General features: G+C 44.3%; 2 protein-coding genes across 5 annotated transcripts; both read left to right on the top strand.

Moving 5' to 3' along the window:
- Positions 1-19,694: 19,694 nt before the first annotated feature.
- On the top strand, positions 19,695-83,427 carry ELOVL5 (ELOVL fatty acid elongase 5). 4 transcript variants are annotated; one of them, XM_083495723.1, is made up of 8 exons: positions 19,695-19,814; positions 59,462-59,527; positions 62,301-62,488; positions 69,015-69,092; positions 75,734-75,905; positions 78,704-78,828; positions 79,670-79,804; positions 80,895-83,427. In XM_083495723.1, the coding sequence occupies exons 2-8, from the start codon at positions 59,470-59,472 to the stop codon at positions 81,024-81,026; spliced, it is 888 nt and encodes a 295-aa protein (XP_083351849.1). In that variant the 5' UTR covers positions 19,695-19,814; positions 59,462-59,469; the 3' UTR covers positions 81,027-83,427. The 4 variants fall into 4 exon arrangements, with proteins under 4 accessions (XP_083351849.1, XP_083351848.1, XP_083351847.1 ...); XM_083495722.1 differs by lacking the exon at positions 19,695-19,814 and adding an exon at positions 19,825-20,260; XM_083495721.1 differs by lacking the exon at positions 19,695-19,814 and adding an exon at positions 20,898-21,218.
- A 16,297-nt stretch (positions 83,428-99,724) lies between these two features.
- Positions 99,725-113,988, top strand: GCM1 (glial cells missing transcription factor 1). Its single transcript, XM_083495662.1, has 5 exons — positions 99,725-100,314; positions 104,512-104,764; positions 106,244-106,356; positions 108,174-108,293; positions 113,025-113,988. Exons 1-5 carry the CDS (start codon positions 100,213-100,215, stop codon positions 113,757-113,759), a joined length of 1,323 nt encoding a protein of 440 aa, XP_083351788.1. The 5' UTR covers positions 99,725-100,212; the 3' UTR covers positions 113,760-113,988.
- The last annotated feature ends 3,085 nt before the right edge of the window (positions 113,989-117,073 follow it).

The raw sequence follows: 117,073 nt of genomic DNA, 5'->3' as shown, positions 1-117,073 counted from the left end.
CTTCCTTAAAAAGGGCTGCCTTCAGATGTCTTTTAAAGATAAGATAGCTACTTATTTCCTTCACATCTGAAGGGAGGGCATTCCACAGGACAGGCACCACTACCGGGAAGGCCCTCTGTCTGGTTCCCTGTAACCCCACTTCTCACAATGAGGGAACCGCCAGAAGGCCCTCGGCGCTGGATCTCAGTATCCGGGCTGAAAGATGGGGGTGGAGACGCTCCCTCAGGTATACATGACCAAGGCTGTCTTGTACAAAGTCCAGTCACTGGACCATTTACCTCAAATAGTCCATACTGGCTAAACAGCCAGTCTCCAGGTTTTCAGAGATGAGTAATTCTTAGCCTTACTTGAACTGGGGACCTGTCGCATGTCTTCTGCTATGAGATTCAGAACTGGTATAATGGAAACCCGTGCTGACTGTCTTCTTCCTCTCCTCTGGATCAAACTGCAAAAATATGAATCAATGGGATCCAAAGCACCAGTTATTCTGCTCACACATGGTCCACCCCAACATTGGGAGGCCCCTGAAGTCCATGAGACTACTGAAGCCGACACGAAAAATAAATATTTGTCCCTCTCCTTTTTCTACTCATGCAACACGGTGCTGTGAGGGTATTTGATCCCAGTCATAGGCAGTAGTTCCCATTCAAGCGTACTGACTCAGAAGATTAAATAGGATTTATGAATCTTGTTTTATAAACTCTAGATCAATACTGAGAAAAATAGCTACAGAGTGTCTCCTCTAAACCCTAGTAAATTGCTGAGAACTGCAAGGCAGGTTTGCAACGCACAGGAAACTGGAAATTTTCTTTCTGTGCAAAAAACTTGAATTTGCCTTTGGATAGGTATTTATAACATTAGCACTAAGAAGAAATGTCCCTGCCATGTTTCTGGAGCATTTTCTTTAGAGAGGTGAGTCCAAACAACATTAGGGTGACAATTCTGAGCATACAAACTTAGTAGGAGTGGCGAATTCCTTTCTCAGCCCATTTTTGATACCATAAAATGGACGTAAATCCCACTTGGATCCCTGGAGTCCAAAAGGGCAAGCTGACCAGATCATATATGTGGTGTCTTTGATGTGCAAATATACCTTGCTAACCTCTCTCACCACCAAAGGAACACAAGCGAATAGCAAAGAGAACCTGTACAAGCGCCGCTGACACAAAACCCCACACATACATTAAGTAGAATAGAAATATCACCACCCAACCCCACCCTCACTCATCACGCCCCCTCCACCTCTTTCCCCCTTTTCTTCCTAATGTAACACTAATGTCTCAACAAATGAAACTGATCTGGAGAAAATGTAACTTGGAAAAAGAGACATTGTGCATACTTTTGTAAACCAAGAAAATCTTTAATAAAAATACATTTTAAAAAAACCTAAGAAAATGTGGAGTTAATTTTCGATTCTTTCCTGGGGGTGCTACATTTTTGAATTGCTAATTGATCTTTCTCTGTCCTTAATAACCCATCTTGTGAGCGAAACCTAAATCCTGTTAGAGGAACCTAATTGAAGCCATCCTTGTACCCATTAATAATATAATGAGGGGGTTCCAGCTTCAGAAGAGTTCCCATAAGAACCTTGCCTTGGAGGAATTGGCAGATGAGGAACATGGAGAGAGAGACATAGAGAGTCCTTTCCACTCCAGGAAGTGCATATAGAAATGCCCTGCTTCTCCCTACATTAGCGAGCTCTTGGTGCCACCTTTGCTTGTGCAGTGATTACACCAATCCCTGCTCTCATCTCAGACCTATTTGCTTATCAAGCAACCAACATGCATCACACAAAAGAAAATGGTCAAAGAATCCCACAGTTAACAAACCTGGAAGGAAAGGGCAAAGAATGAAGGTAGGGAGAAGTAAGACCAACTACCACCACAACACCACCTTACATGCTCCCACCATATTGGTGAGTATTTTTGCTAGTTTCATATATCCTTATGACGTTCGAGACATGCATAGTCCTGAAAAGGCTGGGTCCCGTTAATTAGTGAGAGGTACATAGTCAGTACAGTCTGCATTGTATTTCTGGCTGTGCAATAAATCACAAGAAGCAGAAGCTGTTTCTAAAAGCACACCTATCTGTATTCGAGAGAAAGGTGGGTGCAATATGGCTGAGCATACAGCATAAAGCAGAACAGAGAGTTTCATCCTTCTGTTGAGTCAGCAATGATCAGGTCTGGAATATGCTCCATTAAAACAAGAAAGTGGAGTTTCTGCAACTCTCAGCTTGCTTTAATTATAACATCAAGGTAATGCTGCGCTGTATGGCACCAAGAGAGTTTGTGCGCATCTGTGATAGTTACCTGAAATGTTCACAACGGGTTGGGTCCAGACCCAAGTGAGTTGAACTTGGAGCCCATTGAAATCAGTGGGACAAGGGAGTCGTTGCTTAAATTTGATCCCATCAGAAGCAGTGGGACTTGCGTTCAACTGACTTAGTGTAACCCTATGTTTCGGATATGTTACATTTTTAGTCCAGCATCCTATGTCAACCTGCACCATAGCATCTTCTCTGCATGCCTTACCCACCAAGCCACCCCTGAGCCAGGGAGATAAGTAACTATACAACCTTTAGAAGACATCTGAAGGCAGCCCTATATAGGGAATTTTTTTTAAATGTTTAATATTTTATTATGTTTTTATATATGTTGAAAGCCACCCAGAGTAGGATTGCCATATTTCAAACAGTAAAAATCGGGACAGAAAAGTTCTTGAGATTTTTTTTTAGCAAAATTGCAAAAATAAATGCCGTTTTTGAGCAGCCCAGACACTGCTGCCGACTGCACTATTCTGGATATGTCCAGGAAATTCTGGATGTATGGCAACCCTAACCCAGAGTAGCTGGGGTAATAATAATACAGTGGTACCTCGGGTTAAAGGGACGCGGGTGGCGCTGTGGGTAAAACCTCAGTGCCTAGGACTTGCCGATCGTATGGTTGGCGGTTCGAATCATCGCGGCAGGGTGCGCTCCCGTCATTTGGTCCCAGCGCCTGCCAACCTAGCAGTTTGAAAGCACCCCCGAGTGCAAGTAGATAAATAGGGACCGCTTACCAGCGGGAAGGTAAACGGCGTTCCGTGTGCTGCGCTGGCTCGCTTGTCACAGCTTGTCACGCTGCAGCTGGCCACGTGACCCGGAAGTGTCTGCGGACAGCGCTGGCTCCCGGCCTATAGAGTGAGATGAGCCCACAACCCTAGAGTCTGGCAAGACTGGCCCGTACGGGCAGGGGTACCTTTACCTTAACCTTACCTCAGGTTAAGTACTTAATTCGTTCCGGAGGTCCATTCTTAACCAGAAACTGTTCTTAACCTGAAGCACCACTTTAGCTAATGGGGCCTCCTGCTGCTGCCGCGCCGTCGGAGCACGATTTCTGTTCTCACCCTGAAGCAAAGTTCTTAACCTGAGGTACTATTTCTGGGTTAGCGGAGTCTGTAACCTGAAGCGTATGTAACCTGAAGCGTATGTAACCCGAGGTACCACTGTAATAATAATAATGGAATAGGACATCCCCACTTTCATCAGAGAAATTTTGGAGAGTATGCAATGTCTGCTGTGTACCCAGACCAGCTTGGGACAATTTCCACAGTCGTCCAGTTTTCTGAGAAACATTGGTGACTGGACATGCTTGTTCCGGTTTAAGCTGGCAGAGAGCCTCCACGGATACGTGAGCAGATGGATGGATGTGTCAGTAGTGAAAGCTTTTAAAAAATATGCTCTGACTCATGGAAAGCTCAAGGAAAGTCTGATTTAACCCACTTTTGAGAGAACTTCCCTGGGTGTGGCCAGCTAATGATGACCAGTTGGCAGGCAACCTTCAGTCGCACCACGAGGCCTGAGGGTGTGGAGCTAGTCAACCAATATGTTTGGCTGTGTCAGGCACCGAGAAACCTCAGCTCATGGGCCTTATCTGGCAGTCCAGATCTGACTCCAGATCTGGCAGTCCTCCTAGACCACACCTAGATTTCCTTCAGGGGGTTCCTTTCTGCAGAGAGCCTCTTTCTCAGCACATAGCAAGGAAATGCAGTGTGCCTCACCATCTCTCGCCAGCTTGCAGTGTTTCCTGCCTCACCGGCTCACTGTGTTTTCTCTCTCCTGAGGAGAAAAGGAGGAAGAGGGTTGGAGAAAGGAGTGGGGTTGGGAGCACGTGTGTGTGGCACATAAGAGCAGCTATGTGGTGATGTCATTTCCTGCACACCTTCTGAATTCCTAGATATTCTGAACGTGTGGTAAAAATGAGCATTTGGCCTTGTGCTGTAGAGGCCTGGACCCCCACAAGCTGTTGAATGTGAACCCCAGTAAGATTGCAGGTGGCTGGGCACCATGTGGAAAATGATCAGTGCTAATTTTTTTAGAGAAAGAGGTGCCAACCAATAAACTGAAACTGACACGGGGACAAATAGAAGACGATACCTTCACCCTGGTATGGCTCCCCTTCATCACGTACACAGCCCAGCAAGACCACAACAAGAATCCACCAACAGCATATGAATCAATATGGCTAACCTGACTCAAAAACACCCACCCACCCCACTCACACACGAAAACAAAGTTCACCACAGCCAATCACAAACAAGCAACCGCACCCTAGGCCAACCACAATTTCTCTCACCACCAAAGGAACACAAGCGAATAGCAAAGTGAACCTGCACAAACGATGCTGACACAAAAACCCACACATACATTAAGCAAAATAGAAATATCGCCTCCCAACCCCATCCCCACTCACCAGGGCCCCCTTCACCTCTTCTCCCCTTTCTTCTTCCTAATGTAACCCTAATGTTTCAATAAATGAAACTGTCCTACGGAAAATGTAACTTGAAAAAAGAGACATTGCGCATACCTTTGTAAACCAAGAAAACTTTAATAAAATATTATTTTAAAAGAAAGAAAAAGAGGTGTCGGAACTCACCATGGCAATGGTGCCCACCTGAGAGGTGCCGGAACTGAGTTCCGGTGAGTTCCGGCTGAAAAAAAGCCCTGTTTATGATGGAACACTCAGGTCGAACTTTATATGTGCTGTAGGGATGAATGAATGGATCTGTCAGCTTTGGTTTCTCAATTTCCTGATCTTAAATTCCATTCTCCATATTAGTTTGTGATTCCACCCCCCCTTTAATGTCCTCTTTTAAAAAATAGCATTTCCCTGCACGTTTATCCTTATGTACACATTTCTGCAAGCGACATCCCCCAATCTAATGCATTTTGTATGTTGACTTTCACCAATTTATGCATTTAGATGCACACTTTTTAAAAGGTATGCAGTGTTGTACCCTGAAAAATTCAGAGAAGGGTGGCTTTTTAAATTAAAACAACAACAACCCAATACTTTATTTATTTATTTAAAAATAAACTTTTATAATTTTAAAAAAATAAAGACAAAATACAAACAAAGTCAAGCACTCTGACACAAAAGGGGGGGGGTTGAAAAAACTGGAATGGATAGAAGGGAGGAGGAAAGATAATACCCCATATTAATTCATGTGATGCATCCAATGCATTTTTTTTTAAGAAAAAAAGGTGCCAGAGATCATCATGAACTTCTCCCTTGTTCTTTCAGAATAGCAATGGTATCCACCTGAGAGGTGCCAGAAACGAGTTCCGGTGAGCTGGGGGGGGGGGAGCCCTGGATGCATCTTTTATAATCAAATTCAATACGTTGAGAAATCACTTTTATCCTAATCTTCTAAAATATACGCTCTCCACAAATGTAACTGAATGATGGGGAGGGGGGTCTGTGTTCCATCTCCGTTGTAGCAACGTATATCAGGAATTTAGACCAAATAGCATAAAGATTCTCCCCTAGTTGTTTTTCTTTGGCACCTGAGAGCATTAAAATAACAATGAAAAGAAAGAATAACAACAAAGGAACAAGAAAGAAAAATGAAAAGAAAGAAAGAAAGAAAGAAAGAAAGAAAGAAAGAAAGAAAGAAAGAAAGAAAGGACACCACTCCCCAAAAAATATTTTTTATGAGGTAATGATTGAGAAGGGTGAATTTTGAAGCATAGCTGCACTTCAGTTCACCAATTGTTCTGAGAACGTGTGAGCCAGGTAGGCCCATGCAGAAATGTCAGCCTGACCACATTTCTCCACATTTCTAAGGTTCCGGTGGTGATTCCCTATAATGCATAATTTGGGGGGAGTTTTCCCTAAGAAGAACGAAGAAATGAAACCAATACCTGCACAAACTCCATGAGGGAGTTTGAGCTGCTGTTCTACCTGCATGACAGACAAGGAAGTAAACCTCCTCACAAAATGCAGCGAGGATTAAAGTATTGAGGGGGGGAACATTCTTCGCTGCTCAAGGCAGACAGTGGGGATTTAAAACACAAAGCATACCTGTTGGCTTTAATCTTTTTATCTGTGTGGTTGTCATCCCACTGCCACCCCCACCCCCCCACCCCCGCTCGCTGGAATTATGAACAGGCCGGGGTGTTTTGTTTTTTGTTTAGTAAAAAAATAAACAAACCATGCCACCACTTATAAGAACATTTTCCTTCTGACTTGCCCAGATTTTGTTGGCATGAATCACCGGCTGGTGTAATCCTATTGCTTGGAACAAACAGTGTGGTTGGACTAGCAGCAGTTACAAGGAAGGAAAAGGCTCTGGGCCATGGATTTTCAGCTAAAGAGGTACAGCTGGCACTGAACAGAAAGTGAGCGCTTGGTGTCTGTAGATCAGGTGCATGGCTCTCAAAGAACCCCTAATGCAGGCTTCCTCAACCTTAGCCCGCCAGATGTTTTTGGCCTACAACTCCCATGATCCCTAGGTAGCAGGACCGGAGGTCAGGGATGATGGGAAATGTAGTCTCAAAACATCTGGAGGGCCAAGGTTGAGGAAGCCTGCCCTAATTTTTCCTTTGGGGCAAAGGAGCATGTAGGGAAGGACTGTTGTTTGGTGGTAGAACATCTACTTTGCTTGTAGAATCTGGTCCCAGGTTCAACAGAGTGATGATGAGCTTGATGCATGCAGCGATGCGTGAGACAAATTGTTGGCTCCACTGAGCTCAGTGAGCAGGTCTGTTCACAAAGCTGTAGCCTCCCCGCCTCCCAAAAAACCCCAGATAAATGGGCCCTATATTTGCAATATTTACTTAAAGAATGTGTACAAAGGGGGCATCTTGTGTTCCTGGGACAGTGGTTTAAGTTCACCATTGCAAGATTTAGTGCTAGATTTTGGACATCTGTCCATTGCATGGACCCATGATGAACCATATTCTGTGGGTGGGTGTGCGAGTAAAAAATAGTGATAACACCCTCCAAAGTGGGAATAGTGCTCAGGAAGCTTCCTACTAACCTGCTAGCCTTAGCCAGCTGCTGTGGTGCTTAAATCTAGGGTTTGTCTGTTGAGTCACAGAGCAACCTTTGAAGGTGAGTCGGAAACTACAACTAATTCAGAATACAGCAGCTAGACTGGTGATTGGGAGTGGTAGCCATGACCTTATAATACTGATCCTGAAAGACCTACATTGGCTCCCAGTATTTTTCTGAGCACAATTCAAAGTGTTGGTGCTGACCTTTAGAGGGCCTTGGCCCTGTATACCTGAAGGGGTATCTCCACCCCTGTAGTTCAGCCTGGACACTGAGGTCCAGCTCCAAGGGCCTTCTGGCAGTTCACTCACTGTGAGAAGTGAAGTTACAGGGAACCAGGAAGAGGGCCTTCTTGGTAGTGGTGCCCACCCTGTGAAACGCCCTTCCGTCAGATAACTATCTGACTTTTAGAAGACATCTGAAGGCAGCCCTGTATAGGGAAGTTTTTAATGTTTGATGTTTTGTTGTGTTTTTAATATTCTGTTGGGAGCTGCCCAGAGTGGCTGGGGCAATCCAGTTAGATGGGTGGCATATAAATAAAATAATAATAATAATAATAATAATAATAATAATAATAATAATAATAATTAGCAAAGGCTTGGCCTTGCTAGTACCTGCCATGTTTGAAGTAGAGCAGATTGTATTATCATTCCTTGTTTTTCAAGAGCCATTAAACTATGACAGTTCCTGGACATGGTTTGGAACAAGTATAGAGGTACCTTGGTTCTCAAACTTAACCCGTTCTGGGAGTCCGTTCAACTCCCAAAACTGTTCAAAAACCAAGGCATGGCTTCTAATTGGCTGCAGAAGATTCCTGCACTCGATGCAGAAGCCACGTCGGAAGTTTGGCTTCCAAAAACATTCGCAAACCGGAACACTTACTTCCGGGTTTGTGGCGTTCAGGAGGCAAGCCATTTGAGTACCAAGGTACCACTGTAATATTTTTTTGAAGGCATTTTACAACTGCTTTCAGATACTTCAAGAGACTCCCTAAAGAAGAAGATCCGAAACTATTCTGAAAGTAAGGAAGAAAGTGGGAGCTTCCAGGTGCAGAAGACCACCAGCTTCCATTGTTTGTTGGCTGCGAAACTGCATCAGACCACCCACCCCATCACAAACCCCCTGCCAGCGCATATGAGGACGCAGAAGGATGACCGCAGACACATCTGTCCCCAGACTGATGTGGAGACACACTGTTGTCATGCTGGTCAAGAGTGATGGATGGATGTTCTGCGGATGCACAATTGCAAATGGGGGGAGGAAAGTCACTCTTACAGTATAAGGTTGTTTTTCGTTGAGCTCTAGTGTCACCCAGTTCATTATGCACGTTAGGACAATTGATTGCGGTTGCCAGAAGTAAATAAATAATCTTTGTGACTGAGCAAATAAAGGAGCAGCTCTGTGCTTCTAAAACCATAGCCAGGCATCCAGTCTTACAGAGCTGAGAGCAGAAGACGATTTTGGAGGATCAGAGGCTGATCAACAGTCCTCATTGTTCCATTGATCCCCGTTTTGGGAACTTGGCTCAGATCTCCGAGGGACCGTTGGCCAATTAACACCTTCGTCTGAGGCCTTGCCAGTAGTGCTGCTGTGGTGCTTGGATCTAGGACTTGCCTGGTGAGTCATGCGGCTTTCTGCACCTGACCCTCTGCCTCTGGGGATTTATAAACAGAACTTGGCTTTATACAACACTGAGTTATCATGTGCCAAACAAGGGTGTCACCTTAGTCACTGTGGAGGAACAGGGCTTTACTACCCTGAACGGCTTCTGTATTCTATGGGAATACACATTGTTGCCTGTGTGTGCACTGCTTGTGCATACAGTGGTACCTCGGGTTAAGTACTTAATTTGTTCCGGAGGTCCGTTCTTAACCTGAAACTATTCTTAACCTGAAGCACTACTTTAGCTAATGGGGCCTCCCGCAGCTGCTGCACCACCGGAGCACGATTTCTGTTCTCTTACCAGCAGGAAGGTAAACGGCGTTCCATGTGCTGCGCTGGCTCGCTTGTCACGCTGCAGCTTGTCATGCTGGCCACGTGACCCGGAAGTGTCTGCGGACAGCGCTGGCTCCCGGCCTATAGAGTGAGATGAGCCCACAACCCTAGAGTCTGGCAAGACTGGCCCGTACGGGCAGGGGTACCTTTACCTTTACCTTACCTCAGGTTAGGTACTTAATTCGTTCTGGAGGTCCATTCTTAACCAGAAACTGTTCTTAACCTGAAGCACCACTTTAGCTAATGGAGCCTCCCGCAGCTGCCGCACCACCGGAGCATGATTTCTGTTCTCATCCTGAAGCAAAGTTCTTAACCTGAGGTACTATTTCTGGGTTAGCGGAGTCTGTAACCTGAAGCGTCTATAACCCGAGGTACCACTGTACTAAAGGAATGTATAGAAATGTCTTGTTGCAACCTGCAGGGGGAGTAGAGGGATAACCGTACTATGCTATCTACTGGTATATCAAACAAACAAACAAACAAACAAATTATTTATACCCCACCCATCTGGCTGGGTTGCCTCAGCCACTCTGGACAGCTTCCAACACACATAAAAACATAAAATATAAAAAACATAGTATATCTATAGATATAATATTGATTGATATTGATTGATGTTTCGTTGGTATTTTTAGTTATGCTTTATGTATCGTTTGTTGATTTTATCCTCCCACGTACTCTGTCTTGCTAATTTTTTTGCAGAAGTGCAGATTATAAATGCATTAAATCTGGAAAAAATACTTAAGAGTCCTAGCATGTGTCCCCGAGACATCTCCTGCCGAGAGAAGGAAATTTAAAAGCTCTAAACTTCCTTCAGCAGATGTCCCAAAGCAGATCGTGACCAGTTCCTCCAGACTCACAGCCAGGCCTAGGAGGTGTTGCAGGGCATCACAGCTTGGATGTAGTGAAGGGGGGAGGCAGGAGGGTGATGAATGTTGGCCTTGCACAGGATGCTGCTGAAATTCGAAAGACCAAAGCCTGTCCCTGCCCAAGCTTGACAAGGGAAGCCTGTAAAAAACAGATGGAACCAGGAGGGCCTTCAGATTAGGTGTATCTAACAGCAAAGACAGAAGTTTGCTGAGCTTGGCAGAACGGCTTTGAGAAACAAAGGCCTCCTTGAACTCAAGGCAGTTCTCAAAATGATACAGATTGCTGAGCCTGGAAGAGAGGCTTCAAGAACAGAAAAGTTACTTATAAGAAAGATTCTATGAATACGGTGTGTTCTCAGACTAGGGTGAGAAGACTTGCATTTCTCCCATTTTTGGTGTGTGTTTTCCTCCAAAGGGAACATTTTAGATTGCTGTAACTTGAGAAATGGCATTGCATTTCTTTCTTTGTAACACTTGCATGCCTTGTATTCCTTTCTGCAGAAAACAGCAGAGAAGGGATAGCAAGGGATAGCAAGGGATAGCCTTGCTATTGGTGACAGCCAAGTAAAGTCTTAGGGGGCTTCTGTGACATCACAGCAGCATAGCTAATGGTGGTGTGGCATCCATAAAAGTTTACTGTGTGCCATCAGAGCAGATCAGCCAATGATACCAAGCACAGCTGCAGGTGAAAAGGTAAAAGGCTGAGATTTTTAAAGAGAAAAACCATAGTACTGGTGAGTCCTTTGCTAGTTATAAATTTATTGTGTCCAGGCATTTTGTGTTCTTTCATTGTGCCTTCAGTCATGGAGGACATTGGCACAGGGAGAATAATTGCTCCTGCCTTCAAAGGCCCAGATACTTTGTTTAAAAAATGCAGTCTCAGTCTTTTAAAAATGCCTTACTTTTTCATACAATGGCATCAGTAGTGGGGTTGGGGAGAGAGCTGACACCATGATTCTTATGCAATGACTCATTGTAACAAATATTCACGGTGAAATCCTATACCTATTTACTCAGAACTAAATCCCACTGAGTGTTACTCCTAGCATCGAGAGCGTAGGATTGCAATCTCAAGGACTAAAAAAACCAAATCAGAACTATCATGTTTTAGACTTTTACTCAGCCCCCACTTCTGAGCATTTACAACCTGAGCCTTTCTACGCAAGCTTCCCTTTCCTCTTTAAGCTGATTCTTCCAGGGCCTGGAAGAATCAGTATTTTTGAGCCAGGAAAGCAATAAGGTGTGGACTGAGCTTTAACCATATTCTGCCACCTACTTTGGCAGCTCTCTTTAGCTTGTGTATTTAAAAAAATATATAAAAGAAAAAATAAAACAAAGCAAAGCGAAAGTCGTTCCTTGACTCTGAATGATGTTATAATGGTGCAAGAATCAAATTCTAGCTACTGAACCCCTAAAGGTAAAGGGACCCCTGACCATTAGGTCCAGTCGTGGCCGTCTCTGGGGTTGCGGCGCTCATCTCGCTTTACTGGCCGAGGGAGCCGGCGTACAACTTCCGGGTCATGTGGCCAGCATGACTAAGCCGCTTCTGGCGAACCAGAGCAGCGCACAGAAATGCCGTTTACCTTCCCCCCGGAGCAGTACCTATTTACCTGTTTGCACTTTGACGTGCTTTCAAACTGCTAGGTTGGCAGGAGCAGGGACCGAGCAACGGGAGCTCACCCCATTGTGGGGATTCGAACCACTGACCTTCTGAATGGCAAGTCCTAGGCTCTGTGGTTTAACCCACAGCGCCACCCGTGTCCCATCCACTGAACCCCTAGAAGGAAGCTAATTGAAGGTGGTTTGAAGTTACATTCCCTGCAGATGTGCTGGAAACAGCAATCTGCATGGGACCCTTGTCTGTTTGCATCTCAGAGGTGGGGTGCCTAGTGCTTCCCCCCAGGGGGTACTCAAGGATACGCAGTACCGGCACCTCTTTTTTTGGCTGTTAAAAAGTCTGGCACTTACTGTAAAAACTTCATGGTGAGTACCAGGCACCCATTATTCTAGAAAAAAGCAGCGGGAAGGTGCATGTGTGTATTTTGGCCTACGATGAACACTGTGTTGAATCTAGATGGGTAAACCGCACTGTGTTCAGAGGCAGAGGCAAGGGCAGGGCAAGCTGCCCATAGGGGCGGGTGAGGGCAGGGCACACCACAGTCTGCCTGCCTTCTCCCACTCAGCTGCCCTACAGCTGGGGGGGGGGGCAGTGGGCAGACTGTTTGGGCAGCGTAGAGCCTGCACGTGCCCAGGCAACTGCATCTCTCCCAGGAGAGACGCGTGGCTCAGGGACGCTTCAGGCTCCGTGGTGAGTGCCACCCAGCATTTTGTCACCCCCCTCAGTGGTGATACCCGGGGTGAAGCACATCCACCGCACCCTCCTTCCTCCATCCCTGACTGCGTTCCCACTGAAACCAGTGAATTATGATTATATTTACACATTTTGAGGAGGGGGATCTAACAGCCTGTATCCAAACCTACTTTTCTTTGGCACATCTCTGTTTTTCCATTCATTCTGGGACCTTATGGTAAAGGGCAGATAAGAAATCTAAAGTAGTAATGAAGATTATCTTCTCCATCATGGAACAGGGGTGAACCAGAATAGACCAAGGGATTGGGATTTTTCTTCTCCATCTTATTTTTCTGAGGAAGAATTAAGGGAGGGGATGTGGGTTCGGCTGTTTGTCCGACACTTTCTTTCAAAACTCCTGTCATTAATAATAATAACAAGGTGCTTGGGGAACAGGGGAAAAGCAATCGAATTAAGCGGCGGTTTCTACAAACCAAAAGGACAGTCTGTTCTCAGCTGGTCTTGTTCTATGATCTCATAATAGAAGCCATGGTTTCAGCTCTCTCCTCTGTATAATAACTGCCAAGCAAGGAACAAAGAATCAAGAAAAATCCTGCTCAAAAATCCCTTTTCTCCACATCAAGGAGAACGATTAGGCTGCTAGTCAAAACAGCACAAAGAGAAGCATTTATTTTACTTTATTTCCTTTGTGTGGCACCGAGGAAGACGTCACACATTCAGAACAGAAATTAAGACCTGGATTCGCCTTTTCACCTGCCGGTTCCTCTTGACCCGACTGTGTGGTCGTCACAAAACACTTGTGTGGAATGCACACAGGCTGGTCTCCTTTGTGTCTGCTGGGTGAACCGGCAGATTTCAGTACCTTTCTCATGGACAATGGGAACCAGTATGGCATTCCCTTGTTTTGTGGGTGGAGCAGGAAGCACTCAGCGGTGGAGCTGTAACTTGTTACATTCCAATTCAGTGTGTTAGGGCTAGCATACAAAAGCCTCAAATTGCTTGGGACCCAAGGAGCACCTTCTCCAGGATCACAGGAAGGGAGGCCCTGGCAGCTGCTGGGTGCTGCCCAGTTGGTTTGGATCTGGGTGGGACAGGGCCTCCTTGGTGGTGGTCTCATTTGTGGCATGCACTCCCTGGCGAGGTGCCTCCTTCTCCTTTCTCCTTCCAGGAGGAATTTCAAAACATTCCTGTTTTAAACCAGGCACTTGATTGATGGTTGAAAGAAAGAGATTTGTGGAACGCCAGCCAGCAATAGGCAGGTATTTCTGCAGGGAGAGCACTCCACAACACTGGTGCCATCAGTGGGGGGGAAACAACCCATCTTGATGTTACCACAAACTGATCATCCTCAGGTCATGGCAAAACCGACCGAGTTCCATTAGCTGATCTTAATGCTCTTGATGGATGGGAACTCAGTCTCAACAACTGGAATGACCATCAATGGCTATGCATTCAGAAAGATGCTATGACTGAGAGGGTGGTGAACCTCCGGATCCAGCTTCGCCTTTTTAGGCCTGTGGGAACATTTGGATTTTTGTGTGGGCACCAAGGGCCCCCCTTCTCCCCCCCTTCCATGGATCAGTCCTCTTGAGAGGGTGGGGGAATGTGTGTGCGCATACACACGGAGAATTCTCTTTCCCAGGAGATCTGTGTAAAATTCAGATCAGGGAGAATTAACCTGAGCTTTGAAAACCACCTAGAACTGGGAAGAGGAAATGAGAGAGTGTGTCTCACTTCCTCTGTGCATACTTTTCAAGGGAAACAGAAACCCATGCTCATAACCAAGAGATTAGTTGGGAGGGGTGGCACCATGGTACCATGAGACCCACAAATACAGTGGTACCTCGGGTTACATACGTTTCAGGTTACATATGCTTCAGGTTACAGACTCCGCTAACCCAGAAATAGTACCTCGGGTTAAGAACTTTGCTTCAGGATGAGAACAGAAATCGTGCGGCGGCAGCGGGAGGCCCCATTAGCTAAAGTGGTACCTCAGGTTAAGAACAGTTTCAGGTTAAGAACAAATTAAGTACTTAACCAGAGGTACCACTATACAGCACTTGCGGCCCCTGCATTAGAAAGAGAAGAGACACACAAAGAAAACTTGCACAATCACTTATGCACCCAGTCTGTCATCTCAGGAAACCCCATTTCTCATCCAGGTCCTATGATTTCTTTTGACCATTCTTCCCCAGTGTGCCCATCAGCAGCTGATAGAGCTCCTTCAGTGGACGGGGCGTTTTTGCATGAGCCTGTCTTTTACACAGTGCTGCCCAGTCCACTGAAATCAATTAGAAAGTCCCAAGTATGTGTTGGTGTGTATACAGAGCTGTGAATCAAGGGTAACCTGAATCAATGGCATTTTCCAGTGAAAGGCAAGTTAAACCACAACAGTGTTTATTTTTTGGGTTTCAAGGGTCACAAGATCACAGCCTCTGCCGAAAATCCTCCGTAGCAAAGTCTGCTTATTTAATGAAGAGCTCTCTAATGATCATTCCAATCCAATATAGAATCTGGCAGATAAAACCTGGACTCCCACCAACATGTAATTTAACTTCATCAAGCCGGGAGACATGATTGAGAGAGTGTGCCTAAGAACCGACTCTGAAGGGCACTTCATAATTGCAGTGCTAATGGAAATACTCCATCAGTACTAATTTATTTCACATATCTAGAGAGTCTCCAAAATAAGTGAAATGACTTCGCGGCAAATATCAGTTCTGAAGGTCACACTGTTTTAAATCCTCTTAACTTACTCGCAATGTGGGAGAAAAGGGCAGCTGCTGCTATCACTCACAGCATCTGTGCAAATCCTGCTCCGACATAATTTGTAGATAGCCAATTTACAGATGGTATGATCTGGACTGGCCACAGTTCTTTCAGAGATCAAATTCCCAGCTGCAAAGTGTAGCCAGTGTCACATTGATGCCATTTTTATAGCCAAGATGTAGCAATCACCTCTCAACAGAATGGCCGCAGCTCAGTGGAAGAACCTCTGCTTTGGCATGTATAATGTCCCTGGCTCAGTCTCCAATATCTTCAGATAGGGCTGGAAGTGTCTCAGTGTCTGAAACCCTGGAGAGTCATCGCTATTCATCATAGACAATGTTGTGCTGGATGGACCAATGGTTTGAGAAAGAGGTAGCCTCCAGCTGTTGTTGACTACAACTCCCATCAGCCCTAGACAAGATGGTCAGGGATGATGAGAGTTGTAGTCCAACATCTGGAGGGTACCACACTGGCTACCCTTGAAGGCTGCAATCTCTGTTTCCCAGCAAGCCCCAAGCCCCCATTTGTTCTTCGACTGCCACATGCTGTCTATGAAGCTTCCCTGATGGCTAACCAGAAGCCACAGCTGAAGTGCAGAGGCAGGAGCTCCACATCTGTGCTGACTCTCTGTCCCCTTTCTGGCATAATTGAAGGTGTTGATTTTTACATATAAATTCTACCTAAAAAACGCATGCCATAATACGTAGAAGAGACTTCTATTTCCTCTAGAAGGACAGGGGAGGACATTCTGGGGACGGGGTTGTGCTGTAAATCAAAGACAGCAGAGCATCAAACAAGAAATCTCAGAAGGGGCAGGACTCCTGCACAGAATAACCACAGGTGACAATACCAGGCACCAAAAGTAATTTAGTACAGGGCAAATTCAGGGAGGATACTAGACTGATGGCTATACAGTGGGTTACCTCGGGTTACATACGCTTCAGGTTACAGACTCCGCTAACCCATAAATATTACCTCGGGTTAAGAACTTTGCTTCAGCATGAGAACAGAAATCATGCTCCGGCGGTGCAGCAGGAGGCCCCATTAGCTAAAGTGGTGCTTCAGGTTAAGAACAGTTTCAGGGTAAGAACGGACCTCCAGAATGAATTAAGTACTTAACCAGAGGTACCACTGTATACTGTAATAGTACCTCTGGTTGCGAACAGGATCCATTCTGGAGCCCCGTTCGCAACATGAGCAGAACGCAACCTGCGCCTGTTTCTGCGGGTCACAATTCGCCGCTTCTACGCATGCGCATGACATCATGTTGAGCATCTGCGCATGTGCAAGTGGCAAAACCCGGAAGTAACCCTTTCCGGTACTTCCGGGTCGCCGCAGGACGCAAACTGAAAATGCTCAACCTGAAGCAAACACAATACGAGGTATGATTGTATTACCTCCATGTCACAACCCGTTGCTAGTGATAGTGGTTTTAAGGTAGTATGACTGATTTGGCCCCACTGGGTGCTGTGCTGCAGAAGCAGCCACAACAGTGATGTAGAATGGAGGCAAGGGGCACTGAATTGGAGCACCACACATGGCACTGCTGAAATATAAGAGCCCAAAGTCTGCCACTGCTGGTGATCACAATACGTAATGTGTTCAGGCCCTGCTTGTGGGCGGGGGTGGCAACTTGAATAAAATACTGGGGAGGGCCCAGATAAGCCCCATAACTGATAACTGTGCACATGCACGCCATTTGAATGGCAATGCCCATCACCTTTGGGGAGCTCCCTCAAATCTTTTATTGGTGGGGCCTGAAGGGACCTCAACCCCTATGAGTTGGCTCCTATACTTTGGACTTCCTATAGCCATCAGGTTGACCACTGTGGGAGATGCAATGGGCCTTTGATCAGATCCAGCAGGGCTCCTTCCATCAGTAGTTTTAAGATCCACGAAGCTGAGACTTCTAACAAGTCCATTTCATCTAGGCACGATTTGTGGACGAAAAGGGCACACTGAACAGCATTATCCTCAATGGCTCCACTTGTTATGGAACTCCAGTGGAGGTTTTCCCCCTCCCTCTCCTCCTTCCTAAAAGGTCTTTCTGTGCTTAATCAGTGCTTATGGCCAGCCAAACTTTGGAGGGTTTAAAAGTGAGGTTAAAAAAGCATGACATTATGTAAGTGCCACATATCCCCTTTGGTCCCCTGCCCTTTTCTTGCAGGGCAGGCTGGAGACTTTGTCCCTTTGATTTCCTAGGAGTCAGCAAAGGTTTATAACAGAGAGATAGTTTTGGAGATGGCTGTGTTTGCACAAGATTAAAATCTTTACCCTCAAGTGGCCTGGGTGATGTTGACCGAGCCACAGATAACGGTTGTGAAGGTAATGATGGGTCTATGCATATTGCATAGATCTCCAGTATGGTGCCTGCTCATACACCCTCAGAGGCTATCCCTGGCACCTGCATAAGAACAGAAGCGGCGGCTTTGGCCCATCTGACTCCATTGTCAGGGCTGGAGTCAGGTGCAGGCCACCAGCAAAGCAGTAACTCACCCCAGGCCAGTGAAGTTAACTCTTTATTCAAGGAAACAACCACAGTTCTGGCCTAGTGGCCTCTTTCTAGGAGAAGAAGAAGAAGAAGAGTTTGGATTTGATTTCCCGTTTATCACTACCCGAAGGAGTCTCAAAGCTGCTAACATTTTCCTTTCTCTTCCTCCCCCACAACAAACACTCTGTGAGGTGAGTGGGGCTGAGAGACTTCAAAGAAGTGTGGATGGCCCAAGGTCATCCAGCAGCTGCATGTGGAGGAGCGGAGACGCGAACCCGGTTCCCCAGATTACAAGTCTATCGCTCTTAACCACTACACCACGCTGGAGGTCTTGTACTGATGAAGCAGTTGCGAGGACTGAAGGTCCCTACCTTCCCAGTGACCCCCTAGGACCCCTCCTCCCCAGGGCCTTTCTCACGAAGTCTCAGGCTGCGTCTGTGCAGAACCATCCTCTGCTCTGTCTGCTTCCTTTCTCTATGAGTTCAAGGGGACCTGAAGGGAAGGCAGCTGGTTGCAGCAGGAGGGAGAGACTCCCTGGATTCTTCTGCAGCCTGTCTCCACACTGCCTCTTGGCCTCCGCTTGAAACTCAGAGTCAAAATCTGAACTGTCACAGCCTCTTCCTGTTCACTAAACCCTGTCACCTCTTCTACTTCCGACACTTCCTCCTTCCAGTCTGCTGCCACTTGCCTGTCGCCCCACCACCACTCCCCGGGCTCTGAGCCTTCTTCCCTTGGTGGTTTCCCAGCTAGGGGCCTCCTACCACTCCCCTGCGTCCAGCCACACCATGACATCAATACAGTGGTACCTCGGGTTAATTACTTAATTTGTTCCGGAGGTCTCTTCTTACCCTGAAACTGTTCTTAACCTGAAGCACCACTTTAGCTAATGGGGCTTCCCACCGCGCCACCGGAGCACGATTTCTGTTCTCATCCTGAAGCAAAGTTCTTAACCCGAGGTAATATTTATGGGTTAGCGGAGTCTGTAACCTGAAGCGTATGCAACCCAAGGTACCACTGTATTATCTACAATAACAGGCAGCGCTTCTCCAGGCTTTCTGGCAGGAGTCTCTCCCAGCTGTACCCAGAAATGCTGAGGACTGAATTTGGGACAAAGCAGATGTTCTACCACTGAGCTACAGCCAATAGGAGCCAATAACTTTTTTTTGGGGGGGGGAGAGACTTGCAGATGGGAGGGGACACTTGCAGCATGCAGGCAACTCCCACAACAGTTTCTGTAGCTTGCAAACGTGCCCATGGGCCCAGAAAAAGTTGGCAAACCCTGCCACTGTATAACCCGCCCTGAGTCCTAGGATAGAAAAGAAGCTTTCAAGCCGCTCTGTTCTCTTGCTTGAAGGATTCTCCTCTGAATTGTGCAGTGAGTGTTGCCATGTCAGGCCTTGGGGCTTAGTTGACTCTGAGGATATTCTGTTCCATTTCCTCATTCGGCTCTTGGTTGTGGTGGTAAAAGTACGCAAGAGCCCTCCTCCTTATCTCTCCTGAACAGCGCAACTGAAAAGAGATGCGTCGTTGGGGGCACAGAAGAGGCAACGACTTTTTCACTGCAAGTGTGAACGCTTCCAACTTTTGTGACATCTGTGAACGTTGCACAGAATGTTTGAAACGGATCGGTGCCCTCTGGGGCTTTTATACACCGGCTTTGCAAAAGCAGGAAATGCAAAAAAAAAAAAGGTGTGTGGGGGGGTGTAGTTTTGTTGCTTTAAAGCTATTTCATTCTCAGGCACCACAAACGCCCTTAGCCAAAATCCACATCATTCCCCCGCTCCGCCCCAGAGTCCGCTGAACCGGGTGCCGGGTGGCCGGGTCAGCGCGCTCGAATCCCCCCACCCGAAATCCCGAGGCGCCTCCCCCTCGCCGCTCCGATTGGACACCTCCGCCGCCGGGTAAATGGGGTGAGCGGCGGGCTGGGGTGTGCAGCGCATTGGAGAAACAAGCGAAGTCAGCCCGGGCCCGCCCTCCGCTCTGGAGGAGGTGCGGCGGCGGCAGGCGGGGTGGGGAGGAAGGGGAGCCAAGTCTCGCTCTTCCTCCCTGCCCCCTCCCCGCAGGTATCTGTCCCAACTGGGAACTCAAGGGCGACAGCGCCCCCCCCCAATCTCCACGGGGCCGAAGGGCAAGGCTGCAGCCAGCGTGGAAGGGACCGGGTGGAAGGGGGGGATGTGAAGAGCAAGGCTTTACGCAACCTGCGCGCTTTCCAGGCGACCAGCATCCCCTTGCTCCATCGGCCAGCTGCTTCGAAGTAGCTCCGCACTCCAGTGGCGGAATCTGGCCTCCAACTCCCCCCCCCCCTCCTTCCTCAACTCTCCGCCCTCCCCTTTCCCCACTTGTCGTGTGGGTCCGCCTACCCCGCCGGCCGGCCTCTGACTTCCACAGGACCGCTCAACCCGGTTGTCCCCCCCTGCTAGCGCTCCGCTCAGCCTATGCCGCGCGTCTGATCCTAGGCGAAGCAGGACGGTGCAAAAAATAAAATAAAATCGCCCTTCAGCGCTGCCAAGTAAGCTTGTTTAGTTAGTTAGGATCCGCGGGCGCTTCAAGAGGGTGTCGCTTTTGCTTTCCTCTGCCCTTTCGTAGTTATTATGAGCTGCTAATCCCCCTCCAAAAGTTGGAAACTTTTGGGCTCCTCACCTCCCGAGCCCCTGGAGCTGTCGCCAGATGCCGCGGGAGGTTTAGAGCGCAGTCTCGGGCGTTTATTCAGAACTCTGCCTCCACACAATTAACTCGGGGTTTCCCCTGGATGTCCCAGCGCCTCGCAGCCTTAGGATTTATCTTAAAGGAGAGGAGAGGAAAAGCCGTGCGCGTTTGCTTGGAAACCAGGAGACCCACGGCGGCGGTCTCATTCCTATGCGCAGCCTAATCCGGAGTTTTTAAACGCGCTTTTAAACGCGCCTAGTTCTGCATGGGAAGCACATCAGCCTTACTTGGGAGGAAGCCCTATGGGCGGACACTCGCCCGCACAGAAATATGCACCAACATGGGCTTGTTGTTGCCAACTGCGCTCATGCAAATATGCACAGGAGCCTAGCCTCAAGGTCAGGCGCTGGCGCTACCCGGAGGCTCTAACCTTCCCCATTCTCGCCTTCCCTCCCCCGGCCGAGCGTTCCATTGTCCCTCCCTAACCCTCTCCCAGCCCCCGTGGCGTCACAACGCCCCTTCTCGCCAGAGCTCTTCCCATTTGTCTCCCGCCGCGATTGTTACGTCACAGTCAGCCCACAATTTAGCCGGAGATCGCGCCCCCTTCCTTCTTTCCCTCCTTGGCGGTGCCTGAGCGCCCAGGCTCGAACCCGCCCCTTTCCCCTCCCCGCCTCTGCAGCGTGACTGAGCCGGCTGGCTGCTGCTGCTTACCGCTATCTCTCCGCCTCCCTTCTTTTTTTATTATTTATTTTTTGGGTTTAATGCTGCCTCGGGATCTATCGCCACCTTAAAACCGCCTGCTGCTGAGTGCGCGCAAAAAGGTAAGGGATCCGCGCTTGGCCAGCCTGGGCCTCCGCCGGCTGCGAGGTGGGTGGGGAAGCTGTTGCTTTTCCAGGGCGGATGCTCCCCACACTCTCATTGCCCTTGTAAGGGGAAAGAGGAGAGAGAGAGGGCGCGGGCTCCCTTTCCTTTCCCGCGCGGCCGATCCTCTGCTCGCGGGGCAGGATCGGGGACCGGGATCTCGCCTGCCCTCAGCCCAGGCGAGCAGCGCCCGGTGCTTGGCTGGAAGCAGCTGACGGACGCCCTGGGCTTCCCGAGGGGGCGACTCCGACGTGCTGTCGGCTGGGGAGGATGGAGGGAGCTGGCTGGTGATTCTAGGCAGTGTTCATGCAAATGGCAGTGCGCGGGGGGATGTGGGGCTGTTGCTGTTATGTCCCCGCCGTCCATGCAACACACACACACACGGGGGGGGGGGGAGAACCGGTTTAGGGCGGGCCCCCCGATGGCGGCTCCACGTGCATCCTCGCCTTTCGCTTCCCCGTTATTGCTGCGGGCGATCAGCGGAAGAGGCGGCTCCCGTCTCGAGTTTGAGAATGTTTGGGGCTCGCAGAGCCAACTCGCTGCTAGCCGGTTTCTGCCCAGCAGGGGCAGAGAGAGAGAGAGAGAGAGATCGGCAACAAGTGCTGAGAAAAGCTCCGCGTTTGTACAAACATCCTCCGCCGCTTCTGGCGGGGGAAGGAGGTGCTGGTGTGTGCCGGCTGTCACTTTGCAGCCCCGGTCCCGCGTCGTCGGAGAATGACGGACGGGGCGCGTGAGCAAGCAGGTCTCTCCCCCACCCTGTGCAGGAAAACTCTTGTGGATGCAGGTCTCTGTTCACGTGTGATGAGCGCGCTCATCTCGCCGCCTTGGGAAGCCGTTTCCGGCCACATGTACCCATGTCGAAATAGACGTGCACACCCGGCCTTGCGAGGGTCTAATTGCACAGAAACGAAACACTTCCAGGGAATCTGGGGTCTGTTTGTGCTGCGTAAAGTGTCCCGATAAACCCAGCTAGCTTGTTTGATCCAGCTAAACTTGGTTGCCGGTGTGTTGCAAGCCCCCTGCCTTGTACTGCGCTGAGCAAAGTGATGCTGGTGCCCTTCTGTGATAAGCAATCCTGGCTACAAAGGAAGGGTTGCAATGGAAAGTTTGCTCCAGTTTGGCTTTCTGCTCGCTTGGACACTTGGGAGGCTGTGTAGCCTAGTTATGTAGCCAAGTGGCTGATGTCTCCTGCCAACAGCAACCAGTGCATTCCCAAAGGCCCACTTCCTTACAGGAAAACAGTGTGTCCTTCCTCAGGAAGGAGAGACCAGCGCTGAAACTACCAGAGAAGAACATTCTTCCTTCCCTTAAGCATTTCATTGAGCTCTTCCTTCTAAAGCACCCCCCCATGACTAGTAAGTCCAAGGAATAATAATTTTTATTTTTATTAATTTCCTCTGGCAACCATCCCTGTTCCTAGGGGAGATTTGGATCCCTTCCATATGACCTGTTTATTGAGCATTGATTCTTATTTGTTTGCACAAAGTTGCAGGGAGGTGAAACAATGTTGACAATTTATTCAGCATTCCTTCCCATTTGTTTGCGGGTATAAAAATTCCACTGAGCAATCACAAACCCGTGCATCTTCCCACCACTCTTATCACAAAACTGACCACCACCCCCACCTTTTCTTTTTTAGGAAGTTGATTTTGCTATGCAAATCCACTTTAATTATGCAACTTGAATTTGCTGGTATGTGATTGAATCCCATCTGGATATAGCGCAGTCCCATGCACTCCTTCCCTCCATGTAAGCCCCATTGAACACAGGGAGATTTGGTTCCATGTAAACATGCATAGAGTTGCTTTGTTAAACTGTATGAAGGGCAGCCTTCTGCCTTGATGCTACATTTTGTACATTGTTAGTAACTGGAGAACTTTCTAAGTTCAGTTGGAGAACTTTCTATGTTCAGTTTTTGTTGAGCTAGATGGGAAGCAACGTTCTTTGGGCAACAGGTTGCTAAAAAATGCTTCATTTGTTTTTGGCCCAGTGTTCAGGTGCACTACACCTAAATAATATAAACTAAGGCTGCTTATCTTATGCCTGCTTATCTTTGAGTGACTCCATTTGAACTCCAAAGGGACTTGCTGGTATGCACTGAAGGGTTGGGCAAGCCTCTTCTCTGCTTCAGTGGAAGGTGTAAAAAAATAATAAAAACCCCTCCCAAGTCACATAACATCATCGCCAATGGCTTTCAATCAAAGAGAATCCCTTCTTATCTCAAACAAGGGTGACTTGATTAGATGTAGAGTTTGGAAGCAAAGTTTATCTGTCCCCACAAAAGCATAGATAATACTTTATTCGGCTATAAGCCCACAAGGTAAAAACCAATCAATAAATAAAATAGCATTTTACATTCTAAAATATCAACTAAAATATTTCAACGCATACTCTCCTTCACATTACATACAATCTCTAGATGTACCATATTGTGGCCTTGATTATAAAGATGGTGGATAGAGTTTACTAGATTTTAATAGTCATGCAGCATTCCATGAAGTCTTTTATATGAAAGAACTGAATTCAGGAATCTGGCAACCTGTAATGTTCTATAAGAATCAATGTCCTGGAGTAGATAGGCTAGATGTGATTCAGGAGGTTTAGCAAGAGTTTCCAAAATGATTGAGCTCAGAATCCTTGATCGGGGAACAATACCCCACAAAAGCAGATGGATGTGGTTCTTTTTATGGAACTCTTCAATCCCACTTGATTGTGGTTCTGTGCCTTGGAAAAGGCAGGGGAAACTCCAGAGCAGCTGAAATAGGAGTTGCTTGGTTTTTTTTTCACTCTGGGGAATTATGCAAAGCAGCTTGGAATCTTTGACTAGACAAATGTGTTGGTGATGAAGCATCCCTAAGGCAGTGCTTTTTTATTTTTTTTATTTTTTGGCAGGGGGTGGGAGGGAATGCTCACTTCTAACTTGAGAGTTTGATTAGATGTCGGATTTATAAACATTCATCCACTGCCTTTCCTTAGTGCCTAATCATGGTACATATATTAAGATATTTAAAAATCCCCAGCGGTGCCTATCAAAACTCGGCATGTTCCTGTGTTAGCTGAGAAAGTGGATGGAGCTGAGTTGAAAGTATGCTCTTGAAAACAAAAAGATTCTGTATTGCAGAGATCACCTTTTTGTTGACGTGGAAAGGCAACACCATTGCTTAGTCAGCAAGGAGGTTTGATTTTGAGACACAAAATCCTGCCTTCCCAGGGCAAAAATATGCTGACTACAAAGCACTCAACTGCACCCGGAAGAAGAGAAACGGCAAGGTCTTGCCTGGCAGGCTGATCCTATGGTCCTGCTACACAAGGCCTAACATCAATGTAACCTTGTTGCTGCTGGCAGAAAGCGCAAGAATAGCCATAGCAATGAGCCAAGGTAGCAGCAGCAACAGACACATCACAGTGGCTGACAGTTCTGAAGCCACCCATGAATCAGTGATTTTGCACATGGGCGACTTGATTGGAAGACACCAGTCAGCACATTGGGGTGGCATGAACTCTGATGAGGTCACCCGATCCTTGTGGATCAGTTGAAAACTTCTGCGATCTTGGTGTGGAGTACTTTAATACGCTTTTATTTTTGTCCTACAAATCAAAGCATACACATAACTCTTACATTAATAACTCCTGTTGTTGTCATCTGTCTGTCCCAAGAGACAATGGAGTGTGCCTCTGGGGGGGGGGGTGTGTGTGAAAAATCAAACCTCTGCATTAACAGCCCTGAAGTGACCTCTCCAGGGTGCAAGCCTGGACAGTGTGTATTGAAGGTCCTGGGCTGCCCAGGCAGCAAGACTCCCCTTTTGGCCCCACTGACATGGTCCGAAGGAAAGTAGAGCAACAAGTTTGGCACTGGCTTGGTTGCAGGAGTTGTCGGAGGAAACATACAAGGTGCCGGCCATCCAACCATCTTAGGGACTCCAGTCTGGATTTGTGTGTAGGGTTTACTCCTTAGCCTTTTCTTCTCCTGAAGATATCCCTCAAAGCACCAGAGGTTTAGGACCAGTTTTCCTTCTCCTTGATGGGCTACCTCCATCTGCCCCATAATCTCTGTAACAATATCTATTTATATCTTAATAACTGTAGCCTTGCCTTTAACTGGTACGCTTTTTCTAGAGGCACTGTATTATGAAAAATGATTGGCCCTAGGTTAGGGGTCTGGCTAGCCTATTTTGATAATCTGGCCCTGGCGTAAACAGCCTCCATCTCCATTGCCAGTGGGGTGGGGGCAGAAAAGTCAAACACAGGGTGCAGATATTCTCAACCTTTCCCCAGGCCCCCCACATTGGAAGGATTGAACTCTCGGTAGGCAATGGACCACAGCTGAAGAACTTCTGCTATAGCACCTTCCTTCTAAGAGGAATCTGTCACCTTTCTCTGTTATCCCTTTTTGGGAAGGTACAGGAGCTCAGGAAGAAGTGAACAGTGGTATAGGAGTATCTGGTTTCTCACTGGTAGCAGTTGCTGTACTTCACACCCTTGAGCTTGGAATGGCACTGCTAGGAGTCAGGGGGAGAGACGTGTTTGCCTGCATGAAAGAATGGGATGCCTGTTTGTCTGTGGTTGGGGATGGGGAGATAAGTGTAGCATCAGTAGACATTAGCTATAGGTAAGACAGTCCTGTAAGTCTGGCAACGGCATGTTTGCTACCATGTCAGTGCTTACAGTATTTCTTCTACGCATCTGCTGTGCTCATCTGGAACAGGGTATCTCTGGTTAATATGGCCAAGGCTGTTTTGGACTAGACTGGAAGGACTGGGTGAATTCCAGATGCTGCTTAGAACATTGCAACTCTTTGGAGTGAAGACGACCCTTTTCTAGACACAGCATTGGACAAGTGTGTGCACTAATCTGAGCGATTTGTTTTGCTTTTCCTTCTGTTTGTCTTTGGCGTTGGGGGGGTATCCCTATTAAGAAGTGTTATAAAACACACCTGCACTTTTCTGCCAGTGAACACAACAATCCTGGCCTTACTGTGCATGCTGCAGCTTGGCCTCTTATTCATTTGAAAGGAATAGTTGCCGTATTTGCATTACTGTTGCAAATAAATATTCCTCTTGTGATGTGCGCTGGTTCCCAGCCTTCCGTAGTCTTATTCCCAGGGCTTTTCAATCAAAGGCTGCTTAACTGTTGTCAATGTATCTTCTACAGTGCTGTGTTGCTGTCGCTGCTGCTCGCAGTGAGCCTCCCATGGGAGCCTTGAGTTATTGTGAAGGGCACAGAGTTTGTTCGAATTTCTATCGTACCTCTCTTCCAAGGAGCTCAAGGAGGCAAACGTGGCTCTCCCACCATCCGCACAACAACCCTTTGAGGTTGGTTAAACTGAGAGGGAGTGACTGTGGCAAAGTCAGTGAGTCTTATCATGTCTGAGCCTCATCATGGCTGCTATCAGGGACCTCAACTTCCAGGCAGCATAACCGAGGGTGAAGGGATTTCTCCACCCTGATTGGCCCTCACACCTGCCAGTAGCTCCTCACTAAGATTCACAAAACAGCTTTGCCCATGTTTTGAATTTATCATGGGGGGAGAAGGACCATCACAGACTACAACATTCAAAAACCTTGCCCTCCAAAATGGCTTAAATAAAAAGTTGGAAGGAGTTTTCAGACTAGCTGTTCATAGAGCATTCATCCTGGTATGTTTGCATGGAGAATATATGTATGTGTGTGACATATATACAGTGGTACCTCAGGTTAAGTACTTAGTTCGTTCCTGAGGTCCGTTCTTAACCTGAAACTGTTCTTAACCTGAAGCACCACTTTAGCTAATGGGGCCTCCCACTGCTGCCGCACCTCCGGAGCACGATTTCTGTTCTCATCCTGAAGCAAAGTTCTTAACCCGAGGTACTATTTCTGGGTTAGCGGAGTCTGTAACCTGAAGCGTATGTAACCTGAAGCATATGTAACCCAAGGTACCACTGTACACGTGTGTGTGTGTGTGTGTGTGTGTGTAGGGACGTGGGTGGCACTGTGGTCTAAACCACAGAACCTTTTGGGCTTGCCAATTGGAAGGTCAGCAGTTTGAATCCATGCGACGGTGAGCTCCAGTTGCTCTGTCCCAGCTTCTGCCAACCCAGCAGTTTGAAAGCATACCAGTGCAAGTACAGTGGTACAGTACCTTGGTTTTCAACCATAATCCATTCCGGAGGTCCAGTTGTAAACCAAAACAGGTTGTAACCCAAGGCGCACTTTTGCCAATGGGGCCTCCCCCCCAAAATTGGTTGTAATATAAAAAAAGGGGGACTCGCACTTCCGGGTTTGACGTGGTCATAATCCAAAATGGTTGTAATCCAAAGTGGTTGCAAACCAAGGTACAACTGTAGATAAATAGGTACTGCTGTGGTGGGAAGGTAAATGGCATTTCTTTGTGCTCTGGCTTCCATCACGGTGTCCCGTTGTGCCAGAAGCGGTTAAGTCATGCTGGCCACATGAACTGGAAAGCTGTCTGTGGACAAACGCCGGCCCCCTCAGCCTGCAGAACAAGATGACCGCCACAACCCCATAGTCACCTTTGACTGGACATAACTGTCCAGGTGTCCTTTAACTTTTACCTTACCTTTACACACACACACACACACACGATATTGCTAGCTAGGCTCTTATTGTGCACTTTTATATGCAATTCATTTGTTGCTTATTGATCTTATTGTGGCCAAGGGCCAGCTGAAGGGCTGTATTCTGCCCCCAGGCCTTAGGTACCCCCCCCCCACTTCTTGGAGTGCTTCTACACAGAAATCTTCAAGTGGCTATTTTTGCTGTTGATATTTTTTTAACATGAATCTAAAACCTATAGTCTCCAAAGCATTTGTGTGCATTACAGGCACCTATAAACGTCAGTGCAAAAAGAACAGAACTTTTGAAGAGGCAATTTAAGCCCTTATTGATTCTCAAGCAGAACAGGAAGTAAACAAGAGGCAATTGTACTACAAATGGGCATTCTGGCCAATGTGGGCTTTTAAGTTCCCATTATGCACCCCAAAGGTTCCTGGCACCATTTTGGAAGTGGCCCTTAGAATCGCTGCAGGAGGGATACTGAGCGAAGGGAGAACTAAACTCCTCTCCCTTCCGGCTGCTAAGGATGGCAATAGCAATGCCTCAGGTAGCTGATATTGCTTTTAATGTGTATTTGTTTTGCTTTTTTTTTAAAAAAAGCAATACTTAAAAATGGTCCGGTGCTGAGAGCAAGACGCAAATATGTTTTAAAATCTACATCAGCAACAGAATTGTGTTTCGTAGTTCTGAAAGTGCGAGAGGGAAGCAGAAGCAAAGATGGATAATAAAGGCAGGAAATGGGAGGGAGGAAAGGAAGTGGAGGCCTTAATTGGTGTTAAATGGTTGCCAGAAAAGCAACAGACTTAAGTAGGGTTATTTTTGTTTCATTTTTTGTAGCAGGCTTACATTTACTACGTTTTCAGGAGGTTCATGGAGAACTTGATGCCTGAGGCAGGAAATGCATATTAGTAAAAATATAATGGCCATTTTGCTGCCTTTTTCCATGGAACCCCACAGGGTAATCTTCTTCAGATGGGCTGCCTTCCCTGGAAGCTGCTACTGGTATAAAGGCAGCAGCTCAAGCGGCTCACTAGGGCAGGCGAGTGCCATCATGTTACACCACTTATGAAAGAATTGCAGTGCTTGCCAATAAGCTGCCAGGGGAAGGCAGTGGCACCAGATACCTGAAAGGTTGTCTCACTCCTTGTATACCCAATGGATCACTCTGCTCTGCAACATCCTGCAGAGTCCACACCACTAGATTTGCAGGAGGCCCTGTGACGTAGGCAATCGGGCCTTTGGTGTGGTGGCCCCTTCGCCGTGGAACTCCCTGCTATTATATATCTAGTAGGCACCATCTCCATTGTTTGTTTCTGGTGCCTATTGAATACCTTTCTTTTTCAACCAGCCTTTTGAGGGAATATTTTTTTTATCCCAGTCTCTACCCGATTTGGATTTGAAATTGTTTTTGTAGTTTCCGGTCATAGAAACATAGACTTGGGAGGGACCCTGTGTATCATCTAGTCCAAACCTCTGTGATTCAGGAATATGCAGCTGTCCCTTACGGGGATCGAACCTGCAACCTTGGCGTTATTTTGTCAGCACCACGTTAAATCATTTCGTAGGATGTGGTTCGGAAATGAAAGGGAAGATCTCCAGGGCTTTTGCTTAAAGTAGAGAGACTCTCCTTCCTTGAGGACAGTGATGGGTGATCTTCCCTTTGCTTGGGTATATTGGGTGAACAAAGAGCTAAAAACCTACCTTTCCTGGCTGGAATCTGTTGGATGCTTGGGATCTTTTTGCCGAGAGCTCTTGGCGGAAGTCGGGAAGCTGTTCTCTCCTAGTTTTATAATGTTGGTGCATACATGCTGATGGTGTCGTGTGCAAATGCCGTAACAGATTTCTCCCTCGGAATTGTAGTTTTTCCCCAAACACAAAACACCTTTGCCAAGCACACAAGGCTCCTGGGAGCACGAAAGGGTTTTAGGTCTTGATGGGGCAGGGCAAGAAGCAATTGCACTAATTGATTCAATTCAAGATGCTCTCCAAACAACAGGAGACAAGCATCCTGGTTGTGGCTTTGAGTAATGTTTGACCTTGGAGTAAAGGATTAATATGATAGAATTCTTGCTCCTCCTAACCAGTTTTGAAGCATGAAGAATCATGCTAGCCAGAAAAGAACGTTGGTGGGGATTATACTCTCTTTAGGAGACATCCAACCATTATGTGCTGGACAAACTTGTACTGTGAACCAAGTAATTTTAAAGTGCATTAGGAGCAAGAGAAGATGATTCCATGAATTTTAATTTAGGCAGGGAAATCTAAGCCTTTCCTCGGAACTGGTCTTTCAGCTTGGAGGAAGTTTATTGCAACGATGCTACTAGTATTGCTAAGCCTGTTAAAAAGGAGCCTCAACCTTCTCTCTCTCGCTCGCTTTTGCCCTTCCTTGCAGCTGCCCGTGGTGTGGTTTCTCTACACTAGTCTTTCCGTTAGCATTCCCCGCTTTGATCCAGCTTGTGCTACTGATGGGAGGGAGCTCTCATGCAGAACAACTTTTGGTTTTCTGGTAAGCTGTCAAGCAGCTGTTACAGGAAAGGATAGGTGTAAGTTGATCAGGGGGAAGTGTTCCGATGACATCACACAAGATGGTTGCCTTTTTCTTGACAGGAAACCACTGTGTAGACCACAAAGCAGCCGCCCTGCATTACTTTCTTGCCTCCATCCCCCGCCCAATCATCTGCTTAAAAATAAGCTGTGGATGTTTTCCCTCCTTAATTGTGCCTCTGTAATGCAAGCCTTGCGTTTGTGTTTCCATGTTTTTATTCTTTTTTAAAGCCACCCAGTTGCAAGTACTGTAGGCCTGGGAATTTGCATACCTCATCTAAACCAGAATAATAGCTATGGCCGAAAAATAATAAGCCCACTCTGCTCCATGCCTGTTGTGGAGTAACACTGTAAGACAAACCCCTAACCGTAATTCATTCTACTTGTTGGAATGCAAGCAGGGTTTTCTTAACCTCCCCCCTCCCCCGTTTTCGGAGATTAAAATAAGACTAAAATAACTAGAGAATTTTGTGACGGATCTTGGACACCGTCTTTTCTGAACTCTGTGCTCTGGAGCAAATAAATAAGGCTTGATTTACTTATGTATCCATCTTCATTCTTACTTGTGTCTGTGAGAAACCTTGGCTGTCCTTTAATAGAACTCAGCTAAGCAATTAAGAGCCTCACCTGCTGCCAGACAGACCGTGCCCCTTGAGACTGCAGTAGGTTGGGGTTGAAAATGAGAATGGATCCTTTTTGCCAACAATTAAAATGTGGGTCGAGAGAGTTCTACTGTAGCCTTCTCTGACATGCTAATTTTCCATTTGTTTGGTTTTGGCACAAGGCAGCAGTGGAGGAAGCCGCTCGGGTGCTTTGGGTGGCACGCTGAGGGGCGGGGCGAGCCACCCATAGGGACAGGGCCTCCAGAATCTGCCTGCCTCCTCCCACTCAGTCGCCCTACAACTGAGAGAAAGATGGCGGGCGGACCATTTGGGGCAGCGCGGAGCCTGCGGACGCCTAAGGCACCGCGTCACTCCCAGGAGAGATGAGTGGCTTGGGTGCGCGGCAGGCCCTGTGGTGAGTGCCACCCAGCATTTTGTCACCCCCCCCCCAGTGGTGGAACCAGGGCGGTCTGCACCCCCCTTCCTCTGCCCCTGGCACAAGGGAGCATTGCTACCCTTAAATATTTGCACTGACAATTGGTGCCGTCCAATACCAGAGGCATCACTTGACATTGCTGATCACATGCTTCTCCTGTCTGCTGTGGATGTGTGTTCGCTGGACTGCTTGGTCCAGCGGAAAGATGCACTTTGGCCAGAGAGGTTTCTAGTTCACTTCCCATCATCAATCCACAGAAATGGCGAGACTTCAGACTCTTGTGTCTTCTTCAGATGACCTTTTCACTGAGCATTTATCCTGATTCACTGGCATAAAGCTTACCCCGATCTTATATGAGGATATCGTCGAGTTGTTAGCTGGGAGGTTATATATAGCATTCGTCCTGATTACTTTTTGCAGCAGCTATACTTCCTACCAAGAAGTCATTGTCCCACACTTTTTAGTGCATTTCCCTGCAATTTCTCTTAACTACAAAAAGTTATACCAAAAAGCGGATTTGCTGGAACAAAGCGCTTCAATCCACTTCAATTGCGCAAACATGAATTTATGGTATGTGATGGTCACTGTTTTGGAGAAGGGACTCAATCTGGAGGTGACTATTTATTTATTTTACTAACCCTATATAATCCTTGTTATACAACTCAGATTGTTTTCCTCCTCTGTAAAACAAATGCAGTCTTGACCTCCCTCGGGAAGTGGAGGCAGTGAAATGCTTTGTGTGCTAAAGGTCATGACAAAGTGTGGACCTTTCTGTTAACAGCATCCCAAAGGTTAGGGCACCTTGATAGCTACCCTCATTGCAAGCTAAATTTGTGGCTTGTAGCCATATTTGTTTAGAAATCTTCTCCATACATTTTCTGCCCACATCCAGCTCAATCCACAAAGAACTGCCAGTATGGTGGGTGATTTGTTGTGAGTGTTCATACCAATGAGACTCTTGCAACACTACTTCTTAAAACTTTACCTCTCCTTTGTTCTCCATTACCTTCGTAAGAATAAAAGACAGTGTCTTGAAATCTAGTCCAACAGACAGAGTTAATCTACAGTCTTAGCTAGCAGTGCTGTGAATAACGGGAATAAAACTTTGCCTTTTTAATCTGGTTCCTATTGATTTCTCTGCTTCCCGTTACTGGTGTGCTGCGTTAAGTGCAGGGGGGCATCAAAATAGTCTCTTCTATAATTATCTGCAAAATCTATACTTTAGTCCCAGAGTTACTCTGTAAAGCAGTGAGCTGACGTAAGTTTAAAGGAGCAGAAAATCTTAAACATGGATGTGGCAAGTAGGGATGGGTGAATCTGCCCATTTTGGTTCCTTGCAGTTTCTAATTTTTCCAAACTTTCTTCACGTTTCCAAACCTGATTGTACTCACCAGCTTTCAGGAGCGAGTTTATTCTCATATACACATGTGTGTGTGTGTCCAATTTGGCCTAATTAACCCCATTTTTGCAAAGCAATTTCCTCCAACATAATGCATTTTTCTATGTTGATTTCTTGAATATATGCATTTTACTCTAGTATGTTTGTTTTTGTACACATCAATTGTTTGGAGAACTACCCAGCAAAATTCAGAGATGTGCGAATTTTAAAGAAGAACTGTGTTTCAGTTCATGTTTTGTTTTGGAGAAGTGTGACTTGAGGCCTTTCCCCACGTAACTATGTAAAGTGGTATAGTTGCTGGGGTTTTTTGGATGGGGAGGGGGCATTCTGACACACGGCATCCTCATTATTTAGCTAAACTTCCACAATACTGTACTCGGGGGGGAAAGGGCTGTCCTTTCCCTTCTACCATGAAAAACTTGGCATTTGTGAAAGATCCGGAATGGACCCGCAATGTTTCCATTTGCGTGGCATGTGTACAAGCACCATCCTGTGTGGAGGGAGGGTGGGGTTGGCACATGTGGTTTGAGGCATCTGTTTTGCACCACTTCCTTTGGACAGATGCAAGCTGTCAGTTTGTGAGCTCAGTTCGGAAGAGAGAGATGGCAGGTAGAGGCGATGGTGCCAGTGACAGCAGTCATTAGCTGCAGACAAAATTTAATCACAGTAACCAGGTTTTCCCAGAGCTCAGGCAGATGCACAATTCCTCTTCTAATCTCCTGTTCTCTGGCAGTATTCGTATTCTGGAATATTAAGGCATTAAACACCCCCACCTCCCCCCCCCAAAAAAAATTCTGTTTCCCCCAGTGTATGTGAATAACTCTGACATTTACTTGCTGGAGGAACACAAAGATATTTAAGGGGCATGGAACGTTTCTCAATTTGGGCACAAGCCGCCATTTGTTCAGAAAGGAAAACCCAAACCGGTCATCAGAAAAGTTGTGCAGGCAGAGCAAAAGTTTTGGTACCCAGATAGGACGAATGAAGCATTAAAACTGGAAAACTCGTGGGTTGGTTGTTTCTCAGTTTATAAAGAGCTGCCTCTTTGTGCCCCTTCTACCAGGGAAATGTCCTCCATCAGCTGGCTAGCATCAACTCTGCCCACACTACACGGATACAGCCCTGCTCAGCAATTTGTGCTTCCTGGCACTAAACCCAGCCTACATTGTGAGGGAGGGTTTGCTTTATTTTTCAAATGTGAGAGGGAGGACTCTCCTCACCCACATCATGGTCGCCATTCTCTCCTGGCTTATAGTAAAATCTATATTCTATTTGTGGTTGTATCAACCCATAGTTACATTTCCCCCAGAAACTCAGAATTTGTCTAGCCTCTGTATTTAACTTCCCCCTCTCAGAACAACCATAGTCTTGCTTCTTCTTTAATGGCCGATGAGTCGCTTTGTCACTGTAGTTAAACACTGATAGTTCTTCTGCTTCCACCAGCCCTCACTCCAAGGCTGAATCCTGAATTTCCAAACTTGGCATGTTTAGAATGTGAGCTTCCTCAATAAGTAGCTGAGTATATAACAAACTTATACCCGGCACACATTTTCAAGATAAATTTATGTTGTTTTAAAGACTGTGGGTATATAGACTTTATATAAATTGACCTGTGAGTGGACTGCTTAGTCAAGAGGATCATGGGAAAATCCGTGTTGGAATGTAGTCTTCTTGCTCCCTTAATCGTTTTAATGATATTGCTGTCTTTATAAATATCGGCATCAACAGTGCATGTAAAATTATTTCTCATTAGAAGTGAGCGTTGAACGTGAAGCATTTATTTATTATCGAAGGCATTGTTGCTTCACCCATCAAATCCTAGAGTCTCCTGCCATAACAGATTGAAATACAACATGGGTGCACAGGCTGGCGACATCCTAGCTGTTTTTACTTCAGAATAAATATGGATGTGAACTATCCAGACAAATGATGCCAAGTTGATGGTGCTGAGCAGGAGCAATCTTGAGCTTTTCTTACTTTATTTCCCCACTTATCTGTGAAACCCTTATATCCTGGCTGAAGTAGCTGTATGATGCAAAGGATTTTGAGACATTATAAAGCAGCGGTTTTCATGCTTTCTTTGGAGGGGACCTCCTTTTACCTGAACCACGTTTGCACAATTGTCTCTCTGCTTAATAAGCCAAGAGACGAACAAGCCTTTTGCTCACACACATACACAGCCCCTTTGTTCCGCCATCCATGTGAGTTGCAGTTAAACTAGGATTCATCTTAGTTTCCTAGTTCATCTGAACTAGGGAGCTATGGTTGCCAGCTTTGGAAGAAGCCAGGGTATTTATCCCTGGTTTGAAGTTTGTTTAATAGTCAGCTTGTTATGAAGCTGGTAACCATAGTTTCCTGATTTCACATGAAATGGGAAACTGTGGTTAATTGGTGGCTTCCTGGTTTAATTGTGTGAAGGCAATAACAAAGGGCTGTATGTCCAGGGAATGAGCCCTTCATATCTTGCTTTGTTATGTCAAGACATAATTGTCCAAACTGACTCATTAAGTCATCTGCCAATAAACTGCAGGTTGTGTTCTATTGAAAGCCCACTGGTGGAGCTATGGAAACACATAATGTCCGCCACTGCGTTGCAGATAATTTTGGTGCATATTGTAGGGCACACAATCCAATTGGGGTGAGGCAGTTTAGAACACACTCAACTACTTTCATATGCCCACACATTGCAGGGGAAGACAAATAATGTTGAAAAGCTTCCCTGGAGAAAAGCTTGTCTGTCATTCCTGATCTCATGGCCAAACTTGCAGAGAACCCCAGATTTCTCCTGAATGTGGTCTAGAAACAACTGCAATTGGGTTTTGCTCTCCTGCTGACCAAATAGAGAATGTATCCAATGTTCTTTTCCCTTTCTGCATATTGCACAGAAAGATTGTAACGATGGACAAAGCTGTTCTCTTTTAGCAGTTTGTTAGCTATTTGTTCGCTGGAATGGCCTTCACTCAGCCCCCCATTTCCCCCTTTCCCCATTTCCTGTTCTGTATGGGCAAAGCTAGACTTGTCACAATTCATGCAACCAACAAGTGTGCCAGTGGATTGGGGGTTTTAAAAATAGTAAATAGCAGCTAAGGGTGACCTATCTGGATCAGGGTCAGAGCAGGAATCAAAGGTTTAAGTACACCCCCCCCAAAAAAAATCTATCAGCATGGTCCTGATCCAAAGCTTCTCCATCAAGTGCTATTTTCTCTATAAAAGGAAGATTTACACACTTGCTAGTTGTGTGAAGGGAGCTATGACTAGTGTGGCTTTCTGTGAACATGCATTTGTCAAGTTTAGCCCTTGGAGAAAGGCACAGGGAAGTCTAGTACTGCTAGATACCATTTTGGGGAGAAGAGTCTGGCCTAAGTCAAGCAATCCAGTCTCATCCTGGACCAAAGTTTGCCTTCCTTTCTTCCTCCATAGCAGATTTTGCTGACTGGGCAGCTCTGCAAACAAGAGTACTTCCTGTGAGCGAACTTTCAGCCAAAGGTTTTTGATGGCTGTTCCCCTCCCTCTCTCCTTTTTTTTTCTTTTTTAAATCGGATTACAGTAACTAGCCACCCACATTAATCTTAGATTGTTCATTTATGTTTAATCTTGTTTACTAGAGCAGAGACCCTCTGTTGACCTTTGCACTCAATTTACTTAATATGAGCAGCAGACTTGGGAACCCTTGAATTTTCACTTCCATGTCTGATATGTGTGGCCTCCTTCCTTTGGCCCAGTATTAAAGATTTGTGCCACTTACCGATTTTTGATAAATCCTCACAGAGGTTTGCAAAAGATAAAAATACTGATGAAGTAAAAAAACAAAGATCAAAAACAAAGATCCAGAATGGTCAAAGACGAATGCAAAGCAACAGAATTTAACTTTGAACGGGATTGAAGAGACCTGACTAACAATCAAGGGTTTAGCATGGTGTCAGAAAAATGTGAGTTGGTTTCAAAGGCAACTGAAAGACCTCTACTTGGGAGGTCCTCTGCCTAACCTCTGAGGCCGGGGCACTTGGGCAATGGCCTCCAAAGTTAATCCTGGCACATGGCCAGTTTGGTTTGGGTGACAGACTGCAATCCTTCAGGCATCCAAGTCCCAAATTGTAAAAGGTCTTTAAAGGTACACATCAGCACTTTTGACTTGGGGTGGGAATTGGTCATCTGTGGGTGTTTATTTAGGACTGGAGAATGGTGTTCATATCAGCTGTTCCAAGTTAGTTCCAAACACATCTGCAACGTATATTGCAGTCTCCAAAGGCAGGCCTGAGTAGACCACTTTGCAGTATGCTAAAAACTGGTGTGCACCTGTGGATTGTTTTGTTCCACATTTTTACTTCAGCGCCACTTGGGGAACTTTTTGACATATGCTACTGTGAAGTTTTAACAGCCGCGTATGGGTCTTCTCGTAGTTGTTAGATGTGTACAGTCATACCTTGGGTTACAGACGCTTCAGGTTTCACGTTTTCAGGTTGTGCACTGCGCCGAACCCGGAAGTACCAGAACGGGTTACTTCTGGGTTTCAGGCTCGTGCATGGGCAGAATTGCTAAATCATACTTTGCACATGCGCAGAAGCGCCGAATCACAACCTGCGCGCATGCAGACGTGGCACTGCGGGTTGCAAACGCTGCAGGTTGTGAACGGATCCTGCACGGATCACGTTCGCAACCTGAGCGTCCACTGTAGTGACTTTAAACAAGGATGCAATATTGCTCATGTTCATAGCACAAACATATCCCTTCCTGCTTTGCAGTTATGCAGCTCTCTTTCTCAGTTTTCACTATGCATGTTACTTCAGAGTATCTTGTTGGAAATCCAGAGAACTAATCTATAGTCTTAAGGATAGTGCCTTACCTGTAAATGTTGTTGATATAAATCCAGCAGTTGGCTATTCCCCTGGGTAGTTCTGGGGTTCCCAAAGCACATCAAATGCTGATCATGTAATAAGTAATATATTTGAGCTTTGCATGAACTGCAGAGCATTTTGGGTGGCGCTGTGACACATGACAGTCCAATCAAGTTGGCTGTATGGTCAGCTGAAGCACACATTCTTTTTCCTCAGAGGAAAAGCATATTATTGATAATTCAGTTAACGTGGACTGAGCTCATTGCCTTTAATTACTTGCTTTTGAACATGCCATTGCTCTTCATTAAAACCGCCCCGTGCCCATTAGATGAAGACTCTCAAACACCCTTTCAGGATAGAATTCAGGCACTGGTTTTGCACTTATTACAGATTGAAATTGGGTATCTGTTTTTATTATTTATTATTTATTGGCATTCCCAGGTTCTCTCAACAGAAGTTCCAGAGGTGTCCTGTGTGAGCGGGAAGGCACTTGTGCAAGGAAGCCTCATCAAATTCTTTCCATTTCCCTTCCCAGTTGCAACTCCCTTTGCCCCAACCCACCCTGTTCCAGAGGGTCCTCAAGTCTCTGTAGCGGCTTTGGTGGGGGGCATAGGAGACTATAGTGTTGCCGATAGAGAACCAGGAAAACCCTTCTGTGTGAGCCGAGTTGTACCAGCTGTTCTCTGGATCTAGCCCATGACTATTGTATTCATTGTAACAGAATCATAGAATTGTAGGCTTGGAAGGGACCACAAGGGTTGTCTCATCCAAACCCCTGCGATGCAGGGATCTTTTGCCCAGTGTGGGGCTTGAACCCACGACCTTGAGATTAAGAGTCTCATGCTTCTTCCCAGCAGCCAAGCAAATTAAGCTTGGGTTTTCCAGCTGCCATCCCAGTCACAGCTACTAGCTATACCTGTGCTGACCTAGCTGGAGAAATGGAACCATCTCTCTTTTCTTTCAATAATAATAATAATTTTTTATTTATACCCCGCCCTCCCCGGCCAAGACTGGGCTCAGGGGGCTAACATCAGGTATAAAAACAATTGATTAAGATACAACTTAAAAACAGGATTAAAGTACAGCTTAAAATGCATCCTCATTTCTGTGGAAGCCCAGATCAAAAACTGTTTGGGGGGAGAAAACGTCAAATCTTCACCAAGGCCAACTATCCAGACAGGTCCTACGTGGGCCAGAAAAAAGCCAGGGAAGTCCCCAAATAGGGGTTCCACCACAGAAGGAAAAGGAAAGAGGGGGAGGGGATCAGGCTGGTTCCAAGCCAAAGCCCAGGCGGAACAACTCTGTCTTACAGGCCCTGTGGAAAGAAATCAGATCCTGCAGGGCCCTGGTCTAATGAGACAGAGCATTCCACCAGGCTGGAGCCAGTGTTGAAAAGTCCCTGGCCCTGGTTGAGGCTAATCTGACTTCCTTAGGACCCGGGACCTTTAGAGTGTTGCTATTTATGGACCTTAAGGTCCTCCGCGGGGCATACCAGGAGAGGCGGTCCCATAGGTACGAGGGTCCTTTTGGGACAGTTACTCACTGAAGAACAAGTAACACCCCAAGGCCAAGTGTTAACACAAAGGACAAATCTGGTGAAATTAAGCAGAGCTGATTTTGCCTTGAATTATTCAGGGAAGGCAGAGCTGGGTGGCACAGTTCTTCTTTCCTTTTGCTTACGGGAACTCTGCATTTCCTCTTGCTCAGACGCAGTGGCCTCTTTTGATCGCGCCTGTCAAGTGCGTTTCTCCTGCTGTGCTTGCCTCTAACCAGGCTTCATTTCTGTAGGCATGCGGAAACGTTTATTTCTTATGACAGGCACTACTTCAATGTTGTCGCCTCCTCCTCCTCCTCCTTAAAAATGAGTTTAAAGCCTGGAAATTTAAGAAAACGGTACCCTTGGGCAAGCAATCTTAGTTTTCCTGTGAAGTTATTTTTTGTGCCATGATGCTTTCAAGCATAGTTCCACACAAATGTGGGCTTCATCCTGCACTGCCTCTGTCTTCAGAAGAAGCGCTTTGGGGGTGGTTGATCAACCACCTTGTTTGCTGACCTTGAGCAAGGGTAGTAATGGAATGGGTAGCATTGTCGTCTTCCCTATTTTTTTGGCAGGGCATGGGAAAGCTTTAACATAAGAGAGATCAGTCTACCATACAGGCAGGACAGTGTCTTATACTTGAACCTACTTGCGACAACACTTAAGATGACAATCAAAGTCCAAATTGTAGTACAGTGGTACCTTGGTTCTCAAATGCCTTGGTACTCAAACAGCTTGGAACCCAAACCCTGCAAACCTAGAAGTAAGTGTTCCAGTTTGCAACTTTTTTCAGAAGCTGAACGTTCTCTGTTTTGAGTGCCACGCTTCCGTTTTGAGTGTTAACGCTTCCGATTTGAGCGCCACACTTCTGTTATGAGTGTTACGCTGAGGTGTCTGTTTTTGCTATTTATTTTGCATTTTTGTGGCTCTTTTTTTTTGTTTTTGTGACTGTGTGGAACCCAGTTCAGCTACTGATGGATTGATTGTGTGACTGCAGTACATTGTTTCTTGCTTTCATTTTATGGATCAATGGTCTCGTTAGGTAGTAGAATTTATGTTCAGTTGCTGTTTTAGGGGTTGTTTTTAAAAGTCTGGAAAGGATTAATCCATTTTGCATTACTTTCTATGGTTTTCTCCTTGCATAAGTCTGCCTCCCTTCTCTAACCTGGTGCTCTGCAGCTGTTGTTGGACGAGGGTTGCCATCATCCCAGGCCATCCCTGATGGGATTTGGAGGGCAGGAGGTTGGGAGGGCTGTTTCTCTTGCAGCTCTGTCAATGAACACAAACATTTCCTTGAAGTGGCATTGGACTAAACCTTAAGGAAGCAGCTCCATTCCATGGAAGGAAAGGCTTAACTGGGCCATGGTAGCCTCATGCAGACATTCCCTGTGGATTAGAGCTGGGCAAGTCCACATTGTGGTAATGTTTTCATAATATTTAGTGATATATCATGAATCATCATGTGTATGCGTGTGCTATGTAAAAAAATCAAGATGTGGAAACAACTGTGAAGGCGGTCGTCACTTGTCTCATTATTCCTGCCACCCTCGTTGCTCAGTACTATAAAATAATACAGTGGTACCTTGGTTTTTTAACGTAATCTGTTCCAGAAGACCATTCTCGTTCAGAAATGTTAGAAAACCAAAAAACTCAATACGGAAGACTCAATACAGAAGTCACATGGCATGTTTGACTCCCAAGGTGCGTTCGAAAACCGAAGCATTTACATCCTGGTTTATGCCCTTCTAGAACTTAGTAGGCAGAAGGATGGGGAGAAAACTAGAATTCTAGATGGCTCTGCCTGCCATTGGCTCTGATTCCACCTACCACTGGGCTCCTTGACTTTCACCCCAGCAGTCCCAAGAAGTATCCACCATTGCTGCTCTAAATGCATGCTAAAAAAAAATGGCTCAAAACTCTTTGGCATGCTCACAGTTTTAAAAAGAAATTGCCAGCCACTGACATTTTGCAAATGCGATCGTTTAAAACTGACCTTCAGCGGTTCTGTTGGGTGGCGAGATCAATGTGCACGGCATGTATATAAGGAAGTTATATTGCCAAGAGGAAGTTCTCTGGGTGAAGGCTTCAGAGAACAGGCTTACACAATTTATCTGATAAGTATCTGAGCCAAACAGGTGTTTTGATATAGCTGTCTCAAATGACTCGCTTATGTTTTTATTTCATTTGACGTCCTAGAGAAAGCCACACGTATTTTTTATTTGTGATTTATTGTTCTCTTAAGGGCCACGGGCCATTTATGCTGCCAGTTCTGAGTACAGATTGGCAGAAATGAATGACCGTCGGTGTCAGGAGACTGTTAAATATTGCAATAAACCAGGGGATATACGCAACCTATGCAGAACTGGGGGGTGGGTAGGGGTGGTATTTAAAACTAGTTGCAATTCACTGCAAAAAGAGCGACACCATTTCAAAATTCTGAACATTGCATTGCAGTTCTATGAGATCATACGTGGTGTTCCTATCACTCATTCACAAATGGCATTAGAAAGAAATCCTACTGGGGCATCTTCCATGCAGAAGAAGGGGTCAGTGGGACTGTGCTGCTGGACCTGTTTCCAATTTCACAGGTCATGTCCCCAAGACGCCTGCATGGCGTTGGCTCAGATGTCTGCATAAGACGCATCCACTGCTGCTCATGCATAGGCTTTCCGCTTTGCATGCATTTTTGCAGGGGAAACCACTGCCTTGCAGAATGATGCAGTGGACCAGCAGCATGCTTCCACTAGCCCCTTCTCCATGCATAGCTTCCATCCACAGTAGGGTTGAGTGATGTCTGGTTTTCACCATTGTGATATATCAAAAGCTAAACATCACGATATACTGATATATCATGATGTCTGAAATAAGGATGGAAATATGTAGAGTCGAACTGGCAACTGCTACTACTTAGGGGTCTAAAGCCGAGACATTTTTACTTACCTTTAACATACTGTTACAACTACAGTGGTACCTCTGTTTTCGAACGTCTCCATTGACAAACATTTCGGTTGTTCTTGTTTGGTGTTTGTATTAACCCTTTTGCTGTGGTGCATGAGTGGCCCTCAGACCACTCTTAATATGTCAATTTGTCCACTATTTCATTTGGCTTCCACTGTAATGCCTGGTTTAATTGTAAGAAGAAAAAAAGACCACAGCAAGTAAGGTTACCAGATTTTTTTCCAATGAATCTGGGGACACTTTTCAATTTCAATGGATTTTGTATTGGAATCGATGTGTAAATCCAGGGACTGTCCCCGGGGAACGGGGACGTCTGGTAACCTTAGTGTAAAAAGGTAAAGGGACCCTGACCATTAGGTCCAGTTGTGACCGACTCTGGGGTTGCAGAGCTCATCTCGCTTTATTGGCCGAGGGAGCCAGTGTACAGCTTCTGGGTCATGTGGCCAGCATGACTAAGCCGCTTCTGGCGAACCAGTGCAGCGCACGGAAACACTGTTTACCTTCATGCTGGAGCAGTACCTATTTATCTACTTGCACTTTGATGTGCTTTTGAACTGCTAGGTGGGCAGGAGCAGGGATCGAGCAACGGGAGCTCACCCCGTCACGGGGATTTGAACCGCTGACCTTCTGATCGGCAAGTCCTAGGCTCTGTGGTTTAACCCACAGCGCCACCCGCGTCCCAACCTTACTGTAAAGGTATTTAAAAACCGGCTCCAAGTTTTGTTTTTCTTTGTAATATTCTGAAAAACATTGTAATCTAACTGAGATATAAATATTAGCATTAGGAACCTGCTCCGCCACAGATAAATCAACCTTGAAGCAACTCTAGTTTTACAGCCTGAGGTTTCGAAGTGTAACTATTCTCTCCCGGGCTCCATTGCTACTTTTGTAGAAAGCATGAGATTCCTTCCCCAGTTTTTCATTCTTTCCACATTTGCATCTGTGCCATCTACTACTTCATTCTCATTTCTTGCGACTCCAGACTTGCTCCATGTTACGTTTCACGCCTATACACAGTCTTGCAAAAGCGAATTCATGTGCTAAAACAGCCAATTGCCACATCCTGGAAATTCAAGTCTGGAGCTTCTGCTTAAATGCCATTCCCAGGCGTTCTTAAACTGTCCACGGAGGGTCAGTGCTCATTAGCTCCACTCTGTCCACCCACCAATTCAGCCTTCCCCACATTTAACAGAAAAGTTTTGAGGGGGTTTGTAAGCACCTTCTGTTTACAATGCAGGAAGGTCAGTGTGGAGTGGGCAGGGCTGGTGCATATGCCCCCTTTGCACAGAGGGTTTAAGAATGCCTTGTGAGGGGGTCTAAATTAGGGAGAGCCTGAAGTTCCATGTAAAAAAGAAGCCTTGATGCCTGGGAAAACAACCCAATATTCGAAATGGATGCTTACATATATATGCCATGCTAGGATGCTCTTGTAACTTGTTAATTGTAGAGCAAACTTTTTCAGCAGTGTCCCTCAGATCTTGTGGGGGGCCAGACTATATTTTTTTTTTTGGGGGGTGAACAAATTCCTACGCCCCACAAATAACCCAGAGATGCATTTTAAATAAAAGCACACATTCTACTTATGTAAAAACACGCTGATTCCCGGACTGTCTGTGAGCCAGACTGAGAAGGCGATTGGGCCGCATCCGGCCCCCGGGCCTTAGGTTGCCTATCCATGTTGTAGAGGTAGCACAGAATGCCAAAATCTGCATCCCTGAAATCCTTGAAACCAGTCATGCTTCCAGTCCTCTCAATAATTCTTACAAAAGCAATCCTAAATATACTGGTCTGAAACGACGTTTACTTTGATACCAAATGAGAACAATGTTCTTCGAACTGGACTTTGACATCTTTCTCTCTGTCTCTGCCTTCAAGGGCTTGTGCATTGTCCTACTTTTGCCACCTTGTTTCCGTGTTCTGGTTGATGTATTTCTTTTACCGTGGGTACTAAGCGTTCTTTGTATTTGGCAACTACCCTTAGTCTCTCCTTCAGGCCGTCGATATCTATCACATAGAAAGCATTGTCCTTACCAAGAGGCTGAAATGTAAGATAATGTCAGGAGCTGGATGACAAATAATACTCAGGTGTCTTTGTTTGTTGGGTGCGCTTTTTTAAGGGGCGGGGGAATGGGAGGTTGGGGGTCAAGGGAAGGAGAGAAACTTCTTATCCCCCTCCCCTGAAACTTTGCTGATTTCCCATTCCATCAAATAACCTTTATTATTTGGAAGGTAAGTTAGATTGCTAGCACGTGGAAATAAATATTCTGGGATTGCAAGGAGAGAGAGAAAAAGTGCTTTTGGGAGTGATTTGCAGCCAGCTAACAGTAGGAAGAGGAAAACTTGCAGGTAGACTTCACCCCCTCTTGAACTCTTGGGGTCAAATTTCTTGCTCATTTAGAAATGTAGATCCAAGCTCCCACAATGCTCTTCTGCTTATAATATTCTCAGTTTGAAATTACAACCATTAAAAAAGGAAAATTACACAAACACACAAACCCTAAGATGGAAGAAATCAAAACTCTTCACCTGACTCTACTGGAAATTATTTACTGCCCTTTTTTTTTTTTGAAACAGCAGAAGTGCACAGTTAATGCTGTTATAGAGGGTTTTGTTTCCTTAATCCAGGCCTGCACAACATTCAGCCTGTGGGCAATTGCAGTGCTTTCCCTGAGTGTCTGCTGCTCTCGGGGGTGGGGGCATTTTAATTATCCATTGTTTGCAGCCACCTATTCCTGAGCTCCTTTGTGTGGTCTCTCTTCAAATCCAAAGCTTTCCAGTGCTCACTCGGTGCCCAGTTGTTTTATGCACAAGTTGTGCACAAGGTTTACGCACAGGTTTTATGCCCAGTTGTGTTTTAGCACAAGGAAAGGTCTGAAGGCCATGCCACAAAAGCAACAGCAGGGAAGGAGGAGCCCTTGCACAACCCATCTCCTTAGTTTCCTCCTTGCTGAGGGTGGAAGTAAAAGCGGCCGAGGAGAAGGGCTGTACGGAAGGCTTGAAAGTTTCCTTGGCTGGTTTGCTCACCTGTCTTCCTCTGCACATTCTCCTTTGGGCAGAACCTGCAGCAACTGGAAGAGTTCCAGGTAGGGGTGTGAGAGAGAGAAATGGAGGAGGATGACAAGGGATCTAAATCAAGCAATTCAGTTTTATTTTCCAGTATACCGCCTTAAGCCCAGGGTAGCCAGCATAGTACACTCCAGATGTTGACAGACTGGGGTTCTGTTCATTCCAGACCATTGGCCATGCTGGCCGGGGTGGATGAAAGTTAGAGAACCGCAACATCTTTTAGGTGGGGTGGGGCTCTTAAGAGCTAAAGGTGACATAACAGGAAAGTCCTGCTCCCCACTTTCAAGCACCTGCACCCCTTTGTTAATTTCAATTGATATAGCAGTGCTACCGAAGAAAATGTGTAGCTTTTTCTACTTGCTGCTCTAAATCTGCGGCCTTCTTCTTCTTCTTCTTCTTCTTCTTCTTCTTCTTCTTCTTCTTCTTCTTCTCATCATCATCTCATCATCATCTTTCCTTCAGGAGGACATATGATAGTTTGGGACAGGGCTTTTTTTCAGCTGGAGTTCAGCTCTGGTGGACACCATTGCCATTCTAAGAGAACAAGGGAGAGGTTCGTGGTGAACTCTGGCACCTCTTTTTCTAGAAAAACAGCACTAGTTTGGTCCTGTGATCAGAAAAGCAGCATTTGTAGCAAGGGTTAAATGCTCCATCCCCTCTCGTCCCCACTGTTCCAATTAAAATTAACCACCCCCTACTGCTTTGCTCTGTATATGCTTGTATGTGTAGATAGTAGTCATTCTGATTTTTTCGCAAGGACAAAGTTGCATCAAGCAATTGCTCTCCCATCAGTTTCAGTTCATGTTCCTGTCGTTTCCTTGTTGAAAAAAGGTGGGTTGGTTGTCCAAGAGCTCCAAATCAGCTCTTGTGCTCTGTGCAACTTGGGTGTGCCGGTCTGTGATTGACTCTCGCCCCAAAATAGTGACAGTCTGGAAGTGCACTAAGAATGGGGGAAGAGCAAACAGAAGTCCCTCACTCTGTAAGAAATGGTTAAATGGATGCTGCTTGCTGAATTACCGTATTTTTTCGCTCCATAGGGCACACCTGACCATAGGGCGCACCTATTTTTTAGAGGAGGAAAACACACAAAAAAATATTCTGAATCAAATGTTGCACTAAACTATTTAAAGCAGCAAAGCGGGTGGCTCCTGTCCACTTTGCTGCTTTAAAGCAAGCCTCAGAGGAGGGTACGAAGGGGAACCATGGCTTACCTAAGTCCAGTTAATAATGCTGAGCCTGACTTATGGCCATCGAGATTAGCCTGGCCGTCTCAGTGGAAATCTGGGGAGGCTGAGGTGGACTTTCCAGTGGTCAAAGTGTGGTTGTGTCTTCCTGCCCGGCATCTATTTCCTGCCCTCTTTGCCCCCTGCACCCCCGCACCCTGCTTCGAGGGAAGGAAGCGGAGCCATGGATCCTCTGCTCGCAACTGCAGCGGATTCCCTCCACTTTGAAGCAGGAAAGTGGGAGAGGAGCTGCTTACAGAGTGTAAGCTGCTCTTCTCCCACTTTGCTGCTTCAAAGGGAGCCCGGGAGGAGGGAATCCGCTGCATGGATCCCCTTCCTTCCCTCCTCCATGGTTGCTTTGAAGCAGGAAAGTGGGAGAGGAGCTGCTTACAGAGTGTAAGCTGCTCCCCTCCCACTTTGCTGCTTCAAAGGGAGCCTGGGAGGAGGGAATCTGCTCAGCGGCAAGCTGTGGAGGATCCATGGTCCCCTTCCTTCTCTCCTCCCCAGTTGCTTTGAAGCAGGAAAGTGGGAGAGGAGCCGCTTACACGGGTTTAAGGTGCTCCCCTCCCACTTTGCTGCTTCAAAGCAAGCCATGGAGGAGGGAGGGACAGCTCAGGTCAGCAGCAGCAGCTCTTGCTGGCTTTACAATGAGCCGGAAGAGCTGCGCAGAGCGTGTCAGCAGCAGCGGTTCTTGCTAGCTTCGCTCCATAGGACGCACAGACATTTCCCCTTACTTTTTAGGGGAGGAAAAGCGCATCCTATGGTGCGAAAAATACGTTACTATGAAAAGCTGTCTTTTTACCAGCCCTTGTTTACCCAAATCAAGGTCCAGAACCAACCTGGGAATGGAAGTGAAACCTTTCGGACATATTTTATCATTCGGAACAATTAATGCTAGATAAAGAGCTCTCCTCTCCCTGCCATTATCAAGTTAAAGATCTGATCTCTACATTTTCATGTGCCTACAGCTTGACCTTAAAGAGAAACTAGCCTTTCCTTACCCTTCTCTATTTGCAGGCCACCACCACCTTTTCCACTGGCTGGGAAAACTTTTTTTTACAAAGTGCTTTGCAGCCAGACCTCTCAGTGAAAGTGGCACACTCTGCTCCCACCTCTAGCAGAGCAATCTGCTAACTCTCACTGCTGGAAGAGGAGGTGGTGACAGCAGAAGGAGCAGATGAAAGAATGGCCAGGAAGGGGATAGACTTTGGGGCTGTCATCTCACAGTCCTGTTAGGAAGGCAGGCTCTGTGTGTCTGCTTATGAGGACCAGAAGGCAAAAGTGCTGGTCAGGTCAGTTTTTATTTAGCTTTGCTTATGCGAGCCTCTTGGGACAGAGTGTTGAGCAGAAAACTTGTCTGTTATCCAACTAGTGTCTTATGGTAGCATATGTATGTTGAAGCTGAGAGTTTTATACTGAGATGTAGCTCAGTGGTAGAGTCTCTCTGTCTTGCATGCTGAAGGCCCCAGATCCAATCCTGGCATCTCCAGGTAGGGCTTGGGTATGCCTCCTGCTTGAAACTCTGGAGAGTTGCTGCCAGTCCCATAGACACTTGTTGTTTAGTTGTTTAGTCGTGTCAGACTCTTCGTGACCCCATGGACCAGAGCACGCCAGGCACCCCTGTCTTCCACTGTCTCCCGCAGTTTAGTCAGACTCATGCTGGTAGCTTCAAGAACACTGTCCAACCATGTTATCCTCTATTGTCCCCTTCTCCTTGTGCCCTCCATCTTTCCCAACATCAGGGTCTTTTCCAGGGAGTCTTCTCTTCTCATGAGGTGGCCAAAGTCTTGGAGCCTCAGCTTCACGATCTGTCCTTCCAGTGAGCACTCAGGGCTGATTTCCTTCAGAATAGATAGGTTTGATCTTCTTGCAGTCCACGGGACTCTCAAGAGTCTCCTCCAGACCATAATTCAAAAGCATCACCCTTCTTTATGGTCCAGCTCTCATTTCCATACAGCAGCGTTCAAAATTACCCAGGTGCATTTTGCACCTAGCATTTGGCCACTTTTGACCATGGGAAGATGCCTGGGCACCAGGAAGGTGCCTGACATCTCTACCATCTGGAGTTGCATGAAGGGGGTTCCTTGGGTCTGGACTGTTTTCACACACTAATACCACATCCTGTAGAATTCTATCCGTTACATTTTACCTGCACAACCGGAATGAATTTCAGGAACCAAAATGCTTTTTTCTTTGCAGCAGGAGCAGTGAACAACATCATAGTTAATTGTTGCAGCTTGTCTTCACTTAGCCCACCCCACTGTCCTGCTAACAGTCGTGAAGAATATCCCTACATTATGAATGGTCTGTGTCACTATTAAGGAAAAAGAGGTAGTGACAGGCCAATATATATGTGGGCTGTCTCTGGAGCAAGTGCCTTTTCTTCTTTAAGTTCTCAAAGCTCTTAACCTAGCTCAAGGTTGTCATCTGAACAAGCCAGATGTTTAACAATCACAAAAACTTTAGAGCTGTCTTGCCCCCAAAGGGCAAGTAGACATTCCGTTTGGTTTAATCTTGGTTTAAGAAGCCATTTGGCACCTAGCTTATATACAGTACCTCAGTTTAAGTACTTAATTCGTTCCGGAGGTCTGTTCTTAACCTGAAACTGTTCTTAATCTGAAGCACCACTTTAATGGGGCCTCCTGCTGCTGCTGTGCCGCCGCCGCACGATTTCTGCTGTCATCCTGAAGCAAAGTTCTTAACCTGAGGTACTATTTCTGGGTTAGCGGAGTCTGTAACCTGAAGCGTATGTAACCTGAAGCGTATTCAACCTGAAGTGTATGTAACCTGAGGTACCACTGTATCTGAGTTTCTAGCACTGGTACACAGTAGTAAACCTGGATGAACTCAGTGGAGGGCAGCTTTCAATGTTCCTGTGGATGGAGGAGAACAGCCATGTGAAATGTTGGCAGCAAACTGGCTGCTCTGGGATTAGCTTCTTTTAATGGACTGAAACAGATGATACTCCTCAAGCAGCCTTGCATTTTGATCGGTTGTCGGGTCACATATTTCACAGTGATATTAGCTGATTTTTGTTGACAGCAAGGAGTTAACACACAAAGGACTTTGTGCTTGCCCCCTCAAAAGTCGCTGGGTCAGCCTGAATGCTGACTCTGCACGATGAGAATCTCATTTTACCTTCTGAGCCAAAGAAGAACTTATGCCAGGGAGTGACACTTGATTCATAATACTGCCAGCATTACAAGCAGGGCAAATCCATATTCCAAACCAGGTAATTATGACTTTGGAGACATCTCTAGCTTGCAAGCCTGCTCTTATATTGCATCTTTCTTGAGTTACCAGTGAGTATAGCTTCAGCATCTCTCATTTTGATAATTATCAGTAGTGTTTCTTTGGAGGCTGTTGCTCTTACATAAAACCAGGGATGTTTTCTGTGACCGTAGAGGTAAAAGAAATCACCCACGTCAGTAGTTTGTCTACTATGAAGGCAGAGGAGCATATTTTAAAGAGGCAGGGAGTGACCTTTCTAACTCAAAAAACAAAAAACAAAAACAAAAACAAAAAAACTACCCCAGTGAGCTTCTTAACGATTCCTAGTAGCAGTTAGGATCTAGAAGAAATATCAATGGAAAGAATGTGGAAGAGAATGAATAAAGTGTCAGGCAAGCTACCTGAAAGGTAGACTGTACCAATAGGAATCTTATACAGTAGGTGTGCTTTCTGTTTATATGAGGACATCAGTGGCTATGTCGCATTTTACAGAGTACAAGAGGAGCTCACAAATAAAATTTAGGTCAGGAACAGGTGGGAGAAACAAACCAGGAGCTCTGCTTCCTGTGGTGGCGAAGTATTGAATCTTGGGTGTTTTTTTTAAAAAAAGCCATGGTTTGTTGGCTTTTATATCCTAGCTTGTTGGTGAGCAACTGGCCAATATTCTGGTTCCCAGTGACAGCAATGGGGATTTTTACAAAACATTTTGAATGGGAAATCATCCTTTTTTGTGGGGGGGGGGGAAATCATGCTCAAATTAGTGTTTTCAGTCTTCATCAGAAAATTTCCAATTCCCTGCAGAGGGATCAGATTTAGCATGTTCAATTTCCTTTTATTTAGTGAACAAAGCTGTGAACTTGCCAAGCTTGACTATTGCTGCATTTTCAGCTGGCGCATCCATTCATTGTTGCTAATGAATTTTAAGAAATATAAAATTTCCACAGGGATTTTTTCCTCTCCGCTTCACTGGCTAGATGCCCTGTTTATTGTGACGTGCAAAGGTGGCTGTGTGGTTGTTTCAGTTGTGCATGCTCAGAGTTCCATTAGGGCATGAGCTGGTTTTTGGACAGATGTTCTGGGAAGCAGTCCCAGGCACAGGGCAGCAAGGGAGAAGTGATGGAGCTGTTGGAGGATGCAGGAAACCTTTGAGCAGCTACAAGTGGTGGAACTAGATGAGCAAAGGTCACTGGCAGGAATGTATCAGGAGATGGGGGGGGGGCAAGGCTATGGAGGAGGTTGAAGGACCTTGTGCTGAATGTGGAAACAGACAGAAAGAAGTAGAGAGATAAAATTTGCCGAATGATTTTTATTGATTTTTCCAGATTGTACCTAATCAGCCACAAATTTAATACAGTTTCCCCCAAAAATTGGTTTCCCGCCCTCTATTCTTGATGTGTCCAGATTCCTCCTGTTGCTGCTTTATTTTCTAATACATGTTCCATTAAACTACTTTATCCTTAACCATTGGCTATCCACTTGCCTATTCCTGCACATGCAATATTTCAACATTTGCAATATCTACAAGGGAGGTGACTCCACAATGTGTCAAATCCACAATAGATCAGTAATGATCATTTCTAAAACCAATTCCTTTCCTGGGTAGAGATTTCAGTGAGTGGTGTTGCATGATCAGAGTGGTGACAGAGGCACGTTATTACAGCGGCAGAGTGCTTGACAGATGTGAGGGGACCAGGTGAGACAGTGGAAGACCAAAGAGGAGGAGGCTGTAGTCTAGAAAGATGAGAGATTACCATGGTGTAGACTTGAGTTCCTGCGGTGGGAAGGGCCGCATTCTTTGCAAAGCAACACAATGTAGCTGTGGACTCTGTATGAGGAACAAAGGAGGGGGAGAAAAACCAAGGTTACACGCCTGTTCAACAGGGTAGATGGCAACATTGTCGACGAACAAAGAAAGTGTGCAGGGTGAATCAGGAACAAAGAAAGGAGGCTTGGGAGGAAAGATGAGAAGTACAGTCTTGAGAAGATTGAGACTGAGACAACAATGAAGCGTCCAAGCAGAAATATTGGAGAGACAGCTGGAGACGTCAGGTTGGGGTGAGGGAAATGCTTCAGGGGGAGCTGTGCCGAAGACCTGGTGTATCAAAATCTCCAGCACACTGCCTTGAACTAGGAGAAAAGAATTCTAACAAGACAGCAAACATAGATTAAAGCCATTCATGACTGGATGTGGGTCTGTTCTGGACTGGCGTCTGAGCCACAAACACGAGTTTGAACTAGCCGGAATTTATCCTTTGATCATGTGGCTTCTGACATCTTTTCAAAACTCTTCCGCAAGGCTAGCCTGCCATTTCTGTACTGTGACTAATTGTACCGTGCTGAATTTCCCAGTGTAATAGTTATACTTTTGAACTCTGGCAGAGGAGATGTTGTTTGGCTTGGAGGATTGTGAAAGTCATCTTAATGGGGAGAGATGTGGTGAGTTTTTTTGGTTGGGTTCATCTGGACTGCATTCTGCAGATTACCTCCTAATTCTCAGGGAAGTGCTTTGGCTAGCAGCCTTTAACTTTGTCAGAATCACTTACGGCTTTCATTCTCCATGTGAGGCAGACCTCCTGCAAAGGCACAAAGGGTTTCCAGGGGAAGACAAGCTCCTTTTATAATACCTTCCAACCAATATGAAGGAAGAGATTGCACCCCGTGCCCTTTTTTGCTCATTGCCAATAAGCGACAGAGCCTTATGTACTGAAAGTTACTTTTACATCCTTGCGAGACTTTTGTCACCTCTAAGCAGGCACTTCCTTTCCCAGTTCTTATTACTATATATATATTTTTTAGAAAATAATGTCCAAACAGCACATGAGAGTGGCATACCCGTGTCTTTAAATGCAAGGTGGCCTTTCAACAAAAATTCTAGCCAGGAAATCAAAGCAACACTTTCTTTGCAGCGAAGGAAGAATTGGGAGTAGACTTTGAGTGCACTCCCAATTCTTCCTCCTTTTATATAATAATAATAATAATAATAATAATAATAATAATAATAATAATAATACCCTGCCCATCTGGATGGATTTCCCCAGCCACTCTGAGTGGCTTCCAACAAAATATTAAAATACAATTCATCAAATATTAAAAGCATCCCTAAACTGGGCTGCCTTCAGATGTCTTCTAAAAGTCAGATAGTTATCTGACGTGAGAGCGTTCCACAGGGCAGGCGCCACTAACGAGAAGGCCCTCTGCCTGGTTCCCTGTAACTTCGCTTCTCACAGTGAGAGAACCGCCTAAAGGCCCTCTGCCCTGGACCTCAGTGTCCGGGCGGAACGATGGGGGGTGGAGACGCTCCTTCAGGTATACTGGGCCGAGGCTGTTTAGGGCCTTTTAGCTGCGGTTTGAACTTTCCCATGCCTGGTATCATATATGACATCAAGCCCTGCAAAAGTGGATGTGGTTTATGCGAAACAACATGGCGGACCACCCTGGGGTTTCAGAGGGACTCCACCATAAATCTTAAAGGGCCAAAGGAGTGTGGAGGTAGGAGGTGCTGGAGCCTTTCCCCAAGTCCCCCCCCCCCCCATGCACACATAATTGGGTTCATCCTACTCATCCACAGAATGTCAGAAGACAATTGCTTCCCACTGAAGCCTCCTTAAGAAGGGTAGGCCTTCACGTAATACAATCCTTATTGCAAATATCACGCACTATAGCTGGAAAAAGAAAGATAATAAAAAGAACCATCACTGTTGTGATGTTCCTGTTTTTCTTTGCAATTTCTGTCGTGACAGTCAGCTTTTGTTTCCTCAGAGTCGGAGGAGACAGCAAAATATCATTTTTCTCCCCGTTACAAAAGAGAATGAGAGTTGTATTTCCAGAAATCCCTGCAGTTTCTTGGAAAGGGAAAATAAAAGAGAAAAAGGAGGGACTGCTGCCACTTGAGCTGGTGGATTATTTTTTTAATAGTTTATTTGTTAATTCAGATCCCAAATGTTATGTCCACATATTTGGGGATATACGTAACACACACACAGACACAGTCTCTTGCTCTCCATTCAGAACACAGCAGCAGATGTTAGGAGTTGGCACAAGTTGAGAGAGAGGGGGGGAAAACATACACAAAACACTTTTGTAACAGCATAGCTAAGGCCTCCGCAGTATATGATGGTGGTAGCAGGTTCACATTTTTAAAACACGAGCCAGCCCCACCCAGATATAATGCGGGAAGGTGGGATAGTCAACTGAGATTGAAAAACAGGGTCAATGGGGCAAGCAGGAGACCAAAGCCTCCCAGACAGTTCATATTTTTAGACTCCCCCCCCCCCCGGCTCTTTTTCTGAAAGTAGCGTTTTATTTCTTTTTAAAAACCTGAATTCAGTTTAAGCAGTGGTTTTGCTTATATTTAGATGTGAAAGCCTAGACATATTTGGAGAGGAACACAGATGCTATATACCATTCCCCATCCTCAGAAAATGATCTTTTAAAATATTTCTAACATTGCGTTTATTTTTTTGGGGGGGGGGTAAAACTCTAAAAGAAAAACATTTGGGGGGCACACTGAGGAAAAACCTCCAACAAAGTAGTTTCTGTATTGGAATGAGTGAAATGCTTTGAAAGACAATATTTTATTCATTCAAGGTGTGTAGTATGAAGAATTTTATATGCCAAGTTTTTAAAAAATGTATATAATGGTGTATTTGATGCATTACACTGTATACATTTTCTCCATGTTCTCCCCACCCCACCCCACTGAATGGCTTTAGAGACCTTGCATCTCTTAATACATATACAAATAAATTTACACAAGCACAAAACCATTCTGGCTTATTCCATAATGGTATTATGTAACCAAATCAATCATTGTCAATTCAGCCAAGTGAGATGACCACATGGAGATTCAGGTGGCAAGTGGATGACTCACCTGTAAATGTTCTCCTCCCCAAGTTTCTAATTACAAGGTGAAAGAGGACTTTGTTATCTCAGTTTGTTTTGCAAATAATATATATTTTTGTATGCAGCCTTTACTATGTCATGCTATACTTGTTTACACTAGTAAACTCAGTTTATACTGCACAAGCACGGACACACACTGCTGTTAGAAGATACCTTCCTCCCCCATGATCCAGCGATCTGGTGAGACAGTGGACACCTCACAGCTCATGTGTGTTTGGGTCTTGTGTTGTGCTGGAGTGCTTGTCTCAATGGCAAAGGAAATGTGATGCTCTGCATTTTGACTGCTTAGTTTTGGAATAATGCCCCTTCTGCTTCCCTGCCCCCGGAAGCACCTTGGGAGATCCCATTCCAATTGTTAACTTTTGTGGGTGTGGGCCATTTTGCAACATACCTATAGAGAGATGTGCAAATACCTTATGTTTCACACAATCTTCTAATTTGCATGTTCCATGCCTCTCATTGTTTTGAGTTATACTTCCAGTCCATTATCTTGAGGGAGGAAAATTAAAGTCCCATTTTCCGTTATTCTAGAAGTCTGTGTACTTTGGTTCAATTGCGTAGCAGATCTAAACTTTCTAGCTAATGTTGTTGAAGCCTGTTAACCATTTCAAGGAGGATTTCCATGTTATCTGTGGCTGGACAGGAGTGTGCCCCCCCAAAATCAATACGTATCAGCAAAGTTCATGCTCTTTGTAAAAACCATAGAACTGTAGAGTTGGAAGGGATCCCGAGGGTCATCTAGTCCAACCCCCTGCAATGCAGGAATCTTTTGCCCAGTGTGGGTCTCGAACCCACAACCCTGAGGTAAAGATTCTCATGCTTTACCCACTGAGCCATAAGAGTACTTCCAGATGACCTGTTTATTGATCATTCATTCTGATTTGTTTGTGGGGAGGCTAAGACAGTGTTCCATCAAAGCAGTCGTTGTCCCACACTGCCCACTTCATTTTCCTGTCACTTTCCTTACAGCTAAAAGTTGGGGGGGGATTTCGGGAGAGAGGAGGAATTGGTTAGTTGTGCAAGAGCTTCAAATCACCTTTAATCATCCAAGCTTAATTTGCCAGCATGTGATTCGATACTACCTGAAATTAGTGACCATCTAGAAGTGTCATGGTCCTGACATGGGGTAACTGTGCCCCTGAAGGAGCAGGTGCGCAGCCTGGGAGTCATTTTGGACTCACAGCTGACCATGGAGGTGCAGGTCAATTCTGTGTCCAGGGCAGCTGTCTACCAGCTCCATCTGGTACGCAGGCTGAGACCTTACCTGCCCGTGGACTGTCTGGACAGAGTGGTGCATGCTTTGGTTATCTTCTGCTTGGACTACTGCAATGCGCTCTACATGGGGCTACCTTTGAAGGTGACCTGGAAACTACAACTAATCCAGAATGTGGCAGCTAGGCTGGTGACTGGGAGTGGCCACTGAGACCACATAACACTGGTCCTGAAAGACCTACACTGGCTCCCAGTACGTTTCTGGGCACAATTCAAAGTGTTGGTGCTGACCTTTAAAGCCCTAAATGGTCTCGGTCCAGTATACCTGAAGGAGCGTCTCCACCTCCATCGTTCTGCCCAGACACTGAGATCTAGCGGTGAGGACCATCTGTCGGTTCCCTCACTGCGAGAAGTGAGGTTACAGGGAACCAGGCAGAGGGCCTTCTCTGTAGTGGTGCCCGCCCTGTGAAACACCCTCCCCTCAGATGTCAAAGAAATAAACAACTATCTGACTTATAGAAGACATCTGAAGGCAGCCCTGTTTAGGGAAGTTTTTAATGTTTGATGTTTTATCATGTTTTTAATATTTTGCTGGAAGATGCCCAGAGTGGCTGGGGAAACCCAGCCAGATGGGTGGGGTATAAATAATAAATCATCATCATCATCATTACCTGAGTTTCATTTCATGCAAAAAAAAAGTGATATTCCGGCTCCTGAGTGTGTGTGTGTGTGTGTGTGTAGGGTGAGGGGAACCTACTAATGCAAATCTGGGGGGGAAACCATCCTTAGTATAGCCATATTACTGATAGTGTGGATTATGTCAATCTTATTAAAGTAGCCAGTTGCATACTCTTATTCCTGGGTTGAGCAGAGCAGAGCTAAGAAAGGGCATGGTAGTTCTGTGGCATTATCCAGCATTGGGTGGTGGCTGTTGTTGTTTAGAGAAACACAGTGAGAAGGGATGAATACTTGCTTTGAATACTTCTCACAGTGAGAAGGGATGAATACTTGCTTTCCCACCCAAGAGGGGGGGGGAGAACAGGAGATGCTTGGGGTGGGTATATGGAAATGTTCGTGTCAAAGTTTGAAGCAGCTGAAACAACATCGCTGAGGTTATTGTGATGTGTGAATAAACAACTGCAACAAATGCCCTTGGAATACGCTGCTTTCCTTTTAACAATTTAATATTGATTTTATCTCAGCATGGGCCTGTGAAACCTTTTGTTGCTGCGAATCATGCCATTTATTCTGATACACACACCCTGTTTGATATGCCCTGCCTGGTCTTGTCTGAATGTAGCATTGCTGGCTACTGAGAGATCTCAGTAAAATAACTCTACAGCTCCATGAAATGTGAGTTCTTTGCATAGTTCAGGGTTGGCGGGGGGTAGGAGCAGGACTCCCTTGTGCCTCAGTAACTGGGAATTGGTGGCCGTGACGAGGGGTTGCCATATGTCCTCCTTTTCCAGGACACGCCCTCTTTCTTGTGGGTTTGTAAAATGAGAGTCGTCATAGCGATCCGTAGTTAAAAGCAGAAAGTCTGCAAACGTATCCTCTTTTTTTGCTCTTCCAAATAAGGCAACTCTAGCAGTGTGAACAGCTCAAAAGTTGCAAACTTGCACAATATATGGGACAGACCTGGGAGATACAGTGCGACTACTTTAGGGAAAGAATGTAGTTCTGGAACGCTTTACAAAGAGGAGTATTTTCTTATTAACCTCCATGTTGATTGTGCTTTATTATTCTGTGCCTGCATCCCATTTAGTAGATAGATAACGTGTGTGTGTGTGTGTGTGTGTGTGTGTGTAGCTGCCTTATACTGGTCCATCTATTCCAGTAGAATAATAGAATTTTAGAGTTGGACGGAACCCAAGGAATACAGGAAACTCAACTAAAGCTTCCATAGCAGGTGCCATCCAACCTCTGCTTAAAAACTTCCAATGAAGGTATTATGTACTCTGCTTAGCAATGCTTCATCAAGGCAGAAGTTTTCCCAGTTGCCTGGGATCCTTTGAACTGAGGATGCCAAAGCTTGAGTCTCTGAATGCAGTGAAATGGTTCTTGACTGCGCTTTGGTCTCTGCCGGTTAGGAAGATGTCAACACAGCACCACAAGTGTTGGTGCTGACCTGGTAACTGGAGACCTGATCTCTCTCTTTTTCCCCTTAAACACACCCACCCACCTCTGAACATTGGTGCCGAAGCAGGCAGCAAAGAGTACCCTCACTTTCAGATGCTGCAGAGCTGCATGGTTTTGACAGTGTCACCCCTCCTCTATGCATACTGTCGAAAGGTGAAGTCCCAGGAGGAGTTTACTTGGCAAGCTTGGTTCTGCTGTGCTTATTTGGAAGGTGGCATTAAGTCATTATAAGACACTGTTTATTCTGCTGTGTTTAAACTTGGTCTGAAATATCAGGGCTGCGGGTAAGCTTTATTTGGCAACTCTCATCTTTTGGTTAAATGAGCTGCTTCTATGGTTTCGCTGTACATAGACTTGTTTTGTTTTGTGCATACAGACACACACACAGAGAGAGAGAGAGAGAGGCCAAAAAGTGACTCAGGATTATTTATAAAGTAGGAGAGGAGGAAGGCAGGTGAAGAGCCAGTGTGGTGTAGTGGTTAAGAGCGGTAGTCACGTAATCTGGGAAACCGGGTTCGTGTCTCCGCTCCTCCACATGCAGCTGCTGGGTGACCTTGGGCCAGTCACACTTCTGTGAAGTCTCTCAGCCCCACTCACCTCACAGAGTGTTTGTTGTGGGGGAGGAAGGGAAAGGAGAATGTTAGCCGCTTTGAGACTCCTGAAGGGGAGTGAAAGGCGGGATATCAAATCCAAACTCTTCTCTTCTTCTTCTTCTTCTTAATTATAAGTATTTCCTGTGTAGCTACGAGCTATAAAACAAGTTCCTGCTGCATCTGTTTCAGGCTTTGACTTGTGAATATTGTTTTTCAGTATCCAAGTAAAGTAGAGATGGCTTCCATTTTATCTCTTTCCTTGTATGCTGCCTTCAAGATGGCGGGAGATGTTTTTAAATACGTCTTTAGGGATGTAAACTTTATGATGTGCTCTGTTCAGCGTCAGTGTCTTCTCCCATTATTTGCGGTCTTCCTGCAGCTCTTAACTACTGAATGCAAAAGAAGTCTTACAAAGTTACACCATGCTTTAAGCATTTGAAACTCCATAAGGAAATGTGTATCTAACATAACGTTTTGTGGAATTTCCCTAAATCTCCTTTAAGCCTCTCTTGCGATAAGTAGAAGGATACCATTTATAAATGCACATTTGAACTAGTATAGGCTCCTTATTTGTGTCCTGGCTTTGGGAAATGCAGAAAGTCGTGTTAATACCACGATGTGAGTGCAACAGCACTCTTTCCACCTGTGATTCAGAGGTATACTGACAGTGGAGCAGCCTTCAGTGCCAAAGATGGGCTGCAATCCCCCAAATATTCCTGCAAAAATCTGCCAAGTGTTCAGAGGAATACTTGGGGAGCCTGTGGCCTTTTGGTTGTTGCTGGACTCCAACTCCCATCAGCCACAGGCAGTGCGGTCAATTCACAGGGATGATGGGTGTTGCAGTCTAGCACCATCTAGGGAGCCATGGATTCCCACACCCACAAACGTATCTCATGCTAGTTTAAACTGTTTCCCGATAGCAGCATTTCCATAGAAAAGAGCAAAATAACTGTTTTCTCCCCATCTTCCACGCAGGTTGCACAATGACGTCTCTGGATGAAACAATCAATAGCTACCTGGACGTTTGGCTTGGACCCAGAGGTAGGTGGTTTATTTGGGAGAGGGTGGGCTACCTAGTTCCAGATTATTTGCCAAAGGTTTTTATGTCTCTGAATACAGTGACATTTAAAAAAACCTCTTAATTAAGATGTTGTGTAGTAGTCACTGGAATGAGGACTGAAATCCCTGCATGGTTGGTTTTTTTGCTTTGTTTTGCTTTGGCTTGCAATGGATACAAGTGCTTTATTAGATATATACTTGTATCATTGTTGGAATTCAATACAAGGGGTGTTCTGATTTGTGCCACTTTAGGTAGCTATACCTTTTGGAGAGGTGGCCTATAATTACATTAATAAATAAACTCCCCAGCAGCAGCGTCAGTGAGCAGCTGGCATATTTCTGCGCTGAATTCTTCTGTGTACAAAATAGCTCCTTTTAAGACTCTGCCTCTGTGGTTCCGTTCCCATGGAAAGCACAGTCACGAACAAAATGAAACAGTTGCCCTTTTGGTGTGTTTGCTTAGACATACTGCATTTGAGGCACCCTTGCTGATCTCACCCTCTGCATCAGCTGAGTTGGCACAAAAATTGAGCCCGCATGTTCCAGTGACCCTGCGGGGTGAGAATTCTGTAGTGACATTTGGTCCTGACGTCAGAAAGGAAAACACATGAATGAGGCAGCCCATTTATATTAGCATATGTTCAAAAACTCCTGTCAGTTAATAGACTCCTAAACATAACAAGACAGTTTTACAGCTATCAGAAAATATGAAATTGCTCTTGCATTTGGCGTATGTGGAAGCAATCTATCCAAACTGAACCACTGAAATGCCATTGATATCTGTGGGAAAGATAAAAGCTCATAGTGTAGCTTAAATGACAGAACACACAATCCTGCATGAAGTAACCCCCAAGTTTGGTGTTCGAATTTAGCCAGGCACCCGGCATGTTTTGCGCCTGACTTTTGACCACTTGCAACCAAGTGAAGATGTCCTGAGCACCAGGAAAGCACCTGAGATCTTCACCATCTGGAGGTGCATGCTTGGGGATCATTGGATCTTGGCTGTAGAATTCTATCAGTTGTAGAATATCTGCACAGTCAGAATGAATTTCAGGAACCAAAATGCTCTTTCTGTGCAGCAGGAGCAGTGAAAAACATCATAGTTAATTGTTGCAGTTTGTCTTCACTGAGCCCACCCCACTGCCCTGCTCACAGTTGTGAAGAATATCCCTACATTATGAATGGTCTGTGTCACCATTAAGAAAAAGAGGTTGGAATAGGTTAATATATATGTGGGCTGTCCCTGAATCAAGTGACTTTTCTTCTTTAAGTTCTCAAAGCTCTTAACCTAGGTCAGGGTTGTCATCTGAGCTAGCCAGATGTTTAACTGAGAAACAATCCCAGTCATTTCCATCCTTTGAAAAATAAGACTTTAGAGCAGGGTTTCCCAAACCTGCGTCTCCACCTGTTTTTGGACTACATTTCCCATCATCCCTGACTAGAAGGACCAGTGGTCAAGGATGATGGGAATTGTAGTTCAAAAAAAAGATGGAGACCCACATTTGGGAAACCCTGCTTTAGAGCCATCTTGCTCAAAAATGGCAACTAGACATTGTTTTGATGACTGTAATCTTGGTTTAAGGAGCCATTTGGCACCTAGTTTCTAGCACTGCCCAAGTTTGCTTCCTGGTGTTTCCACTTATAAGATCTGAGGAGGCTTCTGCTTATGACCTGTGCATGTTGCTGCGCATTAGAACAGATAGCATTATCCTAGCTGGACCAAAGTTGTGATGGTGTAAGACTGGGCTCTCCAGATGTGACTGGGCTTCCGCTCTCATCAGCTCTGCCCATTGGCCATGCTGGCTGGGGCTGATGGGGGTGCTATAACATCTGGAGGGCACCAGGTTCCCCATCCCTGGTATAAAGCAGCATCATATCATCAATTTCCTTAACTCTACTATGACACACCCATGGGAATGAAAGATTCTCCAATTTTCTTGGATCATCCCCAGGTTTCCAAAACATTAAAGGCCCCCCCCCCCAAGAAAGTGCAACTCCTCGGAATATATTTTTCAGATTCATCAGCAAAGCTTAATTGTGCGAACATGGGATCTCGGATCTCTTTATAATATTTAAGCACTATTTAAAATATTTACATTCTCCTTATTTTGCCACAAAGCCTGGTAGTTCAGATGGGTGGGAATCAATAAAACTGAGGAAGTGCCAACTTGAAAGGTGAGGCGAGCGTCATGGCTCTCACAAAACCCGTCTAATTTCAGATAATGGGAGTAATGGAGATGTCAGGAAGGAGAGAATTAAAAGTACAGTAACTTGGAATATAAAAGCACCGGGTATCAAGATTTGAGAGAGAAGTAGGAAAGGCTAGTGTGTCAGGTGCTCCTTCAGGGAACAGCACTTTTGTAAAGGAAGCATAATTAGTTGTTTAGCAACTGAGCAATTAAATAAAACCTCGCCACGGGTGTGGGGGTTTGTGTGCAATTCAGAGCAACGGGCTTTTCTCACTGTATCTCCCAGCTATTATTCCTTTGGCTTCTCTTAGGAAAGCCTCGCTAAAGGGGGAACCAAATCTCCGCACACACCAGAAACCACTAGCACAGATTGTCCTCTCAACTTCCTTTGGTCTGAAATGTTGGTATTGAATTTGGTCAGACGCTCTGGAGCAACTGCTTCCACAACGTGCATAAATGTGCACCCTGCCTTTCCTAACAATGAATATTCTGCCAGTCTTAAATCTCAGAAGTCTTTGAAATTGCCTTAATCCAGATAAAAATGTTGCCTTTGTGTTCCATTTCAGATCCCAGAGTAAAAGGATGGTTTCTCCTGACCAATTACACACCTACCTTCATCTTCACCGTCTTATACTTATTAATCGTATGGTTAGGACCAAAGTACATGCGGAACAGGCAGCCGTTCACCTTCAGGGGTATTCTAGTGGTCTATAACCTCGGGCTTACGCTTCTGTCCCTCTATATGTTTTATGAGGTAAGAAATGAAGAGGCTGTGCATTTTTCTCGCATTGCTTGTTCCATGCTTTCATACAAAATATCAGGCCTCTCCGAATAATACAGTTTTAGAAGACTTCTAAAAGCAACTGGGAATGGCTCCCACCAAATCTCTGTTTTTGCAAGGAGTTCCACAGGGCAGAGCCTGCCACACTAAAGGCTCGGTCCCTGGTAAGGTGGCAGAAAGGATGTGAGGGGAGAGAGTCTTTGTGCTGATCACCTCCATCACAAGGATCCTTCAGAAGGGGGTTGCTGCCAGGAACATTATGTGCAGGTGTATTCTGATGCATTGAACAGAATAAAAGTTTATGAGTCATGGTGGAGGGGAGAGCATATTCGTACAAATTCAACAGAGCTTTGTTTTGTTGCTATTCTATACAATTTATGCTGTATTCGTGATGTTCCATTATGTTATTTTTATCCTTTGTTTGTAAGCTTCTTTGGGATTTATTTGAATAAAAAGCAGCATAGAAATAGAATCAATCAATATCAAATCAATCAATCAATCAATCAATCAATCAATCAAAAAGGCCAGTCAAACCTCAGGGGTGTGTGGGACCACCAGCAAATGCCCCATCAGTGATCAAGGTGGATATATTTGTCTGGAAGCTTGGGCATCACAATCCTTGTAATATATTTCCGTCTCTCTCCCCCCACCCCCAGCTTTGGTAAACTTTGACCAATTGAGACTCCTAAAAAGTTAACCATTATAGTCGCACAGTTCATACATTTACAGGCCACCAACGCCTTTCTGGTGGCGGAGGAACATAGTCTTCTAAGCTTATCCTGCAAAAGCTTTGCATGTTTGACCGTAGCACTTACCTCAAGTGCGGTTTGGCAGAGAAAGTGGCTTATACATTCCTGAAATAAGTGAACAAGCAGGGCTGTTCCACGCCTGGCTGAATGCACAAAACCCTTGTGCCGCATTTTATGGGAGATGTGTGGTTAAGTGACGGAGACCATAACCTGCTCCTATGGCACGGCAAGCAGGTCGGAAGACTAGAAAACTGCATGAAATGAGTCTTTAGCAAACACATCCTTTGAATAATAGTTACGTAGAATGCTATGATATTAGAAACGCATGTTGTTGTTGTTTTGGGGGGGAATTATTGACATTTTCACAATGCCATAAAAAAGCAAACTAATCTACAGGAAATACAATAAAGAAAGAAACTAAAGGAAGAAGGAACAGGAAAAAAGCAACTACCGTATTTTTCGCCCCATAAGACGCACTTTTCCCCCTCCAAAAATGAAGGGGAAATCGGGGTGCGTCTTATGGGGCGAATGCCTGCAAGCCTCGCGCGCCCGGCAGGAGGTCCCACTGGGTGCGCGAGGCTTGGGGCGGCAGCCTGTCGCCCGAAGCACGGGGAGCCCTCCGGAGGGCTCCCCCTGCTTCGGGCGAGTGTCTGCAAGCCTCGCGCACCCGGCGGGACCTCCTGCCGGGTGCGGGAGGCTTGGGGCGGCAGCGGACTGCTTGCCGGCATGCAGAAGCTTGGGGCGCGCTGAGCTCAGCACGCCCCAAGCTTCTAGGTGCACGCAAGCAGTCCGCTGCCGCCCCAAGCCTCGCGCACCCGGCGGGACCTCCTGCCGGGTGCGGGAGGCTTGGGGCGGCAGCGGACTGCTTGCCGGCATGCAGAAGCTTGGGGCGCGCTGAGCTCAGCGCGCCCCAAGCTTCTGGATTAGCGCAGGGGTCCGCTAGCCCTGGGAGAGGCGCCCGGCTCTCCCACGCTAGCGGAGACCTTGCCGGCATGCAGAAGCTTGGGGCGCGCTGAGCTCCGCACGCCCCAAGCTCCTGGTGTAGCGCAGCGCACCTGGGGGGGAAATAAAATTTTTTTCCTTTATTTCCCCCCTAAAATCTAGGTGCGTCTTATGGGCCGGTGCGTCTTATGGGGCGAAAAATACGGTACTCATTGCTTATATTGTAACTTGCATCACCTACAGAGGAAGGTGTGCCCTCCCAGCTCTCACCTGGCCCCATCCCTCTCTTCCCACAGCCTCTCCTCCCTGTGGTATCTCTCCTTACCCACCTCTCACACAGGGTTCTCAAACTGTCCTCCCCCTTATCTGTATACAGTTCTTGTTGTTTAGTCGTCTTAGTCATTTTCGACTCTCCATGACCCCATGAACCAGAGCATGACTTGGAAACTCTCACTTTCTTCTCAAAGCTTCTTTTTTTTTTATGTCCATGGAGTTTTCTTGGCAAAATACTGGAGTGGTTTGCCAGTTCCTTCTGCAGGTGGATCACATTTAGTCTAAACTCTTGGCTATGACCTGTCCGTCTTGGGTGGCCCTGCACGGCATAGCTCATAGCTTCTCTTGAGTTATTCAAGCCCCTTCACCACAACAAGGCAGTGATCCATGAAGGGGATACAGTTCTTACCAAAGTACAAGGAGATAGAATAATAATGTGAGAATAACAATAAACCACCGAGGGAGATAAAAGTAAAGAGAGTAAAAAGAAGAAAGAAATAGATAAAAGGACCTCCAGCTACCAATCTGTCAGATATTTCTTGATGCTGAATCTAGGTTATTCAATTATTCCTCCCCTTGCTAGATTTTGTTTTTCCAGCCTTCCATCCAGTGCTCTCCAGTTCCATTATCAGTTGCTTTCCGGGGGGTGGGGGGTGGCATGGCATGTTCTTGGTTTGCACAGAATGGCCTTTCCTTACCTGGGGAGACAAGGTTTGTTTTCCCATTCTATAAAAGTCTGGAGGCTCTGTAGCCTAGTTATTCTGGCTTTGGTTGGTACCTGAGTAGGATGTTCATGCGAAGTGTTCTAAAAGATCCCGGCTAAAATGGGAACAGGAGCAAATGTGCTAGAATAGGAGTTCAGAATCTTCTACAAAAGTGGCATGACAGTCTTAAACAGTTTGTCCCCACGCCTTCTCCCTGCAGAAAAACCTCACAACAAACAGCACTTCTCTCAGGAAGTTAGATACCTAACTTTTTATATTGCTTGGGAAATGCCTAATTATTGCAGATATGACAGGAGCAGTTTATTTGTTTAGAGATCATTAGTCTGCATTTCCTTTTCCACTTGAACATACTTGCAGTGTCAAAGTAGGCCTTCAAGTGAGATAGCGGCATCTGTGGCATGTGTTCCAGAGCAAATATTTTGGCACCAGGATTACTTGCAGTGAACACATCTACGCAATCCTTTCTCCTTTAGAACCTCACAGGAATGCACCCCCCCCACTTCTGATTTTTAATTTGAAGGGAAATATCTGGCCGAACAAATAACTTCAGATACTGTATTTGGCTTTCAAGGTCATGTTGCCTTAGTAGAAATGGTACATTTTAAAATGTACCTTTTGTGTGTTTTTTGAAAGCAAAATAAAAATCTGTTACCTGCTCCTCCCTCTGTGACACCCACCCACCTGCTATTTTATTTTTTTAAATCCCTTGTGTCATTGCTAATCACATTGTTAACCTAATGTGTGGTTAGACCCTTCAATCAGTAGCCAAGGCTCAACAGAATATAGTAGACTAGGTAATAATGCCAGTGATCTGCAAGACTGGAAAAGGTGGGGAAATCTTGACTTCTGTGAACAGATAATAATTTAGGATGCTGTAGTAGTAAGGGGCTTTCTAAATGGTGGGCACAAATCTGCATTATGTATAGAAGGGTTTTCTTTTGTTTTGTTTGACAGCAAAGACAAAGCACACATACACCAAACTGCTGCTGCTGTAGAGCTTGTGGGAAATCCTGTAGGGAACAATTAATGGTCAAGTCCTATTTCCCATGTGTGCTGAAGCCTCTTTGTCATTTCAAATGTAAGATGAGATAACTGCAGAGACTGAATGCAGTGGCAACAGGAATGGACAGCAGGTTGCTATGGGGAACTTGCAAACTATAAATGGAGAACGTATTGTTTGTGGTATTCCCAAAGCCAGAGTTTCTTGAGAAAGTTTGAACGGAAATTCTGCAGATAATGATTATGCTATCATTGGGTAGTACTCCCACCCCCACTCCCCAACAAAAAGTTAGAGTATCTTGTTTTCAAAATGCATGTTTTTATTTTTGTACTGGAAACAAAGCAGTAGTTTTATAGTGAGGTTAGGTGGGGGGAATGCCAAATGAGAGCTGCTTATTACATTGCATTTATATTTTTGTTCCACCCTCTTCATCCAAAGAGTTTGGAAAGCATATTTAATTTTATCTTTCCTGCCCCCCTCCCCGCAGTTTTATCCACCCAACAGCCCTGTTAGGTAGTCCAGCCCAATAGAAAGTCACTGCCTCTAGGCCACCAACTAAGCTTTGTGAATATGAACTGACCAAGTCCTGGTTCAGCCACAAGAGCTATATCTGATTTCATAAAAATGCAGAAATCTCAGCTGGAGAAATCTCAGGCATGCTAAAGCAATGAGTCTTGCACATTTAGAACTGTTTATGGAAACCAGTTGACATTCACTATATGTGCACTCTAAATGTTGAGGTTAGTCCTTTGATTTTAAAATGCTGTGTGTGGGTTTTTTTTGGGGGGGGGTCAAGGAAGATATATTACATGAAGTTCTAGATAAACATTTTTCAGAAGATGTTATCTAAATTATAAAGCCTGGCCTCTTGCCTTGAATTGAGTTTTGTTTTGTTTTGCTTGCTGCCCCAGCCAAGTCAATACTCCTGAGATTTGATGAGTATTTTTGTCAAATCTAAAATTATATTTTCATGTTTTCTTGTAAGGAAGCTTCTTGTGGTCAAGTCAAGAAGACTTGAAATAGAAGTCTGATGGAAAGACTGTTTCTGAATCAGACTCTACTCTCATCCTGCTTTTATAGAAGGCCCTCTTAAAGATTATCAATCCCCCCCATAAGAGTTGCAGGCTATTTCAGCACTGTGATGTGTACATACAGTGGTACCTCGGGTTAAGTACTTAATTTGTTCCGGAGGTCCGTTCTTAACCTGAAACTGTTCTTAACCTGAAGCACCACTTTAGCTAATGGGGCCTCCTGCTGCCGCCGTGCCACCGGAGCACGATTTCTGTTCTCATCCTGAAGCAAAGTTCTTAACCCGAGGTACTATTTCTGGGTTAGCGGAGCCTGTAACCTGAAGCGTATGTAACCAGAGGTACCACTGTATCTCACTTTTACCTCTAGTAGATAGGTTTTGCAGGTTATTGGATAGCAGACATTTCCAAAACCTGACTGAGTAGTGCATGATAGGGAATCTGAAGCCCAAAGGCCCCTCTGTCCAGCCCTTGGGAGGCAACACCCACCAGCAGCCCTACTCTGTGCGCTCCTTCAGTGAACTCGTAGAATCATAGAGTTGTAAGGGACCATGAGGGTCATAATCTTAATCTCAGGGCCATGGGTCAAGCCCCACGTTGGAAAAAAGATTCCTGCATTGCAGGAGGCTGGACAAGATGACCCTCGCTGCAATGCAGGAATCTCAACTGAAGCACCCATGATATATGGCCTTCCAATCTCTGCTTAAAAACCTCCAAGGAAGGCGAGTCCACCACCTTCCGAGAGAATCCATTCTGCTGTCGAAGAGCTCTTACTGATGTTTAGTTGGAATCTCCTTTCTTGTAACTTCAAGCTCCTACCCTCTGGAACGGGAGCTTGCTCTGTCTTCCATGTGGCAGCCTGTGGTGATCGCACAGGGTCCCCGGACGTTTAACAGTCTATTGATCCCTGTGCCACCACTGTGCTCGCTTCCCCGCTGCCACCAACCAGTTACTCTCTGGTAAAACACTGAGTCTAGTCAGTTGTTAAAAGTGAACCAAAAAAACCCCAAGTTTATTTTACAAACATTAACAAATTTATGGTTTCTCAAATAATATTCCTGTCAGTACCTTAACTTTAATTTCTTTACCAGCCTATACCTTCCTAATACCTTCTGACTGATTATCTCAACTGTTTGACTGACTCCTCTTAACAAATTCTCTCCCTCTCTCACACCAGACTAGCCCAACCCACAGACTTATCTTCTCTGTCTCTCCTAACTCCAGACTGTCTCTTCAGCAACTCTAACTCTAACTCCTGACTTCTCCCCTTGGGTTCCCATTGGTTAGTCATTTTACAATTAGTTAGCCCTTTCTTTATGAACCCAGTATGATGTCACACACCTAGGAGGGCAAACGCCACACAGCCCTTTAGATATATGAAGTTGGCTATCATATCTACTCTCAGTCTCCTATTTACCAAACTAAACATTCCAGATTCCCTCATAGCATTTGACTTCCAGACCCTCAATCACCCTCCTCTGCTCACAATCTGGCTTGTCAACATCCTGCTTAAATTGTGGCACCCAGAATTGGACACAGTATTCCAGGTGTGGTCTGACCAAGCCAGAATAGAAAAATCCCCCTCTCACTCTCCACTCTTTTAAAAGCTGTTTTTTGCCTCCAGCATCTAATGAAACTGCTTTTGGGGGACTTTTACATTAAGGTCTTGTTAATATGACTTTGATTCTTTTAAGTTCATTTTTTTAATATATATATATATAAAGTATTGTAAAAATGTGCAATGTTGTCAATGGGCTTCTTTCTTTTTCTTCCTTCATTTAGCTGGTGACAGGAGTATGGGAAGGCGGATACAATTTCTTCTGTCAGGATACGCACAGTGGAGGCGAAGCTGATATGAAGGTAACATTATAAGCTGACTCTACTGTTTTGCTTTGCTTCTTGCATTTGGAGCGAAGGTCAGTACAGTTCTTACATATTTGGGAAGGACGTGTACCCTTCTCTGTTATTGCCAAAGGAAAGGCTTTGCTGTAATTTGCATGGTTTGATAGTGCCTTGAAAGGAAAGTTAGTGCATCGTCACTAAATCCATCTAGTCCATCCAGAGTTTCCCAAACTTGGGTCTCCAGTTGGTTTTGGACTACAGCTCCCATCCATCCCTGATCTGCTAGCTAGGGGTGATGGGAGTTGTAGTCCAAACACAGCTGAAGGCCCAAGTTTGAGAAACCCTGATCTAGACATATCTGAGCATAAAGGAGCAATGCAAGCACCCATTGTTGATAACTCAAGGCTTGTGAGAAGTACAGCCCGCTCTGTTCTGTGTATTGCTACTTAACATATGTTTTCAGTGGATCTCTCTGAAATTCCTACCTTGAAACTCCCTCGTTTTATGAGGAGCCTGTCTCTGTAGGGTGTGTGGGAAATACATGTAACTGTAATTTGGCTTACTGGCACTGAATAAAGATACTTTCCTGGAATAAAATTGTGCTTTAGTTGGTTGAATTCATCATTTGGCAGTGCCACGGGTGATTTGGTGCACTTAGAAACTGGTGCACATCCCTTCCGTCGTTAACAAGGAGATGGAGATGGCAGTGCTTGCTCCAAGTTACTGCATTGGTTTAGGAGCCATGCAGATAAATATTCAGGAGGCAATTGAACATGTTCTCCTTCTGTCAGCTGCTTTCATTTCTAGCATTAAAGGATGCTAGACAAGACATAGAAAGCACTGTCCCAACTTAGCCAGCCATGAATCTCTGGCTTAACTCTGTCTTGTGCATAGAGCCAAATGAAGGGTGGTTAAATGTTTTGGGTTAGTCAATATCTATAAGCCTAGCCCTACCGCACAAGGTTGTTGTGAGACTAAAATGGGGGGCACCGCTTCTAATATTGGATAGCTTTAGCATACTCAAGAATCAAAAGTTTTGTGTCTCTTTTGTAGGAAATGTATACATTTCTGGGCATTCCACAGTTTTCCATTTTGAGCTCTTGATGCTGGAGGTATACAAACTTATGCAAACGAAATGATAATTTAAAGAAAGCATGAAAGCTTTTCACTAGCTTGAATTGCAAAACTTGCTCACTGTTTTGTAAGATATTGTTTGGACCTAATAAAGGTACTGCCCTGGTGTAGGTTTTTGGATTTCCAACCACGCCCACTATGGACCAACACAGCTATTGGCTATCACTTCCCCTCCCCTTGCCCCACTTCGTCACAGGGTGAAGGAGATGCTAGACTAGTAAAATCAGCCAAATGGCATTGCCATGGGTAGTGGTGAGAGAAAGGGCAACCATTCAAAACACAACCCACCCCCCTGCATGAGAGTTGAGTTGTTCTTCATCCAATCCTTGGCTCTCTTAATGACCCGGTTCCTCCTGAAAGAGATCCGTTTCCTGTAACCATTGTTCCCAGCAGCACGCTGTCACTCCTAGCATTGTAGTGTGGTCAAGAGGCAGGCTGGGTTCATTGTTCTCCAGCTGACCATGAGAACTTCTGGGACTTGGTTTGCGTTATACAGTAACTGAATGGGAACTTAGGAGATGGTTGCTAGAAACATAAGCTTGTGGTTAATGCAATGTGGCATAGAAACCACTATGCCCATAGAAATTTTAATCTACCTAGCACAATTCTCCCCTAAGGAGCTCAGGGTAGAGCACATATGCGAGGAGATTTTGCTTCTAGCACTGCACCCTGTGGAATATCACTATGAACGTTTTCCACCCTTTTTTCTACAATATAATATGATTATAATAATTTATTATTTATACCCCGTCCATCTGGCTGCGTTTCCCCAGCCACTCTGGGCAGCTTCCAACAAAAGATTAAATATACATTAAAAAACCAGTCCTTAAAAACTTCCCTAAACATGGCTGCCTTCAGATGTCGTCTAAATGTCAGATAGTTGTTTATTTCTTTGACATCTGATGGGAGGGCATTCCACAGGGTGGGTGCCACTACCAAGAAGGCCCTCTGCCTGCTTCCCTGTAACTTTGCTTCTCGCAATGAAGGAACTGCCAGAAGGCCCTTGGTGCTAGACCTAAGTGTCCGGGTTGAATGATGGGGGTGGAGACGCTCCTTCAGGTATACTGGGCCAAGGCCTTTTAGGGCTTTAAATGTCATCACCAACACTTTAAATTGTGCTCAGAAATGTACTGCGAGCCAATGTAGATCTTTCAAGACCGGTGTTATATGGTCCTGGCGGCTGCTCCCAATCACCAGTCTAGCTGCCGCATTCTGGATTAGTTGTAGTTTCCAGGTCACCTTCAAAGGTAGCCCCATGTAGAGCGCATTGCACTAGTCCAAGCAGGAGATAACTAGAGCATGCACCACTATGGTGAGACAGTCTGAGGGCAGGTAGGGTCTCAGCCTGCGTACCAGATGGAGCTGGTAGACAACAGCCCTGGACACAGAATTGACCTGTGCCTCCATGGACAGCTGTGAGTCCAAAATATCTCCCAGGCTGCGCACCTGGTCCTTCAGGGGCACAGTTATCCCATTCAGGACCAGGGAGTCCTCCACACCCGCCTGTCCCCCCAAAACAGTACTTTTGTCTTGTCAGGATTCAAACTCAATATATGAAACATCATCCAGTGGTTCCCTCTGGTGTCTTATAAATACATACAATTTTGCCCAGACTTTTCTGGACCAATAAGGTTAGACCTTGTCATTACTGGATTTTTGTTTTTATACGACTGTCTATGTTTGTATCTCTGTTTTTAGGATACTGTTTTATTGTTTTTATGTTGCATTATTGGACACCACTTAGATGTTTTTAAATACTGAGCAGTTTAGAGGTTCTCTTAAATAAAAAGCAAATAAAAAAGCTCATGTGGTGTAGAATAGGCTAAGAAATAGTAGCTTTCCCAAGATTAGTCAGTGAAGTTCATGGCTAAATTGGGAATCCTGGAAGAGCTTCTCCACGCTCTTTCTTTCCTGGGGTGTTAGATATTGAATTCTTAGAGTGAACCCTATTGGAACATTTCTGAATCCTGCCAGGATATCCCAGACAGATTTATTTACCTGTCAGTGTCCAGCAAGCAAAATGTTCTTATAAAAGCAAATCTGAAATTGGCCTGCAGTCAAAAGAACTGGAAAACCATGAAACTATTTTTAACTTGTCTCTCCCTCGGAACATAGTGCCTGAAAATTACATCTCCCATTATAGCCAGTGAACAAATAAGAATCATAATTGCCTAATTCCCTCATTTTCAGTTCCTTTATTTCTTATAGTACTGAACACTTCTAAGGAAACACTTTTTGACATTTGCATGTGACAGTTTGAATGGAGGAACAGTAATAACTAGCGACAAAGAATGAAGTATCTCATATCCTTCGAGAGGACACTGTGAGACAGATGTAGTGCACAACTCATTATATAAAATGATAAAATTAGATCACAGACAGAAGCAGTGTTTTAAAACCTGAAAAGAAATGACCCTGTTACAAGTGTCTGCATTTCAAAAGCAGCGAGTAACTTCTTTAGTGAAGGCTACAAGACGATTCCACTTCTGTGTTGTTTTGCGGCATCCCAGGAAAATCAGCTGTCTTCTTCTGTTTTCCATGTTAGTTTGCTTTAGCTGATGCAAATCGATAAGCTTATGCTTTTACAAGTTACCTTTTAAAAAAAGAAAAGAATGAAAGATATTTCAGATGTGTAGATGTTAAAAGCATGAGCAATATCAACCCAGGTATCTTTAGGACGCTGTTATGGGTGACACCAACTTGACTCAACTAAATTTTGGACGGCTAATTTAGTTAGTGGTGCCAAAACCCAGTAGGCCAAGGGTGGGGAACTGCAGGACCAGGGGCCAATTGTGGCCCTTCAAGTTTCTTTAGGACTTTTTGGTCTGGTGTAGTCCCAGAAGTCCAATACGACATGCCTTTTGGGTTCTCATGCCTAGAGCTTTTGAAACATCACTGAAAGGTCAATCCATGTAATCATGCCAATGAGTTTCCTTTCTAACTTTCAGAATCTCCCTATTATGAAATTTGGGGCCAGTTCAGATGTCACAATCTTGGCCTGATAAACCATGTTTTGTTCAAATGGGAATGAGCCATCCCCTGTATACATTCTCTCACCTGCTTGGGTGATTGTCTTCAGAACAGATGTCTGGGTTTCTTATACCAGAGTTCTCTGTGTCATCCAAACCAGAAAGGGTGATTGGCTCCTACCAAAGAACCAGATAGGCTCTTACCAAACCAGGAGACATAGCACCAAACAATGAGGTGTCTTGGATTTTGTGTGTGAAGTGTATGGGCTTAAAATGGACAGTAGTGTTCTTTCACTTTATTGAAAGTAGACTTAGCTGTTTTCTTCATCTTCCAACCAGCAGGTTAGCTGAAGTCTACACACTCTTCTTTCTTCTTCTTTTCATTGACATTATAGAAATAAGATTAATATGTTAGGGAAGAGATGATGTTATACGTTGAGAGGGATTCCACAAAATGGGGGACAGTATCATCATCATCAGATTTATGTGCATTGGACTGAAAATCAACTTCCTGTGGAGAGAAATGTGGGAAAGATTTCACGCCAAATAAAAGTTCTAATTTTTCCAAAATTGGCTCTTCTCCATACAACAGTGTGGATATCTGTTTGCTCACCTTTCTGAACTCCAGTTTGGTTTTCAAGTTCTCAGTGTCAGGTACGAGGTTGAACAGTTCCGTGTCCTGTAACATCATCTTAACACAGGTTTTGGCATGTTTGTGGAACAAGAATTCTTCGTGATTTCACATTACGGTTGCTTGCTTGCAGCAGCGTTTCTCTCCTTCCACATCAGCCCAATCTTCTGTGCCTCATTCTCCCCAGCCTGGAGGAAAGCAATTTCCTTTTAGGGAATACAGTAGCACAATCCTCTGTTTGTTGCTCAGATTGTTCTTCGGAGATCACAGTAGCAGTGTAGAGATTAAAACCTCTCCCCTGAGTGTCTTGGTGCACCTGAGGTACACTTTAATAGGCTTCTAAATCATTGCCTCTTTTGCTTTAGTCACTGTTTTGGTTTTATGACTACAATCCAGAGCATGCCCGGGGACTTAGGTCCTCCCAGAAAGCACCTTACTTTATTTTGAACAGCACACATGCATTGCCAGCTGTTTTCGAAACTTCCCTGTCTTGGGGACAGCATAGGAAGCTGCCTTCAACCTAGCAAAACTAACAACTCTCAGGTCAAGACCAAAGCCCTGCTGAGAACATGGAGCAAGTTACCCTGTTCTGGTAACTAATGCACAAAGAGAAGGGTGTCAGAAAGCCACATATCCCATTCACCAACCTGTACATCTGCTGTGTACTCTGGGCCAGCACATCATTGGGTGTGGGCACATTAAACCCTGTTCAGGAGGTACTATACATCTTTGTGGACGAGGCCTTCTCTCAGACATGACTGGCACATGAGTCAGCATTTAAGGGGCCATGTTCAGTATCTAGAGATAAGAATGGAGAGGCCTCCTCTGCCACTCGGTCAGCATTGCCTCATGCAACTCCCACCTTCCTCATCTGCCTGTACCAGCCTGATGGCCTACTTGCTGCATCAGGTCAGAAAGAAGGCAGCACTGGTACACTGGGCTGGAGCTGCCACTAAGTATTTCTGCCTTCAAGTATCTTTTAAGTTTGTTTTTAAAAGTGGTCCTGGGGATAGCTCAGTCTGTTGAGCATGAGGCTCTTAATCTCAGGGTTGTGGGTTTTAGTGCCACGTTGGGCAAAAGATCCCTGCATTACAGGGGGTTGGATTAGACCCCTCCCATGGTCCCTTATGACTGTACAATTCTGTGATCTATATTTTATTATGTCTACTTAGTTCCAAGTCTGTAGACTTTACTGCTATTTTCTTATGACTACTTTATGTGAACTGCTTAGAGGTGGTTTTTTTTTAAAAAAAAATAAGTGGCTTATTCATTTTGATAGATGATGATAGATAGATAGATAGATAGATAGATAGATAGATAGATCATGACTGTCACACTGTATGGGTGAGTACCCAATAACCCAATTTTCAGTCGCCTCTGATGGTTGTTGACCATCAACCAAACTTGGCTAAAGCATTCTGCTGGCTCTCTTCCTGAGATCATCATTTCTGAATGATGGTGCTGTTATTGGCAAAGCATATTATGTAACACTAAGCCATCATTTGCTCATGGCTTGTTGAACAAACCATGGTTAAAAGAACCTCAGAGGCCAGACAAGCCATGATTTATTTCTGCAAAGCTTTGTTTCCCACCTCCTGCTCTTGCCTCATGCCTCTGTAGCTTGGCGTGTTCCACTGCACTTAATGCAAGCCATGGCTTCACATGCATCAGCCAAGCCATGGCTTTAAATAGTGGTTTGTTGCTACAAAATAACCAGGGTTAGTATGCTAGGCTGGATTCAAATGAATGACATAGCATTCTGTTTGAACTAGGCCTATATTGCAATGATTATTGATCACCAGGATCTGTGGGGCTGGGCAGGGCAGGGAGAGATTATTTGCTGGGTTGGTAGAATTTGCCATGAGCTGTCTTATTTCATTTGCTTCTGTGGAACAAATGCCTGACCTCTTTCCTCCTCCTTTTAGATCATACGTGTCCTTTGGTGGTACTACTTCTCAAAGCTCATCGAGTTCATGGATACTTTCTTCTTTATATTACGGAAAAATAACCACCAGATCACCGTTCTTCATGTCTATCACCATGCAACAATGCTTAACATCTGGTGGTTTGTTATGAACTGGGTGCCTTGTGGCCACTGTAAGTATTCTTGTAATTCGTGACGAGAGACCTGTGCGTGTGTGCATTTCCTGAAAGACTCATTCTGTTTGAAGAGGGTGTGTTAATGCACACCTTCACTTTTTGGGAAAACAGTCTCCTTGGTTGGAAATGGGTAGGGTTGTGCTGGTTTGGCAGCAGCTTGTTACAGCAACCTCCTCCGCAAAGCTGGGTCAGTTCTGTGTGTCTCCCTCTGTTCTTTCAGCTGTTATCCAACTGCTCTTAGGGTTTTCTTAGCAAGCCATCGACTCTGCATACAAAATTTCTAATAACTTGAAGCCAAAGCTTTCATCCATCAAGCTCCTGATCTCTGACATGGCCTTTTAATTTGTTCTCTGGCCAAATATTACTTGCAAGCTTGCTCTGTGGTTGGCTGGCAAGCTGGATTTGTTAAAGTACAGTGGGAAACTGGCACTCCAAAAGTCTTCAAAGAACAGTGCATGGGAACTGTCGTGGTTCCAAGTGATCATAACCAGCCTCAGTAGAACTATTTTACCTGCTTCCAGCCTGCTCTCTCTCTTTTAAATATAATGTTTATTAACTTTCCATTTTATAACATTTAAATACATCCTTATTTTTCCACAGTAATTTTTTTGCTCTTACGAGCTATTCGACTTCCCTCCCACCCACCTCATGGTTACCACATTTCCTTTCTATCTCATAGCATTTGTATTTTTTCCTACTTATCTTTCATCATTTTAATTGTCACGTTTTCAAATAAATATAAGAAGGTATGAATCATAATCATTACAAGCCTTTTAGATCATTCCTGCTAGTGTTGTTAATTCTCTGCGATTGTCCTTCAAATATTGTACAAATTTACCCCAGTCCTTTTGGAAAGCTTGATCATGCTGGTTTCTTATTTTCCTGGTCAGCTTTGCCAATTCTGCATATTCTATCATCTTCGTCTGCCACTCTTCAATCGTTAGTAATTCTTGTTGTTTCCATCTGGGAGCTAAAAGAGTCCTTGCTGCTGTAGTTGCATACATCAACAGTTTTTGATCTCTCTTTGGCATTTCTTCACCTACTACAGTCATACCTCTACTTATGTATCCCTCCGGATACGTAAACTTCAGGGTGTGAACGCGGCAAACCCGGAAGTGTATACTTCCGGGTTTCACCCCGCATGCATGTGCAGAAGCAGCACCTCCAGATATGGACTTTTCAGGTTGCAGACGCACCCCTGGAATGAATTAAGTTCGTATCCGGAGGGTCCACTGTATACCCAATAGGAACGCTTCTGCTCTGATGGTGTTTCCTGCTTGGCAGGGGGTTGGACTCGATGGCCCTTGTGGTCTCTTCCAACTCTATGATTCTATGATTCTATGATTCTGATTTTTTAACAAACACACTCTCAGCCTGTTCTCTTTTTTATTGTAATTAATCTTTGCATTTTAAAAAAATGTGCTGGTTAAGTTGTAAGCCCACATTTGAGCATTTCTTTTAAAGGAAAGGCAGGAGAAAATGAATTTGAATGAACAACGACACTTGCAAACTGCACGGAGAATATGCAGAGCTGGCAATCCAATGTTTGTAGCTGCTGCACCAGCCCATTGAAAGAAAGGGATGAGGAAACAGTTGCTGCTTGCTGCGCTTTGATGCCCTTGGTGGCATCAATTCTTTGATGATGCACATCTGGGTGTGAATTCACATTGGGGTACTCATTCAGCTGGAAAGCATCGGGTGCAGCAGCCTCTGCATATACAACCTGGTGCAGATAGGGCTTCCTGTTTCCATCTCTGCCTTACTATGCGGATGGAGTGAATGTCCCTAACCTGAAGGCTGAAAGCTTGTTGTTGCATGCAACTAGATTCAGGATCAGAGCCTGTGAAGGAGCTGGCAATCTTGTTACCATTCATGTTGTTGTTTTATTGTCTTAGTCGTGTTCGTGACCCCATGAACCAGAGTTTTGGAAACTCTTACTTTCTTCTCAAAACTTCTCCTTTTTTATGTCCATGGAGTTTTCTTGGCAAAATACTGGTTTGCCAGTTCCTTCTCCAGGTGGATCACATTTAGTCTAAACTCTTGGCTATGACCTGTCCATCTTGGGTGGCCCTGCATGGCATTGCTCATGGCTTCTCTGAGTTATTCAAGCCCCTTCGCCATGACAAGCCAGTGATCCATGAAGGGGATTACCATTCATAGCCCACCTCTTAAAAACACAGTCCAAGCCAGTTTTAGGAGGGGAGAGACATTGCTCTTAAGGCAGTTAAACTCAATTTGCATGGCAGATCTGACTTTGGACATCTGTGATTCTCTCTCTCTCTCTCTATCTATCTATCTATATATATATATATCAATCATTGCCTTTGCAGTTTTGTGTTAAGTTTTTGAAAAGTTCAGCAGGTCAGAGGAATTGAAATGGGGCAGGGGCTGGGAAATAAATGAATAATGAATTGTAATAAAGGGGAAATGGGGAAATGTAATAGATAAAAGTATGTTATATATTGCAGAAGGAAAGGGTAGGAATGGAAACACCAGGGAGGGAGAACGGGAAGTCAACAACAACTTCTTCTTCTTCTTCTTCTTCTTCTTCTTCTTCTTCTTCTTCTTCTTCTTCTTCTTCTTCTTCTATGAAATTTGTATTAAATTTGAAGTTAAATTGTTAAAAAATCTTTGAAAATCAATAAAAAATTAATTGGCAAAAAAGAAAAGGAAAGTTCAGCAGGTCAGTTTAGTGGTTTAAACTTGCATAGAACAACAGTTCAAGCATGTTTGCTATAATGCATATTGTTGCAAAAAAATAATAATCACTTACCATCTCTTTCTATTGTTTCCAGCCTATTTTGGTGCCACCCTTAACAGCTTTATCCATGTCCTCATGTATTCCTATTATGGGTTATCGGCCGTTCCATCCATGCGTCCATATCTTTGGTGGAAGAAGTATATCACGCAGGGGCAGCTGGTGAGTAAATGGTGCCTCTGTACGTTCTTTTTTCCTCATATGCTTATTGTGGCTGCTTATTTTTTAACTCAAGCTAGCAGATATTGTGTGGGAAGGATCAAATGCTCTTCGGCGAGGAACCATGTGCTGTCGATTGTTGGGTGACCTGTGTGTTACTCTAATGGGGGACATTTAGTTATATAATGCCCCCTTCAGACTGGATGCCACAATCTTTTTAAGATGACGAAGCTACATATAACAGAAGTAGAGAACCACTTATACCCTAGCTACTCCTTACAAACCTCTCACTTGTGCACCAAGTCACTTGTAAGTCACGCTTTACTATGCTTTCCTAACCATGGAGGAATGGGAGCAATACTCAGCTCTTTTCAGTGTCTAACTCAACCCTTGTAAACTTAAGACCAGCCACATGATATATATTTTAAGCAGTGACCGTACAGTAGAGATTTCAGTAGCTTCCTTTGTTTTCAACGTGAGCTGCCTTGGGAAGGTGATAGATTTTGAGATGCAGAAGTAAACTTGTAGTCTTTCCTCCCCCTTTCATAATATTGACATGCTCTCTACTTGCGAATACTTGAGCTTAATTGAATGGCACAGCTAAGGGGCCAAACTTGTACAGGGTGTGCGGTACCTACCCATCTCCCACTTGGAGAGCAATGGGGTCTTCCAAGGGGCACAACCACCAGTCTCTTACAGCCAAGTACAAAAGGCAATTTAAAATCTCCACATTCATACCCAGCTATACTGCTACATAGGGAATGGGTTCAATGTACTCCTTTGTTTGTCTGTATTCTTGTTCATCCTTTCATTTTTCTTTTTTCTTTTTTTTTACCTTTAACAGACTCAATTTGTCCTGACAATCTTCCAGACAAGCTGTGGAGTGGTTTATCCTTGTCCATTTCCCCTGGGATGGCTGTACTTCCAGATAGGCTACATGATCTCCCTAATTATCCTTTTCACAAATTTCTATATTCAGGTAAATTAAGATTTATTCCTCTTTTTTGTTTTTGTTTTTTGCAAATGTCGATGAAGAAAATAACAACTAGAAAGTTTGTGTATCAGAATGCACTTCCAAAAGTTAGTGGACAGTTGGATCCTAGCAGTAGACATGGTTAACTTCCCAGGACCACCACCAATAGTCAATTTTATAATTATTTTGGTGTTGTAATGCAGCAGCAGGAAGCATTCCCTGCCTGCCAACCGTACGCAAAAAATGGAGATGGGAACTTGCACTCTCTCTTATGCACTTGCTGCTGTGTGAGAGAATTGGCCTTCTCTGTCGCCACTAGAATCTTACGTAATAGATACAAGGGGCAGTCAATTCCTATTGACTTACTCCCCCCCCACCCCAGTGTTGGTCCAAAAAGCATTCTATTCTAATAAGAAAATAGTAGCTATAAGTAGCGGATAGAGATACTATATATATTTGTTTTGTTTGGCTGTAATGCTAAACAAGCCTTCCCCAAACTGATGTTCTACATATGTTGCTGGACTACAACTGCCTTCATCTCTGACATTGGCCATATGAAATGAAACCATAGTTTAGTGTTGCAGAAATGAGCTCATGCATTGCCCAAACATGGGGAGCTAGGAAACTTCCACTTCAGTTTTAGATTAACCACAGCTTTCTGTGTCATCAGCAGACTGGTTAATCTTAACTATGGTAGGTTGAAACCAAGCCAGCTTATAGGTTAAGAAACTGGCTTGTTTCAACAAACTGTGGTTAACATTAACCATAGTTTAGGGGCACAAAGGCAAGACCCTTGGTTTCATTCTTGCCTTTCCTTTGGCCACTCTTCCTCCCTTGCAAACAAACTGTAGTTTCCTGTTCCATTTTATATGGGAAGTTGTGGTTTGTACAAACCATACCTTGCTCCCATACCAAGATATCAAAAAGGGATGTTATGTTTTGTCATTGAATCTGAATAGGGTGTATGCTTCCTAGTCTTACGTCCATATGAAGGGGCAAGATGCTTGTTAAATAACAAAATTAAATTGGCAAGTTTGCTGCTTTGTTGCTGTGTGGGGCGAAAGCTCACTACTGACCTATGTGATTATTTTTTTAGACTTACAACAAAAAGGCAGCGTCCAGAAGGAAAGAGTATCAGAATGGTTCCATGGCTGCTGTGAACGGGTATACAAATAGCTTTTCTTCCCTTGAGAACAATGTGAAGCAAAGAAAACAAAGGAAGGATTGAAGACCAAACTGAGAAGCCATTTTGATATTCCGGGCAACAACAACAACAAAAATCATCTGATTGTAAGCACAATATGTGTTGTGCACTGATATAATTCTTGACAGCTACTGTAGCTATTCCTGCCTAGAATAGTGTTGATTTATGTAGGACTTAACAAGTGCAAAACATCCTAGAAACTAGCCATAGGCTCAAGTTGATGGTGTTGATCATACTGGGTGGTCACAGACACGAGTGTAAACTGTGGAAGGGAGTATTATTGTAGTATGTGTGCATATATCTATATATAAATACATAGATATATTCGTCACTGCAGTTGCCTTACTAGTCAATATGATAGGTGCTGAAAATTATGATTCACAATTTCAAGACTGTAATCCAAACTCATATTTTTTAACTGTAGATAATGCATGTGATTGTGATTTGTACAACAAAGGTTTTTTTGTCTGTGTTAAGGTGTTTTTCCTCCCCCAGTAGTTTAAAACACACTTGCCTTAAATTTGAAGTAAAGCAGGGCCCAAAACTTAATACTGGTTTGAAAATGTATGGAAATGTTTTGACTCTGGGAGCGACTTCTCACGGGGCTGACACCCAGTTACCAAATAGACATGCTATAGTGTCTGTTGTGAACAGTGCACATGTGTAGAAAGAATGGCTTTCCCCCTTCAAAATGCTTGTTGGGTGGCGGCTGGGATAAGACAGCTTGCACATGCTCATGGGCACTCTTGATCAATGATGCAGTCTCTGTGTGCCCCTGTATTTGAGAGTCCCAAGAACAAAATGGACTATTGAGAAGCCATCCTAGATGAGTTGGGCTCCTTTTGTGAGTCAACTAGAAGTCTGCTCTGTGTTGCACTGAAGTTGGAGTAATTCTCCCACATGTGATCTTTTTGAAATGAAAGATTCATTGAAAAAGCTGGACTCTTCATTTCAGTCACGATTTGTGCAGGAGAAAAACGTTTGATTGTGCTTACTGTATTTTTAATTCCATTATCACAAGTCTGCAGCAGTTTGGTGGTTCAGTTTGATTTTGTCAACTAGGTTTTAATTTGCATAAGTGACGGGGAAGTTAATTGGCACTTAAGCAGCATCCGTACCTGAATGCTGACTCTCTCCCCTTCTTTCAGCATTAGAGAATGCAATGGGGGGGAGGGGGGAGACATCTTACTCCCTTTAAAAATTGACATCCCCAAGTTGTAGCCTGTCCCTTTTAAAGTTGCCACAGAAGTGTGAGATGAACCACCTGCGGCATTTTTCTTCCCTATCCTTCTGACCGGGAACTGTGTAGAAGCCACAGCTGGTTCATCCCCCCAGTTTGTTAAAAGTTTTAAAGATGTAAAAGTGAATCGCCAGGTTGCGTCCTGGCCAGTCAGCCATTGACATACCTACAATTTAACTGCAAAGCAGTTTTCCATTGTTTGACAAAACTCAACTTGTGATTCTTAGCTGGTGTTTTTCTTGCTGTTTGCATAGAAAGCTTTGAGTCGGATTCCAACAGCCACTGGCAGAACAGGGTTTCCTTCACTTCCCTTTTCCTTAGAAAGCTGACCCGGAGTTCAGCGGATCCTGGAGAATGATAAGGATGGGGTGTGGCTTGTGGCAAGGGGGGGCTACAGCTGAGGGGAAATGGGGAGCTCCCTCAGAGCAAGTCGAGATACCCTTCACTCATATGGAGTCAGACTTCAGATCCAAACCATTGACTTTAAAAATGTGCCTATAGCAAAGGTGTGTGTGTGTGTGTGTGTGTGTGTGTGTGTGTGTGTGTTGGAAAGTGTGCAAATTGGGCCATGCCAGACTTTTATTGTTGTCATGCGAAAAACCCTTGGAAATAGGTTGGTGATGAATGTCTGTTTCTTAGTGTGTGTTGTGTATTTCACCTGTACTTCCTCGGCCTGTTAAAGGTTTATTAAGAAACTTGTATAAAGTGTGTTGGAAACCTCCCCCACCCCACACACACTTGCAATGTCATAAAACAGGCACCTTTAATGGATATACTATGTAATTTGGTGGAGTTTTAGCCTACTAACTTGTTGGTCATTGAAATTCATTTGTCTCAAGCCATCCTATTGCTTCCATCCCCCAAGTTTATATATTAATTATAATTTGATATTTATACAAATATCTGTTTTACCATGTTTTTGCACAGCTGATATTGGGGAGATTAATGTGTTCCCTAATGGGCTCGCATATTATTTTTATTTTTTATTTTTTGCTTGTTTTTGAAACGAGAGGCAGAACCAGTTTATGTTTGTCTGCTTTATGTTCTCAAAGCTTGTGTGTATGTGTCCTTGGTTTCTAGGTACTGATTTGCAAAGTCTTTACATATTTCATACAGCAGCTTCATCATTCAGAATATGCTGTCTAAACATGTGTGCTAAAAATAAAAAAACTAGCTTGTCTGAAATATCGACATTGTCAACATTTTGTGTTTTTAATCATTAAATTGTTATTGAGTACCTGTGCCTGCGTTTCAATACAGTGGCATCTTAGTGGATTTGAGAAGCTTTGCCGTGGAAGTGAAATTTTCATTATTAACAGTTCTGTTATGTGCAAATGAAGCCATCAACTGACCACTAAACCATGGCTTAGTGTTACATAGGTGAGCCTGCATGAGCCTATAAACACTGGGCTCATGTAGTCCCTTCTGCCACATGGCTTGGATAAGTAATTTACCTAAGTTTAGTTTTGCATAAGTATTAAGGTAAAAAAAAAAAAGGTAAAGGACCCCTGGACAGTTAAGTCCAGTCAAAGGTGACTATGGGGTTGCTGCGCTCATCTCACTTTCAGTCCGAGGGAGCCGGCGTTTGTCCCCAGACAGCTTTCCAGGTCATGGGGCCAGCATGACTAAACAGCTGCTGGTGCGACGGGACACCGTGACAGAAGCCAGAGTGCACGGAAACACCGTTTACCTTCCTGCCACAGGGGTACCTATTTATCTACTCGCACTGTTGTGCTTTCAAACTGCTAGGCTAGCAGGAGCTGGGACCGAACAACAGGAGCTCACCCTGTCACAGGGATTCGAACTGCCGACCTTCTGACCAGCAAGCCCAAGAGGCTCAGTGGTTTAGACCACAGCGCCACCCGCGTCCCACTAAGTATTATGTACAAAACAATGGTTAGTTAAACAAGCCAGCTTCATAATGTTTGGGTTTGAAGTTGCCTTGTTTAGAAACCAGCCACTGCTTTTTATAAACCAGGATATTCCTAGTTTATACGTAACACTAAGGGATTGTCCACATTTTATCATTATTTAGCTGTTGACCCCATCCTCCACCCCCACTTTCGAATTATACCAAAGTAGTCCACACCTGCACGTATAGATGAGGAGGAACTTGGGTCTTTCTCGTTCATACCAGTAGGTGTCCCATTTTATATTTGTCTCTGCCTTCTAATTTGTTGATTCTGTTACACTAACTCATTACATGAATTGCATGAGTCCAAAGCTTCACTTGGGCTACTTTTGCGCAGCAAACTAGACCATGGCTTGCATCTTTTACAGGAGACCTAGAATATAAATCACATTCCCCACCCCCCACCCCCTTACACAGTAGCAGGCACTGTTAGGTATTTATCTACAAATTCTAATTCAAGGGAATAATTTAGCACATGATAGAGTTTCAGCTGCACCCATTTTAAAATTTTTGATGTGCAAAACCGAGCAAAATCAGTTTGATTTCTCCTTATTACATCCTGTTGCAGATGGAGCAATAAGAGTTTAAGTCCGTATTTCAAAAAATGTGGTTGAGCTTTTTTTGCAAGTTCTATTTTAAGGAAGTTCGGAGTTTGGACATTTCAGCGGCCCTACTTTTGTGTATCTTTCCCCCACAACACACACACCCCTATCCCAAGGAGACTTTAAAATAAAAAGTAAAGTATTGCTGTGCATAACATTTACCATCTTTCTGGGAAATGGGGAAGTTTAAGGGGGTTTTGGGAAGTAGAGAATTCGCCACACCATCCCCAAACCATAATTCTCAGACTTCTTCAGGAGAAGAAGCCATGGTAGTTTGAACTGAGACAAACTAGGCATAATGTGCTGTGTTGTGATTAATATTTGCAGTATGGCTTCATGGCGTTCAATAAAAAATTATGTCTGCATAAAAAAAAAAGATCAACTTCTCAAAATTATCAGAGGTACACAATTCAGATCACTCTGAGGTACACTTAACATTCTGCAACATTCAGTGGAGGTTTTGTTACTTTTTTGATCCAGCATTTTTCTTTGCTGCCTGGTATATAAAATTCCTTTTCTCATAACACAAAGAGACCCTCAATTTCCCCCACCGCAGGTCTATTCAAACTTCTCCTTTCTTAAAAATAATGATAATATAAACATACAAAAAATCAGATTCCAACAGCCCCCTGAGTCATCAACCCTTGTAGCCACTGTGGTACCAGGTTGTATATCTATATAATTTTTGCTTTTTCCTCCTTGCTTCATTAGCTTTCATCACTTAACTCTCACAGAGGTCTGCTAATTGTCTGAAAGAACGGTGTCTTATTGTATGCTGCACACTCCTGTTCTATATTCTTCTTAAGAGATGTGGGCTGGTCTTGTGAACATGGAAGTTTAACGTAGGAGTCCCAGGCCACAATCCAGTCAACTACTTGAGGCTTGGCCAAGGATCGCATACACTCAATGGGACGTCTGTTCCTCCTGGTATCTCGACATCAACATTCCTCTCTTCTTCCCTCCTCCTCCACATCTATCACAACCTACTACAGTGGAACCTCTACTTACAACCATAATCCGTTCCGGAGGTCCGGTCATAACTAGAAACGTACATAAGTAGAGGCGCACTTTTCCATAGAAAGTACAGTGGTACCTCTGGTTAAGAACTTAATTTGTTCCGGAGGTCTGTTCTTAACCTGAAACTGTTCTTAACCTGAAGCACCACTTTAGCTAATGGGGCCTCCCACTGCCGCTGCGCCGCTGCTGCACGATTTCTGTTCTCATCCTGAAGCAAAGTTCTTAACCTGAGGTACTATTTCTGGGTTAGCAGAGTCTGTAACCTGAAGCATATATAACCTGAAGCGTATGTAACCTGAGGTACCACTGTAATGGAAAAGTGAATTGATCCATTCTAGAAGATGAAAAACACCCCCTAAAACAGCAATTTAACATGGATTTTACTAACGAGACCATAGATCCATAAAATGAAGGTAATAATCAATGTACTGTACTATAAAATAAATAAGACAGTGTTGTAGATGAAAACATTTATTTTTTTCCTTATGTGTGCTGAGGGTGGGTGGGCTTACCTGGCTTCAAGCTGGGGGTGGGGCAAGGGTCAGTAAAGGCCAGGGTCCCTTTTTTTCTTGCCAGGCCAAGTTCTTCTCTGGACTTCCTCAGGTTAGTTCCTCGGTGGGCTTTGGGGCTGCAGTGCGCCCTGCTGTGCCTCTTGTATGCAGCACCTCTTCCACAGCTTCGGGGGTAGGGTGGGGGCCCTCTTCTCAGCAGCAGAGGCCTTAGTGCTGCTCCGCAGCTGGCCGGGCAAGCTCCAGGCTGCTAGCAAGGCCTCTGTTCATATCTAGAGGAAAGTTCATAAGTTGAAGCACCTACTGAAGGTTGTAACTGGAATCGTACGTAAGAAGAGCCATACATAAGTTGAGGTTCCACTGTACTGAAACTCTTCTGAGGGTGTGGGAGCTGGAAATCCTCCTGAAGTTTAAACACAGTTCAAAATGCTTTGGGGATGGGTATCAAAAGCCCAGCCAAGTGTGGAGTAGCAGGCAGTTCTCTCAGTTTGACACCCAGTGGTTGCAGGATTTTATAATATTATGGAAGTTATATCCGCATTGCTCCTCTTTCTGCCCCAAATCAGAATATAAAGATTCTTCTTTGTAATATTGATCATTATTTCGTTATGTAAACCCTAACCTGCCTTCACCCACTTACACTAGTACCTAAAATCAGGAGCAAATTGGGTGCTACACCATTCGTCTGCACAATTAGCCATTGAATTTATAGAGTGGCGTTCAACCAAGTATTCCTGCTTTGCAGAGTCCCTTCCAACTCTATGATTCTAGAGCTACTAAAAATAATGGCCCTAACTTGGTCAGGCTCATTCATTACAATAGGATTACAATGGTTCCTTGGTTCTCAAATGCCTTGGTACTCAAACAACTTGGAACCCAAACACTGCAAACCCGGAAGTAAGTGTTCCAGCTTGCGAACTTTTTTCAGAAGCCTAACGTGCTCCGTTTTGAGCGTTATGCTTCTGTTTTGAGTGCCACGCTTCCGTTTTGAGTATTACGCTTCGGATTTGAGTGTTACGCTGACGATTTGAGTGCTACACTTCTGTTTTGAGTGTTACACTGAGGTCTGTCTGTTTTTGGTATTTATTTGGCGTTTTTGTTTTTGCAGCCCTTTTTTGTTTTGTTTTTTTGTAACTGTGTGGAACCCAGTTCAGCTACTGATGACTGCAGTGCATTGTTTATTGCTTTCATTTTATGGATCAATGGTCTCGTTAGATAGTAAAATTCATGTTCATTTGCTGTTTTAGGGGTTTTTTAAAGTCTGGAATGGATTAATCCATTTTGAATTACTCTGTATGGGAAAGTGCGCCTTGGTTTTGGAACACTGGTTTTGGAACAGACTTCTGGAATGGATTAAGTTTGAGAACCAAGGTACCACTGTAAAACATACACATGCGATCCCAGTTTTGTGAAGACCTAACCTTCTGATTTCAGTGGTTTTCTCCTTGCATAAGTCTGCCTCCCTTCTCCAACCTGGTGCTCTGCAGATGTTGTTGGACTAGGGTTGTCATCATCTCAGGCCATCCCTGGATCAATGGTCTCGTTAGATAGCAAAATTCATCTTCAATTGCTGTTTTAGGAGTTTTTTTAAAGTCTGGAATGTATTAATCCATTTTGAATTACTTTCTATAGGAAAGCACGCCTTGGTTTTGGAACGCTTTGGTTTTGGAACAGACTTTCAGAACAGATTACCAAGGTATCACTGTACTCCAATTTAGTTGACTATCAGCCATTGTTGTTAGAGTGAAATTGCAGGTGGGAGGACCAGACCCAGATCCTGACAGGGATAGGGACTGTGGCGGGCCATCAGACTCTTTGCCCTCTGCTCTGGTCCTGAACTTGTCCATCCCACACCTGCTATTTGCATGAAGAATGCATCTTCCATTGCCTTCCTGACACAGGTGGTAGGAGAAGTGGGAGCTGGGTCTGCAATTAACACCGGTTATAAATATGTGAATAATGTGACACCTAGTTTGACCGTCATCTACTGACTGAAACTCAATTGTTCAGAAATATAAATAAAAATCCCAACATATGAGAGTTAGCTTCCATTGCATACATTGAATTTTGTGTTGAACTTTTTAAGTCAGTAGGCTCCCTTCTAATACTCCAAAAAGGCAGTGGTGTTTTGGGGTGGAGCGGGGGACAGCCCTGAATATCCCTGGATCCATTTTCAAACAACTGGATGTTCTTTATCAGGGTCTGAGAGCAGGGAGCAAATTTTGGTTTTATCTCCAGACTTGGTTGCTTATTCAGACACATATCCTGTTCTCTTTGTTGCTCTGATAATGAACCTTGCAAGACATTCTCTGACAAGTCAGTGCAATAAGACATCGTCACCTAGTCTGTGCTTGGCTCATCTTTTGCTGAAGCCTCTGCTGGTCAGCTGTTCTATATCATGAATACAGTCATTCTGTACTGTACACAGAAGGCCTATTTGTGGACTGGGGGGCATGAACCCAACACGGCCAGCAAGATGTATAGAACAATATATAAAACTACAAATGGAGGAATGGTATCAGAACTAAGGAGGAAGTCTGCCCCCACCACCAGTGTGGTGTAGTGGTTAAGAGCGGTGGACTCGTAATCTGGGGAACCGGGTTCGCATCTCCGCTCCTCCACATGCAGCTGCTGGGTGACCTTGAGCCAGTCACACTTCTCTGAAGTCTCTCAGCCCCGCTCACCTCACAAGAGTGTTTGTTGTGGGGGAGGAAGCGAAAGGAGATTGTTAGCCGCTTTGAGACTCCTTCGGGTAGTGATAAAGCGGGATATCAAATACAAACTCTTCTTCTTCTTCAACACCACTGTGAATCTTAGGAAGCTCATTCCCAGAATTTCTAAAATTTGTCTGGCAGAGGAGAGGGAAAGGATTTTCTGCAAACAGAGCTGTCATCAATTATTTGCAAGGTAACAATTTTGATATGCCCTTGTAGGAGTTCTCCGTGGTGCTGACAGCTAGAATATAATGTCCTCTGACAAGACAATGAAGAACACATTTCCTTGCTACCTCGTCAGACCTCTTTGCATACAGTAGCAACTCTTAGGGAAAACTGAGGGAGAGGGGAGTAATTCAAGTTGCCACTAGATTATAGGCTGTTCACATTTTGATAACGAATTTTACAAACTGGACCCTGCACAATGAACTGTCAGGGAAATTAAAGGCAGAAGTTTGCCTCCTTTTTCCTGCAATGAATTGTCCATGGCAACCGGGCTATTCCTATTGTTGACTGATGCATTCTGTCTGTCATCCATTAAATGTGAGGCAGCATAAATTAGGTTCCCATTCAGTCATTGAGCAGACACAGACTTGCTTTACTTCAGCATGTCTCATGTTCCTTCAGACCACAGTTCCCACACTTCCATGGTTGATATGCCAAACATCATAGGCCATAACAAGCATAGGGAGAAGTGAGGGGTTGTTCCCATTCCACTGGTTCTCTACAATCCTCTCCCCACTTTAGAAACTGATAGTGGACATACCACATCATCTATTTTTTAAACTGTAATTATAATTATTGTACTCATAACTTGTCCTTCCTCCAAGAAGCCCAGAATATTATATTTCAAATGTGGAATTTTCCAGTCTTGCCCTTCAAAAAAAGTCTGTAAGGTGGGCAAGACTGATATAAATCAGCTGCCCCAGGGTCAGTAAGCAAGATTCATAGCTGAAAAGATCTTCCCAATCTACCACACTCTTAAGCTCTGAGTTCCACACTCTGCTAACCAACTTACTCTATGCTTACCTATTAGCTGGATTCTGGTCCTCTGTCCATTGTGTGGTTGAATTTAAGATCTTAGTAGAGAATTAAGTCTTGTTTTAAATTAATGGGAATGTAGCTCATTGTATTTGATAGATTGTTAGTGCTTTAACATTATGCTAATGCCCTTGGAGTTGAGCTGCTTCTTATAGAGGACCAATGTAACTTTCCAAATAGGGTACCAGTCTAAGCTTCATGCAAATATTTGAAAGGACAGGTCTGAAGGGCACCTATTTCTGCACAGAGACAGCATCCTTCAAAGGCAGCAGCTCTGACACTTTGCATTAACCCAATGTGCCTAAAATGGAAAGGAGGTGATCATCTGTCCTGCTCCAGTGACTCATCTGAACTCACCTGACACAGCTTCATTTTCTACTGCTAAACAGATCTGTCTCTGGTCAGTACATAGAGCAGTGTTCCCTTGAGGTCCTTCGGAGGAAAGTGTGATGAAAACAACAAGTTCCTCACACTTTGTGGCAAAGATAAAGGGATATTATATTGCGTGACCAGGCAGCAACCACCTCAGCCCCCAGGAATCACCAGTAAGTAATAATGACACATGGCCATCTGTTATGGATTAAAATTTGGCCACAACTTTATTAAACTATCAAATGTAGAAGACCTTGGCTTAGGCATTGGCCATGTATCCCTCCCAGCCCCCCACCCGGGGGAAGTGGGGCTCCTAAAGGTAAATGGGATATGGGGGTGCTCTACAAGACGCATGTGTACGCAGGCAGCCCACCCCATATCCCCGCACGCAGGGTAGTTCACTGACAACCTTTCAGTGTATGGCCAGTGACACTCATATTACAACCCCTTTAAGAGGGGACCCTGGAATCGCAGCCACAGGCAGGGGGTGGTGGTGTCAACACTTCATGCCCCCCCCATTTTAGGGAAGCCCAAGCCCAAGGCCTTAAACCGCCAAAGTTGTGACAAATTGCTACGGGGAAGACTAAGCTTGTCAATGCAGGAAAATTTCTTCCCGGCTCTTCAACAGCAACCAGTCAAAAGACCGTAGCAGTGCCCGCTAAACAGGAAGAAAAAGGTTAACCTGTAAACAAGAAACATTAAACAAAGGGAGGGATGGGTGGCTGAAGCTCCTGAGCCGACTGCCTGGCTGCTGCCGACTCCACCCCCTATTTATATGACTGGCCCCACCTCCCAGCAGTGTAACTTGACTATTGAGGCTGGGCGTGAGCCTCCACAGAATAACACGGAGAGGCAGGCCAGCCCATACAAACTGGAAAGTTCCCCGGGGTCCGAAGCACTGTGCGTGATCCCGCAAAGTGCACCCACAGTGTAACGTGTGAGTGTTCACTATGGGAGAGGGAGAAAAAGTTCTCTCTTATCCACTTTCTCCCCGCAGTGCACAATTTTATACAAAAGTACTAAATCAGTTGCGGGGCCTGGTTCAGGAGTAGGGCTACTGGTAGCAGATCTGGGCCAGTCTCAAGGAGTGAATACAGGTCTTTAAAATAGTGCTCGACTTACACACACACCCTTTTTGCTCGTGCTGACTTGGTAGGTCACATAACTGAGTTGAAAGGAGTTTCAAATACTTGAATGTCTCCCTTTCATCCTTCCACCACCACACCTCTCTTCTCAGACTAACCCCAGCCTTGGGTCAGCTGCCTTTGGCTGAGCTGGTATAGAGAATGTTGATCAGCATATCTCCAGCTAAGCCAGGATGAAGGTCTTCACCAGCATGCCACCTATTCTGAACTCTGCCCATCCCAGTGGATATCAGGTTTGGATTTCTCCCAAAGAAGATCACTCTCCTCAGTGTCTAAAAAAGGGGTCATAACAGGGGCAGAAATGTAGTCAGGGGCAATAGCCTGAAAGCCAGGCTGTTCAAGATGGAGGATTCGTGGATGAAAATTCGTAACAGAACATTTAAAACCTGTATGCCTCTGTATTCATAGCCCAAATACACCATGGTGTTGTTTTTAAATCAATATAAACACAAAGAACACAAGCTATTGCAATCAGCATGCCAGCAGGAGTAGCTTCAGTTGGGCAACAGGGATCCATTGCAGTGATGGTATTCCATCAGTGTGATTAATTCATGAGCAAGGAACTTTCTAAAAGCTGATAAAGGAAGTCAATCTGGTAGGAAAAAAAGTTAAAAGCTTGCGCCAATAACTGTGCATCTGAAGATAAGAGAGTTAAAGATGCAAAGAGGATGTTACAGGTCATTCCGTGTTCCCAAGGAAATTGATCCCTCGTCGATTGTAACTGGGCAGAAAATGTCAGCTGTTATCAGGGCCCGGTTCCAAAATGGCTGCTTAATGTAGCTCCTAATGCCTGCTGCGCTTTGCTTTATCTCCTGATTAGTTCAGGTACTTTGATAATGTGAAGAGGCCACAGTCCTCCATGTCCTTCAGCCTTATGGCAAAGTTAATTTGCTTTATTTCAAACTGTCATATATTTCCCAATGCGATTTTTCTTCACAGCTGGCTGAGCTCTAAAACTAATTGAGTAGCCACTTCAGCTGTGCAGGGACACGTTCTCTGCTCTCGTGCTGAGAAACCTGATGCATCCTGCAGAACATACAAACGCCAACATCCTTCCAAAAGGATTCACACTACCAGAAATATTTATGAAATAGTTATCAGGCTGCAAACAAACAAACAAACATTTGTCTTCTGCCGTCTATTTCTTCCTGTTGGCTTCAATAAGCAGCTGCAATGGTTTTCTTTCCTTGCCAACAGACATTTTCTTAAACCATATATTCCAACTCTTTGTCAGGTTTATTTATATAACCATTTCTGTGTCAATTCAATCGAATCAGACTCAGAATAGCATTTATTGTTGCGGCCCAGAAACACACCTTTGACCGTAGTGATTTCTCAGCATTTTTGAGCTTGAGTGAACATGGAAATCTCTTAATACAACATGTAAATATCTAAGCATGCGGTACAGATTTACAATGGCCATTTGTCACTTGGCTCTTCGTTTTGCTGTGTTGTAAATTGTTTTGATTACTCAAAAAAAGGTCTGTTAAAAATACAATATGTAAAGGAGAGTGTTTTTGTTAATTCAAAATGTATATTCAAGTCCACACACACACAACACACACACATTCCATTAACAAAACCCCTTTTGTTATATGTTGTGCTGAAAGATTTCCATGTTCACTCAAGTTCAAAAATGCTGGGAATTTTTATTTTTTTTAATGCTGGGAAATTACTACTGCTAAGGGTGTGTCATTAACAGCCCTTAACTGACTCCATGGGCAACCAATACTATTCACAAAGAATAATTGAGTTGTCAGGGACCTAGAATGTCATCTAGACGGTCTCCCTGCTTAGTGCAAGATAGCCACGAGTGAAGCATTTCTTTTTACTCCTCCTGCATATCTCCCACACAGAGGTTTGGTTAGTTCTGTAATTCTGAAAAGAATATAAATCTTATACAGTAAGTAGGTCAATATTTCGTGTTTGTGAAAGAGCACCTTACATTACACTGCTTTTTGAGTTTATGGAACAGGAAGGCTCCCAGCTTTGGGGTTCAGAGGTTATTGAGAATACATGATGCAATGCAATAATTATCAGTTCTTCCATCTAAAATTAAATTTATATAAGCCCCTTCAGAAGTCCAAAGAAGCGATCCTGATGAGAGTGGTTTCAAGATTCTAAATTACAATTTAACAATCAATAATTATAATCCTATTCTACAATATTAATGACTTCCCGCTCACCCACGCTCGAGGTTTATAAATGTAATTACATATGATTGCATTTTAAAACTCCCTCATATCAAGTTTCATCCTCTTTAACAGGTTTCTTAATATAATCTACTATTTTTTTTCTTAGACTTCAGTATATAACTATTGCAAATAAATCATAGAATCATAGAATCATAGAATCATAGAGTTGGAAGAGACCACAAGGGCCATCGAGTCCAACCCCCTGCCAAGCAGGAAACACCATCAGAGCACTCCTGACATATGGTTGTCAAGCCTCTGCTTAAAGACCTCCAAAGTAGGAGACTCCACCACACTCCTTGGCAGCAAATTCCACTGTCGAACAGCTCTTACTGTCAGGAAGTTCTTCCTAATGTTTAGGTGGAATCTTCTTTCTTGTAGTTTGGATCCATTGCTCCGTGTCCGCTTCTCTGGAGCAGCAGAAAACAACCTTTCTCCCTCCTCTATGTGACATCCTTTGATATATTTGAACATGGCTATCATATCACCCCTTAACCTCCTCTTCTCCAGGCTAAACATGCCCAGCTCCCTTAGCCGTTCCTCATAAGGCATCGTTTCCAGGCCTTTGACCATTTTGGTTGCCCTCCTCTGGACACGTTCCAGTTTGTCAGTGTCCTTCTTGAATTGTGGTGCCCAGAACTGGACACAGTACTCCAGGTGTGGTCTGACCAGAGCAGAATACAGTGGCACGATTACTTCCCTTGATCTAGATGCTATACTCCTATTGATGCAGCCCAGAATTGCATTGGCTTTTTTAGCTGCCGCGTCACACTGTTGGCTCATGTCAAGTTTGTGGTCAACCAAGACTCCTAGATCCTTTTCACATGTACTGCTCTCAAGCCAGGTAGATAAAGAACAAAATAAAAATTGAATATTTACAGGTGCTTTGCTTACATTATCTCAGCAATCCTTACAACAGGGGGACTGTATTTTACCCCTCACAAAGCTACAATTCCCAGCATGCTTAGCAAACTGTGGTTCCCAGGATTCTCATCTGGTTCAATGTAAACACTACTTTGCTTTGCCTTATGGAGGCTACTTGAACCTAGTCAGTTTTGTTGCATCAGAAATACTCCACCCCCTTTGTCTTTCATTAAACATAATTTATTTCAAAAGCAGATGGGGACTTTACTCAGCCTTGGTTTATGGTTTGCTTTCAATGCAGTTGTTTGATCTGGCTTTAAATCCATTGTACATAGCCAGTGAATAATTTTGCCCTTTGGTTCTAGTTGGCTTTGGGGAAGTGTGACACCAGACATTCAAAACTACAGAGAGGCTTGTTCCATCCCTCTGCTGTTTCATTTTTGACAAACTCCAGGCGATCTCTTTTAATAACCACATGCCTTTGCCGTCCTGATTTGCTGGAAAGATGTTAAACTTTAAAATGCGTTCCCAGCTGATGCTAGATGAAATGTAAGGATACGGTCTCTCACTCAAGGGGTAAACCTGTCTCTGAACTCTTCCCTTTCAGCTGGCAGGTTGGAGTTTTACACAGCTGAGGGCTCCTCCATGCACAAACATCCCCTCCGCACAGAAAACCACTTATCCAGAAAATTTCAGCTTCTTCTCCTGAGATACCAGTTTTGTTTGAGGAACAGCTCCAGAGGCCAACCTAAATCCAGGAGGCCTCCGAAACCAGCAAACAACCATGACTGGATAGTAGCAAGCAAACCTCTGCATTGGCAGCTGAAGTTTCAGCTGCCCACCATTTGAACCAAAATCATTTCCAATCTCAAAGTAGCAGCCAGCTCTGCCAATCAGTTGGCACCAGGGGCGGTGTGTGTGTGTGTTACAAGGCCAATGAAGGCACCGGAGCAGTGTCAGGAGCAAGTCAACATTCCCTGAGCCCTTCCCTTCATCACTCCCAATGTTCTTATTGGCTCTGTGATCCTAAAGGTAGTATGTGATTGGCCGATTGGTCGCAATCACTCTTGTGGGCGGGGTCTGGAATTGTTTAAATGAAAATGGCAGGCCCAAAGAGGTTGGCAGCCACAGCGCTTCAGTGTGGGACATGTACTGGCAGGAAGTCTTTTTGCAGCAGCCTACGAACAAGGGAAGAGGGACGCGGGTGGCACTGTGGGTTAAACCACAGAGCCTAGAGCTTGCCAATCAGAAGGTTGGCGGTTTGAATCCCCGCGATGGTGTGAGCTCCCGTTGCTCGGTCCCTGCTCCTGCCAACCTAGCAGTTCGAAAGCACGTCAAAGTGCAAGTAGATAAATTGGTACTGCTCTGGCGGGAAGGTAAACGGTGTTTCCGTGCGCTGCTCTGGTTCTCCAGAAGCGGCTTAGTCATGCTGGCCACATGACCCGGAAGCTGTACGCCAGCTCCCTTGGCCAATAAAGCAAGATGAGCACCGCAACCACAGAGTCGGCCACGACTGGACCTAATGGTCAGGAGTCCCTTTACCTTTACCTTTTTTACAAACAAGGGAGACAAGGGCTGCCATCAACAATGGCCACCAATAGCAAAATAATAATAATAATAATAATAATAATAATAATAATAATAATAATAATAATGGTGATGTGGTGAGATGGAAAATTCTAGTCAAAAGGGTCAAAAGGTAGTCAAAAGGGGAAGTGGCAGCACCAGTACTTGTTTGTGGAAGGAACTTGGGCTATTCCATCATTTGAACATTTACAGGCAGTCTGAAGCTGTACAGAGCAGGGTTTACCCTCTCAATCAGAGCTAGACCCAAGACAAAGGATAAGATGGTGCCCTCCCCATTCCATGTACAGACACTAACCACCTGAAAATAAATAAGTAAATCACAAACTCTGGAGAACTGAACCTAGAGGTCTGGAGAAATGAGGAGCTGAAACGGACGTACAGTGGTACCTCGGGTTACATACACTTCAGGTTACAGACTCCGCTAACCCAGAAATAGTACCTCAGGTTAAGAACTTTGCTTCAGGATGAGAACAGAAATTGTGCTCCGGCAGCGTGGCAGCAGCGGGAGGCCCCATTAGCTAAAGTGGTGCTTCAGGTTAAGAACAGTTTCAGGTTAAGAACGGACCTCCGGAACGAATTAAGTACTTAACCTGAGGTACCACTGTATTCCTATTCCTAGGACTCATCAATACAAAAGAAGCAGGTGCAGCTACACTTCTCCAGTGTAGCATTTATCCCCCCCCCCCCATCTGAAAGCCTTTTAGGCTTCCCGGGAGCTCTGTCCTGTGGCTGGAACATAACTGTGACCTTTGCTCTTAGCTCCGATACAATCAAAGAGATTGGGTTGCTGCAGTAAACAGCTTATTCCTTTGGCTCTTAACAGGGCTTAGCAGAGTTTCTCCAACTTTTTATTGTATTTTTTTAATTGATCAGAATAATAACAAACTTTGGCACAGACCAGAATGCTAACAGTGAGAATATTTTTGAAGTGAAAATTGTGTGGTGAATGAACTAGGGCTCAGGTGCCTGAAATATCACCACACCCCTCTAAACTACACATCTTCAAAGAGGCAGGAGATGATCTACCACAGCCTACAGAGATTGCGTTCCTATTCTGGTTCTCTCCACTGCAAAAAAGAGAGAGAAGAAGGTAGGATTGTGTGAGCTCCAGAAAGGAAACAAAAGAAGCATAGGAGAACGATAATTTGAAAACGACTTCATATATAACTTTGTGAGGGGTGAACCACAGTCCTTTGAATTCTTGGAGGAAAAGAATGTGCGCCGATTGTGCTTTGAAGGCATTGTGTGTGTGCACACCTAGTGTGGAAATTCCCAGGACAGCTTCACTTGAGGCATCTGCAGGGCAGTAATAGCATTCAGCACTAGTACACCAGGTCACTGGCTTAAGGGTACGGAGTGCCCAAGGCAGGCGCTCTGCTTGCTTGCTTGCTTAAATCTCTTTGAAGTTCTTCTGAGTGTTGGACATAGTTATGCATTACAAGATCACCAGGCCTGTAGGTTGCTTGTCCTGGATTCCAAAGAGTTTCTGCTTAGAATCATTGACTTGAGCTCATTTAGTCCAACCTGCTGCCCTTGCAAGAAATCTGCTGCAGGAAACCAGAGACGTGGCCACCATCCAGCCTCTGCTTAAATACCTCTAACAAAGGAGAGCCTGCCAATTTCCAAAGCAGGTTGCTTCCTAGTTTGAAAAGCTCATACCACCTGGAAATCAAAATCCTTTCCCCTATCATTCCTATTTTGATAAATAAGAGAGAACGGATAGGTTGGGTCATCTGTCTCAGAGGTTGGGGACATCAGGCCCAGGCTTCATGAGCTGGGGCTCAGGACTCTCCCAGGCTCCTACCTCTTATAGACCAAGCTCCATGCCCTCTAAGAGGACTTTTGCCTAGCTGAAGTGTCTCCTTGAACAGAGAGGCGAGGGTGTAGAACAGGCATAGGCCAACATGGCCCTCCAGATATTTTGGGACTATAACTCCCATCATCCCTAGCTAACAGGATTTGTGGTCAGGGATGATGGGAGTTGTTGTCCCAAAACATTTGGAGGGCCGAGTTGGCCTATGCCTGGTGTAGAAGCTTATGACTTTTGTGAGGAACATCTACTGTACAGAGGTAGGCACTCACAGCCATTATTCTTCCTGCTTTTGCCTCTGGCCCCGTCCATCACTAGGTTGCCCATGAGACAATGCATCCCTCAGGCAAAAGGTTCCCTACTCCATATCTGTTATCAATCATTTATTACCTACCTCTCACAGGGCAGGCCGATCCCAAAATCCAGCATTAAAAACAGTTAAAAACAGTTACAGTCATGGGAATAGGGTGGGTCCCTGAAAACACACATCTCAGGCGTCAAAGTCCTCAGTAAATAGATGGGTTTTCAGCCTCTCGAATATTTTAAGATGTCTATCGTTGCCTCTTAATCACCTCATCTCCAGAATTGATCTGTCTGACCCCTTAAGCCGTAAATCATAGGACTCGATTTTCAGATCCCCTCACCATCTTTGTCGCCCGAAGGTGAGTGAGAATATCAGAAGATCCCTGATGTGACTCAAGGCTGAGGACCTGTCTAATCCAGCACTCTGTTCTAACAGTGACTCGTCAGATGGGAAGGCTGCCAGCGGAACCTGAGCAAGACATCGTTCTCCTCACCTTTGATGCCCTGAAACTGGTATTCAGGGGCATGATGCTTCTGACCATGGAGGTTGGTCACTAGTGCATTGGCCAGGCAGGTATGTAGCTGTCACTGTCAATAGCTTAGCCAAGCAGAAGTCTTCAGTTGACAAAGTGTCCCACTCAGGTGTCCTCGGTGGCTAGGAGTGCCTTTTTTACCAACTTTGGTTGGTTTGACAGCTGTGGCCATTCCTAGAAGAGGACAACTTGGCCATAGTTGTCCATGCATTGGATTACCACGGTGTGGTAGGCTGTTGGTCTGGAGGCTACAGCTGGTGCAGAACATACAGTGAACTTACTACCACCAGCATATAACATCCTGCTTGCAGGATTCACCTGGGCTGCAACTCTCCTACCAAGCCAAGTTGAATATTTTGGGACTAATATTGAAGGCCTTTTACAGCTTGGGACCAAGTTATTGCCCTATCTCTCATGCACCCAGTAGATTGCTGCAATATGCAAGACAGTTTTCCCTAAAAGCTTCAAAGCCAGCTCAGGGCTTTTATTGTGGCTGCCGTTGTTCTGTGGAATAGCATTCCCATCACGATACGACAGATGCCCATTATCCAAACTTTCCTGAAGCAACTGAAGACTTTTCTGTTGTCGTTCTGACAAGATTTCCCAGATGGGTAAATGGGACTTTACCACAAGTTTCTACATGTTAGGTTTTTAGTCTTAAGTATATTTGCTGTATTTGTGTTTTTAACTGTTTGTAATAATCTTATATGTAAATTGCTTTGGAATGATTGCATGGAGTATCATTAATAAATCAATGAGTAATAATAACAACAATCATATTGAACTCGGTGGGGCTTATCTCCAGGTAAATGGAGTCACAATTTTCTTTGGAGACATTGAGGCCAGGCTGTGAAACATCCCAGTATGTGAAACATTCCTCCACCCAGAGGAAATGAGTAAATAACTGTATTTTCTGTTGTTTAAATTCTTACGGTATATTTCTAGCACAGAGCAGAACAACAAGTGTCCTTTTATAGTGTGCTTTCTCTTGACTACAATGTGAAAGTTTAACTAGAACGAAACAGGTGTGCTTTGGCTCCATAAATTTTAGAACGAGGACAAGGAGTTGCATTTGGGGGGGGGGGGCTTTGCTTTATCTCTGCTACAGACATCTCCAGAAGGCCACACTCTTGTCTCGAAGCTATACTTTCCATTATCGTTGCCGCTTGCAAAACTTTGGATGGAACAAGTTTTTCTAGCAAAAGAATACAGATTTTTATCTTTAATGGTGCTTGAGCAGCCTATCATTTGGCTTCAGGAAGCAGCTTCCTGGTTCTAAACACTTGCGAGTTGAGTGGCTGCCAGACAGACAGCTTCAAAGTCTGGCAGTAGAGACTGCTGTTGCTAAGTCTAGGGAAGGGATTTGGAAATGCTGGGAGCTGCAGAGGATGTCAGCATGAAACAGGAAGCCTTGGGTTCTCAAAGTGGTGAGATGGTCAGCTGGGACATCAATGACATCAAGCTCCCCAAGGTAGGTATAGAGAATTCCAAGAGTATTGTAGAAATTGCAGCTACTCTAAAAACCATCATATTCTGTCATTATAATATATTATAATATATTATTGATTTGCTTACTTGATCATTCATTTGCATAATTCCATCAGTGTATGCACAACAGATAATACCTCTTTGCTGCCATTGTACTTTATAATTCCCTTGCAGTTGAAAACTCTTGAAACTCAAGTCAGAAGTTCAGCAGTATTAGCTCAGCCTGGATGGCTCAGTTGGTTATAGCATGGTTTTGATAATGCCAAGGCTGCAAGTTCAATCCCCATGTGGGTCAGCTGCATATTCAAGGGGTTGGACTAGATGTTAACAATATTACTTACTGTTTTTATTTCTTTACTATATTATTTATTTATTTATTTATTTATTTAAGTCATTTGTACACTGCTAAATTATTTGTAACTCCAGGTGGCGTACATTTTTAAAAATCCACAGACAACAGGATGATGAAACAAAAAAAATAATAAAACCTGTGAAGTTTTTTTTTAAAGATTATATCCATCTCAAAAAAGAAATTCAAGGTGACAAACAAAGCGAAACAACAGCAATTCAATGTTTAAAACTCATGGGTGGTCATCAACTAAGTTTTACTCAAAGCAGACCCATTGAAATGGATAGTCGTAGCATAGTTGTGTGCATTAGTTTTCATGGGTCTACTCTGAGTGAGTAAAATGTAGTTGCATGCCACCCAGTATGCCACCCACTTTTACTTATTGCAACAGTAATAAAAAAAAACCACCCATGTTACTATGACAATTGTCAACAATGACGATTTCTGGAAACAGTCAAAAGGCAAACTGTGCTTTTAAAAAAAGGCTAGAAAAGGAAAGATTCATCAAAAGTTTTTGAAGATTCAAATTTTTGCCTGTTACCTAAAATGAAAGAGCAACAGGTCCTAATGGATTTTGGTGCTATAGGGTGGCTGCAACTGCCTTTCACTGAGTTGAATTCATTTGGTTAAAACGGGTTTGGCGGTAGCTTGAATGAGATTCCCACCAAAGGTTGGTCATTCAGCACATATATTGTGTTGCCTTCTTTGACCGCATCCCACCAGGACTTCTGGGCAGTGTGCAAGCCTCACGGAGGTGCGTGAAAACGTACCACCCATAACTGCTCATAACTGAAATATTTTTTAATACGTCTTAGATATCTAAACATTGTCAAATAAAACATATATGATAACATTATTAGACTGTAATTAGAGCTAAATGTTAACAGGGTAACTTAAGATGAAGTTGCAACAGGAATTTGATAGGTGTTATTGGCAAATACGTTGTGAGGGTCTTAGTTCCGGGACCTCTGGACTTTGCAAAAGTTAAGAGCTTTTGCATCACGCTCATTCTAATGTGGGGGAAAAATAAATCCTGTGAAATAAAAAGTTAAGGAGAGTGAAGAAAGTGAAAAACCCATCGAGATGTTAAAACCTATAGGCTTTGTTTGAATCATGCCTTGTATAGAAAACAATCTTAGCTCTATAAGTAGACTTTGTTCAAATGATATCTTTGCTGTGGGAGTAATGATTGATGCCTCCAAAGACATCTTGTGGTTTCTATGCAAAATTCTCATATTTATGGTAGATTCCAATCAGCTGTAGCACATGGAAGCTGGAGTGTTTCATTCATGTTTACAACCATCCATGTCACAGAAACCATAAATTTTCATATTGTCAACTTGTGGTTAGATAACAGTTGACAGTATCTAAGATCCAACCACTAGCAAGCCACAGTGCAGTGAATGGATATACAGGTATCTATATTTTTCTAAGAATTTCTGTGTCAAAAGTTGCTCTACCCAGAACAGATATAGTGCTTGATCATTTCCCCTGAATTTAATTCTTTATTTGATTAGATTCCATACCCACTCTTTATCATACAGTCCCAGGTTGAGTGGCAACAATAAAAAATGAAATTATAAAATAGAAAAGCACAAAAAATTGAAAACACTTCCATATATAAAAACAATACAAATATTTTTTTAAAAATTCCACGTTTAAAAATAGTTCTAGTACACCAGTGGAACTGGGGTAAAGTAAGTTGAAAAAATAATTTGTAATTTTTATGCAAGTGATCTTGAAAGGGAGAAAAACCACCAGAACTTGCATGCTATTTCTTTCCCTTTTTCTTCTTTCAAAAAAATCTTTCAAGAGTCAAACACACAGATATGAACGGGAAATGAATAATCAGTCCCCTCTGTGATGTGATCAGTTCAGCCCATTCATAAGAATGCACATTTGTCCCAAGGTGATATCTCTGATGTTATACATGTAACCTTCAGCACAAATCATGCACAATATGCAAATATCCACAAGCAAACAACAAGCATTGTTGCTCTCCATATCTGCCTGGGTTCTCCTGCTCTACAATACTTTGAAGATAGAGCGTGACTGCTCTCCTTTAGAATATGATCAGCTGTAGCACATCCCTATTGGAGGAAAACCATCAGTTTTGTCCCAAGAGACATCTTTGATGTTCTGGAATTAGGCTTTTGCTTCATGGCACAAATTGTTGAGTGTTATGCAAATGTGTACATCCAAACAGCAAGCATTGATATCAAAGCACATTCTTTCCCTCAAAGAATTATGGGCACTGTAGTTTACCCCTCACAGAGTTACAATTCCCAGCAACCCTCAACAAACTACAGTGCCCAGAATTCTTTGATGGAAAGAATTATGCTTTAAAGGCAGAGTGTATATGCAGCCCTTATCTGCCTCAGTTATCCTCCTCCATGTTGCTCTAATTAAAATGATATGTACCGTATTTTTTGCACCATAACACTCACTTTTTTCCTCCTAAAAAGTAGGGGCAAATGTCTGCGTGTTATGGAGGGAATGCCTACGGGTGGCATGCCTACGGATTTTCCTCCTCTAAAAACTACATGCGTGTTATGGTTGAGTGCGTGTTATAGAGCGAAAAATACGATACCTTCAGCCATTCATCAGCCCTGAATGTTTATAAAGTTTTATTAACATTAGGCAGAGACCCCCTATGTTATTTTAGACATCTTCTGAGGCTTTTTTTTCTAATTTCAGCAAGTCTACCCAGACATATAATTTAGTGACCTACCTTCATTTGAAAAGTTTAATTTACTGTGTCTGTCTTTGCATGATAATTATTTTATGTGTAATTGTTTTCTTTATAGTTTTGTGGGTTTCAGTGTTTCGTCTACAGTATTATTATGCACATCTCTTCAAGAGTGGTTTCACTGAGCAGTTTAGAAATATATCCAAATTAATTACAGTGGTACCTTGGTTCTCAAACTTAACCCATTCCAAAAGTCTGTTCCAAAACCAAGGTGCACTTTCCCAATAGAAAGTAATGCAAAACAGATTAATCCGTTCCAGACTTTTAAAAACAACCCCTAAAACAGCAATTTAGCATGAATTTTACTATCTATCGAGACCATTGATCCATAAAATGAAAGCAGTAATCGAACTGTACTATAAAATAAATAAGACAGTATTGTAGATGATAAAAATTAAAAATAAATATTTTTCATACCTGCACTGATGATAGTCATTGTTTGGATGGGGCGGGGGGGCTTTGATCCATTTCCGCAGTCACACAATCAATCAATCAATCAATCAATCAATCAATCAATCAGTAGCTGAACTGGGTTCCACACAGTCACAAAAACAAATTAACCAAAAAAGCCTCAAAAACAAAAATGCAAAATACCAGTAAATAGCAAAAACAAAAGTGCCAAACTTAATCCGTTCCGGAAGTCTGTTTGACTTCCAAAATGTCTGAAAACCAAGGCGTGGCTTCTGATTGGTGCAAGCACCCCAGTAACAATAGCCAACAGCCACATTGGAAGTTTGGCTTCCGAAAAACGCTTGAAATTGTAACACTTTCTTCCAGGTTTTTGGTTTTTCAGAACCAAGGCTTTTGAGAGCCAAGGTACCACTGTAAATAAATAAGGGTCATGCACGGCCATGTGGAATCTACCATGAAATATAGAAGTATATTCAGCCAGGTTAATATATTTGCTAGGGCAGAGGGGAGCAGATAATTGTTTCTGCAATAAATGTAAAGTAGACTTAATAATTGCAAACAAATAAGGCAGCTCTGTATTGCAGACTTGATTCATTGTCTTTGAATTGAGGAGGTGTGGTGGGGACTTGTTTCCTAGGTTTGAAACATCACATTCTTTGGGTTCCTTACAGGACGTGAAACAAACAGACTGGTTTCAGGAATGGCCAGATTCCTATGTAAAATGCATCTATAGCTCTGATGACAAAAATGCTCAGAGGCACCTAAGTAGCTGGGCAATGAGGAACACCAACAATCACAACTCGCGCATCTTAAAAAAGTCCTGCCTTGGAGTCGTCGTCTGCAGCAATGATTGCTCAACTTCAGATGGGGGAAAGATGTATCTGAGGCCGGCTATATGTGACAAGGCCAGGCAAAAACAGCAGAGTAAGTATGCTTCTTTGAAAAGGGCTTACATTAGACTCCTTGTAGTTAAATTTGGGTTTCCGCTGCCACAAAAAAAAATCTACAGTTGTACCTCAGGTTACATACCCTTCAGGTTACAGACTCCGCTAACCCAGAAATAGTGCTTCAGGTTAAGAACTTTGCTTCAGGATGAGAACAGAAATCGTGCTCCAGCGGCACGGCAGCAGCAGGAGGCCCCATTAGCTAAAGTGATGCTTCAGGTTAAGAACAGTTTCAGGTTAAGAACGGACCTCCGGAATGAATTAAGTACTTAACCCGAGGTACCACTGTACTGGGTAATCCTGGTTCAGAACCTGACTTGCATTAGACTAGTACATCTCCAGTCACATGTTGGAAGTATCACATCATTAAGTACTGTACATGTAATTGTAGGGATGGACGAATATGGCCATTTTTGTTTCTTTCTCCTTTTTCCAGTGCACATTTCCCCTAATAAACACATTTTGCAAGTGATTTTCTTTCACGAATGGATGCATTTTTAAAAGTACATGTTCCCCTTATATAATATATGTGCAATTTTTTTAAAAAAAGTACACTGAGTTTACTTTAAAGTAAGTGAGCCTAGTTTACAAGCTGATCCTGAGTATTCTTACTTGAACATGAGCCCCGTGTAATTCAGTAAAACAGATCTGCAGGTGTGAACAGAATAGAATTTGCACTTGGAAGGTAAGGATTAGGACAAAGATTAGGACAATCATGGAAGAAAGATTGTGACACTCACAGAAGATAAATTAATTTCCGGAAGTCTTAATTATTTGATGAAGTTTTGGGGAGAGAATATTCATATAATCTTCTAAATGGAAACTTTCCCAAAAGAATGCAATTTATTTGGGGCAGAAAATGAATTAGTTCCACTAATGATAATATTGTATCTATATCTAATGATAAGGATCATATATTGGTCCTTTACTGAGGAATACCAAAATTATTCAGGCTAAGTGAACATGTATATATTTTTGATGGTGTAATAGCAAACATAAGAACTTATAGTCTAAGGTAATAAGCACACTCAGAAAATCTCAATAAAATCAAATGGGACTTTATTTCAAGTAGAGGTAAGTAAGCTTGATCAAGATATTATACTACAATTTGAAGCTGAGAATCCTACAGCACAATCTAATTTCTACACAGAAATATGTTCCATTGAGTTCAATGGGACTTACTTCCAGGTAAGGGGACATAGGTTCACAGCCTTAGACAGGTTTGGGTTTTGGGTTTCATTTGTGCCTACAGCACATTTCACTTTCCAAAGATATTTTACCTGGACACAAGTCCCATTGCTTTTATTGGAAGTCACCTTTGCTACAAACAGAGATATCTGCTGTCAATAACCCAACATGAAAAGAGTATATTGTACCCTACACAATGAACCTCTAACATGACATAATCTTAAAACTAAGTTAATTTAAAATAACATATTTAATGGTACACTTGTTTCAGGAAAATCATGTCCCAACTGCTATGGGCCCTTGAAGCTTATTCCCTGCCGAGGTCATGGTGGATACCCTGTAACAAACTTCTGGAGACATGAAGGACCATTCATATTTTTCCAGGTTGGTAAGAGTATCTGATTTATTCAAGGCAAGCCTGCTGTTATAGCTGAACTGTGCTTGGAAGATGAGCAAACCAGGAAATGTTTCACACTGAGCCAAAGAGAGTATTTAAATTGTTAGTGAGGTATGACACCTCAGGTAAGGGGATCCACAAAAGTTAACCAGTTGGCCATGCTTATACATAAAAACAAGCTTTTTTTCCAGCTGGAACTCTCTGGAACTCAGTTCCGGCACCTCTTAAGTGGGCGCTATTGCCATTCTAAAAAAATAGGGAGGTGTTCAGGATGAGTTCCAACACCTCTAGAAAAATAGCATTGCATAAAAACAACCATTTTAAGCTATACCAACTGCAAAGGAACTAAGAAAGAGAAACATGAAAATAGTAGGCTATTTCAGCTGAATCCAGGAAAACATCTGCCTCGGTTTTTTGAACCAGATGGTCAAGTCCATAGCACATGTCACAATTCCATTACTTACACATTTACTCAGAAGTAAGTCCCACTGGGTTCAATGGTGTTTACTCTTAAATAAATAAAATAACAACAACCACTATTAGAATTATTAGTATTATTATTATTTTGTACCCCACCCATCTGACTGAGTTGCCCCAGCCACTCTGGGCAGCTTCCAACAGAATATAAGAAAACATAACAAAACATCAAACATTAAAAGCTTTCCAATGCAGTCGTACCTTGGAAGTCGAACGCAATCCGTTCCAGAAGTCCGTTCGACTTCCAAAACATTTGGAAAACCAAAGCGTGGGTTCTGATTGGCTGCTGGAAGCTCCTGCAGCCAATCAGAAACCGCGGAAGCCCAGTCGGACGTTTGGCTTCCGAAAATAGTTTGTAAACCGGAACAGTCACTTCTGGGTTTGTGGCATTCGGGAGCCAAAACGTTCAAGAATTAAGCTGTTTGAAAACCAAGATACGACTGTACAGGGCTGCCTTCAGATATCTACAGAAGGTCATATAATTGTTTATGTCCTTGACAGCTAATGGGAGGGTGTTCCATAGCATGGGCATGACTACTGAGAAGGCCCTCTGCCTGGTTCCCTGCAACTTCACTTCTCACAATGAAGGAACTGTCAGAAAGCCCTTGGAGCTGGACCTCACTGTCCAAGCTGAACAATGGAGGTGGAGATGCTCCTTTAGGTACACAGGGCCGAGGTTGTTTAGGGCTTTAAAGGTCAACACCATGGCATGCAGAGCACTGCAGTCACAAACAGGCAAAAATGAGCTATTGGTATGAGCCTTGGTATATGAATGTAGAAGACAACTAAACATCCACATGGGAATCATCATGGAAATCATGGTAGCATTTTCCTCCAAGATAGAATTTCAAAAAGGTATGTCAGAATTCAGTCACATAACCTTCCGGGGAAAATAGGAGTAAAAAATAGAATTAGAAATAGAAATAGAAAACTCAGATTATCATTCCTGTGTCTTTATAGATGACCAGGCTCTTAATTTTGACTAAGTATAAAGTTGTTTTATTGCGGTCAATGACCAGTTTCAGGATAAAATCACCAATTTTGACTAGTCTATGAAGCCAGATTTCCCCTGCAGAATAACCTATTCTGTACATGGATCTTTTGAGATGGTTTTGCCATTTCAGCAAATTTGGCCACCCACTTCCATTTAAATTGAAACTTTAAACTAAAATGTAATGAGTTGCCTGAAGAAAGCCTATGCTATGCTATACATCCAACGAGACAGGGAAGCCATTTTGGATTTTACACCCCTTGTCTAGCGAGCATTGTGTTGAAAACTACCTTGTGGTTTTATGCCCCTATGCCTTCTTCACTTGCTGTTATAAAGTCAAAGGGGGCTCACGATCATCCAAGGCCGGAAACAAAATCGGAAGCCGAAGCGAGACGATCGATACAAAAAGCACACGCCCCAAGTTCTCCGAGACTTAAACGGAGCAGAGATGCTGAGGTAAACGCTTGTTTTTTTAACTAGCAGCAAAATGTCTGCCATTATGGCAGGTGGCTTGAAGGAGGGTAACGAGGACTGCAAGAACCCCTGCGCTGTGCAGTGTATCAGCTGAGGGACCTCTATCAATGAGGGCTAGGCAGGTTTCTCCCTCACTGTAGCAGTGTACTCCCAACTGCAGTGGTGTACAGTGGTACCTCATGTTAAGAACTTAATTCATTCCAAAGGTCCGTTCTTAACCTGAAACTGTTCTTAACCAGAGGTACCACTTTAGCTAATGGGGCCTCCCACTGCCGCTGCATTATTTCTGTTCTCATCCTGAAGCAAAGTTATTAACCCAAGGTACTATTTCTGGGTTAGCGGAGTCTGTAACCTGAAGTGTCTGTAATCCAAGGTACCACTGTACTATTCTCTCATCTGAGTGAATAGCAACCATTCAATCATATGGAAAATAGTAATTTGGGGATACCATGGGGTAGAGTGGGGGCTCTCTACCCCTGGTGACTCTTCACCTGTCCTGGGTTCTGTTTCTTGGTCACACTGGAAAGTTGTTGAAGATATGGATATATGTTGGGATAAAAAGCCAGTATCCTGCATGTATCTGTATTTTCAATCTGACTTCAGGTTTCATTATTACCGTATTTTCCCATGTATAAAATGACCTTTTTCCCCTGAATTTTTTGTGATAAATTGAGGGTTGTCTTATACACGGGTTAATATGCTAAGTAAGCGAGGGCTGGTGCTGCGGTGGTAGCAGGGAAATGTTGGAAAGGAGGCTGCTTACCCGCTCTTCCCGGCTTAGGAAGAGTAGTTGGTGAGCGCCAGTATGCGGTGTATTACGGTACCAGTTCCGTCAGCCAGAGTGGGGGATCATAAAAAAACTGCTCAACAGCTCAGCGAACTTACAAAAGAAGCTCAACAACTATTGAGGGCTCCAAAAAATAGGGGTCGTCTGATACATGGGGTCATGTTATACACGGAAAAATAAAGTACTTCACTTTTGGGGGTCTTATATGAGTACAGACAGTGCGAGAGCTGTGAACTATCGTGTGCACGGTGCTTGACAGAGTAGAGGACAACAGTTCCCTGCCCCAAGGGGCTTACACTCTAAATTCAGACACTGGAGGAACAACGGAGGAAGAGAAGGGATTGGGCAAACAGAGTAGCAATACAGTAGGGGCAGGGAAAGCTGTGGCCCTCCAGATTTTGGTGGTCACTTCCACAACACTCTTGGACAACTTTTAACAGGAATGGAGAATCTTGGGCACTGTAGTTTGTTGCATGTGCTGGGAATTGTATGTCTAGGAAGCAGCACCCTTAAACTGCACCCATGACGGTTTCGGTGGCATAAGAGTGCTTTAAAGATATGCCGCAACCCTACCACTTCCATCATCCCTGACCATGGATGATGCTGATTGGGGGATCTAGACTCCAACAACATACGGAGGGCACCAGCTTGGGGAAGGCTGACCTACTGTAACTAAGCGTCTAACTAAGCCTACTTGGCTTTTCAGTGACACATGCTTAGGCGTAGCTACAGGCTGGGTATGAGAATTCGGTTTTGTGAAAATGGTGCGTCATTTTCAATGCCTTGACAAACAGATATCCGTATCAATATAGATATGTTGCCTGCAGGTTTAAAATTATTTTACCTAACTTCAGTCCCGTTGATCTATATTTATGTTAATTTCAATGGGGTTTTACTGCACTTTAATGCACCTGCAGCAAGTTGAGTGATCTCTCTGACTTCTACCAGTAAATGCTGTCAAAGTGAGAGAATACTGACTTCTGATGTGGAGCAACTTAGGAAAGGGAGTGGGGGAAATCACCCCTAAATTATGCACAAGGAAGGAGACTACCCTAGTATGTTCCATGACCTAAAAAAAAAAGAACAGGCTAAAATTAGATGGATTTTCAACATTTTCCTTGGAGTGTCACATTACTTTTTAACTTAGAAAGGGATGGGCTCTAAAGAATTTGCCACTAGCAAAATGTCTTCACAAAGTCCCCATACAGCAGAAGCGTGTTTTGCTATGTCTTATTTCTGCAAGCGGTAATTTACTACTAATTATCAAAATACACTGATATGGAATAATAATAATAATAATAATAATAATAATAATAATAATAATAATAAAAAATAGCCGCAAGTCTCTTATCAGTGGCCCAATGTGTGTTTTTTGGGGGGTGGAGGATTAAACTCCCCCCAGTTATAATCCTACAGCTGTGGTGTTCAAAGCAAATTCATTGTTCTGTGCCCAAGAGAGGTGTTTTGCAAATGACTGGTGTTTGTTCAAACCATATAGGCAAACGCTATGCCTTTGCAGACTGTCTTAAAATGTGGAGAACTGAAGATGTGAAAAATGAGAAAAATGAGAAAAATGAGAAAGACTGAAATTGATAGGCTTGGCCATCCCTAATCCAGACACAGGTTGCTAGCCGCAGTGACACGTTTGTCTCTTTTCATACGTAGGTCAAACCACATGCAGGCAAAATAACTTTGATTTATGCAGTTGTAAAATATATGTTCTGATGAGGGGGTGCAATCCTTTTTAGATTAGAGAACTGTTTGGCTCCCTGGGTTTCTCTGGGTTACATTGCATAGCTGCTGGAGCGGAAGGAACAGACCTGGAATCTCTGGGTTACTTGTGACAATACACTAGCAAAAGCAATACACTTTGCAAAAGCAGCTGTTCATGCAAGTGATTTACCCACATGAGTAGTGTAACATTGGAGTAATTAATTCATAAAAAAGATCGCCCCACACTACAGTGTGGTGTAGTGGTTAAGAGCGGTAGTCACGTAATCTGGGTAACCGGGTTCGCGTCTCCGCTCCTCCACATGCAGCTGCTGGGTGACCTTGGGCCAGTCACACTTCTGTGAAGTCTCTCAGCCCCACTCACCTCACAGAGTGTTTGTTGTGGGGGAGGAAGGGAAAGGAGATTGTTAGCCGCTTTGAGACTCCTGAAGGGGAGTGAAAGGCGGGATATCAAATCCAAACTCTTCTTCTTCTTCTTCTGCAAACTGGAAAATCACAACATTGCAATTTTCCAGTTCATGGAAGAAGAGCTGTCAGTTGTATGAGCAGCACTGTAGAATTTGTGGTGATGCTACATCATATTTACTGTTTAATTCCCTCTATTAGCAATGTTTTGGGGGGTGAGTGCTGATTCAGCATCACCCACACATGAGGCAGGAGCATCAGCAGGCTTAGGAAAACCCCAAGGTTTGCAGAAACCCCAAAAACCTTCCGAAAAAATATCCAGAAAGCTCTGAGCATTCTCAGTCACTAGCCAGGGAATGCTATCTGGTGGGGGGAGGGAGGAGAGGGGATGCAATGGAGTATTCTGTAAGAGGGCTTGGCTGGCTGGCAGAACCCTGAACTGGAGCACTTTGCCCATTTGGTTGGTGCTCCTACCTGTCTCTATTATTTGTGCCTGCGGCAGTGAAGCTGAACTTGTGCGACGGTTCAGAATATCCAGTTGTTCAAGGAAGGAAATCATTTTCAGTCTAGTTTCTGTGAGGGAAGGGAGAGTTGTCAGTTTGGCTGGGATTAAAAACTCTCACACAGAGGATGAACAAGGACCACTGTAGGGAAGATAACGAAGGAAGAGCCCAGAGGAAGGGAAACCGAATGAAAGGTACTAAGGGGGAGGGGGATGAAGGAAAGATAAATGAGAATGAAGCTTAAGGAAAGGGATTGAAGGCAAGGAAGAACTAATAAAACAGAGAGGTGATGCTGGATAAACATAGCTGTGTTAAAAGTGAGAAGGGGCTGCATGGTTTGGTTGGAGAGAAAACAGAGTGCTAGAAGAACTGGTCAACTGTCCCAGCTACTAAGTGACACTTGAGCAAAGTAGGCAGTGGCCTGAGGAAACAAATATTCAGTAGAGACATGAAATTAAATAAAAGAGGGGCCAAGTAGAAGTGGAGCAAAATTCCCATAGATGAAGACGGGGTGAGGAACTAGTGGCCCTCCAGATGTTGTTGAATTACATTATCCCTGACTGGGGATATTGACTGGGGTTGATGGCATTCTTGTCTAAACATCTGGAGAGCTACTGCTTAATTTGCTCAGGTTCCCCATCCTTGGCCTAAGAGCTAGGAGGAGCTGTGCACTGTTTGCAAGATTGAGAACCATAAGGTTTGCAAGAGAGAAAAGCATAAGGACATAGGAACAGGACTGGCCCACCCCTGAGGCTCGGTGAGGCAGTTGTATCGGGTGGCAGGTTGAGGCCAGCTGTGAGGGGTCACAGATCCAGGCCTCTGAGGAGCACACAGCATGCTACCTCCTGCATTTGTTACCTGTCTCCTCTGCTCCCACCTCCCCAATTCCATTTGCTCCTCTCTGGACTCCTTTTTTCTTCCCCACCACCTTCAGTGCACCAGGGCTTCCCTGGGCTGCCTCTGGTCCCCTCAGGTGGAGGTGGAAGAGTGCGGGTAGAGAAGGAAGTAGCAGGGGGAACGCCATTTTCTACTTTGCCTCAAGCGGTAGAATATCCTGGGATGGCCCTGCATAGGCATGTCAGGCTAAGAGAAATCTGCTACTTTGTGACCTGGCAACCTTAAGGGGGCAAAAAGGGAAAACAAGGTCGATGAATTTCACATACAGAGTTGAACAACCGAGCTAAAGTCCTTTAGCTGCAGCCTTCTAGTTCAATAGTATCAATCTGAGAAATTAAGAGGGCTTTTTGTTTGGCTGCATGATATTATGATGCATTTTTCTCTCTTAAGTCCCTGACAGGTGAGAAGCCAAACCAGGACACTTTGCCATTAATAGTCTCCAAACAGGAAGACCTTATGTCACAAAGTACCTTCTTGGGACAAGAGCAGGTGTTGAATGATTGCTTGTCTCTTGCCAAAGGGTACAGTTCAAGAAAATCCTCTTATCTAATAGAGCACACTCCGGACGTAGACTGCAGCAAATACCTGGACAGGTGCAAACAGATCAGAAGCAGAGAATATAGCTACAGAGGCCCAGCTGAACCCTCAGTATTTGCATATTCTGAATACAGAGAGCAACAAACCTGGAATAAGACTGTGGGCCTGGGAAGAAACCCATTAGCAGAGAAATACTGCAGTGGCTCTCCGACAGCCCTGGCGGGTCTACACTGTGAAACCCTGGCTTCCATAAGTGCGGTTGATGCAGGCATCCAGCATGCTCCAACCAAGTGGGACCCGATGGCAAAAGTTGGCTACCAGTCCTTCAGATCTAACGTAGGTACATTCGGAGGAGAAGGCATGTATGAAGGAAAGCCACACCTGCATTATAACAGCAACCACGCTCCTTCCTCCTGCTGCCCGATCTCTCCAGAGGAGCCCTGCCTCATTGCAGACGCTGCCCATCACTATTACCAGAGCTCCTTGCCCCTGAAAGGAAATGAGTGGCACTTTGAAGAAGAAAGGAAATACACAAATCTGGACCACTGCAACAATGAGATGTTTCTTAACTTCTTCCCTTTGCGATGACACTGACACCTTTCCGTTGTCGCTCACCTCCTCTGTATCTCTTGGCAGTGCCACGGATTGTCTGCTATCCTGAACCTCGGGTGGTTACTTATGCTTTTTTGTTGTTGTTTAGTCGTTTAGTCGTGTCCGACTCTTTGTGACCCCATGGACCAGAGCACGCCAGGCACTCCTGTCTTCCACTGCCTCCCGCAGTTTGGTCAAACTCATGCTTATAGTTGAGGCAAATAAAGTTGCTGATGTTGTAGTGCTGTTCCCCTCACTTTATAGAAAAGAAGGCGGACTGAATTTGTCACATCAGAGAATAGGTTCCCTTTCCTAAAGAGTGCATAGGCACATTCATGTTATAAGATGCATAACACACTCATAGAGAGTTGCTCTTCTCTATACATTGGCTCTTCGGGTCCTTTTCAGTGGTTCATGTACTGGAGGGAAGGACCAGTGAAGTCCCTCGCTTACATTCCTCTCTTGGGTGCAATGTTTTGCATGGTTTCAGCGCATTGGGTCAGCTACTGAAAAATGCCGACTGCAGCTCGTAAACAGAGCCATGTAAACCAGTACAATTGTCCTTATTTTGACCTGAGCGGTGATCTTAAAAGTGCTGACCTGGCAACACACTTTACTAAAATAGATATTCTTGCTTCTCAATAATATGCACAGAAAGCACAACTACACTGCGCTAACAAATGCAATATGACCTTAAATCAGTTTGAATATATGGAGTGAATGCCTAGACGTGTCTACTGAGATGTTAGTCCCATACTTCAGTCCAAAGAGATTTATGGCCAGGACAGTGAGTACAGTGGTACCTCGGGTTAAGTACTTAATTTGTTCCGCAGGCCCGTTCTTAACCTGAAACTGTTCTTAACCTGAAGCACCACTTTAGCTAATGGGGCCTCCTGCTGCTGCCACGCTGCCGGAGCACAATTTCTGTTCTCATCCTGAAGCAAAGTTCTTGACCTGAAGCACTATTTCTGGGTTAGCGGAGTCTGTAACCTGAAGCATATGTAACCTGAAGCGTATGTAACCTGAGGTGCCACTGTATAGGATTGCAGCCCCTGATTTTAAGAGGCCACAGATCCCTCTGTATGGGAGATCTATTCTTTTATTTTTGCCACCAGAAGTTTCTCCTTCCCCGTCATCAGAAGCTGCCTTTTCTAGCTGAAATTTCCTTCCAGTTTTGGCTTGTTTAGCCCCTTTGCTAGAACAAGACTACATTGAGGGCATTGCCCATACCACTGATACATCCATTAAATGCACATTTAATGCACACAACTTCCCCCAAATAATCCTGAGAACTGTTGTTTGTTCAAGATGCCGGGAGTTGTAGCTCTGTGAGGGATCGCTTCTGAGGGTTTGGAAATGCTACATATATCAAATCCTAAAGACATTCAGATTTCCCCAGTTTCCAGAACCGTACCTATTTTCAAATAAACTGAGGTGTGCTCGCGCTATAAAATTTTATTAATACAAGTCTGGGATGAGAATGTTTCAGACCTTGCAGCAGTAAACTACTTTATAGTACCTCACAGGGTGCTATTATTTGGCTGTTCTCAATTGGGCTCAGTCAACTACAATTTGCCTTTTGTTCGCCGGTCTCTGCCTTCTTAGATCCCCTTTGCCTCCCTCCCAAAACACCTTGTTACTATGGGAACCACGTTGTCAGCAGCAAGAGTGGCATTTAGTGACATTGGCAGGAGCCGGCTAAGTTGGATTTATGGGATGTTTCAAAATTTACACAGCAATTTGCGAGCCTGTAATTGGTTTCACAACCACAACAGGTGCCTCACAGTGTGACAGTGGCTTTTCTAGCTATAGGTCAGCAGAGGGAAATGTAGGTTAGTCCGTCAACTTATGCCTCAGCTCCAGATAACCTCACATTTTGTGAATTTTACTCTGTTCTGTGAAGTCTACGAATACGTCCCTCGCAAACACCACCACACATGAAAACGTTTGCAACTGTGTGGATCCAAAAACGTTAAAACCTCTTGCACTACCAGAACATGAATGTTGGATACCACTCACAATAATTAAATTGAATAAACAAATTAAAAACACCTTTTTATAACCGATTTTTATTGGTTTTTAAACAAATGCAAGAACCATCAAACACTTATCCAGCAGTACATCTAATTCTCTTTGGTAAATGCATTGACGCTACTGATAAAAAAACTAATGCACTTGTATCTTGGAAGTTGGATGGAATCCGTTCCAGAAGTCCGCTCCACTTCTGAAATATTTGAAAACCGAAGTGCAGCTTCTGTTTGGCTGCAGGAAGCTCTTGCAGGCAATCAGAAGCCATGGAAGCCATTGGGCATTTGGCTTCCACAAATAGTTCACAAACCGAAACAGTCACTTCTGGGTTTGCAGCGTCCAGGAGCCAAAACGTTTGAGAACTAAGCTGTTCAAAAACCAAGGTATTGGGGATTTGTTGGGGAAGAGATAGGACCCCAGCCCACCCCAGCAAATGATATTTCAATTAATGAATACTGAACATAGTTCAACAGCTACCAACATCTTTGATGACCTTCATCTACACTGAGACACAGCACAAGAGGAAACATCAGTGGGGTGTAGACTGTGACCTGGAAGAGCAGGGTTCAAATCCTTGCTCAGTCATGAAACGAACTGGATGACCTTTGGCCAGTCAGTGTCTCTCTTGGTCTAACCCACTTCATAGGGCTGTTGTGTGGCATAAAGAAGCTGAAGAACACTGCACGACCTTGAGCTCCAAAAGCTGGGATATAAATGAGAGTGAGATATGTGAAGCCTAAATGTTTTCACAGATGGTTTGTAACAGGAATAAGGAAAACTATTCAGTCTCCCACTTAACTCCACAACGTGAAAGCACACACTGAAAATCAGCATGCAACACAGTGAGCATAGTTTTGAAAAAGGACAACTGCCCTTTAGAGTTCTTTGCCGCCACATAGTTGGATCAAATTAATAAAAGACAGTAGTAATATGAGTCGATACTCACAAAGCTGATCAGGTCACTCAATACACTTTTCTGAAAACTGAAAAAGACTGAAAGGAAGTGAAAAAGAAGCTTTGCAGAACTCAGTGCATAGTGAAATTTAATAGGTCCAACACAGTGATATTTCTGCCCTTTCTTACAGTCCAGGGTAGCCAATGGGATGCCTTCTCAATGTTGTTGGACTACAACTCCCATCAGTCCTGGCCAGCATGGGCAATGGTCAGGGATGATGGGAGGTGGCAGTCCAAAATATTATGAGAGCACCGCAACTGCAGCGAGAATACTACTGGCCCAAAAATGGAAACAGGAACAACTACCGACGTTAGAAGAATGGAGAATG

This window comes from Podarcis liolepis (genome assembly GCF_965112155.1).
Source record: "Podarcis liolepis genome assembly, chromosome: 3".
NCBI classification, from domain to species: domain Eukaryota; kingdom Metazoa; phylum Chordata; class Lepidosauria; order Squamata; family Lacertidae; genus Podarcis; species Podarcis liolepis.
Note: the sequence above shows the minus strand (reverse complement) of the source record. Positions and strands in the feature narration are given on the sequence as shown.

Excerpts from the sequence above, each read along its gene's own strand:
- ELOVL5 (XM_083495720.1), top strand. Across the intron at positions 69,093-75,733 it reads GAGGCGAAGCTGATATGAAG|ATCATACGTGTCCTTTGGTG; the intron begins GTAACATTATAA and ends TCCTCCTTTTAG. Across the intron at positions 78,829-79,669 it reads ATATCACGCAGGGGCAGCTG|ACTCAATTTGTCCTGACAAT; the intron begins GTGAGTAAATGG and ends TACCTTTAACAG.
- GCM1 (XM_083495662.1), top strand. The coding sequence starts at position 100,213 with ATGCTGGGAGCTGCAGAGGATGTCAGCATGAAACAGGAAGCCTTGGGT. Across the intron at positions 106,357-108,173 it reads GACCATTCATATTTTTCCAG|TCAAAGGGGGCTCACGATCA; the intron begins GTTGGTAAGAGT and ends GCTGTTATAAAG. Across the intron at positions 108,294-113,024 it reads AACGGAGCAGAGATGCTGAG|TCCCTGACAGGTGAGAAGCC; the intron begins GTAAACGCTTGT and ends TTCTCTCTTAAG.